Source organism: Peromyscus maniculatus, chromosome 22 (assembly GCF_049852395.1).
Source record: "Peromyscus maniculatus bairdii isolate BWxNUB_F1_BW_parent chromosome 22, HU_Pman_BW_mat_3.1, whole genome shotgun sequence".
Taxonomy (NCBI): domain Eukaryota; kingdom Metazoa; phylum Chordata; class Mammalia; order Rodentia; family Cricetidae; genus Peromyscus; species Peromyscus maniculatus.
Genome location: NC_134873.1, coordinates 49,440,686 through 49,584,864, shown reverse-complemented (window position 1 = coordinate 49,584,864; position 144,179 = coordinate 49,440,686). Strand labels below are relative to the sequence as shown.

The 144,179-nt window shown below is 44.1% G+C and overlaps 2 long non-coding RNA genes across 3 annotated transcripts; one reads left to right on the top strand and one right to left on the bottom strand.

Annotated features, from left to right (window-relative positions):
- Positions 1–54,643: 54,643 nt before the first annotated feature.
- LOC143270059 (uncharacterized) lies at positions 54,644–116,412 on the bottom strand. The gene is made up of 5 exons (XR_013046934.1): positions 116,059–116,412; positions 115,206–115,393; positions 84,963–85,046; positions 55,367–55,587; positions 54,644–54,889 (listed from the first exon to the last, which is right to left on the bottom strand). It is a non-coding gene; the product is annotated as an uncharacterized LOC143270059 (long non-coding RNA).
- LOC121825060 (uncharacterized) lies at positions 114,572–124,117 on the top strand. Of its 2 annotated transcripts, XR_013046933.1 has the most exons (7): positions 114,572–114,865; positions 115,122–115,346; positions 116,409–116,587; positions 118,157–118,546; positions 119,018–119,112; positions 121,337–121,835; positions 122,553–124,117. It is a non-coding gene; the product is annotated as an uncharacterized LOC121825060 (long non-coding RNA). The 2 variants fall into 2 exon arrangements; XR_006067132.2 differs by lacking the exons at positions 121,337–121,835; positions 122,553–124,117 and having other exon boundaries at positions 114,575–114,865; positions 119,018–120,425.
- Positions 124,118–144,179: the final 20,062 nt, after the last annotated feature.

Genomic DNA, 144,179 nt, shown 5'->3' with positions numbered 1-144,179 from the left:
ATTAAAGGCATGAGTGCCACCATTTTCTAGCCTCTGTATCTAGCGGCTGTTCTGTTCTCTGACCCCAGATGAGTTTATTAGGGTGCACAATATTTTGGGGAACGCAATACCTCCACACCTGAGGGCTGTGGTCCAGGTGCCAGTCGGGGCTGCAGTCATCTGAAGCTGTGCCGGGACTGAGGGTCTATTTCTAGGACCATACACTCAAGTGATGCTGACCATTGGCCTCTGGTTCTCGCAGGTGGCCTCTTTGTGCATTGTTTCAGTTCTTCAAAACACAGTCAGTGGCCTTCCTCGGAGCAAATCTAAAAAGGGACCAAGCCAAAGCTGCCGTGTATTATGACCCAGTCTCAGAAGTCACTCACCTTCCTTCCTACAACAGCTCCACGATTGCATCAGCCTTATGTAAAGTGAGAAGGGTACACAAAGGCGTGGATACCAGGACCTGGCACTGTGTGGGTATCTGGGGAGCTTGCTATCTTGTGGACACAGGAACATCTGAGCATGGAGCTTCGGTACAGTGGATCCAAATGAAGGAAAAAGAAAGCGAATGAGGCAAGATAAATGGAGACTGACTTCGGGAGCCAGGGATGTAGGTGGGCAAGCCATTTGGTTTAATTCCCAGTTTGTATGTTGATAAGGCATAAGACAGCAATAATGAGAAAAAAAAAACCTATTGAATTCTAGCTGCATATATTAAAATACTGATAAGAAAGGCAAACTTTGCTAGAGAAAGAGAAAGTGTATGGGGGGGGGCGCGGGTGCGTGCGCACACGCACGCGTGCACAGGAGGCCAGAGGCCAGCCAGAGGTGTCTTTCCTCAGGCACCACTGATGCTTCTTTGAAGACAGTGTCTCTCGTTGACCAGGAGCTGCATCAATTAGACTGCCTGAAAATCGAACCCAAGGGATCCGCCTACCTCTACCTCCCAGAGAGGACAAGCATGTGCCACCATGCCTGGCTTTATTTAAAAAAAAAAAAAAAAAAGGGTTCTGGGGATCGAACTCAGGTCTTCGTGCTTGTAAGTCAAGCACAACCACTTCACCAACTGAACCGTCTCTCAGCCCTCTGCTTTAATATTCCAAACCAGAAGTGGAGAGCTATCCAACATAATGGGTCAAGTATCTCAAAAGGGAAACTCAGCAAAAATACATACCAAGAAATAATTGAACAGATTCTGTCTTTATTTACAGAGATTGGTATTATCAATGAAGACTTACCAAGTACTGTAAAATGTGGAATGGGTTATTTGACAAGCTATTGACTAAAATAAGCAGTGTTCTGGGGTCTCATGTAGTAAACATGTGTGTTACACCTCCTCAGCACCAGTTGAGGAGCCCATACCCTGCATTGAAATGTTTCTCTCGATTCTTCTTGGTGTGTATCCTGGGGTCTGTCATGGCTGCTATGGCCCAAATGCCAGAGCAAGAGTTCTGACTGGTAGGGAGAAGGTACAGAGGTAAAAAGGAGGGTGGAGTTGAGACACGCAGAAGACATGGCATTTATAATCAGCCCCTATACACAGGGAGCCCGCGGGTACCCTCAGGATATAAGCAAGGAGGTGGAGGCAGCAAATTTCTACCTTCTGGCCAGCTATAATATTTTCTGCCTTCCATAGAAAGGTCACTCTGGGGACCAAGGCACTTGATTACCAGGTGTCCAGCACTTAATTTCCCAGGACACAGGATTTCCAGCATGGAAATTCGGACGGCCCCAGGCATCTCTGAGACTGAGTCAGCCAGCCCTATTTCTGTTTTTAAGCATATCCGAGGACCAGGTTGTCTCTGGATTCCCACTTTCTTCCTCCGTGTACTGATGGTCAAGTATTCCTGCTGACATGGGTAGGTCAACCCCTGTAAAATTAGAGAGTTAGAAAACGTCTGGAGAAAAGACCACACCACATCTAAACTCTAGATAAGCCAGAGCAAAAAGCTTTGGAAAGTTATAAATTAATATTTGAGGATGATGGGAAATGAGGAGTAAAATTAATAAGCGGACAAAAAGGACAGGCAAGTTGTGGGATACTTTTTGAAGAATCAAATCTATAACAGCAGCTATAGTGGCCCTGGAGATCAGAACTGCAGAGCAGTTAAAATACAGTTGTCAATCCATGTGGGGGACAAAAGAACAAAAAAAACGAAAAACACATTATAGAGAAAGAGAAATCTGTAAAACAGTTAATAATCGCAACTAGAGCATCATATTGTCAGCGATATCCACAGACATCTCAAGCGTCTAGGAAACTGTTGTCTATAAAGAACTAGGCTGTGCCTAGTGGATTCCCACCGCTAGGTGGGGTGAGCAATAAAAATAAAACCAGGCTTTCTCTCCACATTCCTCTGTGAACTAAAAGGGATTGATGGTGCTGGAGAGCTGGCTCACAGGAGCTCACACTGCTCTTACAGAGGACCAGAATTCAGTTCCTAGCGTCTCTGTCACATGACGCATGACCCCCTGTAATTCCAGCTCCAGGGAATCTTACACCCTCTTCTGACCTCCATGGGCAACTGCGCTCACATTCACATAAGTCCCCAGACACACAAGCATATACATATTTAAAAATAAAACCAGCCGAGCCGTGGTGGCGTACGCCTTTACTTGGGAGGCAGAGTCAGGCAGATCTTTGTGAGTTCGAAGCCACCCTGGTCTACAGAGCGAGATCCAGGATAGGTGCAAAGCTACACAGAGAAACCCTGTCTCGAAAAACTAAATAATAATAATAATAATAATAATAATAATAATAATACCAATTTTTAAAACAATTACCCCCGACGCTCACTTGATAATTCCAAGCGAACGTCAGGGGTAATTGTTTGTAGGCTAAAAGCCTCAGACCTCTGACTCTCATGAAGATTCTCTGAGGGAACCCGAGCCTACTCAAACACGGCTTTAGCCAAAATACACGGCCCTTCAGCTCTGGAGCTTGTCACTGTGGCACATCTGTGCTGCTACGACCCACACCACTCTCCTCCTACCCTTTGTCTCAAGAGTCTGCAAAAGGAAGCGGCTCCTGGAGAGGCTAAGTCGCTGTGTGCTTAGATCTGGTCTGCAGGACTTGGGAAAATCTGAAATGCATTGTGACCTGCTAATCATCTTTCACAGCTAACCAAGTGATCACTGATTAAAAATAGCGTCGAATGTGTATTGGGCATCTATTTCGGGCCTCGTTTTATTTGGAATGCAAATCCTGTTGGAAGCCAGAGCGGCGGGCATTAAGCAGCAGCTGGAAATCGACTCTGAACGTTCCAGCCAATTCACGTCGAGCCCAGTTGGCAGAATTAATGCCATTCTGCCGTCTCAGCGAAGGAGAGGCGGTTAATTATGCCCCACTGCCCAGCGGTTTCTATTATGGACACATCTGGACTGAAAGGCTCATTTGAAATCTCCAATCTCTCTGCTTCCTGGAGCCTGAACCAAGCTGAGGGCTTGATTTGTGATGTGGGGGAGGGGAGGGAGTGTAAGCAAACAGCTTTGCCCATGTGCCGCCTCCCCTCCCCCTGGGGAAGGTCTGATGAAAGTCCGCTGGAGTTTCAAAGGCCCGTGGTTCTGTCCCAATGCTCAGACTTCTATCAGTGTTGCCTCGGAGTTCCTAACACACAGTGTCTGCCCAGGTTGAGCTGTAAATAATAAATAAAACACACGCATTCACTCCCGCACCTTAGGGCAAGGGAGTTTAGTTTCCACGGTGCCCTCTACCACCACCGCAGGCTGGGATGTTTTCATCTTCCCTAAAGGAAGGTAAGGCTGAGACCTTGTCTGCTTTGAACAAAAAGCCTTTCAAGAAATGTCTATGCCCTGGATCAAGACACATAGCCGTCTGTTATAAGAAAAACTTCCCTCCGAGTAATGGCTGCCTCCCGGCTTGGCAGTCGGCACCACTCTGTGAGGATTTCTCTGTTGGAGGTGCCATCTTTGAGAGGAAAATTAAAACAGACCATCACTCAAACCCAAGGGTGGCCATGGAAATCCTCCAGGGCTTCAATTTTTGGAACTGGATCCCTGTCTTCTTTCCATTTGGATTTTCTACTGTACATAATTGAGGAAGTTCGGTTTGAAAATGTAAAAATATATAATGATCAAATCAGGATAATTAGCATCTCCCTCTCCTTTTATACTTACCAGTCCTTTGTATCAGGCAACTTCAAAGTCTTCTAGCTCTCTCTCTCTCTCTTTTTTTTTTTACGTTTTATAAAATCTTTATTGACAAATAATTCACGTAGTATACAATTTGCCTGTTTGCACAATTTGATAGACTTTAGTCCAGCATCCTCATAGGCCCAGGACACCATCACCACTTTCTATTTAAAAACATCACTGTCTTCAATTTCATACACACATGTAATGTATGGTGATTACATTCGCTTCATTTTTTAATGAATATAATATTTACAATTGTAACCATTTTTAACAACAACATATTATTGTGGACTATAGTCACTCCACTGTGTTTGGGTGCCTGTCATCCAATCTCCCCGTGTTTTCTAAGGACCGCAAGTCAACTCTTTGCTTCTGTGAAATCAACTCTCGGGTCTCACTTACTAGTGAGAGCGTGTGATACATTCTGTACCTGGCTCGCTTCGCTGAGTACAAGCAGGTCACTTACTATTCCCCTGGGACCTCAAATAGCTCAGGTCTCCCATCGCCCTTCTCTCCCACGTGTCCCTGAAAGGTAACTGGATTTCTCTCAGTATGGAAGATGCTCAGGTCCAGCAGGACCCTAAAGCAGGGGACCTGGACCAGGCTCAGTTGATATATTAGATGTCTCCACCCTGGCGGTGTCTGAAGCCCTGGGAATCCATCCCCTCACTCTCCATCCTCCCTTAAACAGCCTGATGACTAACATTCATGTTGAGTGACTTCCTTTATGCCAAACCCTGCACGGTTTCATCCTTAATACAGAATAAATTACCTCATGGACATTCACAACTCGGGCCATAGGAGCTGAACTCAATGTGGTGATACAATAACCAAAGCACGGGTACCCTCAACACCAGGTCAGGGGGATTGGCCACAACCCTGTTCACATCTTTATAACATCGGGACACCGAGGAGGAAACTGAAGAGTCACCTGGCCTGGACACAGACAACATTCAGAGGCAAGATCCCTCTCTCCTGGGATCCCAGCCTGCGAAACAGCCTTTTTCTGCGCTACAGAAAGTCCCAAAATGCCAGGTTGTGGCTTCAGGAAGCAGCTCTTGCAATAGGTTCCCCATGAAAGCAATAGGAGTGTGATACTTCCCGCCAGTGCCAGAGGATAACTGGCTAGGGCCAGATTCGGAGATTGAGATCCTAGGATTGTTCAACACCGCGCATAAAGACAGAATCCCAAAGGAAGAAACTGGTGGTGTTCAAAAAAAGGGAGTGCTTCTTCGGGGGCCAAGATTTGCATTCAAACCCCAGGTGGGCTGCGAGAGCTGCCCACATGTGCTCAGGCTTTCTGAGCCTTGGCTGTCCTGTGAATAATTGCACGAGAATTAAACTGGACAAGATGCAGAGAGAAGAGCAAAAGCTGTGTTCAGTGTAACTGTGAATTATCCTGCTCCCTCCATGGAGAATTCTTTGGCTGTCTCTTGCCCAGTTACAGATTAGAATCACCTGGGGCATTTGCTGTGCCATCTCGCCAGAGCTCGATTCCCTTCCCTGAAGGTTGTGATGTACTTAGTCATAGATACTCTAAATATTCTTTTTTAAAAATCTTGCCCAGATTAATAGTCACTGCCCAAATACATCAAAATGAGTATCTTCTTTGGACCTGAAATTTTATATTAGGGTTTAGGCAAACATTTTACTTCTCTGAGTCTTGATTTGTTACTAAAAAGAGGAACGATATTCTGGTTTTATAGGTTATTTAGAATATTTGCTAAGATATGTTTACAAGGCTCCTCAAATGATAACTGAAAGCTAGTAGCTGCTCAACAAATATTCATTTCCTCCATCCACTCATTTCTTTTTTTATCATTAGTCAGGAAACACACGTGCTAAAATATTGACAATGTAAATAAGGATGATAGATAAAAGGTACCATGCCTGTCATCTTTGAAATTAAAATAATTCCTACCTCCTCCAAAACTGTCTCACCTTACTCAACTATAACATGGGCTTACATTCTAGAACAGAGGTGGAAATTTTGTTGTATAGGTACCTAATTCCTCCTTCCCATGCTCAGGGCAGACATCACTAATCAATGATGACACTCTTTCCTACAGATCTCATGTGATGACTCGAAAGTCCTTTACTCCACAGACATGCACTAATAATCACCCCCAGCATATGTTTAAAACAAATTATCCATCCTTATCATAGATCAAGGGCAGTCTTAAGCCTGCAAATGAGGCTAAATTCAGAATAGATGGAGATTAGTCAAAGATGAAGGCAGACCCTGAGGGTGTCATGGCCCTGTGAAACCTGGTCGATCCTCAAAGAATTTGTGCTTTCTCATGAGTGGAAAGAGTGCGAAGGGAGTGAGTAAACGCCAACATTGAAATGGAAGAGCCAGCGCCTACCACCCATGGTTTCCAGAAAGGACCATCAAATTGTTTCCAGAAGACAGATTATTTCTCTAACGTAAGGAACATGGTACTGACGGCCACAGTTTCGCTCACCTAGGGTGATGGACAGGCTCTAATGAGCAAGCCCCATGAAGCTCCAGCCAGTGGCTGAAAACTGACATCGGCACCTGCAGGTTTTGTTGCAGCTGAGATCTCATGAAACTTCAAAGATGGCGGGGGTCCTCACCCACTGTGTTGGCTGCATCAGATACGTCCGCTGGTAGAGATTTCTGCTCTAACTCCTCATTATTAATTACTCCCTTGGCGGGCCACAAGCTTGTTCACTCTCTACGGTGCAGCAGCCTCTGCTGGCCAAGTCCTGGTGGGGTGGAGCTGCTTCCACAGCAGGAGTGAGATATCCTGCTGGTAGCCCTTGTGGGTGGAAAGACTTTTTATCTGGAACCCTAAATAAAATTAGAACAGCATACTCATTTTTCTTTTTTGTTTGCTTGTTTTTGGATTTCTTCTGTTTGTTTGGTTTTGGTTTTTTGTTTGTTTGTTTGTTTGTTTGTTTGTTTGTTTGTTTGTTTGTTTGTTTTAAGACAGAGTTTCTCTGTGTAGCCCTGGCTGTCTTGGGACTTGCTCTGTAGCCCAGGCTGGCCTCGAACTCACAGAGATACACCTGCCTCTGCCTCCAGAGTGCTGGAATTAAAGGCATACACCCTCACTCTCTGGCTTATTCCTTCTCTTTTAAAGGCCTAGCAAATGGGTTTTTATTTTTATTTGTTGTTGTTTTGCTTGCTTGTGGCTATGTTCGAAAATGGGAGCTAGGAAACAGATGGGCTGCAAATTTATTTGGAGGGCCATGCCTCGAGGCAGCTCAGAGACCAGAATGCAGGGACAGAAGCAGGTGAAACACAGCGGGGAAAAGGTGGGATAGGAAAGTGGTGGGAGGGAGAAAGAGAGGGGTGTGGTTGGGAGATAAAGAAAATAAGTAAATAATATTGAAGAAAACAAGGAACCAAAATTCTCATCCCCAGAGAGACACATCGGAGAAAAAATTACATTTAGAAACATTGGAGAAAAATCCAGAAAGAAGAAAGAAAGAAAGAAAGAAAGAAAGAAAGAAAGAAAGAAAGAAAGAAAGAAAGAAAGAAAGAAAGAAAGAAAAAAGAAAAACCCACAATGAAACAGAAACTACTGAGGAATCAAATTGGAATCGAGGTATTTGTATGGACTCCTGCCTTTAGTGTGTGTGTGTGTGTGTGTATTGTGTATTAATAGTTATAGGTGTGTGCATCTGTATACCTTATATAAACGAGATGAAACCGCTTTGACCTAATAACAGCACATTGAGAATCCAGATTTTGATTTCTAAATGCCATCCTTTTTTGAAAGGAAGCAGAAACTCTTGGGGCAAATGACTTACTCAGAAGCTAGAACAGGGAATGTACAAATTGAACCCCGGAACATCTTATGCCTGGGAGGAAGGAAGCACACCCCTGGATGAAGAGGGCACATCAACAAGGCAAAGACTTCAGCTTGAAGGACATCAAAAATAATGGTAGTAATGAGTTGCAATCTTTGAATAAACTCGGACTCCATATGTCTATCTATGTTAATACAAATAAGTGAATGAATCACTGAAGGCGAAGGAAAGCTCTCATTTATGGTACAGTGCCAACCAATAAAAACAGAAGACATGATGGGAACAGACACTCATCATTTAGCAAACAACATAAAGGTGGTTATCTTTGTTAGGGTTTCTACTGCTGTGAAGAGACACCATGACCATGGCAACTCTTATAAAGGACAACATTAATCGGGGTGGCTTGCTTACAGACCAGAGGTTCAGTCCATTACCATCATGGTAGGACATGGCAAGGCAGACATGTGCTGGAGAAGTAGCTGAGATGCCTACATCTTGCAGGCAACAGAAAGTTGACTGAAAGTCACACTGGACGAAGCTTGAGCAAAAGAGACCTCAAAGCCAGCCCCCACAGTGACACACTTCCTCCAACAAGGCCATACCTCTAATAGTGCCACTCCTTTTGGGGGATATTTTCTTTCAAACCACCACAGTGGTTGATTCTGTCCATGGATGCTGAAGCCAGTACTTGGAAATTTGATGAGAAACAGGGGGGTTGCCTCCGACTATGGCCCCACAAACACTAATCAGTTGAAGCAGAGAGGTCCTGAAAGTGTCAGCATGAGCCTCCAGATGTGAGGCTCTATGTAGAGAGCATGTCTATAGAGTTATGGCCAAGAATGCAAACTCTTGGTCTGGTCATAAGAAAATAAGCTGGAGTGGCGGTGGTGCATGCCTTTAATCCCAGCACTTGGGAGGTAGAGGCAAGTAGATCTCTGAGTTCCCGGCCAGACTGGTCTACAGAGCAAGTTCCAGGACAGCCAGGACTACATAGAGAAATTATGTCAAGAAAGAAAGAAAGAAAGAAAGAAAGAAAGAAAGAAAGAAAGAAAGAAAGAAAGAAAGAAAGAAAGAAAGAAAGAAAGAAAAGAAGGGAGGGAGGGAGGGAGGGAGGGAGGAGAGAGAGAGAAGAAAGAAAGAAAGAAAGAAAGAAAGAAAGAAAGAAAGAAAGAAAGAAAGAAAGAAAGAAAGAAAGAAAGAAAGAAAGAAGAAAGGAGGGAGGGAAGGGAGGGATGGAGGGAGGGAAGGGAGGAAGGAAGGAAAGAAGAACAAAAAGGAAAATGAAAGAAAAAAATAAGCCCGGATCAGAGGTCACCAAGTAGAATACGCAACTAACTGCCAAGCACAGAAAGAACAGGGATGGAGAGAGTAGCTGAGGGTGTGTGATGAAATCCAAGGAGTCGTGTCAACCAAAGCACTGTATGTTCTTGGACTGAGGCCTGGAGCCCAGAGGAGAAAGGAATTTGGATGATTCTTGGTGAGAACCAAAGGCAGCCAGTGAACTGGACAGGGCTCCGTACACCACATCTGATAGTCAGGTTTGGAGATCCGCATGTTGGTACTGAAGGAAAGGGCACTTGTCTGGGGAAAATGTATCATAGAATGAGCCACCCCAACCTTGTCCTTTATAAGAGTTGCCATGGTCATGGTGTCTCTTTACAGCAATAGAAACCCTAACTAAGACAACCACGACAACCACCTTTATGTTGTTTGCTAAATGATGAGTGTCTGTTCCCATCATGTCTTCTGTTTTTTTGTTTTTGTTTTTGTTTGTTTTTTTTGTTTTTTGTTTGTTTTTGTTTTGTTTTGTTTTGTTTTGTTTTGTTTTGTTTTTTGGTTTTTCAAGACAGGGTTTCTCTGTGTAGCTTTGTGCCCTGGAGCTCACTTGGTAGCCCAGGCCCCGAACTCACAGAGATCCGCCTGCCTCTGCCTCCTGGGTGCTGGGATTAAAGGCATGCACCACCAACGCCCGTCACATCTTCTGTGAAAAAAAAAATACCACAGAAGGAAAGAGGAAAAAAATGAAAACATTAGACAATAGGTTATTTATGTGCATAATTGACCTATTCAGGGGAAACTATGCCATGTCAGCAACTTGTTATGACATTCGTTTTACCTTGAGGTGGATCAATGAGTCCTAGAGAAATTTTTAACCATAGCACGTAGATGACAGTTTTGAGTGTTTTGCGTAATTTTTTGGGGATCTTTTCTGTATGTTTGATAATCCCTATAATAAAGTGTTGGGAAATGTATGTGTATATGAAAATAAAAATCACTTGCTACAGACCCGCAGTTTGGAGCCACTCAGATACAAAGAGTGAACAGTGTAGTACCCAATGAACTGAGAGACCTGGAAAAATTGCTCCAGGGTGTCTCTCCCTAGTGGGTGTCCTCGGCGAAATGACGAAGGAGATTTATGGGTCAGCTCCACACACTGTCTTTAGTGTGAGAGATCACTCAGACTGACTACTCTCCTTGCCCGTTGATCGATAGAATGCTCCAAAACACCAATCGACCTAAGCATTTTTCCTTGTCTTCTTCTAGAACTGTTAGCAGTTAACCAAGTTGTGTGAGAGCAGCTTTTCTGAATGTCATGCCATTTCAAATCTAGAGCCACTGTTATCTATTAGGAGTGCACCTAGGAGCAAAATTCTTTGCTCCTTCATTAGTGTATTGCATGGCAATGCTTAATATATCACATATAGTACACTGCTACTTGACTTAAGCTTATATCTTTGAATATTTTCCCATGTTAATATACAAACCATACTATCTACAAGAGGGAAATGTGAGTGTAAAGACTGAATTATGCAACCCTTACAAATAATATGGAACAAAGCCTAGCATATAGTAATTACTTAACTTAGATTAGCTATTGTTATTCCTTTGGGGAAATGGTCCATAATCTGTATCATCAATTCATAGACATGTAGGCTACTGCAGTTTCCCTACTATAAATGATGAGTAAATGAAACAAACTTAGATATAATCTTGACTCATGTAATGTTTCTAGGACAAATTCACAGAAGTGCACCCGGGAAGCTGACTCTAAAGAGCTTACCACACAAATGTGAGGACTTGAGTTTGGATCCTGAGAACCTGTATAAAGCTAGCACACATCTGTCATCCCAAATCCTATAGCAAGTGACAGAAGAACCCCAGGGAGCTCATGGGGAGCTAGTCTGCTTCTTATATACAGCAGTGAACATGCGACCCTGCCTCAAACGAGGGAGGAGAGGATTGACATCCAAGATTGTCCTCTGATGTACACCACAGCAAGAGAACACATGCACTGATACACCACATACATGAACATCCCACCACCACACACACACACAACATACACACACACATCATACACACATACCATACACACACATATCATACACACACATATCATACACACACATGTCATATACACACACATCATACACACACACACACATCATATACACACACACATCATACACAAAGAAAGAAGAAAGGATGGAAGGAAGGAAGGGAGGGAGGGAGGGAGGGAGGGAGAAAGTGAAGGAGGGGGAGAGAGAGAGAGAGAGAGAGAGAGAGAGAGGTGAGAGAGAGAGAGAGAGAGAGAGTCAGTCCCAGGAGTGGGGCCGCTGAACCATAGAGAATGCATCTTGTACCAGTCATCTACCTATTGTCTCCCAGCCCAAGCCCATTCTCCCATACCTTGCCCTGTGACCCCGGGTCTGCATTTCCCAAACTGGCCACTCAGTTGGCTTTTCTTTTTGTTTATGGTATGATATTACCAAATGGAGTTTCCAACTGGCCAAATAATGTTTGCACTCCCACCAACAGTAATATGAGAGTTCTTTCCCAATCTGTGTCAAGAAAAGAGAAAAACATAGCTAAAGAGACCCATTAAGATCTTGTGAGAAAAGATCCAAGCCCTCAGGGCCTGGACCCACCACCAGTGGTTTGAAGCACAGCCAAGTAAGAACCATTGTTTTATATCTTTGATTCTCAAAAATGCTAGCTTTACCTGGGAGTTTGTTTAAAAAAAAAAAAAATACAGAATTCCAAAGCCGAGCATGTTGATGCATGCTGGGTAATCCTGGCACATGGGAAATGGAGGCAGAGGGATCCAGATTCCAAGGTCATTCCCTGACACATGAGATGGAGTCTCAAAACAATAAAAGTGGCACAGAGCAGAATTCCAGAGGGTACATTGTAACATCATCCTCAAAGGAAACATTGCAACAGCATCCTCAAAGGATACATTGTAACAGCATCCTGGAAGGATTCAGATCCACGCTCAAGTCTGCGAAGTGCTATTCTGCAACCGATGTTGCAACCGAGGAACCACAGAGCCTTGTGGGATTCAGAGCTTCTGTAGCAGCCGTAGCTGCCCCTTTGACCAAGAGGGGGAAAGACACTGAATCCCAAGCCACATTGAGCACAACTGAAAGTTTTTTACAATAAAGTAATAATACATTGTAATAAAATATACATTTGTGGGAGTGAGGGGGTTTGTGTGTGTGTATGTGTGTGTGTGTGTGTTGCTGGTGTGTGTCTGTCACTATCTCTGTCCCTCAGTCCCTCTGTCCGCCTGCCTGTCTCTCTCTCTCTCTCTCTCTCTCTCTCTCTCTCTCTCTCTCTCTCTCTCTCTCTCTCTCTCTCTCTCTCTCTGGTGTGTGTTGCTGGGAATGGAACCCATGGCTTCATGCTTGCTACGTAAGGACTCTAGCACTAAGTTATACCCCCTGCCTTTGTCCTTATAACTCTGGCTACAACACTTCTTAATTTCTGCTGTGATAAAAAAGAGTTTTTAACATTTTGAGGTTTCTACTAGTCATTTTCCTTTTAGCTTAGGTTTTCAGTTTCCAGCAATATATATTTTTCTTTCATTTGAATTTCAGTATGATCAAAATTAATATGAAATACAAGCATCTCCAAGAACAAGTCAAATACATTTTAAATTTGTGACCATAATATATTGAGCTGCATAATGATACATTTAAATTATTCTTATGCTATGACTTTCCCTTACTGATGAATATAGGCATTCTGTAACCAGACTCTTTGTTCTACAGGACTTTCTAATGAATTGTGTCAATACTGCATGCTATTTCATCTGAAACTACCAGAATTCATCAAGACAAGATGAATCAGGTTTATTGAGATTTAGTTGGAAATGCATAAAACCAGAAAAATTGCGCACAGATTTAGTGTTCGTGCAGCTATTAAAGGTTTTTTAATCTCTGCAAACACAGGAACTCCAGTCGATTCTGTGTTGAGCAATTACCATCCAAACTGTAAAAGTGTGTGCATAATTGTGTGTGCTATATTATGAGTATATTCCTGACAGAACATGGCCATATTGTTGGAGCATCATTGTGAACTGAATTATCCATTTATGATTTTATATATCTGATGATTGGAAGCTTCTCACAGACTAGCTAACATTTCAGATTTTCTCTTCCACTCGCTATAGGTTTCTAGTGCCAAGCATTGTAAGATAACTTCACATCATGACCCCAAGGGTGGCCCTGTGCCTTCAGGCCACAATACTGGATAAGCCAGCACAGGGCTGAAGGACTAATATACATCCCAGGAAGACATAGACATACTAGAATTCACTATATATGAAGTGCCATAAGCTACATAAAGATATACCAATAAACCCCAAATCACCGTATCTCCAACTCAGTATCCCTCATGTACAGATCCCCCAAATGCCTGAAGTCTTTTCTGAGCCACCCCATACCTGGGGGATTGTGATGGTGAAAAAGGGGAGTAGAAATAAATAGTTTTTTTCTGGGCTTTTTTTTTTAATCTTTTGTTTAGTTTTCTTTATGACATGGCCTCACTCTGTAGCCAAAGATGACCTTGAACTTCTGATCTTCCTGCCTCAGCCTACCAAGTGCTGCGATTACAGGTTTGTGCCACCACATCTGGTTCATGCAGTGTTAGGGGGTCTGCCTAAAGGCCTTGTGTATGCTATACAAGCATTCCATCAATTGAACTACCCCCACCCCCACCCCCCGTGAACAACACATTGATGAGACCTTCTCAGGGCTCTCTGTAAGTGAGGAACCTTGAAGCATAAGCTTCCCTAATTATACAGTCCATCTGTCCCCACAAAGGGGTTCATAGAATTGAAATGACAGAACGGAGAAATAACTTCAGAGACCGTGCAGTACCACCTTTCTCCTGCAAAACCGGGGAAGCTGAGGTTGTTGTGTGGCTTCCCCGGAGCTGACAGCTGGTTGATAACAGAGCTGAGACTAGGTTCTCTACTGCCTTTCTAGAATGCTTCTAGCCCTGTGCTTTCTCAAGAGCCTAAGACATTGAGAGCTAAATTTATATCCTATATATATATCAAAGGAAATAAAATGATGGAAGTATCACTCTAGATTTCACTTAGGCAAAGTACCAAATAGTGCCGTTCATCCTGGGAATCAGCCACTCATGGAGTACTTACCAGTTATTCGTTGACTCTTATGCGACAAAGACAAAAACCCCATCCTTAAGTTGTAATGTATACGTAGATGACATATGGTTTGATACCAAAATAGTCATTCTCTACCCCAAAGAAGAAAAGGATTAGTGGATGCTAATACTAATGCTTATGTTAGCCTATTACAAGTGTGTCCCGCTGGGGCTCTATTCTGCGTTGTGCCTTGAGATACAGATTTCATATCACTCACAAATTACAGTGTCTATTCAGTTTTTATAGGCTGCAGGATGCTCCACACTAATATTTCAATTTAATCATTTCTATCCTGGAGATTTATTTTGTCTGACAATCCACACATACCGGGTAAACAAAACAACTTAGACATTAGACATCTGGGCCAGAGTGCGTCGATCCTCCTTCACAATACAACCGCTTATTGGCTGCCAGGCACCATGATACAGGAAGAGTGGGCAAGGGACACTGAAGAGTGGCTTACAAGGGTGAACTGGTCATGTCGTTTGCCGTTAGGGGAGCTCTTAGAGTATAGGAAAAACAGACCCCTGGCTCAGTTGTTACCGTGTTGTGGTCTCTGAGTGTGCTGAGATGGGAAGCCTGCGGAGGATTGGACTCGAACCCGGGTATTAGGGAGCTCCCACTTGAGCCAAGGCTCAAAGGAAACCATGCATCAGCCAGAGAAGAGGAAGGACTTTAAAAGAATAAACCTCGGCATCTGGAAAGGTCTAGAGAGCTGGAGGAAGTGTTTGGAAAATAACTGAGTGTGTCTTTGAGTGAACCTAGACTACTCAGGACCTAGAAGGTTAGATCAGGAGAAACACTGACATTCAAGGAGCATCCCATCATCCTAGGGAGGCTCTGAGTGTCATGCCATGGAATTTAGACTTGGTCCTATGGGAAAGAATGCACTTTTAGGTGGCACAGGGATAAAATCAGGTCGGTTTTAGGAAAGCCAATAATAGGTAGCAGGGGTACTATGTTGTATGAGTCAATAAAATGGCAAGCACTGAAGAGCTGGGTTATAGGAATTGCAATTACCGTCATTGTGGTATCTATGGGTAAAGGATCCTAAGATGTGTCTTTTAATGACCGCGTCCTTGACCATGTCTGCAGATGAACTGCTCGGGCTACAGCAAGACTAGAGCCACCCTTGCCTTATTTCAAGCAGTTGCCCATACATTGGATTCCCACATGATTGATGTAAGCAAATGGCATGTCCCCCGATGACCTATATTTGGTTCTTTCTTCCTACTTTTTTGTTGTTGTTGTTTTTTGTTTTTCCAAGATAGGGTTTCTCCATGTAGTTTTGGTGCCTGTCCTGGATTTCGCTCTGTAGACCAGGCTGTCCTCGAACTCACAGAGATCCTCCTTGGCTTTGCTTTCCGAGTTCTGGGATTAAAGGCATGCACCATCACGGCCTGGCTTCTTTCTAATGACTTTGTATGCTGACCTCTTTCCTCTGCCCTAGGTTGGTCAATAACTAGGATGTTGTTTAGAGACCGCAATAATGTAACACCACACAAGAAGAACAAAGAAATCCGCTATCCCAATGAGAAAAGGAGAGATGGAATACAGCATCCTATGGTTTCCAAATTCTGAGCTCATTGGTAAAGAGCTGGACTAGATGGGGAGAAAAGATTAAACAAACAAGGCCTCTGTTTACATACAACATGTCTTAGAACCTGAGCATGGGGGCATGTCTGAGATGAACACCCCACACAGCCAGCTTAAGAGACTGTTGGCTGGATGTTGGAACTGACAAGTTCTGCGGGGAGCAGAACAGGGAGAAACTCTCCCTCCTTTGAGCAGCTCTGCCTGGTGTGTGGCAGGGGGACGGGTCTCCCATGAGAGAAGAAAGAGAAAAGAGCCCATGGTTTCCCTTTCTAGGCAGTGAAGGCAAAAGAAGCTGAAAGCCTTGGCTCAGACACTGCTGTCCTCGCCGGTCAAATGTGGCCAAGGAAACTCACAGATTCTAAACAGCCATATTCATCAGTTTCTTCCTGTCACATGTCAGGACAAAGGTGGAAAGACAGACGTACCTTCCCCAGACCCTTCCAACACCTGCCCCCACTAAATAGGAGGTCAGAGAAAGCTAAGTAGAAGCTGGCCAACATCAGATAAAACAGGTCTTATCCAGAAAAACTTGGATTTTAGATAGGCAGCAAATACTCTAGCGGTACAAACATTGCACGGGATACTCTTACAATAAAAAGAGCTGTTGACTAGCCGGGCGGCGGCGGCGGCGGTGGCGGCGGCGGCGGCGGCGGCGGCGGCGGCGGCGGCGGCGGCGGGCGGCGGCGGCCGGCGGCGGCGGCGGCGCACGCCTTTAATCCCAGCACTCGGGAGGCAGAGCCAGGCGGATCTCTGTGAGTTCGAGGCCAGCCTGGGCTACAGAGCAAGATCCAGGACAGGCTCCAAAACTACACAGAGAAAGCCTGTCTCGAAAAGCAAACAAACAAACAAACAAAAAAAATTGTTTCTGAACTAAATAAAACTGAACATTGTGTACTTTCTGACAACTCTTACTCCACGGGGCATAAACTCATATCTGACCTAGGACCTCAGAATTCTAGACATGGAGGAGAACTTTAAAATCCTTCAGCCCATCAAATCAAATTAATCTATGATGAGAGTGAGGAGACCCAAAGAATTGCAAGAACGGACCCAAAGTCACGCTGCTAATTAATGGGAGACCCCGGGGGGGGGGGGTGAAATACATCTCCAGGCTCCTCTTGCACTGTGTCCACCCACCCCACCCCCCACTCTGCCACCTTAAGCTCTTTTTGTCCCTTGGCTCACTAGCTCCCAAATTACTCAAGTTTCCCCAAAGGCAAAAGAATTATTTTTTTTAATATCTTTTCCCAATGCTTTATGAGCCCTGGCAGCACGATCGATGTAGAGGGGCTGGCCATGTGGCTAAATTACCTGGACACCAGCCACCGATCTCCGCTCACACCTTCTGTGCTCTGGGCCTGAGAAGCCTGATGTGGCTTTTTGTTGTCTGTGTGGGTTGCTGCTGTTGCTCCCGGGAGGCTGGCACCAGCCTTTAGCCAGCTGTAAAAATGATTGTCAACCCCCGAAAGGCTATAAACTGTGATTTCTGACTAACACAGCTTTGGGGAAGGATCCTGGGGTAATGGGTTCAAGAAAAACACACCTGAGGCCTGAGGCTGTTTGGAAGGCACACAGCTTTTAATCAGCTTCCTCCATAACCAGCCTTTGGCCAGAGTCGCCTTGGAAGATTCCCTTTCTCTCGCCTTTCCCCTGCCTCCCTCTTGTGGACAAGCAGACAAGCAGTTTAACCATGGGCTTGGGGAGGGGAGAAGACTTCCATGGCCACACAGACTGATACCCGAGGTCTTTGTTGCTTACAATGGATGTTACGTCAGTTCTTGACGAATGTGTGAAACCGCGTCTTCACGGCCTTCTAGCCCATCACACATCGCACACCGTTTTGTTCCCCAGGATCTCCTCCCAACTCCCCTAAGCTCTACCTCCACATTCCCTATTTCCTTCTGTTATAACCCGATCAAGATGTCGGGTTCTTGGAGTCCCAGGCCACCCGTAATGCCTTACTCTTCTGGGGGAACAAGTTGTGCTATTCCACTTGGAAGAGACCACGCCATCTGAAGCAGGCTGTGAGGACACCGGCTGCTTAGTGATTCCTCTTCTACTCACATACCACACGGTCCCTCTCTTGCATCTGCAATCTCCAAGCAGCCAGCGAAGGAGATACTGTGATTTCTGTCCATTTCACCAGGGAGGAAGGAAGATCTGAGATCCTTAAATAACTCCTATAAGCTCCTGCAGAAGCAGCGGGACCAGAATTTAAACTCAAGAAGATCTGGCTGTAGAGTCGAGAAGCAGCCTTGTCCAAAAGGACTTTCGACATGGATCCAAGGTCCTGCTTTGTCCAACGTGGCAGCTTTCAGCTACAAGAGGCTACTGGGTATCTGAAAGGTGACTTTTGCGAACAAGCCACCAAAATTTGACTTTTTTTCCCTACTTTTTAAACAGTCACAGATGGCAAGAAGCTACTCTGCTAAACAGAGCTATCTAGAATGCAACCCCTGTATGTCTAGTTCAGCGGTTCTCGATCTTCCTAATGCCATGACCCTTTAATACAGTTCCTCATGTTGTGGTGACCCCTCAACCATAAAATTATTTTGTTGCTACTTCATAATGGTAATTTTGCTACTGTTATGAATCATAATGTAAATATCTGATATGCAACCCCGCCAAGGGGCCGTGGCCCACAGGTTGAGAACCACTGCTCTAGTTAGCTTTGCTCGTATCTACCCAGCTGTACATATGCACTCGTGTGTAACCTCTGAGTATATCAATGATATATTTAGTTCCATCATCCACTTAGACCTCACTGCACATAGAAATAAGGTAGATCCTGACTGGAAAGCTGATAGTTGCTGTGACGGTCCTGTTTGATTCCATCAGACAACGGAAAGGGAACTGATAATGTAGAAGACCCGGGCTCTTTGCTTTGTAAGCGACAAATCACGTCATTTCCTGCAGACTCCTTTTCTTGCCCCGTTCGAGGACAGGTCCATACTCTTTGATCTCAAAGACCGCTTCCAGCTTTACACCCCATAGTTGGAAAATGTCCCGTAGAACTCCTGTCCACCCTCAAAGGGGCACATGGAGAAATCAGGAGCTACAGGTGAGGAGTCTGGAGCCCGCACTGATTACCTGGAGGAACATGCTTGATTGTACACATCCAACACCCCATAATATAGAGGGTGCTTTTTTTAGCGCCCTAATCAGAAATTCATTTGCATAATTAACATCTTTAGGAATAATTGCAAATGACACATCTGTTCACATTGCCCCCCTCCTTGGCAAACTATGTGTTATAAACATAGTTTCTTTGGCTTTGTCAACACCGGATGGCTGCCCTTTGCTTATCGCTGTTACTGCTTGCCATCTTGGGGAAAGTTACGACCCTGAGCGGCCTGTCCTTCTACAGTCTCATCCTCTTGGGGTTTGACTTAGTTGATGTCCTATTGCTGTGAAGAGACACTGTGACCAAGGCAACTTATAAAAGAGAGTATTTAATGGGGCATTTGATTACAGTTTCAGAGGGTGAGCCCCTGACCATAATGGGCAGTCGGCAGACAGGCATGGCCCTGGAGCAGTAGCTGAGAGCTTACATCTCATCTGTGAGATAAGATACATCAGTTGCAACAGATGTCCATACCCCATCTCCAATGGTTCAGAATCATATACCATATGGTTTTACTTACATGAAAGTTTAGGATAGAGTATTCACAGAGATAAAGACTTTCTTAAGGGTGGGGCTATGGGAAATGGAAAGCTAAGAAGTGATATCTAAATGATGGGATGTCTTCTTAAGGGGATACAAATATTCTAAAACTGCTTGATGGTCACTACACATATCTGTGACCATACTAAAAACCATCATAGATGCTTACAGAAAACAAGGCTGGGTTCTCTCTGTTACCAGAAAGCCTTGAATGATACCAAACATAGTTCTGGTGGCATAAGTCTAGTTTACAGCATCAGGAGGGCTCTCTAGACAGCATTTCTCAAACTGTAATGAACCCAAGAGTTCCAAGGCAAGCCTCAGTGGCAAAGGTCCAGTTCAGAGGAGAGGAAGTGTGGGTATTTGTGGTGGTTAATCTACATTTTTAACTTTTATGGTGGAAAGACACCTTTGGGTGGGTCTATGGGTGTGTTTCTAGGAAGGTTAGACTTAAGAAGGAAGGTCCAGCCTGTGTGTAGATGGCAATATCCCACGACCTGGGATCCCAGCATTCATTTCTCTCTGCTTCCCGACTAAGGATGCAATGAACCAACTACTCCTGCACCATAAACAAATGCAACACCTCCTTGCCTAGTTAAAATAAAATTCCATAGCAGTGAATCTGGAATACCTGGATGTGGAGGACCAACAGACGTCCATATGTACACTTCTAACCACTACAGGCAAGGTTACAGGAAACAACCGTTTTCCCAATTCAGCTAGTATTTTGTGACATTGTCCTGCTGTTCGTTCCCTACAGCCGAGCTTTTAGTCTGACCTTAGGCGGATATTGCATCAACTAATTTTAGCTGCACAATTTGACAATTTGGTAATATCTGGTAACATTTTAGAAAATCCATCCTTGTGCCCCAGCAGTTCCATTTCAAGGTACGCACCCTGTAGAAAAGGATTCTCACATGGGTCTCAGCAAAGATCCACATTCCTTCCAGCATTTCCTGTAGTAAGGAAAACATGCTCATAAAACGGTAAAGTAAAGTAAATTAAGGGTTTATTTGTACACTGTGATACAATGGAGAAGCTAAAATGATTGAATTAGATCTGTTAGCATCAACATGGATCAATTACAAAAAAAGTTTGTGTTAATTTTTTTTAAAGTATAGGAGTTGAATATGTAGCTCATTGGTAGAGTGCTTGACTAGTAGTTGAGGTCCTGGGTTCTAGTCCCAGTACCGCACGCATCCTTAACTGCATAACTTCTAAGCTGTGGATTAGAAGCTTTAAAGTGTGCATGTAAAATGGTGATTCTCAGTCTATGGATTCTGACCCCTTTAAGATTATCAGCAATATCAGATATGTACATTATAATTCATTACAGTAGCAAAATTACAGTTATGAAGTAGCAACAAAAGTAATTTTATGGTGGGGGGGTCACCACCTCATAAGGAACTGTATTAGAAGGACACAGCATTAGGAAGGTTGAGAGCCACTGATGAATAATATAGTGCATGGGTTAATAATATGAAAAGTCTAGCCCCCAAAAATAGCACACATTCTTCCGGCATAGTAAAAGTAATTCGAATGAACAGAAACATGGATTATAATGATATGATACCAGTTCCCTCCAAAATGGAAGAAAAAAGAAGAAATCTGGGGCTAGAATGGTGGGCCACATAACTATACTAGCACATGGAAAGGGAAAGGGGAGAGAATAAAGATAGAAATGCTAATCTCGAAAAAGAGTAATTCTTAACAAATCACATAGTTGACACATGGGTGTTGACTGGTCTATTGGGTTTGCTTTTTTTTTTTTCAGTTTTCTCATATGTTTAAATTATGCTAAATTTTTCAAATTTAAAATGATGGATGTGACTGAGAGTGTAGCTCAGTGGTAGTGTACTTGTCTAGTGTGTGTGTGGGGGGCCCTTGGTTTGATTCTCTGTACCACTAAAAGGAAGAAAGGCAGGAAGAGAGTGAGAGGAGGAAGGGAGGGGAGGGGAGGGAATAGAAGAAAAGGAAGAGAAGGGGAGGGGAGGGAAACAGGGAAGGGAAGGGGAGGGGAGGGGAGGGAGGCAGGGGAGGGAAGTAAAGGGAAGGGGAGGGGAGGGGAGGGAGACAGGGGAGGGGAGGGAAGGGAAGGAGAGGGGAGGGGAGGGGAGGGGAAGGAAGGGAGGGGAGGGGAAGGGAAGGGAAGGGAGGGGAGGGGAAGGGAAGGGAAGGGAGGGGAGGGGAAGGGAAGGAAGGGAGGGGAGGGGAAGGGAAGGAAGGGAGGGGAGGGGAGGGAGACAGGGGAGGGGAAGGAAGGGAGGGAGGGGAGGGAGACAGGGGAGGGGAAGGAAGGAGGGGAGGGGAGGGGAAGGAAGGGAGGGGAGGGAAGGGAAGGAAGGGAGGGGAGGGAAGGGAAGGAAGGGAGGGAGGGAAGGGAGAAGGGAGGGGAGGGGAGGGAGACAGGGGAGGGGAAGGAAGGGGAGGGGAGGGGGGAGGGAGACAGGGGAGGGGAAGGAAGGGAGGGGAGGGGAGGGGAAGGAAGGGAGGGGAGGGGAAGGGAAGGAGAGGGGAGGGGAAGGGAAGGAAGGGAGGGGAAGGGAAGGGAAGGAAGGGAGGGGAAGGGAAGGGAAGGAAGGGAGGGGAGGGGAAGGGAAGGAAAGGGAAGGGAAACAGGGAGAGAAGGAGGCAAAGAGGCAGATAAAATGATGGCTGAATCTCCAGTAAAGGGACTTCACTCCCTCTGATGAGATGCCTCTCTTCTCTGGGGGCATCTCCAACTTATTAACGACTCATGTACAACTAAGTTCATCCCAGAATTCAACACGAACCTCTCCTCATCCCCACACAAGCCAGCTCATCTTCAGTGTCATAAGCATGCATTGTCTTTGGTCTCTGCCGGATGACTTCAGCCCCAGGAGGAAGGAGAAGAGGGGGGGGGACATAAAACCAAAGCCTGGTACGATGTGAAGAAACACTCTCGCTGCAGCCCACGTTGGAGCATTCTGTGTCTCTGTCACCTCGGGCGTCCTGATTCACTCTGAGCATCTCCTCCAGACACAAGTGATTTAGCCAGCCGACAAGAGGAACAATTACTGCTGGCTTAAAAGATTGGTTGATGCCTCTGGCGTCTATTTGCCTGCAGTTCTGGTTCTCTGACAAATCAAGTCAGATCAATTTGTACCCTAAAGAATAAATGGGAAGATGTGATTGCTTTCTGGTTCAACGGAAAAGCGTTTCATTTCAAAGGGCTGTTGCACATTTCTTCTGAGAGTCACTGAGAAGCGTCTGGTCTGCAGAGAGCGAACGGTGGACTCCCAAGAGGATGATGAATGGCTGCCATAGCTTCCCACCTATGTGTTGGGGACTGAGATGTGAAACTGAGAAAGCAGAAAGCTGTCACTGACAGGGACCGCGACATAGCTCATGTTTAAGGAATGTTTTCTCTGCCTCCTCAGAAGCAGTGAGCCTTTTAAATCACCTGCTAGAGGTTTCAGAGGAATGAATCCCAATTCTACCGGAAGCGAGTTCTAGAAAATGTAGTCTATTTGATGGGCTAATGCAGGAGGGTCACTGCAGCCCAGAAGTTCAAGAACAGCTAAGAGCAATGTAGTGAGAAAGAAAAAAAATCACAGAAAAAAATTGTGGAGGAGGCCAGAGCAGCCGGGGAGATGTCTCAGATGGTAAGACGGCATGGCAACAAGTGTCTGTAACCTTGGCATTGTGGAGGCCAAGACAGGACAATTCCTGCTGATCGTTGCCCAGCCAACATAGCCAAGTCCACTGAGAGACTTGCCTCAAAATAAATCTCAGGAATCACTGAAGAAGAGGGAGCGGAAAGATTGTAAGAGCCGAAAGTGGTGTATAATGCCTGCAGCAAAACCTCATCTGCTGTACATGACAAGGACCTTGTGCACATGAACTCACAATGGCTGGGACAGCATGTCCAACACCTGTACCAGGGCTAGCCAGTCAAAAAGCCCAGCATCAGCAAGGGAAGAACTCATGAAGTACCACCTGAGAGGCCATTAGCAAGTGATGGCTGCTGGGGGTGGGGGGGAGGAGAGTAAGTTTTCTTCAGGGATGTGGTCCCTAAAAGGCTACTCAAGCTCCAGTAAATGATCCTATACTCATGTACATACAGGTAGCAAGCACTACATGAACTTAATGGGGGGGGGGGGGAGAGAGAGAGAGAGAGAGAGAGAGAGAGAGAGAGAGAGAGAGAGAGAGAGAGAGAGAGAACACATGAAATCAGGAGAGGGGACACTTTAGGGGAGGATAGGAGAAAATTTGGAAGGGAGGGGATATTTGATCAAAACACATTGAATGCATGCATGTGAATTAACACAGTTAAATGGATAGAAGTATAAAAAAATCATGCTGAATGAGGTAACCCAGTCCCTGAAAGACGAATATGATATATATTGGCTTATATGTGGATATTGGCTGTTAAATCAATGATAACCAAGCTACAATCCATAGAACCACGGAGGTTAGGTATAGAGTAAGGGACTAGGTGGGAAAGATAGACCTCTCTAGGAAAGGAAAATAGAATAGATAGTTATGGATGGATGGATGGATGGATGGATGGATGGATGGATGGATGGATGATGGATGGATGGATAGATGGATGATGGATGATGGATGGATGGTTGGATAGATGGATGGATGGATGGATGGATGGATGATGGATGGATAGATGGATGGATGGATAGATGGATGATGGATGGATGGGTGATGGATGGATGGATGGATGGGACAGGAGAATCAAGCAGAGAGGGTGAGGGAAAAGGGGGGATGAGGGTAGGGCTATGGGGAGAGACAGCTAAAATTAAGGGCCAGTTTGAGTGATAATGTGGAAACCTAATACAGTAGAAGTTTCCTAAAATATATAGGTATATGAAGACGATGTAAATGAAATCGCCAAATAATGGGGGAGACAGAGCCCCAGCTGCACATCTCTTGTCACCAGATGAAGCTTCTAATACTGGGAATGGGTTACATCTAATTGAGTTGTTGGCCAAAGGGGTCTCATGGGAACCTCCCATCTAAACCAGGCTGTTGCCAAGACTGCAGGTTGCTCTCCACAAACTGACAATAAGGCCCCATGGCTGAAGATACCACCTACATAACTCATTGAACACGGAGAAGTCAAGCCAGTGCCTACACAGAGCCTTCACCCTCTACGTGCCAGCATCTTTGGTACAGGAAGGCACTGTGCACACTATCAACGGAGAAGCAGAAACACCCACCCAGCTACATACCTTTTGATCTACAATGGGGTCCTGCCTACGAGACAGGCTAGCGCAACGGTGGCACAGAGGGTGTGGGAGTCACCAACCCACATCTGACGTGGCTGAAGGTCTGCTCCACAAGATGGAACTCACACCCGACACTGCTTGGGTGACCGAGAAACTGAGACTAGACAGCCCAGGGACTTCGGATAAAACCAAATACTGCTGTTCTACTAGAAAAAAAAATAGCAATAAAATCACTCCTGATGACATTCTGCTATACTCACAGATCAGTGTCTTGCTTAGCCATGGTCAGAGAGCCTTCCTCCTGAAGCAGACGGGAACAGAGACCGATGGCCAGACAATATGCAAAGTGAGAGACCTCGGAACACTCAACACTAAAAGGGATGTCTCCATCAAATCCCTCTCCTCAGGACTCAGGGAACCCTGCAGAAGAGGAGGTAGAAAGAGCATAAGAAGCAGAGGGAATGGAGGTCAGAGAAACAAGGCCTTTGTAGTCTCCTGGGAATGGGGCAAAGAGGAAGGAGAGGCCCCACCTGGTCTGCTCTGGGGTCGGGGATAAGACCAGGGAATTAGAATTGGAGGACAAGAAAGACAGTCAAGATTGCCTCCCTGATTCACTGGCTGCTGTGGCCATCAGGTCTCCAGGTATAGATTAGCCCTGGGTATTGGTAGCTGAGAAAAAGGGGTGGGATGAGGGAGGAAGGCTGGGTACCATAAGGATTTTAGGAGTCCCCAGGAAATGGAGTAGAGAGAAAGGACTGGCCCCTTGAGGCTTTGGGTTTCTAATTAATCAGTTGGATATTTTGAAATCCTAATTTTAACAGGTCTTTGTCAGTTATCTGAACATTGGATAGACATATTTTAGCGAGCTTCTTGCTAGGCGTGAGGGAAAGGCTCCCTGAGTCATTTCCATCTATCTACTGGATATCAGTCCTATTGGTGCCCATCCTTATATGGATCTACTCTGAAGTCACATTCACCCCTGCTCCTGTTTCTGGAGGGCTTCTCTCCAGGTTCTACCAAGCCCCGCAGTCCCACAATCCACGTATAAAATAATCACTCAGACGCTTATATTACTTATAAACTGTATGGCTGTGGCAGGCTTCTTGCTAACTGTTTTTATATCTTAAATTAACTCATTTCTACAAATCTATACCTTGCCAGGTCGCTTGTGGCTTACCGGTGTCTTTACATGTTGCTTGTCCTAATGGTGGCTGCAGTGTCTCTCCCCCCTTCTTCCTGTTTCCCCAATTCTCCTCTCTCCTTGTCCTGCCTATACTTCCTGTCTGGTCACTAGCCATCCTGTCTGGTCACTGGCCATCAGTGTTTTATTTATATAGAGCGATATCCACAGCATGCTCCTCTCTACCACACTCTACACAAGGTGCAGCCATTCAGAAGCACAATATGGTACGCTGTCATTTGGGTCTTAAGTGTCTCCCAAAGGCTCACATGGTAAAGAGTTGGTCCATAGGACAGCACTATTAAAAGATGGTGTGAGCTTTAGAAGGTGGGGTCTACTTAGAGAAAATGGGTCTCTGGAGGTCCATCCTTGAAGAGTCTATTCTCTTTTTCTCCCCCCCCCCCCTCCCCCACCTGCCTCACCCCACCCCCCAGCCTGCTCTGAGATGAGCAGTCGTCTTCCACGGCCCCCTTCGGTCATATCATTCTACTTGGCCGCTGGCCCAAAGCAACCACTGGGGCCAGGCAACCATAGACTAATTGAGCCCTCTGAAGCTACAAAACACAAAGAATGTGTCCTCTCTTCAAAGGTTTGGTTAGCTCAGATATTTTTGTCCCCTGCGACAGAATCCTGACTAGCATGGTGTAGGAAGAGACGAGACGTCAGAAGGTGAGAATTGGAGTTCTTTTCCATGGCATCAGACAGTTTCGAGTGTGAGCAATCCATTTATTGTTTCTGAGTGCCGACGTCATCCTGTACAAAGTAACGATCACTTTTCACATTCTACTCGTTGTACCAGGTTATGGAAAACTAGCAAATGAATGTGACGTTACGTCAACCTGTTAAACCAGCAGGAAGAAGTGTCGATGCTGGTGTTGACTGGTTGCGTCTCTTCTGACATCCGGAAATTTCTGAATGAACTCAGAGGAGGTGTCAGGTGACCATGCTAATGTAGCAACAGGGCTTTTCACTACACTGACTGTTAACAGGACTCATACTGTGAAAAACACCACTGGCGACATCATAAATATTACTGGTAATGGCAGCTTCGCGAACTGAAGTTTGAAAGTTTCTGATGCGCGCTGTAATTCTGATCTGCAAATTGCTCGTTCCTGTCACACAACGGAAGCCTGGCACATCCACAACTTTCCATCCTGAAATTTAAAACCGGCCAAGTACAAACATCCACGGTGTCTTCAGCCTCACTTCCCGAGGTTTCAGTTACCCAAATTCAACCGCAGAATAAAAATGTGTCTGTACCTGACGGTTTTATATGAATTGTCAACTTGAGAAGAGCAGAATCACCTAGAAATGGAACATCACTCATGTCTCTGCAGGATCTTCTTGATTAAGTTAACTGAGGTTGGAGGACCCACCCTACATGGGGGCAGCACCGTCTCAAGGGTGAGGTCTTCTGGGGAGTAAAAAGGATAATTAGGAATGAGCAGCCTCACTCGTCTCCCTAGGCTCCCCTACTGCACAGCGTGACTGGCTGCGTCAGCTCCCGCCACCATGATTTTGCTTCCACGATGAACTGTCCCCTTGAACTGTGAGCTGAAATAAAGCCTTCTTTTCTTAAGTGGCTTTATCAGCCTACTTTTTCCATAGCAGCAGAGCAGATAACTAAGAGTGTATCATGCCGGGCGGCAGTGGCACACGCCTTTAATCCCAGGACTCAGGAGGCAGAGGCAGACAGATTTCTGTGAGTCTGAGGCCAGCCTGGGCTACAGAGCGAGTTCCAGGACAGGCACCAAAACTACATGGAGAAACCCTGTCTCGAAAAAACAAATTATTGCCGGGCGGTGGTGACGCAGGCCTTTAATCCCAGCACTCAGGAGGCAGAGACAGGAGGATCTCTGTGAATTCAAGGCCAGCCTGGGCTACAGAGTGAGATCCAGGACAGGCACCAAAACTACATAGAGAAACCCTGTCTTGGGGGAAAAAAAGAAAGAAAGAAAGAAAAAACTAATTATTTAAAAAACAAAAAATACTGCATCATGAAATACTTTGACATACTCTAATCACATAACTTTTATTGTAGTATATTAATGCGATTTTTCCAATTTATGTTAATCTCTCACTATGCCTATTTCAAAATGACATCTTATCATAGGAATGTGTGTGAGAGAGAAACGTGGTATATACAGGGTCTGGTACTCTCCACAGTTTCTGGAACTCACTGAAGGGCTACAGAACATTGCTTCGTTGGGTCACTAACAATATTTATATTTGACTATTGTTTTTCTTAAATTAAAGAAATACTATGAGACAAACAAAAAAATTTTGCATTTGTTTCTTTTTATTTAGAAAACACAACAACTACAGAAATTATTTTAAAATTTGGTGGTTTTCTGGCTTTGTGTTAAAAGCCCAAAACTAAAGAAAGCCTAGCCCATTAACACTTGACTGCCTTGATGACTAAACTCATAATCCTCCTGCCTCAACCTCTGAATAGTTGTAATGACAGACCTGGGCCTCCACACCCAGCTGGAAATGGTTCCTGCTTTGAAGTATTTTTCTGTTCGTTCAGTCGAGGCTGGTACCTGCTCTCGCTGTTATCTGCTGTGGGGCCCGAGCAGATACGATGTGCACAGAGTAAACTGTAAATAGTTCATTTGCAACAAGCACTTCCTGCTGTTCCAGCCGTACGAACACCCTGTTTCCCATCCTTGAGCAATTTGGAGATGATTAATCACCACTCCTGCTTAGCGGATGCAAATATAAGCAACTTGGGAAGAATGTACTTATTGATATTAATGGGATTTATTTTGGATTTTTAAACAGTAGGCAATTTCCCCAGCTATGGCAAGGCCAGAACTCTCGGGCCCTTTTGTTCCAGGGAAATGACTAGGCCCTAATCTTACGTTTCCTCAGCCTCGTTCTCTAACACCCGAGCTGTCCAAACTTTTCATAGGCCATCTATTCCGGTTCCTCCCACTCAAATGACTCCCCTCCTTCCCTAAGCTATCATAGCCACTCACACACAAATCTAGACGTGTGGTTGAGGCCCTTCAGATTTTATGTTTTCTGAGAACTGTGACCCCATCATTCATATTTCTATCCGTCTGTATGCCCATATATATCCACCATGCACCCATATGGTACTTTGCACATAGTAAGTGCATAATAAATATTAACCGATATAACAGTCATCACACAGCCGTCCAGTAAGAATCTATTAATTACTTCCTGTGGGACAAGCATGTGCCAGACCCCGAAACTAGAAGGTTTTAACAGGGATAAATAAGACGCAATCTAATGAAGGAGTCAGCCATGTTAATACAATTACAATGTGCTGTGATGAATGGTCTCTGATTAAAAATATGCAAAACAGCAAGGAAACATGAGGAGAAAGAAACTGACTGTTGCCAGAGACCTTGAGACAGCCCCTCAACAGAGAGAGATGGAACCAGATAGTGAGAGATCTTAACTGCTGGGTCCACGAGTTTCACCTTGACCCAGCAGGCAGGAGACCTGTCTCGAGGGTTGCCACAGGAGAAAAAGCGGGTCAGTGCTGAGGTTTAGAACGCCTGAGCTCCTCCTGGCTGGTGGCTCTGTCAGTCACAGCTGCAGGCCCTTGTTTAGATCTTCTGTTCCTGTTCACGACTCTTTGCAGAATGTAGAGTAAATCCCGGTGAGTTCCCAAGAACTGTCCCTTCTCTCCGACACTGCAGACTGGAGTGATCACGTTCTCAGAATATAAATTGACTTTTGTATACTTTCCCATAGGCGGTCACAGTAAAACAAATGCTGTTAATTAGTGTGGGCTTAAAGACCAACAGCAATAAATTTCTCCTTCCTGCCAACACACACGCCGACCATGACATAGCACTATTTTCAGAAGGAGTGCAAAAGAAAATTTAAGAGGAACTCTGTGGAGAGACCACAGCCCATTGGGTTTACGGAGTAAGGCCTCATGTATTTCAGGCTGATCTGGATGGAACTCACTACATAACCCAGGGTGGCCTTGAACTTCTGATCTTCCTACCTTAGCCTTCCATGTGCCGAGACTGTAGGTAATGCACCACCATCCCTGGATACCTATGGTTTTGTATTCAAAATCATCCTTTCTAAAGGAGAGAAAATGTACCCAGTAGGGATCCTTTCATGTCTTCCTTCCACAGGCTTTGAGATAGGTGGATCTAAATAATTATTTTTCAAGAAGTGGCAGGACAAGTAGTTGGTAGTGACCCTCTGCACCTTCTAACAGTGCCGAAGGTGTACCACAAACCCTGAGTGAGCTCTGGCTCTTTAATAAGAAAAGAAAGGGCCTTCACATTTTTGTTGCCAGTATCTCTAGCCATTGAGAACAACAGTTTTAGTTTGAACGTCAGATTTCCTAATTTCTCGTGTGTGTGTGGGGGGGCGGTGTGGTTTATATGTGTGTTCATGATCATGTGTGGGCGCACATTTATGTGGAAGCCAGAAGTCAACACCAGGTACCTCCCTCCATCACATCCCACCTTGTTTTTTTGGATACAGTGTTTCTCACTGAATCTGAAGCTCCTGGATTCAGCTAGATTGGCCAACAAGCCCATGGATCCTGTTGTCTCCGTCCCATGTCTACCCCACAGACCAGCACTGGGATTACAGGTTTGAACCACAAACCAGTTTTGGGGGGTGGGGGGGTGGACGTGTTTGAAATCTGAACTCAGGCCCTCGGGCTTACACAATCAGCACTTTATGGACTAAATCATCTCCCTAGCTCTCCAATCTTTGACCTACAATTTTCTGTGTGAGTTTGTCCAAATCACATAAACTTTAGAGACATAAATAACTAATCTATAAATGAAAGGAAAGAAAGTATGGGCATGAAAAACTGTGAGGATGACGTAAGACAACAGAGGTGTCTGGCACAGATGTTAGAATCATCTGCAACTGTCAACCAGACCTAATTACCTGTTATCTGAAAATACTAATTTTAGTGTGTGTTAGTTTATCACTTTCCTTCATAAACATCACTGTAGAAGTTGGGTCCCAGATGTCGAAGTACAGCAAGCTCAACCTGTATGCTGTTCAGAGGAAGACAATGAAGTTTGGTGACCTACCAGAGGACGCCCTGTTTCTTCAGTAGCCTAACAGACCAGCACCTGAGGTCCAAGTCCAACTTAATGCCCTCTCCATGCCATCATACTTTCACCTACGAGGGGAAAAAAATGTAGAAGCACAAGTCACTGAGTACCCAAGAAGCCAGCAGTCCACTGTTTATAACACTTGGCTTAGAATTGTGTTGACTACCTGTCTAAGTTTGCCCACAGCTGAAGGGTTTCCTGAACTGCAGGACCTTCAACTTTAAAACCAAGACAGTACCAAATACAGAGGATGGTGGGTCAGTGTCTTAGTCCATGTTGTCCTGCTATAGTACAATGATAGAGACTAGGTAAATTACAAAGAGCAGAACTATATAGTCACAGTTCTGGATGGTGGGAAGCCTCAAGCTATCATAAGCACAGCTGTCCAGTCAGGGTTGTTCTGTATTTCCAAGATGGCGCCTTACTATGGCATCCTCCCAAAAGGAGAAATGCTGTGTTCTCACAGGGCAAGAGGAAAGGATCGCGTCCAGTTGCCTCCCACAAGCCCTGTGAAGGAATGAAGCCTCTATGACACCTTCATGTCCTAAAGGTGATTTTGTGGCATTGGGGACCACATTTCAACATGAATTTTGGAGGAATCATCATCATTCAAACCATTGTGGGTGCCTCACTTAAGGTAGACCTCAGCAAGTCCTCACTGGATAAGTGGGTGAATGTCTCTCGAGTAGCAATCGAGTGTTCTACATAGACAGCTGGTTTATGTTGAGAAAAGAAGACACTCAAGAAGGAAGACAGGAAGGGTCTGGCCTGTCATGTCAGGGTAAGTCAGACATGCAGAACCTCTCTCAGAATGGATCCACAGTGCGAAAAGAACAAACTGAAGAGTAAAGACGGACCAAGATGGACTTTATTCTTAAAAGAAAAGTCTAGCCAACAAAACATGGCCATGAGAACCAATGAGATGCTCAGCATAACAACCTAAGTTCAATCCCCAGACCCACGTGGTAGAAGAAGGAAGGAGGAGAGAACCCCACAAGTTATTCTCTGACCTCCACACAAAAGCTGTGACATGGACACATACACACACACACATACACACACACTCACACATGCACATGCACACACACGCATACACACAAAACAAATGAATAAATGTAACTTAAAATATAAAAACAACAAACAGCAATAGCCAGAGAGTAACATTGACCTGGCTTGTCTCCCTGAGTTTCAGGAAGAGGAATGGAGCCTGAACTCTGTGCTGATGTTAGAAGGAGCATTGCTATAGGACGGGGACTAACCCTACCATCATATCTCCGAGTTACAAGGCAAGAGTACAATGAAGGGAGACCCTGAGAGGAAACAAGGTGTTAATCCCAGAGATGGAACAGTATATGAGACAGAAACAGGAAGGACAAAAGAGAGAATGCAGTTAGCTAATAATTTTCAGGATCATCAAAGGGTTTTTCTACCGCCGGTCAGTGAGCCTCAGACAATCTGGAAGGACAGAGCAATATTGCAGGGCCCAAGACCTTGCCATGCTTAAAGAGCAATCACTGCCTCTCAAATACCGATTCCTACCCCTGACCCCAGCCCCCAATCTACTGCTTCCTGTGGCACATTGTGTAAAATCATATGTCAGCAATACGACAGACTCTGAGTGCAGAGAAGCTACTGTTTCCCTTTTTAATGACAAGAGTTTACTGAATTTAATTTGATGATGAGAGACAGTAACTATGCCCATTTTTAACTCCTTTTTGGAAGGTTTTCACTTCAACCAGAATCTCTTCAGGTCACCTTGAACAAATCACAGCTCTTCTCTAGACCCGAGGCTCCTTCCTATTCTTTCTTCTCTGTAACAACATATCAATGGAGGGGTTCTGCCCCCGCGGGCCACAGTATTGGGGTTCTGAGCACTTTTAGACTATTCGTAGGACTTGTTACATGTGACAGACCCAAGGCAAGATGAACCAGACAGGTGCCTCCAGCTCCCAGAAGTTGGCTTCAGATCCCATAAGGCAACTTGCCAAGATGAACCAGCCTAACCCTCAGGGAACTAGACAACGTAGAAAGGCTCAGAGAGGTTCCTGCTCCCCTGGTCCTCAACCAATCACTTTACCACTGTTTCTGTTGCCAATGCATGCACAAGTTATTCTTGCAGCTGGGCCAAGACCACTGAACCTGAAAGAATCAGGCCCACGTGCTCCATGATAAAGTCTGGCAGCCAAGCTGGGAACTCCCTCAACAGGCTGTGGCCATGGATGGTTCTGCGTGGCCTCGGCTTGCGAGGAATACGCTTGTTCATTCGCTTCCTCATCTGGACATGCTTTTTCTCGTCTGCCACTGGCGCTTTTCCCACTGCTTCCCAGAGGATGCTCAGCAGGGCCGTGTGCAAACCAGCAGAGGATGGAATCTGCTTGAGAGACTCCATCTTTCTTTAGGTAGCCTGCCAGGATTTGGGCCACTCATTTTCAACTGTGTTGCCCTGTGGTCGGAGAGTGACAGAGGAGGATGCCTGAAGCCCTCTCCTGGAGGGAGCACACAAGGGCTTGTGTGTGGGGGCAGGGGTGGGGTGGTGTCAGATTCCCTGGAAGTAGAGACATCTCAGCCTCTTTTTGGAATGTCTTGAACGTGAATGAGTTTCTCCCCAGGGTAAAATAATCCAGTTTTATGGAAACTGCTATATAACACTTCTATTATAACTGGAAGAGGTGCAGGGAAGAAGGCCCTGGGTGTGGTGAGGAAGGACTCACACCTTCCATAGCCACCGACTCAAGATACCTTACAGTATGGTTTAAGTGATCTTGGCCTCAACTCATTGAAGTTTAATCTCCACTGGGAAGTATTAACAAGATGAAAACTAAATCTGACTATACTATTTGGAGATGTGATATTTGGGAGGTAATTAAGTGAGGCCAGAAGGATGAAGCCCTAATCCAAGCAAAGCTGTGGCTTTATAAAAAGAGACTTAGGCTCAGTGTTGTGCCTCCTGGTGATCCCCCATGCCTTCCGGGAAATCAGTAGATGATGCTTGCACGAAGAAGAAATTCATGGGATGATAGAGAGCCACTCAGTCGTGAACTTCTTAGCCCTTAGAACTGCCAAGTCAACCTTCATTCTTTATAAATTGCTCAGTCTGTGGTAATGTGTTAGAGCAACAGAAAATGGATTAGGTAAGGAGGATATCTTTTTTTTCTCTTTGCTTGTGCTCACTCTTCTGACTTGGCAGTGTGCCAGGAAACATATGGACAGTGCTAAAGACAGCCAGCACCAATGATTTCCACTGCTACCTTCAAATGCTGCCGTTCACAGTTGCTAAGGGCTGGGACCACCGTCTGCAGATTGCTGAGGGGGTGGCCAACTGTTTGGGGTTTGTTTACCATTGCTTTGGGTGAGTCAGAGAGCCATGCATTATTCATAAGCCTCAGGCTTGAAGTAAGTTCTCTTGAAGTAAATTCCCTTGTGTAAATCTGCTCATTGGACAGTCCAATCCAAAGTGAAGTAAACAGCAGCGCATAATGGCACACGGAGCCTACCTTATGTTTTCAACTGTGGACTAATGCTCAGGGAACGAGAAACAGAAGCTGGGCCAGCAGACATGAAGTCAGATTCCCTCCTGGTGTCTTATAAATTGATATTGAGCATATTGGTAAATACATTAAAAAAAATCTGAAATAATACACAAGGCCCATGAAAGCTCTAATAGTCCTTAACAGGAAACAAGTATAAAAGGAAGAGCAAAAAGGGAATTAGAGACTTTGAAAAAAATGAAAAATTGTAAAAAGCTTTCTTAAAGCCTGCAATGTCCCAGTTTTTCCTTCTTTGTCCCGACCACTCCATGTCTAGATTAAATTATCTTGCTCTCTAAACTCCAGTGACCAATGCGCCTCTTTCCTCTTCAACCCATGTGCACGTATCTAGCAGCAACTTACACAACTGCTTCTTCCCAAGGCATTGTTCTTGAACTAAGTCAATACCTAAGTAAAGGGAAAATAATTCATAGTGGATATCTGTCTTTCTGCAGTTGCTGGAAAATCATTTTATACCCCACACCAAATGCATTGCCGGGTATAAAAGAAAGTAACAAATTGCTATGATTAAGTTTGTGTGTCAACTTGATTGGGCCCCAAGGTACCCGGATACTTGGTTAAGCTTTATTCTGAATCTGAAAGTTGAGAGTATTTCTGGATGAGAGTAGCATTTCAATTGGTAGACTGAGTCATATGTTCTGCTCAGTGTGGATGGGTCCCATCCACATCACTGAAGGAAATAAAAATAATAAAAATAGGCCGGCCTTGAACTCCTGATTCTTTTGCCTCAGCTTCCCAAGTTCTAGGATTACCAACCTGCTCAGTAAAAATTCTTCCTTCTTGCCTGCATTGTCTTCAAGCTGAGCACTGCTATTGGCATATTCTCAGATTCAGGTATGATTGCATACCATTGGCTATTTCCAACTTGCCAATGGCAGATCTTTGGAGATCTTAACCTCCAAAATTTGCATAATCCAATTTCCTATAGAAGGTCAATAGATAGATAGATGATAGATAGATAGATGGATGGACGGACAGACAGACGGATAGATAGATAGATAGATAGATAGATAGATAGATAGATAGATAGATAGATAGATAGATAGATAGATTAAATATGTTAGATTGACAGACAGACAGGTACAGAGACACAGTCATGAACCCTGTAATATTTCAGTCAACAACAGACTTATTTGACAGTCATTTCACAAGGTTACATGGAGTGGAAAATTCTTTTTACCTAACTGAGTTCAGAGCCAAGGTAGCATGCTGGTACAACATACTACTCACGTGATTTGGGGGCTGATGCTATAAATAAACATGAAACGCTGCCAGTCATGAGAATCCAGCACACGCAGTCATGCACATACAATACGGGATCCTTGATAAAGATAACAGATAGCTTTGTTCCTGTCTTGCGTTTTCTATACCACAGTTTTCATAGCTATTTTAAAATATGCTCCCATGTATAGAAATAGTTTGTAGGGCTAGGGGTATTGCTCAGTGGTAGAGCACTTACCTAACATGCACTGGGCATGACTATCAGCAACACAAAACACACACACACACACACACACAGAGAGAGAGAGAGAGAGAGAGAGAGAGAGAGAGAGGCACACACACACTCTCACACACTTTAAACAGTAAGCCCTATTAATGCTAGCAACAGCTTCATATAGCTCACATTTATTGCGTCTTTGAGTGTGTGTATGTGTGTGTGTGTCCGTGTGTGTGTGTGTCCGTGTCCGTGTCCGTGTGTGTGTGTGTGTGTGTGTGTGTGTGTGTGTGTGTCTGATATATTGGGTGCAGGTGCACATGCATGAGTTTGACACCCAGAGATCAATATTAGACATCTTCATCAATAGCTCTCCATCTTACTCTTTTTGAGACCATGTTTCTCACTGAACCTGGAGTTCATGAATTCAGCTAGCCTAGCTGGCTAACGAACTATCTCCACTACCCACTAGCATGGAAGTTACAGACACATGCCACTATGCCTGTCTTTTATACGGATGCTGGGGATTCGAACTCAAGTCCTCGTGCTTGCAACAGCAAACATTGTATCGACTGAGCCATCTCCTCAGTCTCTTAATGCCTCTCATAGTTACATCAAGGGGCCACATCAGTTGATTGGCCCATACCATCTAGGTTTGTGTAAGCGGACTATGATTTGCACAATGACAAAATCGCTTCACCAATACCTATTGGCGATCCTCCCTGAATATACATTTATCATAAGTCATCATAAAATTATGTTTGGGAGCCTATCATTCAACCTAAGAAGCAGTTTCCTATTGTTCTCTTTTCTCCGGGCTCTTTCCTAGCTCTCCAAGAATATATTGAACACCTTTTTTAATATCTTGATGATTTCCCATTCTGTTGAAGCTGCCTTTTGAACAACTTTTTTAAACTACGTTTAGATCGGGGTGCAGTTCAGTGGCAACGTGCCTTTCTAGCATGTGTGAGGCCCTAAATTTGATCCCCAGTACTGTAAGAAAAAAAAAAAAAAGACGAAAAGTAAAGCTGTCTTTCCCCACCTTTTTATACTCAGATGCCCGCATGTGATTGAGATTCCACCAAGAAAATGTATCCACAGCAGGCTGATTCAGAGCTGAGATACACAGGGGAGAGACAGGGCTGGAGTCGTATATATTTCTAGCGTGGACTGGAACCAGGGGTTGTGTTGGATTCCTGATCGTAACAGATGCTGTAGCTCTGACCATTTGCGAGTGAGGAATTACACAGAGTACCTTTGGCTTCCCTAGGGTCTGCTGAGGCAGCCTCAGCGATGCCTCTTCACACTCTCTGCTCCTTAATAAATTCTTTTCTCCTTAAGGAACCGGAAGAAATTCATTGACCGCAACCAAGAAACTCTGACCAATAAAAGAAACCAGAGCGGAAGTAATTGCGAACAAACAAACTTCAAAGACAGGGTATCCTTATGTTGGCTGCATGACCTAGTTGAGTTGGAAGTGACTGCTTGGGTATCATTAAGCACTTGTAATTCGTGGTATATAAAGGGTAAAGCAGCTGCTTGCCTGATTAACTGTGATCGCTTTGAATAAAACATCGGCCAAAGTAAAGATTTGGGCTTCCATTTTAATTGCTACCATAAACCATGGTGTGGACTGAGGAGCATACAGCCGATGGATGGGGACGGCTGACCCCATTAGTGCCAGTGACTTTTTCAAAACATAAAGCAAGGTGGAGGAGGAACTGGGAGGAGCTGGGAGAGGGGACTGGATATGATCAAAAGACACTGTATGATGTTCTCATGAAATTAATAAGAACATTGTTTTTAAAAACAAAATTAAAAGAACAAAGAGATCTGGACAGATTGCTCAACAGGTAAGAACCCATACTACTTTTACAGAAAACCTGAGTTCAATTCCTACCATCCATGTTGGACAGTTCAGGACTACGTGTAACTCCAATTAGAAGGGGGTCTGACACCTCTGCCCTCTTTGGGAGCCAGACACACATGCAGAAACACACACATAATTAAAAAATAAAAGTAAATCCTCGAAAATAGTTAGAAAGGAGAAAAAATAGATGCTGTAAAACTGAAGAGAATATAAAGATGGATTAAAGCGGACTGAGGTGAGTTCGGTCTGTAAGAAGCCTGCCACGCAAGCGTGAGAACCTGGCTTCAGATCCACCGCATTCTCATAGAAAGCCGAACCTTTCAGATGTTTATAACCCCATTGCTGGGGAAACAGAGACAGAAAGGTCCCTGGGGCCTTGCTGGTCGGCCAGTCTAGCCAAATCAGTATGTTCCAGGTTAAGTAAGTGAAAGACTTCTCTCAAAAAGTAAGGTGTGAGTAATTGAAGAAAGCACCTGATCATGACCTCTGACCTCACCACCCACCCACAAAACAGGTTTAAAACATTAAATTCTTACATGAAACAGCTGTTTAAAAAACAGGGTGTTTCTAGGTCTCCACCAAAGTTTAGTTTTTTGTTTTGTGTTGTTGCGTTAAGACTCAAAACCAGGACCTCATGCATCTAACAACTCACTCAAACACAGAAAACATTCTCCAGTCCACTCAAACACAGAAAACATTCTCCAGTCCAGAATTTGTAATCTTTTAGAGTCACAGAACTACCAAGACCAGAAACAAACGCAGAAGGAAATCCAACCAGTTGCTCAATTTCTATACAGGGTTGAATTTACATCCTCACAGATCTCTTATATGAAAGTTGGGGCATGACTTGAGAAAGAAAAAGCTACCAGAATCAGAATGAGAGCATTTGGGAGGATCTGGAGGACATGGTGCCCCCAACATCATTGTATTTCTCGTACCAAAGGAAAGACCTTCTAATGACCTCCCATGAAACACTTGCTTCATATAGGGGTTGCAACTCTCCCTGTGCCCTTCCCCTGTGTCTTTCTCTCCATCCAAGCACAACCACTTCCAGATTCCAGGATCAGGATGCCCAGAGGAGCCAATTTAAAAAAGCAAACTTGGAAAGAAAAAAGATTCGCATCACAAAAGAATTGCAAGATTTTCTAATTAACATTGGCAAAAGATGGGAGAATTTACTGAGTGTTCTACCAGTGTGTGCCAAATTGTTAGCCTGGGTGTACTAACCTGAAATTCAGGATTCATTGGATGTAGCTTGCACCAATTGTTAAGTTGGTTAGTTGGGTAGAGCCTGTATTCTACTGTGGCTTATTGCTAAGGAAATGAAAACACTAAGACTCCAGAGATTTAGAGAAATCAGAATAAATTTCCACATCTCACATACACCCAAAATAAGCTCAGAAGACAGTCTCTTTTCTAAGGCTTTGAGAAAAACATTGATGAAGAATCAGGATCCTTTTTTTTTTTTTTTTTTTTTTTTTTTTGGTTTTTCGAGACAGGGTTTCTCTGTGTAGCTTTGCGCCTTTCCTGGTACTCACTTGGTAGCCCAGGCTGGCCTCGAACTCACAGAGATCCGCCTGGCTCTGCCTCCCGAGTGCTGGGATTAAAGGCGTGCGCCACCACCGCCCGGCAAGAATCAGGATCCTTGAAGAACGCTTTGCTGAATGTACCCTGGAGAAGGAAGTGGGAGGCATTGCTACTGAAATTAGTTCCCTGATTCTGGTAGATTTGGTGAATGGCCAGAGGAGTAGCCACCAAATTGAACTGGCAGAAACAGTGGATGTGGTAACATAATAGCAAGTGTTTTAACTTGCAGGATCTTTTGGTGTGTGCTATTTGGCAATGGTGTTCCTAAAACTGAACCAGATGGACTGCCTACAATTCCTTGCCCTCTCTAGATCTTTGACCTACCTAATTAAGGAAATAAATCCACATATTTGCAGTCAATTAATTTTCAGCAAAGATGCCAAGAACACATAATAGGGAAATGTAATCTTTTTGTAAACAGTGTTAGAAAATTTGGACACCCACATGCAGAGGAATGGAATTAGACTGAACTCAAAATTGATTAAAGATAAAATACTTAAAACTGTAAGACTGGCTGGACATGGTGGCCCACACCTTCAGTCCCAGCACTCGGGAGGCAGAGGCAGATGTATCTCTGAGAGTTTGAGGCCAGCCTGGTCTATATAGTGAGTTCTGTACAGCTAGGGAAATAATCCCCCAAGGAAAGAGACAGTCACCAAGAAAAGGAGAACACATCTGTAAGCCACAGACCTGACAAGGAGTTAATATTCAAGATGCAGACGGAGCTCAATCATAAAAACACAAATCAGTGTAACCTCAAACAGAGGACCTGAATAGTCAGGCGCTTCTCAAAAGAAAACACTCAGATGACCAACACATTTCCAAAAAGACATTCAACAACACTAATCATGGAGGAAATAGAAATCAAACCCCCAAGGAGGTACCACTGCACACCTGTTAGAACAGCTGTTGTCCAAAAGTCAAAAGAAAATGGTAAGGGCCAGAATGCCAGGAAGTCTGCTACGAAACAATCTCTTCTAGAAATGGCTGCATAAACCAGACTGGAACAATAGCTGTATCGATGAACACGTTAATGCAGAATGGGGGAAATTCCCCAGGGCCCCACGCAACCCCTAGACAAAGAGTTACAGGCAGCTAGCTATTGACTGCTGGGAGAAGGAGAATTAGCCTATCCCAAGGATGAACTACCTTATTGGCTACCCAATGCGGAGTTGTCAACCTTAAAACCATATACATACAACAACAAAAAAATGGACTCAGCAGGTTGTGTGTGTGTGTGTGTGTGTGTGTGTGTGTGTGTGTGTGCTTACATGTATATATAACTTGAGAATGGGGGGGACATGGGAGGGGCTTTAGGGAGGATACCTGGGAGGGATGGGAGGGAGGGAGAGAGGGAGGGGAGGGGGAAAAGAGATATAACTCGATTTCAATTTAAAAAGTATATTTTACAAAAGTCAAAAGATAACAAAGGCCATCAGGAACATAGAGAAGAGGGAGTCCTTGCGTGCTATTGGTGGGAAAGGAAGTTTGCGCAGCCGTTATGGAAAATAGCAGAGAGGCCTCTCTATAAATTCAAAATAGAACTGTCATAGGCTCCAGCAACTCTAGTTCTAGGCATAGATCCAAAGGAAATGAGATCGGCAAGCGAAAGGACACCTCGCGATGGCCGCCGTGTGGACTCCACCCAAGTGTTCATCAGTGGCTGAACAGATAAAGAAGTGTGGTCTGTATACACAATGGAATGCTATTAAACCTAGACAGGGAAATGCCATCCTCTACAACACAGAGGAACTTGGAGCGCACTATGTTATGTGAAGTAAACCAGATACCTTGGATGTAGTTTGGATCTTGAATGAGCTCCCAAATACTCACATGCTACAGGTTTAGCCTATGATGCTCCCAGAGAATGTTTAAAAGGTAGAGCTTCCAAACTTTGTTGACTCCCCATGGGAGGCCTTACCCTCTCTGAGAAGTGGATGGGGGTGGGAGAAGGAGAGGGGAACGGGAAGAGGAGGGGGAAGGGAAGGGGAACTGTGGTTGGTATGTAAAATAAAATTTAAAAAAACTTTTAAATTAAATAAATAATAAAAAGGTAGGGCTTCGTGGAAGATTGTAGGTAATTAGGAGAGTAGCTTTGAAGGAGATTGTGGGACCCGGTTGCTTCTACTCTCCGTCTTTAGATGAATGGGCCTTATATGTTCCCACTGTGATTGGCTGAGCTACCACAGAGCCAACCAATCATGGACCTTGAATCGAAATAAACCTTTCTTCTTTCCAAGTTCGCTTGTCTCAGATGCGCTTTGCGGTAGCAGAACTCGGACAAGAGCCGGGGAGACAACTCAGTCACTAAGGTGCTTGTCACCAAGCGTGAAGATCGAACGCCCTAACTCCCGCTGTAAAAGCTGGGCATGGGGTGTGCACCTGTAATCCCAGGCTGGGGGGTGTGGTAGGAGGATCCCCAGCGCTCATTGGCCAGCCAGTCTAGGCAAATCGATGAGCTTCCAGATCAGAGAGACCTTCTGTCTCAAAAATAAGGTGGAGAACTGCTGAGAAAGATACCTGACATTGACCTCTGGCCTCCACTCACCTGTGCGCGCACCTATGCGAGCATGAACATACATCACCCCACACAAAGAAAGCTGACTGGCACATACAAGATGCACACTATGTGATTGTACTCGTGTGAAGCAGGGGGAAAAAAGTCAGTTCATAGACTCAGGGAAGAGAACTGTGTTTCCTGGGAGCTGGAGGCGACAGGATAGGACAGAGGTTGATATGAAATCTCACTTGAACAGAGGGGTAAATTCAAGAGGTCTGCCATATAGCGTGGTGACCAGAATGGATAGCAATGCTTTAATGCTTGAAAATTGCCCAAAGGACAGAATCTGAACGTTCTCATCATAGAAAAGTGAAAACAATGTGAGATAATAAATATGATAATTAGCCTGGTGCAGCCATTCCATACTAGTATACATGTTGTGCATCATAAATATATATCATTTTTAGCCAGGCATAACAACACAGTCCTGTAATCCCAATACCCAGGAGACCAGGGCAGGGAGATTGATAGTTTGAGGCCAGCCTACAAGGCTACTTTATGAGTCTCAAAAAATACAAACACAAATATATATTGCTTTTATTTAACAATGAAAAGTAAAGTTCAGTCTTAACTGAGCAGAAAACTTTGAGATTAGTGATTTTACTCTAGATCCATTTAATGTATGGATTTAAAATTTCATATCAGTAAATGTATCCATTTAATCCATATGCAGAGAGCTGCTGGATTTTGTGGATTATCAAAATCTTGGTCGGGAACATCAGTGGTCGCCACTATTCCTGAGACTGTCTCTAATGGAACTGATGGCCACAAGCCTGACCTACCATGTACAGTGATTGCTTTTTTTAATGCATTTCTCTTTATCCCGCCAAGCCTGAAACACCAGAAGCAATTCACTTTTTCTTGCTTGGGACAGCAGCTCCCTGTTCTGACTCTGAACTACAGCAACAGTCTATACTCCTTTCCATATGGAGAAAAAAAAATGAATTTCTCTCTGGCATAAGAATTCTTCAGGGCCCCTCCCCTAATAACCAAAGAAAATTCCTATCAGAAATATGGAGCATGTCAAAATCCATAACCATCAGAGGATGCAGCAAGAAGGATTTGTGGATGCTGAGAGCTTTCTTAGTGAATATGTGTCCAAGAATAAGAATTTAGATTCAGGTTATTTTTTTTTCTCTCGGGCATTATTAGAAAGATGACCTTCATTAAAGTAATCCACATGCAGTCAATTTAGTAGACTTCTAACGTTCAGAATTTTCTGGGCTAAAAAAATAAATAATTAAACCTAACATCGTAAGGGTTAGGCTAAATGACCTGTTGTTCCTTGGAACTCACAAGTCAATTCTAATTAAATCCTGAGTGGAGTGAGTCTCTGAGACACAACTGCCTTTGACCAACAATCCACCCCTTGCTGAACAATAGGTTTTCTACTCATTGTTGTTTTTAACGTAGGCATAACCACAGACCTGTGCCTTTTCTCTTAGTGCCGGAACCACTATGGAATTTTCTAGTTTGACTGAAGACTTAAGCTCACTAGACCTCGGTTGTGAAAGAATAATAATGCCTTTGCCATAAATCCCATCAGTAGAGAAGTTATGGAGATGAATGAAGCCATGCTGGGCCAATTTCCTATCTTATGTAAATCTGACTCAGTCAGAGTCATACAGGATTAGACACTTTCTCAGAGTCCCGGGAGAAAGTCGCTTTATCAATGTACACTTGGCACAATTTTGAAACACAACAACATCCATCTTGCCAACCCACTGACTTACGATAGCAGGTTGTGGTATTTTCTACTGCATTGTGCCCAGAGCTGTAGAAAAGTAGCATTATAAGTTAAGCAAGCAATACAATAGGTACAACTTCCTTTGTTGTGGGAATATTAAAGCTTTTTCCTTTAGCCAGCTCCCTGAGGACCGCAGAAGGTCACAGGTGTGTCATGGAGATAGTCAGTACCGTTTTCCTAGTGTTCAGTCCACAGATGAATGTCTACATTCTGTGGCAGGGAAGATAAGAAAGAGCACATAGGAGATGCAGATGGACATTGTCATTGGGAGCAGAGATGTGGAGTAATGAATCTAATTAGAGAATCTACTGCTTATGAGTAAGAGGGGAGATTCATGCTCGTCTCGGGGCTAATAACAAGTGTGGATTTTATGGATGCAGAAGCAGCTTTGAATTAGCACTTCCAGGGAGACTTGCTGGCCGTTTTTCAGATTTTCAGAATATCACCTCCATCAAGAACTCTTGTTGAAGATGTCAGCCACCTGCCGAGGGCTGAAAGAGCCACTGGGCCCCAAATGGGGGAGGGAGAACTGTACCACTAAAGGAATAAGGGAAGAGAGTCTACATGCTGCTGGAGTAGAAGGGTAGATCGATCATTTTGATCAAATGGGCCCTATGTAGGAGCCCACAGTGACTCCAGCTTGTGGCTTGATCCATCTCGACTCAAGGTCAGAGAGTTCTAGCTTGTCTTTGCTCTTTAAGGCTGGATGACAGGATGTTTGGCTAAAGTGTGGTTACTCCTCAAGGCTGGATAACAGGATGTATAGCCAAAGGCATGGTTGCCAGATGTCTTGAGAATTTAAGGAGATGTTTATCCTTGTTTGTTCCTTGAACCATGGTGTCCTTGAGAGAGGGGGGTCTTTTGCCCCTCTTGCTTTGGGTATAAAAAAGGCTGTGAGAAATCAACTCGGGGCTGCTGTGGTACTGACTCAGAGCCCTCCCAAACCTATCCTGTGTCTCTTGTCTTTTCTTTAATGTCTCTGTTTTTCCTAGCTGTTTCTTCTCAATCCTCACTCCCTTACTCAGGATTGTTCAAAAGGTTGGGCGTGACCCAACAGCCCTAGGTTGCCTGGACTATGTTACTGAGAAGTCAAATGTAACACACATCTCAACATTCCCCAATTGTGGGAGCCCGTTCTGGGGTTCCTCGTGGCTTTACCCAGCAGGTCCAAATAGAGGATGATCAGGACCACGGGCCTGAGTGCAGGTGTCTGAGATGGCCTGCACTTGGCTGTGCTGGGGGAGGAGGTCTTTTGCTCCACCCCTTGGCGTCTCTATAAAAACCCTGGACCAGAGACAGTCCGGGCCCGTTGGAATAGGTTCCAGGCCCTCTCGAGGCTATCCTTTATTTTCTATCTGTTTATCTCCGCAAGATTCTCTGCTATAAATCCTTCTATCTAATATTTCCTGCTGCTCGCACTCAAGAAAACTCTGGGAAGCTGTGGGGGTGGTGGGTAAACGCCCCACAGAATGGCGCCGTGAACAGGGACTAAAGAAAAAAAGGGACTAAAGAAAGGGGGAAAAAAAGGGACTAAAGAAAGGGGAAAAAAAGGGACTAAAGAAAGGGGAAAAAAGGGACTAAAAAAAGGGGAAAAAGGGGACTAAAGAAAAAAGGAACAAAAAAAGGGACTAAAGACAAATGAACAGGGACTTAAGACAAAGTAATAGGGACTAAAGATAAAGGAAAATAATAGTTTTAATACAGAGTTTTTGGTGAAAGTGCTGAGTCAGCCCTGCCAGTGGAAAGGCATGCCGGTGTTATGGAATATATATATTTTTATATATATATATATATTTTTGGTGAGGCAGGGGTTTTATCCTCGAGAGAAAAGGAAAGCGGACTGGAAGGATGTCCGATGCTGCAGCGAAATTCTCTTCTGTCAAAATTTTCTATCTTCTATCCCTTTCTCAATTTCTATCTGTGATAAGTAAGATATAGGGTAGTAATATAGTTTAGGAAAAACTTAGAAATGTAAGATTGTGTAGGAAAAAATAAGTAAGGCAACTAGACAGAAAAACTCTTCAATTTTCTAACTTTGGGGGCTTTAAAAGCAAACTGGGGAAAAATCTTTCTTTGGGCTTTATGGGTAGTAAAAAAGCTCTTCTTTGAGCTTATGGGGAAAGAAAAAGTTTCCTATGGAAGCTTTTGACCTGGGGACAGCTGAAATACCAAATCCAAGCGGCAGGAGAAAGTAATTTCTCCCTGAGGCAAAAATGGGGGTGTAAGAAGTCAAAGTTTAAAGTTGGGATGTTTTGGGAAAAGTTGGTCTTTCTCCTGGGGAAAAAAAAAATCGTTCTCCTAAACTCTAAAGCTTTTCTTGAAAAATTTTGGGGGGAAAAATCTCTCTAAAAAGCCTTAATCTTTCTCAAAAGCTCTCTTAAACTTAAAAGCTAAATTTGTCCTTCTGGGAGATGACAAAAATTAGAATCACCTGAAGATATTAGTATAGGGACCACCTGTGATTAGCTCTAAGGGAAAACAACAAACCTCTTAAGACAGCAAAACCTCTAAGTTCTTTTTCAAGCTTTAAAAATCATCCCTGCAATGCAATGCAGGAGGCTGGAACAAGTTCCTAAAAAAACCTCTTCTAAGCTCTGTCTCTTCAAGCTAGTAAAAGACAGTGGGTCAGAGTACCCTGAGGGAAACGCTTGGGAGAGTGTGGGTGAAGAGCTACAGAGAGCCCAAAAAGGGCAGGAAACTTTGCCTGAGAAAAGCAAAAAAGCCAAGCTTTTCTGTTACAGCGGAGCTGAGGCAGCAAAGGTTTTGAGTGAGCATTTCAGAATGAAACGGCCCTAATCTTCCTAATACAAAGAGCCCCTGAAGCAATGCAAACTGTTAGCATTGTATCCTCGCTTCTGACCAAAAACCCAGAGGCGACTGGCCAGCGTCTCTGAGTTGGAGTGCATTTCGGGGATTCTAGGGTTCCTGCAGTTGTAAACTTCCTGGAGCACAGAGCTGAGGCAGGAAGGTGCAGGACCTGGGGGAAGATTGCTAATGAACAAACAAAGCTAAAGCCGGTGGGAATGGCACAGTTATCTGCTTTCCTACAAGTCCCAGGGTTGATAGGTCCACAACTGCAAAAAGAAATCTGAGAAAAAGCTTCCTATCAGAGAAAGGACCTTTCTGGGAAAACAGTAAAGCTGAACTGTGTCTGAAGAAGTTGTGCTGCCGAGTCAGAACGCTGTCTGGGGAAAGAGACCAGCCAGGGCAGAAAAGAACTATCCAGGAGTAAAGCTTTCTTTTCTGTCAGAGAAAGCACCTCTTTGAGAAAGCTTTGTTTCAAATGACTCCCAATGAGATGAGGGAGTGTAGCCCTGAGGGGTGATTGCCTCTGGCATAAGCTCTGTCCTTGAGCACCCAGACAAGCAAACACAACCCACTGGGGGACTGGGCCAGGTGAAGGCCTGAAGAGGCAAAACACCTGTCCTAATGGGAGTTTAGAAACGGCAAAAACCTCCCTTGTTAGATTTTCAGTCTGTACGCAAACCACACAGACCCTGAAAACAAACGGACAAAAAGCCCCTACCTTCAGTAGCAGGGAAAGCCGCCGCTCTAGTGTCGGAAACCGTTTCTGGGGTAGAGGGGATAAATTGAGACCAAACTGGGAACTGTCTGGGAGAAAGACTCTGAAGAAACAGAAGGGACATAATCCTCCCCAGAAAATATGTGACCTGAAAAAGCTGCTAGAATTTGAGGCAGATTCGGGGGGGAGAAAAAAAGCCCCTACCTCCAAAGGCAGCTAGCAGAGGAACAGAGCCGCAGACAGATAGCTGAAGCTCGGCATCTGGGGGGGAGGAACAAGCAAAATGAGAATAAGATCAGTGGGAGAAAATCTCTGAAGGAGCTATGGAAAAGCTCTGTTGCAAATGATCTTGTTTTTCACTGACTGGCTAAGGCAAGCACAAGCCCCGAGCAAAGTTGCTATCAGAAATGCCAGCCTCAATGCGCGCTAACGAGGCAGGTGTGGTTCTGATTCGGGGGCCAGTGTCAAATGAAGGAGAAACACCTGTTAAAGCCAGTTGAGAGACCAGAAATCTCCCAATGTGCCATAGCTGGAAATGTAAAATGCTTGTTCAAATCTCCCATTGCAAAAGCAAAAAACTTTGTTCAAACCTCCCGGGCAAGAATTTGTAAGCAAGTCTGGTAAAAAAGAACTTAGAAGTTGGCCCTCAGACCCAAAAAGAACTATGAGAAAAGTCCAAAAGCTAGCTTGCAATATGGGACTGATGTTATTATGGCATGATATAAGGGAAATGCATTCTGGGAAAGGTAGTTTTTCTGCTAAAGATGATGACATTGCCCTGAAACACTTTTGTCAGCTCTAAAATTAAAATACAGCTTTTAAAAGAATAAGGGGAAAAGTCATCTAAGAGTTTAAGTGTCAGTTCCAATGAAAAATTGAAAGGATATGGAACTAGGTGCTTCGCGGTTTGGGGCTCCGTTCGTAAAATGCCTTATTTACCCTAATAGCTGTGCAAAGTTTTTACGGTAATTGGATGACAAAACTACCTATAAGAGCAAATGAGTCACTTTAAAATCCTTAAAATACCACCTAATAGCTGTGCAGTTTTTGGCGAAGAGCTTTACAGCAGCTAAATATGATAATTTCACCCTCAGCGTAAAGTTTTTCAGTAGAACAAACCAAAAAACTGCTGTGATAGAAACGTTTGTTTGAATTGAAATTCTTAGGGGAGCTATTATGAATTTGGGTGAAGGGACAGCCTCTAGTTAAAAACTGTGTACTGCTGACAGTGCATCTCTGCCTGTCCGGAACGGCTGAGAGAACTCGCAACTTTGGGGTGTGGCTTCGTCCCGAGAATGTTACAAACCCCTAGCAACAAGTATCACAACTCTATAATGACAACACTCACTAAATCCCAGTGCTTTATAGCAAAGCTGACTATAAACTGTAAACTTTAGAAATGATGTACGTACTTCCTGTCTAGTTAAGAGAATCTTTCTGATAGATGGTGATAATAATTAAGAGTAAGAAGTAGAAAGACGAATATAAGATATGTGAGTTTGTAAAATTCTGTCTTGTTAGATCTGTGTTAAGAAATCTTTAGGTGTTTTGCTAAGTTAGATATATGCTAATGGTAGCCTATATAAGTTTGTAAAATAGATCAATAGAGTTCCTTTAAGAATATAAGCTTGTAAGAAGTATTTAAGGTAGTCTTAAGACATGTAGTAATAAGCTTGTAAGATGCTAGTAGTAAATGTAAGTTTAAATAAGAAATAAGATAAGTATATAAGAATTAATAGGAAATATATTTGCTAAAGTAGTTCTATAAAGTATAAATAAGTAGATGTTAATATGTTGTATGTGAGTTTGTAAAAAACGTGTAAATGTTGAATATGAGTCTAAATGCTTTGCAAGGCAAAAAAAAGTTATATGTGAGTTTGTGAAAAAGTGTAAATGTTAAGTGTGAGTCTATTAATGTAAATGGTGAAAACACCTGAGACATAGGAGATAGTGTCCTAATAGACTGCAAAGTAGGCAGTCTGAATGGTTTCAAAAGCTCCAGAAGCCGCTAAGAAGCTAAGAAGCTAAGAATGGCGGACGCCAGAACCAGCACAAGGCATCCGCAGCTGAGATCCGTGAAATATCAACGCAGCACAGAAAAACCTGAGCTAACAGCAAAAACGGTGCGGTTTAAAATATTACTATAACTAAAAAGGTCTGTTTGTGAGAACAAAAGTTGCAGAGATGCTTGTTTGAACAAAAATTAACTGCAAAAAGTTTTGGTTGAAAAACGTCTCTTCATATTTGGAAGTGAAAGCCTGATATCAGAATTTTTCTTGTTTGAACTTTTTGAACTTAAAAATGAGATAAAATTACAAAAACATTTTGGTTATGGATTTCTTCAAATTTGGAAGGCTAGTACCAATATTTATCATTTGAATTTTGGTACTTAAATGAAATGAACAATAGAGATTTCATTGCAATGGGACAATTTTGAGCTTACTTATAGTAATGACCTAGAAAGTTTTCTGGAATTGGGTTAAAAATGAAACTGTTTAAATGAAGAAATGTATTTCTACTTAGAATCAAGATGCAATTTTGTGTATGCATATATGCTTTATTAATTGGAGATTTATGAATTGTATTTTGGAACTGTTTATGTAAAAATGGAATTACTTATGGAACTGGTTTTGTGTTACAAATGGAACTGTTTAAACAGATAAGTTTGGGTTCCTCTAACTAGGTTTGAGACTTTGTTTAAAAAATTATAAAGAAAAGGAGGAGTTATGAGATTGAATTATGTTCGCAGAAACCTATTGATATTAATGCACCCTGGTTTTGTGGAGTTAAGGAAATATTTAAGTTTGATGTGGATACATCGAAGTTTTTCCTATGTTCTGTTAACAAGAAAATTCAAATGACTGAGTTAAAGTTGTAAGACGGAGAAAATTGTTAACTATATATAGCACCATATATGCTAATTCTAATGGTTCTGTTAAGAGTTTGCTTTGAGTTGTAAGATTGAGAGAATTGTGACTATGTATAGCAATATTTTTGTTAACCTGTTAATGGTAATGATGAAGCTAAGGGATTCTTTAAGTTTGTAGTCGCCTTAAGAGTTTTGGTTTAGAAAGGGCTTGAGGCAGCTAAGACTGCTGTGGTCACCTTGGACCTAATTCAAAAGAGAAATGCCATCTATATCATCCTCTACTCCCATACTGGGAGGTGTAACAGCTATGGAGATTGCTGTAAGCCATTAATAGTTATTTTTTTATATATTAAGAAGGGGGGACCTGTGGGAGCCCGTTCTGGGGTTCCTCGTGGCTTTACCCAGCAGGTCCAAATAGAGGATGATCAGGACCACGGGCCTGAGTGCAGGTGTCTGAGATGGCCTGCACTTGGCTGTGCTGGGGGAGGAGGTCTTTTGCTCCACCCCTTGGCGTCTCTATAAAAACCCTGGACCAGAGACAGTCCGGGCCCGTTGGAATAGGTTCCAGGCCCTCTCGAGGCTATCCTTTATTTTCTATCTGTTTATCTCCGCAAGATTCTCTGCTATAAATCCTTCTAATATTTCCTGCTGCTCGCACTCAAGAAAACTCTGGGAAGCTGTGGGGGTGGTGGGTAAACGCCCCACACCCAATGAAACAGGAACTAAAATCTAATGACAAGCTCGCATAGTGTATAACAAGGAGTCCTCAAAGAATTCAAAATAGAAAAGAGAAATATGTAAGCTAACCCTTTTTTTCCTTTTAGCATTTATTTATTTATTTATTTATTTATTTATTTATTTATTTATTTATTTATTTATTGTGTGTGCACACATGTACACATGTGTGCCTGGGTGCACATGTGCATGTGTGTTTGTGTGTAGAGGCCAGAGGTCTGGTGTCTTCCTCAATCACTCTCTATTTTTTGAATTTTTTTTTTTTTTGACATACAGTCTCTCACTGTACCTTGAATTCACTGATTGGCTAGACTAGCTGCCAGCAATCCCCCAGAATCCTCCCATCCCCACTTACCAGCATTGGGATTACAGGTCTGTGTCTACCAAGACCTGCAGAGCTTTAGGACTGACCTGATGAGGGTGATGGAAGAATGAAAAAATGGCGGACACGTGCACAGAAAAGCTGGGGTTGGGGTGGGCTGTGTGCGCCCCTGGAGATGCATCAGCTGGCTGGACACTCAGAGGAGTCCACCAGGAGGCTGGTTTAGTACATCCATCTAGAGAAGGTGAGTTGGCTAATCTTGATAGCTCTCTGCAGGGGGGCAGTCCCTGGTTGCAGCCATGCGGGAGGAGGAAGCTGTGATTGGTACTTCTGCATACACTGTTAACATCTGTACTAGCCCAGAAGATTCCCATGGGTTCGGGGCCCCGGGATCCTTGACAGAGTAGTGCCCATATAACGAATATTCATTCATTTAGGACTCCACTTGTCTTCCATGGGTGGCACCACACCCGGCTTTTTTCCAGAAGTTCTGGGCTTCCAAACTCAGGGCCTCATGCTCGTACAGTAAGCACTTTTCCCAGGGAGCCATCTTCCCAGGCCCAGCCCTTAACCTATTAAGGTTCTCAGCTTCTGCCTCTCAGCCGGCCATACAGAAAATGACATTTTTCCCCCCCCCCAGTCACCGGCTTCTTGTCGGCCGTTTGGGGAGAATGTAGCTTTCCTACACCGTTGCGAGACTTTGGATTCAGTCCTGGAGAATGAAAGGAGGAAGACACAGGAGGAAACGTGAAATGAAAGATGAGGTGATCTACCAATAAAAGAATGGGGCGGGGGGGGGGGGGCGGGGAGACAGAGGCGGGAGAAATATGAGAGTCTCTGAGCACCGTGAAACAGATTAAAGAGAAGAATTCTAGAAGAGTCGCAGGAGCAGCTAGTCTCCATTTCTTTTTATGCCGAGCGTCTCTGCAGATCGGGTTTCCTTTTCGTTGCTCCGGGCTACTCTGTTGCTTTTCTTCTTCGGTCTCCTTGTGCACATTAAGACCAGATGGGACCTCAGGACTGGATCGCTGCAGCCTTCTAGGTCTGAGCCCATGGAGCATCTGTCCCCCAGGCTGCTGGAAACAGCAGTGCACAAAGGGGGTTCGCATCCTCGTGGCTGTGCATACAAAACTGGCGAGGCACACACTAAAGACAGCCCCACAGTCAGAGCTACAAAATACTGGCTAAGGTGTAGCGCAGGAGGCATCCTGACGTGCAAAGAACTAGCCCGGGCGGTAGAGAGAGTGGCTTCTCTGCCACGCCAATTAAAGCAGCAGCTAGCATGAGCAATAAAAACCAGGACTGGGGTGACAGCTCACTAAGTAAAGTTCTCGGCGTACAAGCGTGAGGACCCGAGTTCCAGTCGAAGAATCCAAGAGAAATAGGTGGGCGTGGCGGCGTGCGCGTGTGATCCTCGTCCTGGGAGTCTCGGGTAGAGACAGGCAGTCACTCTAATCAGTGAGTGCCAGGCCGAGTGAGAGACCCAGTCTCAAAGGAAGGTGGAAAAGGGCCTGAGGAACGACACTGAGGCTGACCTTTGACCTCCACAGGTATACAGAGAGAGAGAGAGAGAGAGAGAGAGAGAGAGAGAGAGAGAGAGAGAGAGAGAGAGAGGAAATATCTTAGGGTTTTTATTGCTGTGAAGAGAAGGAAAATATTTAATTGAGGGGGCTCAGTCAATTTCAGAGGTTCCATCCATTATCACCATGACAGAGAGCAAGGGCGGTGTGCAGGCAGACGTGGCGCTGGAGCAGCCGAGAGTCCTACATCTTGCAGGCAACAGGAAGGTGACTGATAACACTGGGCAGTATCCTGAGCATAGGAAACCTCAGAGCCTACCCCCACCATGACACACTTCCTCCAACAAGGCCACGCCCACTGCCACAAAGCCACACCTCCTAATAACTCCACTCCCTGTGAGCTTATGGGAGCCAATTACGTTCAAACGACCACAATAAATAAAATAGAAATAAAAAACCAGAAAGTACCAAAGAATGGCGAAGTCTTAGGAAAGTTGAAATCCTTGTGGGAAACAATATGATGACTCTTCAAAAAACTAAACCGTAGTTTTATGGGACAATCTCTCAATTCCACTTTAGGGTCTCAAAGAGATTATTTTTTAAGTTTAAAACAAAATAAAAGAAGAAGAAAATTCTAGCACAGCCTGAAGCAAGGATGAACTTTGAGAACATTATGCTAATTGAGCGAGTCTCTACAAAGCAAATACTATATAATTCCACTTAGAGTGGGGTGCCGGGGGCTGGGGGAGGGGAGGCGGGTAAAGACTTGAGGTTTAGTGCGTATAGAGTTTCAGTTCTAAAATATGAAAAGGATATTCTAGATCGGGTTGCACAATACTGTGAGCATACTTAATACTCCAAAACTAAACACTTAAATATGGTTAAGACAGTCTGTTGTGACACGTGTATTTTACCACAATTTAAATTGTGTTTAAAATGCAGATTAAGATAATTATGTCTGCTCTGGGGCTAGAAATCCTCCGTGTCTAATCATGTGTGTCTTAGCTGCATGAATCATGGGGGCAGGGTGTCGTTCAGATTTCAGAGTCCCAGCTGAAATAACGATTCACTCAACGTCAACCTGTGGGAACCAGGTCCGGGCAGACGTAGGTGTGTGGGGTTTGTTGTTGTTGTTGTTGTTGTGTTGTGTTGTTGTGTTGTTTTACTGCAGGGTGATTACAAAGCATGGGAAGCTTGAGAGTCACGGCTGTCCGTGGAGTCAGCTTTTGTGAGTCAATTCTATCTCCCCTCACTCTATTTAGCAAGGACCTCGCTGGCCCAGAATAGGACTCCTGATCCGGGCGGCACTTCAGATTGCCTGAGGCTCATTCCGTAATACCTGCGATCTGGAGCCATCTTCTCCCATCCCTGAAAAGGTAATCTCACTGATCTGAAAGGCTCAGCCCAGAGCAAGTTTCAAGGATCCTCAAGCAGTGCTAATTGAAAACTACTAGCTGAGGTCTTGTACCGTTCCCCGGGCCGTCTCCTCAGCCTACCCGTTCCCGCTTTGGCGGCGATCCACCCACACAGACTGTCCCCTCCCTGTCCTCTGCGCGTCCCTCATCCCACACTTGGTGGCTTTGATTGTATAAGCACTGAAGGTGGCAGATGATGCAGGGAACACTGTGCCATCTAATCAAATGGACCAGCAGGTATTAACCGCCGTCAGACATCTCGGATTGTATCCATCTTTTGTGTCAATAAGCTTCGGGCACAGAAAATTCTGATCTTTGGCCTGGGCTACACAGTTTTCTTCAGCCTCACATGTCATTCGTTGCAAAAGAAGTCAAGGAGCTTCTCCTACTATGAAAGTGGCCGGGCAGCAGATTTACAGGGTATATATCCAATGGAACATCGCCTATATATGTGTTTATTAAATATATACGCTTGTTGCAAGCCTACTAGGTATTGGGCATAGACTAAGATGTGTGAATAAGATCAACAAGTCCGTCTAGAGACTGGTGGTTAAGAGCACTGGCTCCTCCTCCAGAGGACTCAGGTTCAATTCTCACGATCTCCATGGCCGCACACAACCATCCGCAACTCATCCAGGGGATCTGACGCCCTCTTCTGGCCTTCTTGGGCACTGCACATATGTAGGATACAGAAATACACATAAAATAAAACATAATTTTTTTTTTATTTTTTAGTCAGCAAGTAATTCCCCAGCTGTGGAAGTTGTCCTTTGCCAGAATATTGTCAAAATCCAAAGATCTTCTATAAAAAAGGGTTAAGATACTAAGTTTTATGTCATATAAGATTATTTTATTTTATTTTATTTTATTTTTGATATTGCAAACCAAACCCAGGACCTCATGTATACTAGTTGATAAGTTCTGTATCACCGAGCCACACCTTAGCTGTATGGTACATACTTTAACACACAATTGAAATTACTTAAAAGAAAAGAAAAGACTTAGCCAGGTGTATTAGCACACACCTATAATCCCAGGACCGGGGATGCTGAAGCAGGGGAATTATGGATTCAAGGTCAGCCTGGGCTGTTTTACAAACCACCACCACCCCCAATCAATCAATCAAGTAAATAAAAATAGATTTGTACCTCAAATGCAAAATAAGAATAAAGAATTCATTTGCATTATTATCTGGGTAACCTTTGTGCCGTTCCAAGAAACAGTTTAAAGCATGTTTTCAAAATTCTCTTGATTACATTGAGAAAATTCCGGGAGCCACTGGAAGTTATCCCTCGGGCAGTCTCTCCAACTCTCTGCAATGTTAGACTTGAAAGTTTCTTCGACCTCTGGGGCATGGGGTCAGGTGGGCCTGAGGAGAAAACACACTTTGCAAACACTGATTGCTTCTTGTTCTCGATTGCTAATGTAATCTGTGTTGCAGATTGGCATTAGCATAACATCCCCGGTAAGGCTGGGCAGACATGGGCTGAGCAGCAGCGTTGTGTGTGTGTGTGTGGGGGGGGGGGGGGGTTGGTTTCGTTCTCAGGAAAGTTGCTTTAGGTGAACAGGGGAAAGCCTTGCACTTTCTTGCCAGGGTTCAAAGAGAGAACCACCCCCCTCCCCTTTCCTTCTACAAACAGTAAGAAGTGAGTGTTCATAGGCTGCTCCACGGAGTCCCACCCGAGTGCTGCTCGCCCAAGAACATTTAAAACAATTCTGTTGTCACCAGATTTATTTTTTTTCCCCAGTTCCATTTGACCTTTCAGAGCAAAACTGTGAATAACAGAAGTGGTTGAGCCAATTACATCTAGAGTGTGCTATTTGTAAAGCACCTAAGCTATGGCCTTTCTGGCAATGCCTGCTTGCACACACCTACACATAAGTACAAGTTTTCCGAGCACTAATTTTCCACTGATTGCGTGCTGGCCTCTCTCCTGTTACAATTCACCCAAAATCTGTGGCAGGCAGAGGGCTCCTGTCTTCGCTGTCTGACTTCAAACTTCTTGGAGCTCCTTGGTTATGAATTATTACCCTCCTTTAATATTGCCCGTTAATAAAGACTGACGATGGATAAGAAACTGATTCTCCAGCCAGTTCAGAGCCCAGACAGGTATGCGGCACATTCTGCATCTTGGGAGGAATTCCTGTGGAGCGGGTGGGCTACATGCATGAGTGGTAGCTACAAGCCTTAGCTTAGTATCACGGACTCACCAGTTCTCAGTCATCTACCCACAGGGAGGCTTCCCACACTGATGCCAGTGGGACCACTCACATGGAGCTTCCATCCTAATCTTCTGGAACCACCTTACACCCAGCCACCTTTTTCTTCTACCCAGCAGAGAACACAATGTTTCCTGACCAAGATATTAGCTGTCACATTTATCCAAAAGAGAAACGAGAGCCTGACCTAAATGCTTTATCAAACTTGTAATTTTTATGACGGTTAGAACAGGATGGATCTGTGGCTTTGACTCTTCTTTGTGAAGAAGCAAGAACATGGAGTCTGTGCTGCCAACAGTCTCTCTCTCTCTCTCTCTCTCTCTCTCTCTCTCTCTCTCTCTCTCTCTCTCTCTCTCTCTCTCTCTCCCTCCCTCCCTCCCCCCCCCCTCTCTCTCTCTCCTCAGAAAAACCACTTTTTCCCCATGGAGTGAGCACATTGCTGTTGCCCTCCAATACCTCTGATGAAGCCTGTCTTCACTTTTTCCTGGTTCCAGATATTTTCATCACTGCTATTGTTCCTCACCAGGTTAATTACACTGAATTGTGGTGATTTTCTTAAGTGTTTCACTCAAGGATGGTTCAGATTTTAACTTGCAAGCACTTGAGATCAAGACACATGAATTGCATCCTAATGAAAGGTCATGGGAGCTATCATTGTACAACTGATTTTTTAAAATGTATTTTCCATAATTAGGATGCCTTCATTTTGCCTCTCTGAACATAAAAAAATGGTACTTGTTCATTATTTTAAAATTCAGGCAGAATAGAAATATGGATATGAAAAAGTAAAAATTCCTTATAATCCCATCAACTTCTGAAATTTTTACCAATTGAAGTATAGTTGGTGTGCTGTTAACATTCACTCTAAAAATAAGTAGGTAGTCAGTTTAAGAGTTTGGGGTCTCTGTTGTTTTAGTAGATTCAAAAGGTTGTCCAATTATTACCAATATCTGTTTCTAGAACTTCTCTACGACACACAAAGAAACTCCTGTTCCTGGAGCAGTTCTGTCTCACATACACACACACACACACTGAGAGAGAGAGAGAGAGAGAGAGAGAGAGAGAGAGAGAGAGAGAGAGAGAGAGAGAGAGAGAGAGAGAGAGAGAATAGGAGCATAAACAATTTGAGTGGCATTCCCACCTCAGCTAACCTAATCTAGATAATCCTCCACAGAGACACCCAGAGATTTATTTCTGTGGTGATTATAAGTCCTGTCACATTGACAACCCAAACCACCATGGTGGTCTTTCTTAACGAAAGTCTTTCAACACAGAATCTCAATATTCAACTGTGCAGCATGTCATGGTACTTTCCTCCATTTTATACCTGGGCACTGCACTGTATGGCCATTGTGCATTATCTACCTATTTTTCTATTCTCCGCTGAACATTTGAAGCCCACATTCAAAGTACTGTAAGTAACGGTGATTTGAACATTCATACAGAAGGATTTGCGTGAATACGTTTCAATTCTCCAGACCCGCGTACTTTAGGGAGTAAGCTTCGGACCCTTTTTCTATGTGCCTCTTGATTGAGAGGTAAGTCTATTGTGACGTATTATTTTTACCCACTGCCTGCTCCCCTTTCCTATACAGAATTAGCAGAACCTCCAGTCACCCAATGGCTTGAGTGCCCTCTGTTGGAAGAATACATGCCCACCTCCCCCCCAATGCAGCATGGCCAACATGTCACTGGCCTTGACTAGTGACCCAACAGAACGGATTCAAAGCAGCATTGATATGGCACAGCTGGAGTTTTCCAAGGCCTTCCAAGCCCCTCTCGTTCTTTCCCTCTGCCATGGGTAGAAACTTCTTAAGCCTGTGCCCTAGAATAGGTGGAGACCGGAAGCTGAAATGCAGTTGTCTACAGCTGTTACCATATATGGTAGGAGCAAATTGCCATTGTAAGTACCAAGGTTTGGCTTTTATAATCATTCCTATGCCAAAGCCGACTAATGCACGAATAAGTCATTTATTATCTGCTTTTCCTACCCAAGAGGGCATAATCTTTACACTTATAACACTCATAAGCTTATAGTTGTTCCAGAAACTGAGGTCCAAACAGCTGAAGTGATTTGTTCTAGAGGAGATAGATATATCATAAGAAAGGCAAAGCCAACTTTTTTTATATTTAATTATGTGGGAGGGGGCAAGTGCCACAGCGCACATGCGAGGTAAAAGGACCACTTTCCTGAGTTGGTTCTCTTTCCAACTGTGGGTCCTGGGGATCGAACTCAGATATCAACAGCCTTGGCAGCAAGTGCCTTTACCCTCTGAGCCATCTTGCCAGCCCTCCAAGTTAATTTTTTAAATCTGCTTTTCCATCAAAGCAAAGGAAGAGGGACTCTTGAACATTTCAGTGGGATGCTTATTAAGAGTCCATGCTGCGGGATGGGTCCTGGGCGGAAAATCCCGAACTCATTCTTGCTATATTGATGAGTCTGTGCTAATTGGAAAATTACAATGAGCCAAACTGTGGGCTCTGGTTTTCTCAAACAAACAACAAGCAAAAAAATCTTTTAATGGGGAAAGGGAGATAATCATAAGACTGAATCCCTACTCCTTATCTCTGCAGCCATTGGGACTGGGATCCCTACTAACAAATAGTTGACTGCTTTCACGCCATTCTGCATGCATTATGGAACTGCACTCTCCCTGCATGACTTAGCATAATTGCCTGCCTGTGCCCCAGAGGTTGAGTACCTGGCCTGCAAGGGACTCCAAGGTAGAAGGAATTACAGCTAAGCACCCACAATCCATCTGACTTAAGGTACTTTCCCCGTATCTCTATCTTATCATGAATAAATAACAGTTTTATGTAACTAACCTTCAGAAACAAAGGACTTTGGTGGAGTGACGCTGTTGTTAAACAATAGCCAGCCACTTAACAAGTCCCTGGGGTTAGGCCACTCTAGGCTCTGGGACTCCATGGCACTTGTAGGTGACAAATGGTTACTTGTGCCTTCCAGAAACCTAGACCAGGAGGCAATTCAGGGGGAGTTTTCTTTTCAGATACTATTGTGAGCAGACAAAACCCCACTAGAAACAATTGATTTGCATACTTCTATGCAGGTGAGAATAAGCAGATAGGAAGTTACTTTTGTCCATTGTTTTTGTCCCTCAGACTTGCGTGTACTTATACTCAGACATTTAACATGTGGGGTTTTTTTTAATGAAATGTATTTATATTTTATGTATGTATCTTGCCTGAATGTATGTGTGTGCATGGTGTGTGTGTGTGTGTGTGTGTGTGTGATGCTCATGGAAACCAGAAGAGGGCGCTGGATCTCCTGGAACCGGAGTTGCAGGATCACCGTGGATCACCGTGTCGGTGCTGGGAATAGAACTTAGATCCTCTGCAAGCACAGCAGGCTCTCTTCACCACTGAGCCATCCCTGCAAGGCCCCCAGCATATGTAAAAAAGGCTACGTGTTTGCAAACCTTTTTCATCAAGTCAGTTGTATTTCTTTATGACTTCAACCTTTATGAATCATTCTAGTATTAGATCATCTTTTATTATTATTATTATTATTATTATTATTATTATTATCATTATCATTTCCAAGACAGGATTTCTCTGTGGTGTTTTGGTGCCTGTCCTGGATCTCACTTTGTAGCCCAGGCTAGCCTCGAACTCACAGAGATCCGCCTGGCTCTGCCTCCCAGTGCTGGGATTAAAGGCGTGTGCCACCACCGCCCAGCTAGATCATCTTAAATAGACTCAATGTACAAGTGAAAATAAAAAGCTATTGAAGTAAAAAGGATGTTTCCCAGGTCACAAGACAAGGTGACTTAAGCTTCATGATCCTGGGTCCTCATCTGGGATTCTTTCCATCCCATGTCACTGTATTCAGCAACTGTAGAACCAAGATGAGGAGTGTGAAACGGACTCAAGACAGAAATGAGATGTCACTACTGAATCTTCTAGAAAGTTAACTGTCCAGAAAGAATTCCCCAACAGTGAGCATGAGCCCTGAAAAAGACTAGGTACATGGATGTTTAGCCGAGCAGTGATGGCACTTGCCTTTAATCCCAGCACTCGGGAGGCAGAGGAAGGTAGATCTTTGTGAGTTCGAGGCCAGCCTGGTCTACAGAGCAAGTTCTGGGACAGCTACGACTACACAGAGAAATCCTGTCTCAAAAAAAAAAAGATGAACAGAAACAGTCACAGCCTTAAATTTGGGGGCAGAATTACAGGCGAGTAAGCATCTAAATTCTTTGTATTGTTACTTTTCTGCTTCAAACAACAAGTTGGAGATTCCTGTACCTCAAGGAGAATAGGAAAGGGGCTGGGAGTGTAGCTCAGGTGGCAGAGGGCTTGTCTAGAATGCACAAAACCCTGGACTCCGTCCTCAGCACTGTATAAACCCCTCCATGGTTGCGCATTCCTGTAATCCCAGCATCCAGGAGACTGCAGCAGCCAGATCAGAAGTTCAAGTTCATGATTGGTAACATATCAGGCTGAAGGCCAGTTTTTGAGATCTCATCTGAAATTCAAAAGGAGGGAGGGAGGGAAAGAAGGAAAGAGCGGGGAAGAAGAAGGAGGGAAGAGGCCAAGGAGGGGAAGGAGGAGGAGAAGGACGAGGAGGAGGAGGAGGAGGAGGACGACGAGGAGGACGAGGACGAGGACGAGGAAGAGAAACACAGAAGCTATGGTTGAAAGAAAGGCGCAACTCCTCCCTGATTCCCCTGAGATTAATGGTTCTCCCCAGCCGACCCAGAACCTCGGGTCTCAGTGGCTGGAGGGACACCCACATTCTCTGCCCAGCTGCCAGGCTTCACCAGGGTGCCCACATCAGGCCATGGCCCAGGTGTTCTCTGGAATTGTGAGAAAGGTCGGGGAAGCAAGAGTCTAGCAAAAGACTCCGGAGGGGGAAATGGAACCCAGCAGGGACCCTGAAATCATGTTCCGCTGCTGACTTCTATCCTGGTGGGAATTAGAAATGCCCTTCATGGAAGACCCTCCCAGGAGTTGGTCTATTTGTTCTTAAAACAGTCGGTTATTCTTAGGCACAAAAATGTTTCACAAGGTCCCCCAAGATAAGGCAGATAAAAAGGTGAGACAGCCAGGCATAAGTGTAAGACCTGCTTGGGTGCAGGGGGGCGGGGGGGGGGGGATATACATTGTTCTGAGGCCTCTGAGGTACAACAATCTGTGTCGTTTGCCTAGGGCTTTAGATAATCACTGGGATGGGGGCGGGGTGGGGGTGGGGGGCAGGAAGCCCAGAAAAAGCAGAGAGAAAAACAGATGCGGTAGGAATAAACCCACTAGAAAAATCTTTTCGCATGAGCAGGAAGAGGGAGGGAGGGCTACATAGATTATTCTTGGCACTTTAAATTTCTTTCCTTTTCTCCTTTCTCTCAACTCCCTCCAATGGCCTGTGCTCACTGGAAAAGAAAAAAAAAAAAAAAAACAAATTCAAAATGCCAAATAAATCTCCCCGCTCGCTGCAAAACTCCACGGGGCAGGCATTCTGTCACTGCTTGTTATGGAGTAATTTCTGTTTTCAAAATGTTATTTCCCACCCCACCCCCTTCTGGTCTCTTCAAACCCTAGTTGTTTTTTTCAAGACTTACCTATCAGGTCAAGGAGAGTTCTGTCTGCACTTTCGACTGGAGCCCGGAAAGCGGGGTTTAAATGGCAAGATCAAGGCTAGAGAGCCAGCTAGAGCAACGTAAAAGCCCAGAGGCTAGCCTGCCACCCAGGGCTCTGCTTGCTCGTTATGGCACTGCTCTCAGAAACCCTTGCTGAGACTGGAGTTCTTACAGCTTTTATAGTCACTATTAAAAATATTAATGGCCCAAGGATCCAGAAGGCCAAGGAGAGTTTTCTTAAAATGCCTTCCCCGGATGGAGGCACCACTCTGTATGACGCATCATTAAATCCCACTGCCCACGGACCCAGCAGCAGCAGAGAGTGGTAGGTCCCTACTAGTGAAACAGAGTACAGAGAAGTCACCCTCAAGCCCGAGGCTTTACAACCACACCTCCATTAACGAGGGGACCCATCACGGTAGCATCCTTGTCTGCATCCTTATTCCCAGATACAGAAATCTTATCTGTGATCCTAAGGCCTGTTTAAGGGCTGGCTCCTCCTCCTCCTCCTCCTCCTAGGAGGAGCTTGGAGTTGCTCTCTGCTCTCAAGTCTTTGTTTTGCTGTTGCGTGCCATGGGATGGTCTTTCAGAAACTTCCACTTCAAGTTGCTTCTTCCACATTAACCATGGGATCCCTGTGGCACTTCCCAAGGGCTGGGCTTGGAGATACCATCTGCTTTCAACCACAGAAGCTCTCCCCTAGGGAATCAGAGTAGAGCAGCACTTCCAGAATGCAACTGACCATGATCCCTGACCATGAGATGTTGCATGAACCCAAGGAGTCAGGGCACACAGGGACCCACTCCTGGCTCACTGTTGAGATCCATCAACACAATGACACTAAGTCAGGTTTAGAGCACAAACCATCCAAACCACAGATTGGAGCGATATGGATTCATTGATATATCAGGAAATGCTAATTGTGATCATCCATCCAGAGATGTTTGATATCAAAGCAACATGTCCTCTGAAGTTGATCCTTGGTGACGGATTCCTGAATCTTCTCTGGCAATTCCATGCAAAGAAAGAAACCGTATCCAGTTCCCCTGCCTATATATAAATGACCAGTCATAGACACCTCTTAGATGTTCCAGGTTGTTTATCTTGGGAAAGACAACAGCCATTGACCTTCAAATATTTCGTGGTACATTGACATAGTAAAATGTGGGATGAGTGTTCAAGAAGGAGGCAACTGATAAGTATTTTGAAACGCCAGTAGTAGGTTTCTCCACCGACGTAAAGGACCAGGTTTAATCTGAGCATACCACTCCCAGATGACTTCAAGGGAAGGAAGGAAGAAAAATCACGAGGCAGATCTGTGGACTGGAGCTTAAATACCCTGTAGGCGCTATCTTGAGCAGCTCTGGGGGAGGAGTTACTGCTTGGGAGGCTTTCTGAGGAGCAGGGGTGGGGGTGGGATGGGGTGGGGGTGCACTGAAGTGGAGTTTCCAACAGAACAGCAACAATTTGTTACTCCCCTGCATTAGCTTTGCATCCTATGGAAACCTGAAGATGCCAGGCAGTCAGATCCAACATCAGGAGGCTTTAGCTATGCCCTGTGTCCACTTATATACATTATCAGAAGTTCTAGCATACCTCTCCAAACAATGATATACGTATTAATAGCTACCTCTTGAGGACCTTTCCTATTTTTCTGCAATTTCTTACCTAAAATCTTCAATGCCTTAGGAACCAGCTTCCACTGAATTCATTTGGATGTATTTTGTGCTAAGGATAGCACTTTCTCAAAACTTGTTTTAAGCATCATCTAAAATCAAATGTTGCCTGCCAGGAAACCTGGACTTTTACTTAAACCTGTCTTGTGATATTGTGGGATGTTGACAAACGGCGATTGACGATATGGTAGCTGCTTGGAAAGCAGCCTTCACTCAAAGTAGAGGCCTCTATATTAGTCATCCTGCGTTACTGTAACGAAAGACCTGAGGCAGCTGACTCATAAAGAGAAAAGGTTCACTTTGACTTGTGGCTCTAGAGAACTGTGCTAGCTGGTTTTATATCAACGTTACATAGCTATCGTCATCTAGGAAAAGGGAACCTCTATGGAGAAATTGAGTAAATGCCTCCATAATAATCAAGTTGCTGGGCGGTGTTGGTGCACGCTTTTAATCCCACACTTGGGAGGCAGAGCCAGGCGGATCTCTGTGAGTTCAAGGCCAGCCTGGGCTTCATAATGAGTTCCAGGAAAGGTGAAAAGCTACACAGAGAAACCCTGTCTCAAAATAATAATAATAATAATAATAATAATAATAATAATAATAATAACAACAATAAAGTTGCAGGCAAGGATACAGGGGTTTTTTCTTAATTAGTGATTGACATGAATGGGCTCAGGCATTGTAGGCAGGGCCACCCCTAGGCTGGTTCTGGATTTTATAAGAAAGCAAACTGAGCAAGCCATGGAGAGCAAGCCAGTAAGTAACACCCCTCCATGGTCTCATCAGTACCTGCATCCTGCCCTGACTCCCTTCAGTGATGAACAGTGATGTGGGGGTGTAAGCCAAACAAACCCTTTCCTTCCCAGTTTGCTTTGGTCACGGTGTTTCATCACAATTGTAACCCTAACTACGATAAGGACCTAGTCCAAGATCAGGTGACCCTATGGATTTGTGCCTCTGGCAAAAATGTCAGTTCTTGACAGGAAAGCATTGCAGAGCAAAGGATTTATACCCTGAGCCAGGAAGTAGGAATATAGGGTACCACTGAGGTCCCACATTCCTCTCAAAATCACAACTTCCAGCAACTTAAGCCTCTCTCATAAGGCTGCACTTCCTAACAATCCCCAACACCTTCTGATTTTGACCCCTGGGGATCAAGCCTTTAGTTGTAGCCTTCTGGCATATCTACCCAACATAACTTCATGATACTCATTACTCATCTTAAATAATGACCAAGGCCTGTGATGATATTTTATTTGTGTTGAAATGTGGTGATATTTTATTTGTATGTTAATGAAGTTTGCCTGGAAATCAGAGGTCATAGCCAGTGTAAACAAAAGTCAGGCAGTGGTAGCGCATGCCCTTAATCCGGTCACATGGCAGGCAGAGTCTCTGTGTGTTCAAGGACACAGCCAAGCTGGTGACACATGCCTTTAATCCCAGTACCAATCATAGAGACCTGGAGGTCTGTATAGACAGGCAGTGACGAAGAAGTGATGTGGCTGGGCTTAGAGCCAATGAGAAGGCAGAACAGCAAGGCAATAAAGATGCAGGTTAAATAGGAAGCAGCCAGTTTGGTTCTCTTGGGAAGCGATGGCGATGTGGTGAGCTAAGGTTAGTTTGGTGGCTCTCACCATTGCTCCTATCTCTACGACTTGCACCCCTGTATTTGGCTCAGTGTTTCTTAGTTAATAAGACCATTGAGAAATTTGCCTACAAAGTCCTCTACTTTGTTAACAATAACAGCAAACCCAGAAGGTGCAACAGGCCATCTGCATTAAAAAAAAAAAAAAAAAAAAAAACATGCTTGGCATGGTGGTGACAGAACCATAATCCCAGACTTGGGAAGCTGAGGCAGGAGGATTAAGAGTTTAAAGTCAGTTTAGGTTACATAGTGAAACCCCGTCTGGAAGACTGTTATGGGATATTTGCTCACACTGTGTGAAGATGTGTCTGTTCTACCTCACTTGCCTAAGGCACCTTCTGATTGGTTTAATAAAGAGCTGAATGGCTGATAGCTAGGCAGGAGTAGATAGGCAGGTTTTCTGGGCAGAGATAGAAACTTCAGGAAGAATCTGGAGAGGGGGGATTCAACAGTGAGATGTGGAGAAAGTCAGACGTACTGTTCTGAGGAGGGGTAATGAGCCAGGAGACAGAGCATAGATTAGTATAAACAGGTTAATTTAAGTTCTAAGAACTATTTGGGAACAAGCCTAAGCTAAGGCCAAGCCTTCATAATTAATAAAAAAGTCTCCATGTCATTATTTGGGAGCTGGAAGTCCAAATAAAGTCCTATTATAAGATAGTCAGAGACAGAGAGAGAGAAAAGGGGGAGAGGAGGAGGGATTTAAAAGACATAAAATCATGATGACACATTGATACAATTATATACACATGTGAGATACATTGATACAATGATATACACATTGATATAATGATATACACATTGACACAATGATATACACATTGATACCATGATATACACATTGATACCATAATATACACATTGATATAATGCATGGAAAGGAATCTGCTTGTGATATCCTTCCACCCCCAAGCTTTTAGCCCTAGTCTAATCATGAAGAAACCTCAAAGAACTCCAATTGAGAGACTTCCTCAAAGCCTCCCACTAGTGCTCTTCCCAACTGTCTGTCATGGAAGCCAGACTGAGCAGCTGTTAAAACCAGAAGAGTCCAAGGAATCACCATGACTACGTGCACCAAGGCCTCCTGGGGTGGATCTTAGAACAAAACAGAAACTGTTATGGGGTAAAATCTGAATAAAGCCCAGAGGTAGTTAGTGTGGGCAATGTACCCATATTAACCTCACAGTTTTGCCAAATATAGAGCGGTTGTGTAAGATGCTAATAGAGGGGAGATGGGGTGAAGAGAGCCATGAACTCTCTCTGTGTGCTTACAACTGCTCTGCAAGGCGACAATCATGCCAAAATAAACTTTGTTCTAAAAAGAGACACAGACTTAATAAACATGTCAACCAATCATGTTGTGGGCCATGACTTGACTCATGATCAAACAAACCATTGAGGCCAGACAATGGCGGCACAGGCCTGTAATCCTAGCACTCAGGAGGCAGCGGATGGAGAAATGGAAGGTCAAGGGATCCTTGAGGCCCAAACCAAAACAACATGCAAAAGAAAATATTTAAAATTTTTATTTGTGGAATAACTGAAATTTGAGTGTCGTGTGTTTGAGGGAATTGTTGATCACTTTTAAGTGTGCTGATCGCATCGTAGTACGCATCGTTTATGTTTTTGGTTTTCTTTATTTTTATGTGTGATTCTGGAACTCTAACCCAGGGCTAAGCAAGAACCCTACCACTGAACTACACCTCTAGCCCCCTGAAGTCATATTTTTTAAAAGAAGTCTTCATTTTTTTAGAAATAAAAACTAAAAGATGTATGAATCAAATGGGTGATACAACGTCATGAATTTGTTTCAAAAGCAAGAGCAAGAAGCTGGTGGGAATGAGCCATAGGTTAACAAACCATGAAGAAATACTGAGAGGAAGTGATGGGGGCAGGAAGTTCATTATTCTATTTTGCCCTCTTTTTTTGCATATGTTTTAACTTTTCCAGAATTAAAATAATTTTTGAAATCCAAAGTAGGGGGCTGAAGAGACACCACCGTCAGGAAAGTACTTGCCTCACAATGATGAAGACCTGAGTTCAAGGTCTCCAGAACCTACATAAAAGCCAGGTGTAGTTGTAAGGGTCTGTAACCCCAGCATTAGACAGCAGAGACACACAGGTGTTTGGAGCAAGCTCATTGACCAGCTGGCCTAGCGGAATCATTGAACCCTAGTGTCAATGAGAGAGACTCTGTCTCAAAACATAGGATGGAGTGGGAGGTGGCCACAAGGTGGCTGAGAAGGTAAGGGAGTTTTTGTGTATGCCTGATTGTAACACGAGCTGCTAAATGGTCTTATTAATTTAAAAACAAAAAAAAAAAAACAAAAAAAAAAAACCAAACAAACAAAAAAAAAAAAAAACCAGAGCCAGATATTGGGGTAAAAGATGAAAGATCAGAGATGCAGAGCAGCCAGCCACTAGTTCTTACCCCTATGAAATCCTCTGCCGAACAAGAGCGAGCTCCTCTCTCCGCCCAGCTCTATCACTTCCTGTCTGTCTATACAGACCACTAGATCTCTATGGTTTACTACTGGCTAGCTCCTCCAGCTGATTTTCAGGCAAGCTTTATTTGTTAGAGCACAAATAAAATTTCACCACACCTGATGAACTTTATTCAATCTCCAGATCCCATAAGGTAGCAGGAGAGAACTGACTTCCAAGAGTTGCCCTCTGACCTCTACATTTACACCATGGCATAAGCATGCTCAAACACACACACACACATGCACATGCACACGCACGCATGCACGCACACGCACATGCACTAAGTTAAGTTACACAAATAAATAAATAAAATTCAAAACAGAGAGTATGGTGGAACCAAGGAAGACAGCTGAAGTCAACCTCTGGCCTTATCTACTTCTGGCCTCCACATGCACTCTGATCTATGTGACACTCAAGAACAAGTAAGTATACCACAGACATACACAAATAATCCAAAGATGAAAACTCATGACCACTAGCACTTGATTGTAGCATGAATTGCTAGAAGGTCTTATTAATAAAATCAAACCCAGAGCCAGGTATTGGGTTAAAGATGGAAGATCAGAGAAACAGAACAAGCCACGGCCACCTCACCTTGCCAGTTCTTCAGCTGATTCTGTTTTCTCAGACTGGAAGCCTCTTAGTCCTCATCCAAATGGATCTCATCTGAACTGCTGCTTGAAAGCCTGAAAGCATAACCAGGCTCTAGTTCCTGGTCCTCAGGCCTTATATACCTTTCTGCTTCCTGCCATCACTTCCTGGTATTAAAGGCATGCATGAGTCACCATGTCTGGCTGTTTCCAGTGTGGCTTTGAACTCACAGAAATCCAGACGATCTCTGCCTTTGCAATATTAAGATTAAAGGTGTGTGTGCCACCATTTTCTGGCCTCTATATCTAGTGACTGTTCTGTTCTCTGACTCAGATATGTTTATTAAGATGCACAATATATTGGGAAACACAATATCACCACACTTGATCATACAGCGGTCATCCTGACTTGCATTTTCACTGGCTTAGTGACTCCCTCATGACTTCATTTGGCACCTACATCGTTACACCTTCAGACCAGATTTGGGGGTCAAGGTCCTCTCTAACTCCATCTACTCACCTGAGCCTCTGGAACTTATCAGGAGTCTTGGGACTTCACCATCCAGCTGGAAAACTTGAAGAGGGATCTCCTAATCTGTGAGGAAATGAGGTTCCTTGATATCGCCCCAAAGACAGCATCTTTAGATGCTCAATCAACACCAGAAGCATGCAGGTCCCTGCCTACTATCTCAGCAATGGTTAACTTTAAGTCTTTTTTGGCTCTTCTCAGGCTTAAAGTGAACTGGATCTGAAGGCAGACAAGCAGAGAAGAGGGTGACAACAAGTCAGGGCTTAATTTTAATACCGACTCTTCTTCCCGGGTGCAGTAGTCTTATTAAGGGAACAGCAGGATGCTGACAGGAAACTGTTCGTAAGTAGAAATAACACTTATTATAACAAGTCGGAACAGCAGGCAGATACGTTTGTTTGTTTGTTAATTATATCTGGTTTTATTTTCTAATGAGTGCCGTAAGAAAGGGAGGAATCGTTCTGACAGCTGCTGGAAGCCAACTTTGAAATCCGCTCAGAAGGAGGGTACCTAGCAATAGGCACAGTATGGCCTAGAAAGCAAAAGGGGGTCCCCACCCCACCCCCTTGTAGATCAGATCAGTGAGGCTTAATGATATGTAATCCCATGAATAGGGATCTAAATCCTGTTTAAGATGATGCCTGTGTCGATAGAAAGTATTTCATTCACCACTGGGGAAGTTATTGGTGGAGGTGGACACAGAATGCGTTTGTAGTTGGCCTATATTTATGAAATATAGCAAAGTCTTTGTCATCAAAACAGATCCCCAGAAAGACAAAGTATATTTGTTTTTAGAGGAAAGTACAGGCTGCATGCAGATTAACTAAATGCCTACATAGCCATAAATCAGAAAAGATAGTCAACTTTTTGAGATGGCATCTTATTGTGTTGTCCAACCTGGCTGGCCTTGAACTCAGGGACTCAGGGGATCTTTCAGCATCTACCTCCTGAGTAGTTGATATAATGTCATTAAAAAGGAAAATGTCTATAAAATTCATAAGGACCTGAGAGTGTTCTTTCATTTTCTGGGCGTGGCCCCACACACAGAGGACCCTCAGGAATGTTGCTCAGGGACCTTGATGAGGGTTTATTCTGGTTCACAACTCAGTGATGAGAAGGCATGGTGGGAGGACCATTGGGCAGCCGGACATGATGCATCCATATTCAGAAAGCCAAGAGCAGTGAATGCAACTGCTTAGCTCTTGTTCTCTCTCTCTCTCTCTCTCTCTCTCTCTCTCTCTCTCTCTCTCTCTCTCTCTCTCTCTCTCTCTCTGTGTGTGTGTGTGTGTGTGTGTGTGTGTGTGTGTGTGTGTGTGTGTGTGTGTGTGTGTGTTTCAGTCCAAAACCCCAACCCATGGAAAGTTGACCCCCCATATTTAGGGTGGGTCTTCCCATCACTATTAAACGAACCAAGAATATGTCCAAATGTTTGCCTCCTAGGTAATTCTAGATTAACCATCATTCATAGATAGACAGACAGATAGACAGGTATAGATAAATGATGGATAGATGGTTAGATGTGAAGAGAGAGCAGAGTAAGATAATTTTAAAATTCTCTGAGCCTCTCTCTGTGCTGTGGGAGACTTTCCATTCCCCAACTCCTTCATGTTTTAAAACTGGCTGTGCTTAGTTTCAACAGAATCAAAGGTTTGTTTGAACTCTCATGAGCTCAAAAACCAGCCTGTGAGCTGGATGCGAGACTGGACCACATAAGCATGGAACTCCCGTGACAAAGTGTCCTCAAAGGGGGACGAGTCACTGCCACACACAGAAGTTAGCCCAGCATCTGCAGCTTTGGGGTGTTGGGCAGAGTAAAGGGATCTGAGGTCTTCCAGCCTCTGGGGATAAGGAAGGAAATAGAATTCTTTATTCAATTCTTAAGTCCATGGAATTCTGGCCAACAACAGACACGGTTAATTCAAGAGGGGATGAATTATGGTCGAGCAGAAGATTGGGAACCGATTTCCTAGGGGTTGAAGTAATGGAATTTTTTATTTGAGAAATTCTCAACCCTGGACGTTCTTCGACCTTCCTTATTAGCATCCACTGTATTCCGCAGCCCGTCCTGGGGCTACGCTGTAATTTGCAGGACTGCCTTTAGGAATTAGTGCGTGATGAGATTTGGGAAATGAGGAAACTCTGTGTGAGGGAATCTGTCTTTTCTGTTTCTGAGAGCTAGGTAGAAAAATCCAGACAGCAAGCTGTTGGACCAAACTAGCTTTCTTTGCAGCAGCACCTTATAAAACCCCTCCTGGGGTTCTCAAGAAAATTCACGGAGGGGGTCACGGCGGTAGTCACAAGGGGCTGTATGCAACGGGTGAGCTCAGAAAAATGTCAAGACTGCCGTGGGAACGGAAGGACGTACTGAGGGAGCTGGAGAGATAGCTCGGCTGTTAAGAGCACTTGCTCTTGAAAAGGACTGTGGTTCAGTTCCTAGCGCCCACACACTGGCTCATAGCCATCCATAACTCCAGTGCCTTGGAATCCCATGTCTTCTTCTGACCTTTAGAGACACTGGGTAGGGGGAAAGTCCAAGAGAAAGAAGGTGAGCTGAGAAAGGAGGCCAGGGGTCCAGGGACCTGACGTTTCAAGGGCTTCTCAAGAACCATAGACAGCAGGATAGCGGCAGCTCGCCTGGACACTACTTCCCGGCACCGAGGGCTGACTGCGTGGATGCACCAACTCCTGGGGGAGTGCCTCACTCTGTTAGAGCCCCCAGAGTTAGGAGCATCCTGTTTTCCATCCATCCTGGTTGACTAATGCTTTTATTCTTACATCCTTCAAACCCAGAGAAACGGTCTCACACACCACAAAAGCCCGACTTAGGAAAATTTAGGGGAATGGCCCACAGGAGCCACGGACAACTTGGTGTGCTAACTTAAAAATCAATTTTAAGCCGGGCGTGGTGGCGCACGCCTTTAATCCCAGCACTCGGGAGGCAGAGGCAGGCGGATCTTTGTGAGTTCGAGGCCAGCCTGGGCTACCAAGTGAGCTCCAGGAAAGGCGCAAAGCTACACAGAGAAACCCTGTCTCGAAAAAACCAAAAAAAAAAAAAAAAAAAAAAAAAATCAATTTTAAAAATGAACATCTACTTAAAGAGGAAGTCACAAATAGCACACACATGGTTCAATTAATGTCCTGGTAGCCTCATGTCTGGTAGCCTTATGTCTTGAGGAAGATATTTTCTCTTAGAGATTGTCATTTTAGTATGTCTTTTTTTTTTTTAACGTGACTCTTTGTGGGTAAGGTAGGGTCTAAGCTATTGTTGTTCACAAATTTTCTCAATAGCACACAGTTCTGACAGTTCCTCCTGACCTTGCCATATTAGGTAATTAGGCTGTGCATGCTTTACGGGGGCATGGTGTTAGATTTACCCTTGATATCTTAAATGTGGAGTCTAAGAAATGGACCAGTAACTCCACAACAACACACTGACTTTAAGCCTTTGTTTAAAGTCTGCTGTCGCCATCTTGAAATTCTACTTTTCTTTCTTTTTTTTTTTTCTATTTTTTTTTTGAGGGTTTGATGTGGTGTGAACACACATGCATATGTGTATATGTGTGCCAGGATGGACTCTTCTACTGAGCTATGCCCCAGTCCTCATCTTGATTTCATTTCAGGGGATACTGAGAAATGAATTGGGTTTAAGCACACTAAGCATGCACTCTATGGGTTACACCTCCAGCCCTCAGGATTCGTTGGATTTTATTTTCATCATGTGAACATGTACTGAGATGGGGTATGTGCACGTGAGTGCAGATACCTGAGTCGGCCTGAAGAAGACTTCAGTCGGCTCTCCTGGAGCTGAAGCTTAAAGGAAGTTTCAAGCTGTGTAACAGGGCCCTGCTAGGAACTGAAGTCTGGTGCTCTGAAAGAACAGTCAGTGCTCTTAACTGCTGAGCCATCTCTCCAGCCCTGGCCTTTGAAATTCTTAATAATGGAAGCACCATTTTCATTTTGCGGAGCCCCTCAAATTATGTAGCGACGATGTTAAGTGAAATGGAATATTAAGTGATCTGGATTGTATTCATTGATTTAGTTAATAATAAATCAATAAAATGTTTTTAGAATATCAGAGTTGTTGATGTAACCAACCGTCTTATTAAATAAGAAACACAGAAACAATGTAAAAGAGAAAGCCGAGAAGTCAGAGCTCAGAGCTAAAATCTCACCCTTCCTCCTGCTGTCCCAGCTTCGCGGAAAAAAAAGAGCTACTTCCTGTCGGTTCGTTTTTTTAAAGTATGTTGTTCTGCCTTCTCATTGGTTGTAAACCCAAACACATGACTGCCTCGTCACTCTCTGAATGTACAGCCCCCTAGGTCTTAAAGGCATATGTCTCCAATGCTGGCTGTATCCCTGAACACACAGAGATCTTATGGGATTAAAGGCGTGTGCCACCACCGCCACACTCTTGCTATGGCTCTAATAGCTCTGACCCTGAACACACAGATATCTATGGGATTAAAGGCGTGTGCCACCACCGCCACACTCTTGCTATGGCTCTAATAGCTCTGACTCCCAGACAACTTTATTTATTAACATACAATCAAAATAATAATTCAGTACAATTAGATTATCACCACATTTCCCCTTTTCTATTTTAATAAAAAGAAAAAGAAAGCAAAAGGTTATAACTAACAAAAGAAAAACTATATACAAAAGTACAATAACTATATACAATATATACAAGTAATAAATACCTAAACAGGTATTTGACAAATCAGAGAAAATAATTCCATTATCTATCCTATTTTGGTAATCCCAAGATGTATCTAATGTACTTTCTATCCTAATTAATTTTCAACTATAACTAACTAATCTTCAACCATAACTAACTAATCTTCAACTCCCTCAGAGACCCAAGAAGGGAATAATATTAGCTAACAAAAATAAAAACAGGAAGTGCATGCAAGCAACTTCCAAAAAATTTTGTGAGTTGACAGAAACAGCCAGCTGCCTGGGCAGTCACCTGAGGTTTCTCCGCAGTGTTGGGGCATCATCTTCAGCCTATAGGCTTAGTGTATCTGACAGACTCATTTGTGAAGTAGGATGTACACAAGGTCAACAGTTCAACCTCACATTGGGTGAGAGCAGTCCACGTACCAGAAACACCTGAATTCCACTAGTGTCCTGTCATGATTCAGGATTTTAAATTCTGGAAATTGTTGACAGTTTTTTAATTCAGCTGTCCATTCTTCTTGGCTGTGTATATATGGCTTCATCTCAGCATCCCCTTCTTCTCCACATCCCTCTATTAAATGCCAGTCTACTTTTGAGAGGCATGAGCTTTCAGCTGCTGTTCCATTGTACAACAGAATCCATCGGCCCTCTGCCTGTTAAGCTGCCTTCGAAGAAAAGGGCACCGTACCTTTTCCGGATGCGAAGGCCACTTCAGGGATGGGGCCATATTGTCCTGGCCTCAGAAGATGCCTTTTGATAAAGCCATAACCACACTTGTTTTGGCAAGAATCAGTAGTCCCTTGTTTCGTGATCTGTCTGTCCATTTTGTCCTGTTGATTCGAGGATACTTTGTTGTCCAGTGGCTAACTTTTGCCAGAATGAAAGTTGACTCCATATGCAGTTTCTTCAATGCCCATATTTTCTCTAAAGTAGATTGGTACTGCCAGGAGCTGACATGTCTCAAAAAAGAAAAATGTTCTAAGTTATTAAAACATTTTAAATGCCATTCTGTAGATCTCTGAAGGGTTTGAAGATGACCTGTCTAAAACATCTCTGCTCAATTTTTAAAACATATCTAATATGACTACAAGTTCTATTGTAATGTCTAACTACTAACTTTCATTTCTTTATATCCTAATAGTTGATAATAATAACATTCAAGGATCAGAAATTTGCATTACATTGTTAAATGAATGGTATAAATACAATTAGAAATATACATATAGCATTTTCTAACAATATCAATTTCAAATTTGTATACAATATAAAACAATCCAATCCAATGTAAAGTATTTAAAACTAGTAATTGTCTTTTTCTTTTCTTTCTTTCTTCTTTTTTTTTTTTTTTAAACAAGAACCTTAAATCTAATCTCCTTTGCTTAGCCTTTTTCCTAACCCTTGACAGTAACTTGTAACCAACCCCCCTAAATACTGAAAATTATCCCAGACCCAAAACCCATTAAAAAGACCAAAAAACCACCTGCCCCACACCACCTCTTTGGGAATGTGGGCATCGTATTCTTAAAATTGCTTCCTGCTGGGTATGGGCGAAGTTTTCTTTATCCTGAAAGAAAAATTTTAGGTTAATTGTCAAATTCTAGGAGAGGTAACTATATCCTTCATTATCCAGTCTGTGTATAATGCCAAAGTTTAGGGTTTATCTCAAGTCCTTATTCAAGTAGTCTTTGAGACTGGATCATCTCAGCTAGTCATCTCAAAATTGCTCTGAGCACCTTGTAGTTCAAAGCTGATCTGTGGATGATGTTTGTCAGCTTAATGATATTATTATTGTCCACGTGGAATTGTTGTTGTTGTGGGGCCCCATCTTCTTTCTGGAGACTTCAGTTGATGTTAGGCCTGGCCATGATTTCCTGCAGAAAACTGATAAGAGACTCGAACACAAAAACATATATATGCAGCTAGCCTTTTTTCTAGAATTAGTTAGTACTCTATGTGACCATTCATATCTTAACAAAGTTTAAAATGTATATATATATATATATATATATATATATATATATATATATTAATCTTGTAAATTTTGATATAAAATTTATACTTTGAGAAAAGTTTAAAGAATCAGAATAGAATCAAAGAGTTGAGATTAGTAATAGAATAGTCCCTTAATTAATTTTGCTTTTGTCCTGTACCATAGCAGAAGATGGCTCTTATTCTGGCATGATACAGGGAGTTTGCATTTTCCTTTTAACAACATGCTTGATTTTAAAGAAGGAGAGAGCCATTCTCCAACTCCAAAGTCAGCTTTAAATTTTAATTGAACTGGGACTGTTAGAAGACCAATAGTGTTAAATCTTTAGAGAAAAGCAGAAACAAACATTTAGGAAGACATAAAATTTTTTTTAGATAATATATACCCATACACCGTTTCACTCTGTTTCTTGGGATAGATGATTTGTCCCTTTTCTTCAGTTGTCTCATTTGTCCAGTGTTCTTCAGATTCCTTAACCTTCATTCTCCTAAAAGACAAAAACAAAAACCTTTCCCCAAGACTAATTTTGGGGATGTTCCTTTTTGGCAAGTTATTATCTGATGAAATGAAAAGGCATGTTTTATTGATACAAGTTAGTTTAAATTGGATGTTCATGCTGGTTGATGAACTATCACCTCCTCTAATTAAGAGGTCTCTCTTGTTCAAATCGAACCTTTATCAATTTTGATGGTACCCACAGCTTATCTTCTCCTGTAGAAACAAAAGCAAAACCACGTCCCCAATGTAATACATACCCTGGTTTCCATTCTGAGGTCAGCACATCCTTAAAGTATATAGGCTGATTTAATTCTGTAGTTTTTTCTATTATCCAATGTCTCTCTGCAGCTGTTGTTCCTTTCTCATTGGCATTCAGAAAATTCAAAGTTAGAAGAGCATTATGCAGTCTATTTCTGGGGGTTTTTGTTACCCATTTCTGTTTATTTAGCATATCCTTTAGAGTTCTGTTTGATCTTTCTATAACTGCTTGACCTGTAGGATTATGTGGTATGCCTGTAATATGCTTTATATTGTAATAAGCAAAAAACTGTTTCATTTTAACAGAGACATATGATGGAGCATTGTCAGTTTTGATTTGTGCAGGTATACCCATGATGGCCATAACTTCTAGCAAATGAGTGATTACAGAATCAGCTTTTTCAGAACTCAAAGCAGTTGCCCATTGAAATCCTGAATAAGTATCGATAGTGTGGTGTACATATTTCAATTTTCCAAATTCTGCAAAGTGAAACACGTCCATCTGCCAGATTTCATTTCTCTGAGTACCCTTTGGGTTACATCCTGCTGGTAATGGCGTCTGATTGTAGAAGGAACAAGTAGGACATTTCTTTACTATTTCTTTGGCTTGTTGCCAGGTTATGGAAAAATCCTTTTTTAAACCTTTACTATTGACGTGATGTTTTTTATGAAATTCTGAGGCCTCCAGCACATTTCCTATCAATAATTTATCAATCTCATCATTGCCTTGTGCTAGAGGGCCTGGCAGACCAGTATGGGATCGAATGTGAGTTATATATAAAGGATGATTCCTTTTCCTGATTGTATCTTGTAATTGGATAAATAGTGAAGTTAATTCTGAAGCATCAGGGATAAATTCTGCAGTCTCAATATGTAACACCACTCTTTCAGCATACTGAGAGTCAGTTACTATATTGAGAGGTTCTGAAAAATCCATTAATACCAACAGAATAGCATACAATTCTGATTTTTGAACTGAATTATACGGACTTTGAACCACTTTACTTAAATTTTCTGATTTGTAACCTGCCTTTCCTTCTTTGTTGGCATCTGTATAAAATGCACGAACTCCAGATATGGGTTTTTGCCGTACAATTCGAGGCAAGATCCAATCAGCTCTCTTTATAAGATCAATTCTATTGCTTTTGGGATATTTGCTGTTAATTTCTCCCAAAAAATTACTGCAAGCTCTTTGCCAAGGTTCACTTTCTGTCCATAATTTTTCAATGTCCTCCTTAGTTAATGGTACGACAATTTCTGCTGGGTCTATGCCTGCTAATTGACGAAGTCTCATTTTTCCTTTGTAAATCAAGTCAGAGATTTTTTCCACATAAGTTTTTAATTTTTTATTTGGTTTATTTGGTAAAAATATCCATTCCAATATAATATCTTCCCTCTGCATTAATATTCCAGTAGGAGAACGCCTAGAAGGTAAGATAACCAAAATGCAATCCAGCTTTGGATCAATACGATTCACGTGTCCTTCATGCACTTTCTTTTCTACCAAGGCTAATTCTTTCTCAGCTTCAGGTGATAATTCTCTTGGACTATTTAAGTCCTTGTCACCTTCTAAGGTTTTGAACAAATTAGTCAGTTCATCATTTTTTACCCCAACAATAGTTCGTAGATGAGAAATATCTCCAAATAATCTTTGAAAGTCATTAAGAGTCTGTAGTCTATCTCTCCGAATTTGCACCTTTTGGGGTCTAATTTTTTGTAGCTCTATTTTATATCCTAAATAATTAATAGAATCTCCTCTTTGTATCTTTTCAGGAGCAATTTGTAATCCCCAGCGAGGCAAAATTTTCTTTACTTCTTCAAACATTATTTCTAAAGTATCTGCATTTGAGTCAGCTAGTAAAATATCGTCCATATAATGATAAATTATAGATTTAGGAAATTTTTTACGTATCACTTCCAATGGCTGTTGTACAAAATATTGGCACAGAGTTGGGCTATTCAACATTCCCTGTGGGAGGACCCTCCATTGAAATCTTTTAACCGGTTGAGAATTATTATAAGTAGGCACTGTAAAAGCAAATCTTTCTCTGTCTTTTTCTTGTAAGGGTATTGAAAAGAAACAGTCTTTTAAAATCAATAACTATGAGAGGCCATCCTTTTGGTAACAGAGTAGGCAAAGGCATCCCAGATTGTAGAGAACCCATTGGCTGAATTACTTTGTTAATTGCCCTAAGATCTGTTACCATTCTCCATTTACCAGATTTCTTTTTAATAACAAATACAGGAGAATTCCAAGGGCTGGTTGATTCTTCAATATGCTGAGCATTTAACTGTTCTTCTACCAGCTCTTCTAAAGCCTGGAGTTTCTCTGTTGTTAAAGGCCATTGCTGGACCCATACAGGCTTGTCTGTTAACCATTTTAAAGGTAGAGCTGTTGGTGTATTTGGAAGATCATCAGTTATTGTGCCCTGTTCTTGTATAATATGGATGGCTGGTGACCACTCATTAGAACAATATCTTCTAATATTTCTCTCAGTAACATGTGCTAGTTTATGATTTGTTTCTGAGATTGGAGGGATGTTAATCTGAGTATTCCATTGTTGCAACAAGTCTCGACCCCACAGGTTCATAGTTATGTTAGCCACATATGGTTTTAATTTTCCTCTCTGTCCTTCTGGACCTATACATTCGAGCCATCTTGCACTCTGTTTCACCTGAGATAATGTCCCAATTCCTAACAGTTGAACGTTTACCTCCTGAAGAGGCCAAGTTGGATGCCAAAATTCTAGTGCAATTATGGTAACGTCCGCACCTGTGTCTACCAGACCAGACAACAAAACACCATTTATTTTTATTGTTAATTTTGGTCTTTGTTCATTAATAGAAGTTTGCCAAAAAATTTTCTTTATGTTTTCTCCTGAATTTTCTATTCTCTCTGTTTCATCATCCTGACCAGCATGATTTATTCCAATAGGCATTTGGTTATTTAATCGCTCTCCAGAGCAGGCATTTCCTCTATGGCTGCCGGAAAGGTTTGAACTGGATTTGCACTGGGGGCCTGCCTGAGGCCCCTCTGGGAGTTTCCCGAAGACTGAGGCAAAGGATTACCCTGTCTGTCCTTTGTTGATCTACATTCGTTGGTCCAGTGTTTTCCCTTACCACACCTTCTGCATACTCCAGAAGGAAGGGGCATTCTGTTGCCATTGTTCCTTGAAGAAACATTGTTTCTGGAAATGACCTGTCTACAGTCCCTTTTCAAATGTCCTTGCTTTCCACATCCAAAACATCTAACACCCCTCAAACCTTTTGAAATTACTTCTCCTACCCATGTATCATCATGCTCATCAGCTTCAACATTAATTGTTTCTCTAATCCAATCTTCCATAGGTGCAGATCTTGCCCTTAATGGCCTGATTATTCTTTTGCATGCTGCATTCGCATTCTCAAAGGCCAAAGATTCAATTATTGCCTTACCAGCTTCTGAATCCGAAACCGTTCTCTTTACTGCTGAAGCCAGTCTTTGTAAAAAATCTGTAAAAGACTCTTTTGGGCCTTGCTTCACCTTTGTAAATGACTCAGATTTTTTTCCTGGTTCCTCAACTTTGTCCCATGCATTCAAGGCTGCCGTTCGACATAAAATTAGGGTTTGGACATCATATAAACATTGTGCTTGTGCTGAAGCATATTGGCCTTCGCCCATAAGCTGATCCTGGCAAACTTGTACTCCTTTATCCCTCCATTGTTTTTCTATGTTTTTAGCCTCCTCCTTAAACCAAGTCAGAAATTGAAGTCTCTGGCTGGGTTCCAGAACACCTTGTGCGAGGTCCCGCCAGTCCTGTGGTACTATCCTATTATATGTTGACCAAGTGTTTAACATTTGCTTCACATATGGGGAATGCATACCATAAGATACTATTGCCTCCTTAAACCTTTTTAAATCCAACATTTCAATTAGAGCCCAAGTATTTTGTGTAGCCATTTGATCAGGCATCTGCTGTACTGTTACAGGATAAATTAAGGGTGACTGTGTGAAAACAGGCTTTCTTTCTGCAACCTTATGATCCTGACTTGAAACAACTTCACTGTTAATTTCTTCTGTCTGAATTTTTACAGGTTTAACAAGTTCTTCTAAAGCTGTTATCCTGGCACTTAAATTGACTATCTTTTTAAATATTAAAATGTGGATTATTATAGTGATAAGGTGCATAATTCCACCAATACTAATATTATATAGTTGTTCCATTGCCAGACTGCTTAAAATTTCGAACAAAAACCAATTTTCTTCCAATGTACACATAAAACCCATTTGTTTTTTAATGTGGAAAAAATTCTCTTTTAGATAGTTTCCTTTAAAATATCTGATATATTATGACTTACCAAATCTGCGTAGAACAGTAGAAATCCGAGGGGATTTTCAAAGCAGCCACCTAGTGTCCCAGGTGTAAATCCAGAGAGAGAGAGAGAGAGAGAGAGAGAGAGAGAGAGAGAGAGAGAGGAAAGAGAGAACGCACAAGAAAGCGTAGCCGGCTAAAGCTTAAATGCAGCCACGTGTTCCCTCTTGTGCCGAGTCAAGGCTTGGGTCTGGCTTCCTTAAGCTCCGACCACGTGCGTTGGTTTTACAGGCAGGGCCCTGTTCGGCAGGGCAGGTCTGAGTTGTTTGTAGCACCGGCTTTAGGCAAGCTGCTCACAGACCTAGGCCCGGGCTAGAAGTTGCTACCTGGACTAGGAAGCCGGGAGCTCGGACTAGGACGCCGGCAGCTCGGACTAAGACGTCGGCCGCTTCCTGCCGCTTCCTCCGCCGCCTTCCACCGCCTGCCGCCCTTGCGGGAAAGCGGACCTGCCGTCAAGCCAAGCGATTTTTAATGGATTCTTGTCACGTTGGGCGCCAGATGTTGATGTAACCAACCGTCTTATTAAATGAGAAACACAGAAACAATGTAAAAGAGAAAGCCGAGAAGTCAGAGCTCAGAGCTAAAATCTCACCCTTCCTCCTGCTGTCCCAGCTTCGCGAAAAAAAGAGCTACTTCCTGTCGGTTTTTTTAAAGTATGTTGTTCTGCCTTCTCATTGGTTGTAAACCCAAACACGTGACTGCCTCGTCACTGTCTGAATGTACAGCCCCCTAGGTCTTAAAGGCATATGTCTCCAATGCTGGCTGTATCCCTGAACACACAGAGATCTTATGGGATTAAAGGCGTGTGCCACCACCGCCACACTCGTGCTATGGCTCTAATAGCTCTGACCCTGAACACACAGATATCTATGGGATTAAAGGCGTGTGCCACCACCGCCACACTCTTGCTATGGCTCTAATAGCTCTGACTCCCAGACAACTTTATTTATTAACATACAATCAAAATAATAATTCAGTACAATTAGATTATCACCACACAGAGTGATGAGCTGGGCATGGGTGGTGCATGCTTTTAATCCCAGCACTTGGAGGTGGAGACAAGTTAAGGAGTCCATGGGCATCCTTGGCTGCAGCATTGATTTGAGGCCAGCCTAGGCCATATAAGACCCCATCTCAAAAAAAAATGATGAAAAGACAAAAACTTTTTAGAATGAAAACATTCTTAAACATTTGTTTTAGTGTGTGTGTGTGTGTGTGTGTGTGTGTGTGTGTGTGTGTGTGTGTCCAAGTGCAATGCCCAAAGGGGCCAGAAGATGGCACTAGATTCCTGGAGCTGGAATTGGAAGCAGTTATGCCCCAACATGGGTCCTGGAAACTGAACTCTCGTCCTCTGCAAGAGCCGTACATACTCTTAACTGCTGAGCCATCTCTCCAGAGCTAGGAAACAAAATTTAAAACAAACACTTTAGAGCCAATGGCAAGGTATGAGTGTGGACCAAAATGGTACTCCAATTAGTGGAGAAGGTTAGCCTAGCTCTACTTTATAGATTATCATAATAAGACTCTGAGATACAGGCAGGTGATGGTGGCACACACCTTTATTTCCGGCACTCTCTTAGGAGGTAGAGGCAGGCTAATCTCTTAGTTCGAGGCCAGCCTGGTCTACAGAGTGAGTTCCAGAACAGCCAGAACTGTTACACAGAGAAACCCTGTCTTGAAAAGCCAAAAAAAAGCCGGGCGGTGGTGGCACATGCCTTTAATTCCAGCACTTGGGAGGCAGAGGCAGGCGGATCTCTGTGAGTTCGAGGCCAGCCTGGGCTACAGAGCGAGATCCAGGAAAGGTGCAACGCTACACAGAGAAACCCTGTCTTGAAAAACCAGAGAGAGAGAGAGAGAGAGAGAGAGAGAGAGAGAGAGAGAGAGAGAGAGAGAGAATAGTAAACACTAAAATGTGTACTAAGGAATGTTCTCGTGTGTACAGGTGCATGTGTAGGGGGGAGTGTACATGCATGCATTCATGCGGAAGCCAGTGGGTCCCTCAGCTATTCTCCAGAGCAGGGTCACCTTGGTTTTTCAGATAGCTTCTCACTTGCCTCGAACTTTCCAAGTAGGCTAGGCTGTCTAGCCTGCAAGCCCCAGGGTCCACCTGTCCCCCAGAGCTGAGATTACAAACTGGTCCACCATGGCCTGCTCTTTTCTTTTTTCTTTTTTTCTTTTTCTTTTTCTTTTCTTTCTTTTTTTTTCCATCTGGGTTCTAGGGTTCAAACTAAGGTCCTTGCACTTACAAGTCAAGTATTTTACCAAGAGAACTCCCACCCCAGTTCTACACAAAACTGTTTTAATCATCCGGCTCTTTCAGTGCTGGGGCCAATTTATTCTTAACTGTCATTCTCATTAAATAATTCAACGTAAGTAAAGTGTGTGGCTGTTTATGGTGATCATAATTGTGTTAAGATCATAGTCATAGTCATAATGGAAAACATTCACTGAACAGTGCATAGGTGTCGGGGTGTAGCTCAGTGATGTGTGCAAAGCCTTGAGTTCAATATCCAGTAACACCCTCACAGAAAGAAAAGCAAAGGGGAAGGAAGGGAGGGAGGGAGGGAGGGAGGGAGGGAGGGAGGGAGGGAGGGAGGAAGGAAGGAAGGAAGGAAGGAAGGAAGGAAGGAAGGAAGGAAGGAAGGAAGGAAGATAAGAAGGGAAAAAATTGTTGGTCTGGAGAGATAGCTCATCGATTAAGAGCATTTGCTGTTCTTGCAAAGGACTGAAGTTTGGTTCTAACCACCATCATAGGTGTCTTCTCAACTGCCTATGACTCCAGTTCCCCGAGATCCAGTGCCCTCTTTCTGGCCTCTCCTCCACGGGCAGCTGCACACACAGAGACATACACCCACAAACATCTATAAATAATAAAACAAATCTGTGGGGGAGTAGGCCTGGCTATGTGTAAAGGACCTTCGCCAGACTCTGGGATTTCAGAGACAGCATTAGCCTCAGGGTCAGGATGAGAGTGTGGGTGAAGGCCCGATATCGGTCGTGGAGACGTGTTACACTTGGAAACTTGGGCAGACTGTCCGTGTAAAATAAACAAGGTGGAGAAACCTGTACAAACTGACAGCAAAAGAAACAAAAAAAAATCTCAATTAAGAGATTAAAGGCATCAAAAGAAACTTCAGGAAATCAGATGAGAAGGGACTCTTAGGAACCAGAAAATCCAAATCTACACCTGTTGATGTTATTAGGAGATCTGACCATGGTGACAGAGCCCTCCCCAATGGGATGAGTGCCCTTATAACAGACAGCCCAGGGAAGTGCCTCTCCCACCCTGTGAGGACATAGCAAAAATGCACCATCTTCTAAACCAAAGAGTAAACACCAGATCTGACGGTGCCTTGATCTTGACCTTCCCACACCCCAGAACCAGGAGTAATAAATGTCTGCCGCTCATAAGTCACCACCCAGCCTGTGGTGTTTTATTAGAGCAGCCGGAGTCGATGCCGCCCAACATGGCGCCGTCTCCTTTGTGGAGACAGGAGGAGCCTGCAGTACTAACGTCGAGCATCACCATGGAGCCCAGAGGTGAATCTTGACAGTTAACTTGGTTGGGTTCAGAATAACCATGGAAACAAATCTCTGGATGTGTTGTGAAGGAGTTTCTAGATTGGATTAATTATGGTAGGACGACCCATCCTGAATGTGGGTGGGGCCATTTTCTAGGTAGTGTCTAAGAATGAATACAAATTAGAAAGAACATTGAATCCTCTCTCTCTCTCTCTCTCTCTCTCTCTCTCTCTCTCTCTCTCTCTCTCTCTCTCTCTCTCCTTCCTAACAATGGATGCCCCATGACCCACTGCCTCAAGTTAATGTATACCATCCCACGGGAAGCCACGCCAGCTGACAGAGAGAGATACGGTGCTGCAGATACAGCTCAGGGGTAGGGTATATGATGAGCATGCAGGAGGCCTCTGTTCAAACCGGAGCACCAGGAAGAGTGGGATTGTGGAAGTGGACAAGCTGAGATCCTCACCATCACACAGCTCCTGCCAGAGACGTGGGGCACACACATGTGACCAGAGGCTCAACAATGAGGCGCCAGCCCTCTCTCTGCCACCTGAGAGACGAAGGCACTCTCAGAAAGATGAACAAATAGAATTCTCTTCTGATTATTGGTTGAGGCCATTAAAAAAAAATCAATGAAGACAAAGAGAGTCAGAACTGCACGGTGAGAATTTAGTTTGGGGTGAGGCTTCCTGTTTTTACTCACTGGCTGTCTGGAGTCCCACAGTCTTTCCAATCCTATTTTCTCAGGGTGATATTCACTGAAGATAATGTGAGGTCGCTCCGGTTTCTAAAAGCAAAGAGACACAAAATGATATATTTACCTTACTTTTAAGTGACCCTGATATTGATAATCCAAACAAACAGATAAATCACTGGGAAATTCTCGACTTTATAAAATGTCTCGCCACAAGGTGGCCTTGAAAACCTAACTCCCTGAGTAACATCTTCAGCAGAATGTGACTTTCAGAGAAGAGGATTTATATGCAGGAGCTGCTCTGTAAAGTCGGGTAGCCTTGTAGCTGCTCCAAAATCATAAATAAAATAAGCAGTCATCCTTCACCAGCATTATTCAATTGAGAGATCTGGACGAGCAAGCTAAACCACAAACACGCTCCCTTGTCACTGGCTGCATCATTAGCCTGAAGCTGCCCACCTCTCTGTGTGGTGACAGAAGCTGTCCTGGAGAAAAAAGAATAAGATAGCACGTACCCCTGTGATCATTTCTTTAGCCCACTGAACATCCGTGAAGGCCAGCTGTCTACACATCCTACTTCCACGGCTGTGAGAAGTCACACCCTGGCATGATTTCCAAGAAAGTTCTAGAATAAAGTATTTAGAGGCTCATCTGTGAACACTTACAAACTAAAGGAAATAAATCAGTCAACATGAGGTTGCTAAGAAAAAATACACATGGTATATGACTTTTTTTTTTCAGTTACCATTTTAGTACTGGTGAGAAATTCCATAGATGAAGCCCTAATTTGACTCAAGTCATTAAGTCTTCATAGATGCAGAGAGGGGAACATGGTTTCAGTGAAAAGGTGGTTACATGGATTTGTGGGTTTTTTTTTTTTTGATTGGCTATCGTAAATGGTGGTGAATGGACTCATGTGAACCTTGAAGCCGGGGTCTAGTAGAGTACCTCAGACTCAATGTCTGCGTTAAGGATTTGGGAAAACCTACTGCTAGAAGTATGCTGTGGATTACATAATCTATATTAGATAGCAGAATCTGGATTCAAGCATGTTCAATATGACATAAGAGAAAAGAAAAACACAGGGCATACATATAAAACACGTAGTACCTATAAAATATAAGGCATACATATAAAACTTGTGCATTAAGGCTGGAAAGATAGTTGGGTGGTTAAGAGCACTTGCCAAGCCCATGTTTGGTTCCCAGCACCCTCATCTGGCATGTCACAACTATCTGTAACTCCAGGGCCAGAGGATCCAATGCCCTCTCCTGGCCTCCATGGGCACCTACATGCCTGTGCACATACCCACACACAGGCATACACACATCAATAAAAATAAATCATACATTTAAAAAACTTAGATTTGTAATTACATTTGTATTTATTTATTATTGTGTGTGCAGGCACACGTGAGTGTCACAGAGTATTGTGGAGATCACGGCACAGGGTAAAGGAAGCAGTTCTCTCCCTTCACCACGTGTGTCAAGTCAGGTTACCAACAGCAGGCAGCAAGTGTTTTCACCAACTGAGCCGCCTCACTAGCCTGAAGTCCAAGACTTCACATAAAGACAAAATCTGGCTTGACGGAAAATCCATGTCAGTCATCTAGGTGTTTTGATTGGCCCCAAGTTTGACACATACCCTTGACAAAATATACACCTTAAAAAGGAGCACCTTCAAGTCAAGAGATTCTTGGCAGTTAACATCTGTTTTGCTCTTTGGTTATCAGAGTTTTTTTTTTTAATCCCCTTTATAGCCCTCTGAATTTTTACAGATTCTCTATAATGAGCATATGTTATTTTAATGAACACAAAATACTATTCTTAGTATTTGAAAATATTTGAATGACTGTCTTCTGGAAGTTGGAGCATTTTGTGTAATTTTAAAGGCTGGAACTAGAAAAAAATGCCTTAGTGTTACAAGAAAAAACTTTAGGATAAAGATTGAGCTTAAAGGATGTGAATTCTGTGCCTGGAAGTATTTGCATGGTCATTGGCTATCAACAGAAGTGTTATAGCATGGCAAAGAGGGTGTCTTCATTAGGATTTTCACTACTGTGAAGAGACATCATGGCTAAGACAACTCTTATAAAGAAATCATTTAATTGAGGTGGCTCACTTATAGTTTCAGAGGTTCAGTCCATTATCATCACGACAGGGAACATGGCAGTGTGTAGGCAACATGGTGCTGGAGCAGCTGAGAGTTCTATATCTTGCAGGCAACAGGAAGTTGACTGATACACTGGGTGGTATCCTGAGCATAGGAAACCTCAAAGCCCACCCCCACAGTGACACACTTCCTCCAACAAGGCCATACCCACTCCAACAAAGCCACACCTCCTAATAGTGTCAGTCCTTATGAGATTATGAGGGCCAATTACATTCAAACTACCACATTCCACTCTTTGGCCCCCCATAAGCTTGTAACAATATCATAATTCAAAAAGCCTTTAGTCTAACTTTAAAACTTCCCATACTCTATCACAGCCTCAACAGTGTTTAAAAGTCCAAAGTTCAAAATCTCTTCTGAGATTCATATAATCTCTTAACTGTAATCCACTATAAAATCAAAATCATAAAGCAGATCACATACTTCCAACATATAATCACACAGGATATATATCACCACTCCAAAACACAGGGAAGGGAACATAGTGAGAAAATACTGGACCAAAGCAAGACCAAAAACCAGCTAGACAAACTCCAAACTCTGCATCTCCATTCCTGATGTCAAAGTGCTCTTCAGATCTCCAACTCTGTTCAGCTTTGTTGACTGCAACACATTTCTTTCTCTTGGGCTGGTTCCACTCCCTGTTAGCAGCTCTCCTGGGCAAGTATCCCATGATTCTGGCATCTCTAACATCTTAGGTTCTCCAAGGCAATCCAGGCTTCAACTTCACAGCTTCATGTAATGGCCTCTCTATTAGGCCTCCATTCAAGGACAACCCTGACACATGCCTAGCCACAGTGGCTTTATTCCATAACACCTTTCTTCTATCATTAACTCTATATCCAGAGCCACATGGTCAAAGATGCCAAGTTCTGCTGCTAACTGTGACTGGAACATGGCTCCCTTGTTCAATTACATCTTCACCAGCTTTCTGTTTTCCTTCACTGCCTAAGCTTGGCTGTCCTTGAACTTGCTCTGTAGACCAGGCTGACCTCAAACTCACCAGCCTCTGCCTTCCCAGTGCTGGTATTAAAGGTGTGCCCCACCCCACCCAGCTCTAAGCTTTTCTTTAATTCCTTTTCACAAGTTGGCAATTCAGTTGGGTGGAATCTTGCCCTGAGGTCACCACTCCCTATATACCACTTCTTAATCCACGTATCTCCTTGAACACAGGATTTAGCTCTATCCCATTTCTTGGTGCTCTTTTTCTCCTCAAAATTTACATTTTGTAATTTACCCTGCTCATCTTGCTTCTTTACATTATAAATCTTCATTATAGTTACCACTAATATCCACACAACAGAGAATACTCTAGGCTGTTTGGAGATTTCCTCTACCACCAGAATTAATCCAAAACTCTTCACTTTAGCCTTGGGCAGACTCTTCATACAAGGGCAAAAGGCCACCACTCCCTTCAATAAAATATCACAAAAAACAATCTCTAGGCAACATACTAAAATTCTTCTCCTCTGAAACCTCTTGAGTGAATCCCCCATAGTTAAAATAACTATTAGCACCACTGTTTTCCATGTTCCTACTTGTTGGTTGTTTTTTTCCTCTTTGACTCTTTACTCTTTGGGGGGCTCTCCACCTGTGGAAGGGCCCCAAAACAGCTTGACCACACAGCTGCCATGACAGGCTTAGAGGCCCAGACACAGCTTCTGTGACAGGCTTACTGGCAGATAACACCCAGACCCAGGAAAAGCCATAAGCTGACACCACCCAGGGATCCACCCAGGGAAGTACCTAACATCCCAAACATTCCAACCATTAGATAAGGTGACCAGATGTCTCTGAATCTAGCACACACACATATTTTTTTTTTCAGATACCCCTAGACAAATGTCAGCCAATCAGGGTCCTGAACCCTGGAAATCCCCTCACCCCAACCACTGCTATGATAAAAACTCTACCCTGCTTGGGCTCAGGGCTCTCTGCTCTCATCACTGCATTGGACAGACAGAGAGACCAAGCACCAGAGCTTGAAAATAAAGGCTCTTTGCTTTTACATATAGGTTTTGGTCTCTGTGGTAGTCTTTTGGGGATCCACACAATCTGAGCATAATACCATACAGCTTCCAAATAAATCACACAGAGTCTTATTCTTTCTTATGAATGTCTGGCCTTAGCTTGGCTTGTTTCTTGCCAGCTTTTCTTAACTTAAATGATCCCATCTACTCTTTGCCTCTGGGCTTTTACATTTTTTATTTCTGTATATCTTTCTTTACTTCTTACTCCATGGTTTGCTGTGTAGTTGGGTGGTTGGCCCCTGGAGTCCTCCTCCTCATCCTGCTCTTTGATCTCTCTCCCAGATTTCTCCTTCTATTTATTCTCTCTTCCTGCCAGTCCTGCCTATCCTTTCTCCTGCCTTGCTATTGACCATTTAGCTCTTTATTTAGACAATTCAAGTGTTTCAGACAGGCACAGTAATATAGCTTCACAGAGATAAATAAATGCAACATAAAAAATGCAACACGTCTTTGCATCATTAAACAAATGTTCAACAGCACAAACAAATGTAACATATCTTAAAATAATATTCTACATCACCTACTAGTATAGCCCATTAAGCAGTGCTTATAGCATTCTACAACTTTCCAAACCCAAAATACCAAAGTCCGAATTCCTCCAAACAAACATGTAGTCAGACCTATCACAGCAATACCTCAGTCCCTGGTAACAACTTCTGTCATAGTTAGGGTTTTCATTGCTGTGAAGAGACACCATGGCCACAACAACTCTTATAAGGAAAACATTTAATTGGGGTGGCTCATTTACAGTTTCAGAGGTTCAGTCCATTATCATCATGATGGGGAGCATGGCGGTGTGCAGGCAGACGTGGTGCTGGAGCAGCTGAGAGTGCTACATCTTGCAGGCAACAGGAAGTCGACTAATACACTGGGTGTTATTGTGAGCATAGGAAACCTCAAAGCCCACCCCCACAGTGACACATTTCCTCTAACAAGGCCAATCTCCTAATAGTGTCATTCCCTATGAGATTATGGAGGCTGATTATATCCAAACTACCACAGGGATGAAATCAAATGTTTCTTCCCCCTTCCATAAGTCTCTCCATTATTTCACCACTTAGGAGAATGAGCATGATGGTATTTGTCCATGTGTTTGCTAACATCTAAGTAGGGTCACTCATGTCAAATACTAAGAAAATAATTCACCTATGATCAACAAATTGTTGGAAGGGAAATGCTAGGACTTGAACCCAGGGCCTCATACATTCTAGAGAAGCATTCGGCCACTGAGCTACACCTCTAGAATTAATAAGCACTGTTAGCTAGAAGAGTTTCCCCTTAGGACCAATGAGAAGACTCTTTGTGTAAAGGGGCTTGTCACCAAGCCTATCAGTCTGGATTTGATCCCTGGTACCCGTATGGTAGAAGAAGAGAACCAACTTGCATGGGTTGTTCTCTGACGTGTGTGTGTGTGTGTGTGTGTGTGTGTGTGTGTGTGTGTGTGTGTGTACATACACACACAAAATATGTAAATAAATAAATCCCCACCCCCAGCCCCCAGCATTTGGAAACAGACCCTCAGTGGATGCCTGAAACCACAAACAGAACCAGACCCTGGAACTAACTGTCTATATTGCCCTGCGGCTGTAACATTTGCAGGTTGTGGTACAACTGAGAATTAGCACAATGTCCCCCTTGCCCATGGCTTCATGGAGAGAAGATTTTGGCTTACCACGGTTCTTAGCAACTTCAGTGTACCTCCTCCCATTACTTTCTATAGGGCTCTTTTACCTTTTTGCTTAAAGGAAGCCCGTTCCAGCTTCCCTTCGGCAGATCTGAATTGCCAGCGCTCTTCCCCTTTGGAGCCTTTATTAAGTAAAATAGAGGTTACATGAGTGCTTGTACAAGACAGCTCACTGAGTGACTAACGAAGGGGTAAGATATACAGCGTGGATAGGATGGACGGGAATGATTGACTTCCGAGGGGATTTCCAAAGCCTGTGCTCATCCATCGACTCCTGATAATAACAAAATTATTGCAGGAGCGAGAAATATATTACAAAGAAGGAAAAGCCCAGAGACTACTTAGAATCTCATAGGTTTCATTACTTATGATAAGAATAATAGGAAGCAGTCCCAGCGGTGGAACCGAGTATGTAAATCTAGCTATAACATGAAGTCCTGGCTCCTGGACAAAGGACAGGGTATTAATAGAATAGATGCAAAAAGAGACAGAGCTAGGTAGATGAATTAGTCAGCAAAGTGCCCACCACAGGAGTATGAGGACTTGAATGCAGATCTGACAAAAAACCTCTGGCTTCCAGGTGTACATATACAGACATGCAAGCACACTCACACACATACAAAAAATAAAAAATAAAAAGAGGTAGAGAAATTGCAAAAAACAAAAGTCTGTATTCCTTTTCACTCATTCATCCACACAACAACCTCATTCGCTGATCACTTGCTGTATACCAGGCCAACTCTCTATAAAATATGCCAACTCTAGGCATAGAAACCCAGGTACAGCCTTTACCCCCATGGAGCCTACACTCTGTGGCAAGTAGATTATAACCAACTAATTATACCAATAAGATTACAGCTGTACTCAGCCCGTGAGGGAGACCTGTCCAGAGTCATGAGGTAGAGATTTGCTCTGCTCAAAGATGTTAAGACAAATAGCTCTGAATAAGACACAACAGAACTAAGACTGTAAGAAGGGTGGAGTTTACCACCACGTCTTGTGGTAGCACTCGGTCAAACAGGAACATGAAGAAATGTGGAAAAAGCTCCAGGGTGTGGTAGGTCCTGACTATAGGGGACTTGAGATGCCTGGCAGCCCTCCAGGTAGAGATTTAAGGGACAACATCAGTTATGTGGGGCTAAAGCTCAGCGGAGAGTCTTAAGTTGGGGAAACACACATGAAAGGCTTGACTAGGTGAGAAGAGCATCTTCAACCCTACCTTGATGGTTTTGATTTTATTTAGCCAGGAAGAATCAGTAAAAGCAAGCCGGGGGAGACAGCTCAATCCATAAGACGCTTGCCTCGCAAGCACCAGGACCTGAGTTTTATCCCTAGAGCCCATGTCAAAAAAAAAAAAAAAATTGCTGAGCACAGTGGTATGCAATCAGACATTTCTTTCCCATCCACCTGTTCCCAAATAATTGACTCAGAGACTTGATATTACTTATAAATGCTTGCCTGGTAGCTCAGGCTTGTTACTAGCTGACTCTCACACTTAAATTAACCCATATTTCTATTGATGCTTTGCGATGTGGTGGCACCTTTATTAGCATGGTACATTCATCTCCTGCTCCCTCTGCATCTGGCTGGTGACTCTCTCCTTTCTCCACCCTTCTTCCTCCCATCATTTTCTCTGCGTCAGGCTCTCTCGCCCCAGTCTCTTCTTGCCCTGCTATCGGCCAATCAGGTTTTTTTTTTAATTAACAATAAGCGTAATCCACAGCAGTGGGGTGATTTTATAGGGTTTATGCTAGTTTGAGGGGATGGTTGTGTTGGGATAGAGTGGTCTCTACTCACACCAGGCCATTCCCAGAGGGGATCAGAGTGTGCTTGCACAGGGGAGAGCACTCAGTACAGTGATAAGGGCTAAAAGAACAGAGAGCCAGGGAGGGCACTGCCTTTTAACCAATGACGTGAGGCAGACAGACTTGCCTTGGTCATCACATACACTGAGAGCTCCACGGATGAAATGAATGTGGAGTAGCTGAAATTAAAGTCTCCATGTCAGCCTCCGGGCTTCAAGTTCCAAGCAAGATGTCTATGAAAAGTTGTTAAGACACTGTGGAAGAAATTCCAGGTCAGGTGTCTCTGAACTAGGATCCTGGCCCCCAAACTGAAATCACAGGGGTTCCTGTGGGTACAAGGGTTCATGGTTCTCATCTGAGCTGAAATCCAGACCATTTTTTTGTGTCATGTTTCTTTAAGCCAAATGATTCTCCTGCCCTGTGGTGCTTTGTAAACGAGGAGTCTAAGTGGCTGCCCTGACCATGACTCATCTCAACCAGCATGGGAGAATGTGAAGGCCATTCTCCAAGTTTCCATATCTTGGAATACCTCACAGCAGGAAACCATCCTCTGAGGGACAGTGTCCTCGGACACCCACCTACTCCAAGCTTTTGTGAAGTCACAGCAGGGAAGGAAATCTACTTCTTTCGGAGCATCTGCTGGTGCTGGGCTCTGTGTAGGTGGCTTCTGCAGACATTGTATTCCTCAGTCCTGGTCATGTGCCATAGCTGCAGGACTTGAGCCTCTACCCGGGTAGGAGAAATGTATCCTGCTGTTTTGCTGAGAGCTCCAGACTCTCCGGTATAAAGTCCAGGCAATCAAGCCTGTCTAGCCCACCATGAGGTGACTGTTGGGGTGTACAGCCCACCATGAGGTGACTGTTGGGGTGTACAACAGGATGTGTCTTTGCCCACCTCTTCACTTCTGTTATCAACCCAATAGCAGGTGAGAGTTTGCATTATAATCTGTTCAGTTTTCCTTTTTCCTAAATTGTACTTCAGACAAGGATTGGTGGCCTTTGCCTAATTGCATCATAATATGCAAATGAGCTCTGCTAATTTAAAGGGAATGGCGAGAGGGTTTACTGAGTCTTTTCCAACAATCTCGTGTATTATTCTCCTTCACGCCAACATCACCAACTCTCAATCTTCATCCTTGGATGAGAATGTCCTACATAGGTTCAGATATTTGGCTATTTGGTCCCAAGTTGGTGACATTGTTTGGGGAGGTTTAGGAGGTGCAGCCTTGATGGAGGAAATACGTCACTGGAGAAGGGCTTTCAAAGTAAAAACCTCACCTTCTCAGTTCATTAAGAACAAGAACCGCAACACTTTGAAAACTCATACTATAGTGTGAAGGGCTGAATGAGGGCTGGAGAAACATTTCAGTAGTTAAAAGCCCTTACTGTTCTTCCAGAAGACCAGACTTAGGTTCCTCGAGTCCAGATAGGGTGGCTCATAACTACCTGTAACTCTAGTTCCAAGGGATCGGATACATTCTCTGGCCCCCTTGAGAACCTGCATATACAGGCACATACTCACACATAGACATATACACCCATTGTAACACGAATTGCTAAACGGTCTTATTAATAAAAAACCCAGAGCCAAATATGGGGGGTGAAAGCTGAAAGATCAGAGAAACAGAACAAGCCCGCCACTTTCTTACCTCTATGAAATCCTCAGCCTCAAGAGAGAGACTTCCTGTTTACTCACACCTTATATACCTTTCTGTGCCCTGCCATCTTCCTTCCTTCCTAGTGCTGGGATAAAAGGCATGTGCCACCACACCTGGATCTGTTCCCAGTGTGGACTTGAACTCACAGGGATCTAGACGGAACTCTGCCTCCCAAATGCTAGGATTAAAGGTGTGTGCTACCATTGCCTGGCCTATGTGTTTAATATAGTGGCTGGCTTTGACCTCTGATCCCCAAGCTACATATATACACAATATATCACCACAACCCATGCAATTTTTTTTTTTATTTTTAAGAAATGTTGAATGACAATGAGAACTAATGATAGCCTTTCTGCCTGGGGAGAATGCAGACTTTTCTGAGGTGAGTGAAATCACCTGCAGATTGCATTTAGTCAACGAAGTGAGTCAACATCCACACAATTGTGCTCTTTGTACAAGTGATGCCTCTTAGTCGGCTTTGAAGACATGCCTGACATCGAAGCCTGTTTCTCAAGCAGAGGCCTGGAAAGTATTTTTGCCCTTTAACAGACATATACCATTGCCTGACTCCCTGGAATAATCCTTAGTGCAGAAGTCATGGGGAGAGGGCTGGAGAGATGGCTCAGAGGTTAAGAACATTGACTGCTCTTCCAGAGGTCCTGAGTTCAGTTCCCAGCAACCACATGGTGGCTCACAACCATCTGTAATGAGATCTGGCGCCCTCTTCTGGCCTGCAGACATACATGTAGGCAGAACATTGTATGCAAAAAAAAAAGTCATGGGGAGAAAAGAGTGGATATAAACTTACCCTATGTTTAATCCAGTCCTGTGGTGAGCATGTGCCCATGTGTGCTATGCCTAAGGCGTAGAGTAAACACGGAAAGAGCAGGGTGAACAAGACAGAAGAGCTCACAGCACTCACACAATGACAGCACTAACATGTGAAGGGCACCATGACAGAACATGGCCCAAGCCTTACCGTAGAGCCTCCGAAGGCAGAGACGGGACCTTCCTTTGGAAGTTCACACTTCACACAAGAGTTAAGGAAGTGAACCTGGACCAAAAAAAGACATATCTAAGTTTCACACTCAGGTATCATTTCTGCACAATTCTACCAGTAAGTGACCAACTTCCTAGGGGAAAAAAATGTATTATTAACAGAAATAACATTGGAAGAGCTTAGGAGCTGAAGAATTGGCTGGATCACTATGCATGAGATTTTTAAATTGACTTTGAGATGTTTTAATTGGCTTTTACAGATTTGTATTTTCTTTGCAGAATAATAGTTAAACTTTTCTGGCTTTCAGATGGTTAATCGAGGTATTAAAAAAATGAAGAAATGGTTCAATTTTTATGAAAAATTCTAGCCTGGAGACTACTGCTTCTGTACATCCTTTAGCTGTAGCTTCACTTTTTAAACCATATGTGGTAGAGCTTGGCTAAGATCGTTTAGTTGGTAGTAGTATAGCAATGTTACTTTTCTTAGTTTTGAAAATCATCCTGTAGTTATATACATACCAAGATTAAGAGACTCGAAGCAGGCATATAGGGGGTGTGGTACGCACAGCAAGATATTTCTGTACTCATTTTGCAAGTTTTCAAAGGAAAAATTTAAAATTAGTTCAGAGTAAGAAGTAAATAAATATACGTTCATAGATACAAGTTGGCTTGATATTTAAGTTTTTAGGAGTTCAGCAATACTTGGAGAAGTGTGTTCTGCAAACTCTTCATTCCCAATCAATGACAGCCAAGCTAAATACAGAAACTTCAAAGTACAATTTGACATTGCCACAGTATTTAAGCACATGAGAATTTCATGTATATATATAAATGCATATTTAAATATATATAATATATATTATATATATAATGTGTTTTGATCATCTTCCCCAACTTCTATCCCTGACGCCTCTGTGATCCCGACTTCATGACCTCTTTTCTTCTCTCTTTGTTTTATAACTCACTGAGCCCAGTTCATGCTGCCCAGATGTTCATGGATGTGGAGTCATCCACAGGACTGTGGTTGGCCTACCAAGGACCATATCCTTCAAGAAAATCGATTCTTCCTCCTTCAGAAGCCATCGACTGTCGATAGCACCTCAGCTGGGGGTTGTGGGGAAGTTCATGAACCCTTCCCCACGCCATGCTGGAACACTGACTGTCTGGATCTTGTACAGGCAACCAACGCTGCTGTAGGTTCACGAGCAAGCGTAGCAATCCCGCCATGGGCAGAAGACACTGTGTCTTTTCTGTTCTCCCCAACTTCTGGCTCTTATGTTCTTCCCACTCCTTCTTCTGTGATGGTCTCTGAGCCTTGGAGGACAAAGGGGATGAGATGAACCTATCTGTAGAAATTTGTTTTTACTGCATATTTTTTAAAGCCTGCCATAGAGATCTCTAGGGAATCAAATGAATGGATTTGTTTGCATATAGGTAGATGGATGATGGATGGATGGATGGATGGATGGATGGATGGATGGATGGATGGGGAGAGAGAGAGAGACAAGTGGATAGATAGGTAGATATATATTTATTGTGTGTGTGCATGTTTGTGAGTGTACGTGTGTGTGTGTGTGTGTGTGTGTGTGTGTGTGTGTGTGTGTGTGTGTTTGCATGCATCACAGTGCATGTGTGGGAAGTCAAAAGGAGAACTTAGAGGAATCGATTCTCTTCTTTCACCCTATGAGTTCCAAGGATCCAACTCAGGCTGTCCGGCCTACCAAATGATTTTACCCACTGAGAAAGCTCACCCAGGCCTAACAAATGATTTTACCCACTGAGAAAGCTCACCCAGGCCTAACAAATGATTTTACCCACTGAGAAAGCTCACCCAGGCCTAACAAATGATTTTACCCACTGAAATAGCTCACCAGCCCCACCTCATTATTTAAGACAGAATCTCTCAATAAGTCTAGACGAGTTGCAACTGAACGCACCAGGCTTTGCGGACTCCCCATGGGAGGCCTTACCTTTTCGGAGGAGGGTTGTGGGAGGAGGGATGAGGGAGAGCGGGAGGAGGGATGAGAGGGGCATCTGTGGTTGGTATGTAAAATGAATAAAAAACCTTTCTTAATAAAAATAAATAAATTAAAACAAAAAAATCTAGACGAGTTGTCCAGCAAACTTCAGGGAGTCACCCACCTCTACCTCCTCAGGCTGGGATTATAGGCACATGGGCTGTACCCCACTCTTCACACGGGTCTTGAGGACCTGAACTCAGGTCTCATAGCTGCACAGCGAGCACTGTCAGCTGAGCCATCTCTCCAGCCCTAGACACTTATTTCAAAAGAGTTGGTGCAGGCGATGGAGGAGCCCATGTGATAGAGTAGAGTCAGCAGGATGAGAATTGTGAAAGGACACAGAGTCCAAAGTCAGTCTCCCAGAAGAATTCCTCCTTGCTCAGAGTCAATCTTCAGTCTATTGAGAACTTTAGGTAACTGGACCAGCCCACCATCCATGTTAGGGAAGACAACCTACATTACTCAAAGCCTACTGATGTAAATGTTTTTGTTCTTGTTTTTTTTAGATTTACTTATTATGTATACAGTGTTCTGTCTACATGCATGCCTGCATGCCAGAAGAGGGCATCAGACCTCATTCTAGATGGTTGGGAGCCACCATGTGGTTGCTGGGAATTGAACTCAGGAACTCTGGAAGAGCAACCTGGGCTCTTAACCTCTGAGCCATCTCTCCAGCCCTGATGTAAATGTTCATGTCATTAAAAATAACCCTCGCAGAAACACTCAAAATAATATTTTATCTGATATCTGATTAGCAGCAGCCAGACAGGTTGACACATAGAATTAGCCGTTATATAGTCCGTGACAGCTTAGAATTCAGAAGGCTTCCAGTGGAGATAGCTTAAGAATTATTGCATAAGACAACCTTTAACAGTCTGTCAAACAGTTGCATTAATGAAGAATGTTCAAACCTAGCACAATGACACACACTTGTAAACACAGCACTTTGAAGCTGGAGGCAAGAGGATCATGAGTTTAAGGCCACCCTCTACTATATGGTGAGTGAGAGGTCAGCCTGACCACCTGAGATCCTGTCTCCCAGCTCATCCCACCCCATAAAAAAGTTTGGACCCTGAGGGAAAACTCTTAAGTTTTAAGTTTTGTTTGCACACACAAAGGGGAAAAGTCATAAAGAACACTTATTTTATTAGAGTGCTGGAGCCTTCAGGGGAGGGGCAATATTGCTGCTAATGGGGAGACTAGATCTCTCCACAATTTTATTCTGACCGATGAGCCTAAGGCATGGAATCCATCTTTGCTCACTGCATCCAATTCCTATTGATCTAATCCAGAATTCACAAATTTTTTAATATCCCCATCATTTTAATATCTCTATAATTTTTTTTTCCCCACACAGCCCCTCAACCACAAAAAGCAACTAACTGGAGATTAAATCAGTGTGTAGGTCCCCATGACCGAGCTGCTTGCAAAAATAACATAATGAAAATAAGAAATAAAATATATTCAATTCGCTTTGGAAATGAATTACTTAGGAAAAGATGTCATTGGGCCGAGAGGCAGTGTTTGCAGCTTTCCTAACACTGGGTCCTGTCCTTAACCTGCTCCACCACCCCCACTTTTTCCCAAGAGTATATTGTCTTCTATTTCAAAAACTTACAAAAAAAAATTTTTTTTTGGCTTTTCGAAACAGGGTTTCTCTGTGTAGTTTTGCGCCTTTCCTGGAACTCACTCTGTAGCCCAGGCTGGCCTTGAACTCACAGAGATCCACCTGCCTCTGCCTCCCGAGTGCTGGGACTAAAGGCGTGCGCCACCACCGCCCGGCAAAAACTTACAAAAAATATTTTTAAATTTTGTTGTTGTTGTTGTTGTTGGTGGTGGTGGTGGTGATGGTGTGTGTGTGTGTGTGTGTGTGTGTGTGTGTGTGTGTGTGTGTGTGTGTGTGTATGTGTGTGTGTTTACATGCATACAAAGGTCAGAGAACAGCTCTGGGGAAACAGTTCTCTCCTTCCACCTTTATGCAGTCTCTGGGATCAAACTCCAGTCCTCAGTCTTGGCAGTAAACGCCTTTATCACTGAGCCAGCTTGCTGGCCCCAAATTAAATCTTACAGGCTTTTTGTTGTTGTTGTTGTTTTAAGCATGAAAAAAATAATAAAATAAAATAAAGGGGCATGGTTTCTAAAAGGAATTTTGAAATACTGTGTGTCAATCAGGAGCCAGACATCTTCCCCAACCCTAGAATCGGTCTGGTCTGGTCCTGCATACTTGCACTGTACCAACAGCTGCTGAGCACCTTGGCCTCCCAGGTAAGACACCTGAGCAGGCAAGGTAGCACAACCTGATGTTGACCCTGTGACTCACCTTGAGCAGAAGTTCACTTGGTGTCACACAGATGTCAACAATCACTGTTTCCCCAGATGTTGAAAATATGTTGTGGTACCCCTGTGAGCCGACTGGGTGTCCTGGGGGCATGGCCCAATTTGCAGATGAGGACTCCATTCTTGTACTGCTAAGGCTGTTTTCTTGTTTGTAAACCCCCAGCATCTGATGAAAATGTCTGGCAATGATCCTGTGTAAGCCTACAATTAAGCAAAATATAGCCCTGGCCATTATGGTATAGTTCTAACTCCTCATAAATCATATCTTCCTACAGTGGTTGGAATGAAAATGGCCCTCCTAGGCCCAGAGGGAGTGGCAACTATTGGGAGGTGTGGCCTTGTGGGAGTGGGTGTGGCCTTGTAGGGGAAGTGTGTCACCGGGGGAGGGCTTTGAGGTTTCAGAAGATCACCCAGGCCCGATGTCATTTCTATCTTCCTGCTGCCTGTGGACCCAGATGTAGAACTCTCAGCTTCTCTCCAGCACCATGTCTGCCTGCATGCCGCCATGCTCCTGCCATGATGACAATGGACTGAACCTCTGAACAGTAAGCCAGCCCCAATTAAATGTTTTCCTTTTTAAGAGCTGCTGTGGCCATGGTATCTCTCCACAGCAATAGAAACACTAAGACACTTCCCTTCTCAGTCTGTGAACACAGAAGATTAGAACCTCAATGGCCACCCATCCCAAATAAGGACCAAGAGCACATGACAGATTCTTTGTCTCTGTTATAAATCAAGACAGTCACAACCGTATTAACTATGCCAGGTTTTTTTTTTGTTTGTTTTTTTGTTTTTTTTTGGTTTTTTTTTTTTGGTTTTTCGAGACAGGGTTTCTCTGTATAGCTTTGCGCCTTTCCTGGAACTCGCTTGGTAGCCCAGGCTGGCCTCGAACTCACAGAGATCCGCCTGCCTCTGCCTCCCGAGTGCTGGGATTAAAGGCGTGCGCCACCACCGCCCGGCTAACTATGCCAGTTTTTAAGGGATAACTAAGGCCGGAAGCAATACAAAAATAGGTTAAATTTGGAGTCACTAATGGTTAACCAGTCTCAACCGCACGTTAACATAATCTGGATTTTTCTGTCCAACCGTATTTATTTCTCTTTCCCTGTGTTGAGGATCATGTTAAGTGACTCTGACAGCACAGTTAGTTTGTGGTGTTTTTTGTTTTGTTTCATTGGGGAAGTCGTCTTAAACATAGCCTGCAATCAAAATCCTTGTTTTGTTTTGTTTTGCTTTGTTTTGTTTTGTTTTTTCTTTGGGATCCGTACCTTCTCTTCTCAGTCACCATTGTCAACATCAGAATGCAAACTATTTACCTCGCTTGGCCGAAGCCAACCCTTGGGGAGATGACTTCTGCCCATTATGCCTAGTTTTTGTCCTGGCTCCTTGACTATAGGCAAAGGAAACAAAGTGTTTGCCCCCAGCCACCTTGGGAGCTCTCCAAGCTTTTAGTGCGCTCTTTAGCCACACGCAGTTGACACGACCTGTACTGACATTAAGCTCCTATCTTGTAACAGAGCCCCTATTCCCTTTCCAAGAATAAATCCAAACTTATCAGAACATATTTTTAAAACCTCTCTCATAACACACAACACAATCTGCAATAGTGGCGCAGAGCAGCTTTGCACGCCAGGACAGGTGCCTCCTGCCAGAAGGGTGGTGCCGTCTTGGGTTCCATTCTCAACAGACTTCCGTGGACTGTCTCCCTTCTTCCTCACAGGGGCTTATCTATAAGTCAGATGTCAACAGATGCACTGGACGCTTTATCCTTCCATCTGTCTGGCATTTCAAAAATGCTGAGAGTTAAGCACATTTTTCAGGAAACCTGCTTTCTGATTGCCTGGGGACAGAAGGGTGATGGGGTCCTTAGCGGGATCCCTGTTTGGAGCCGATATCCCACAGGCCACCTCCCGGTGTCTAGACTCTTAGCTGGCTCCTAGCTTTCAGTGGCGAGATTGATGAATAGAGTTCCCTAAAAATTAAAACCCTGGGAAAAGCACAGGCCCGGGAGTCAGAACCGAGCAGCTGAATGATGGTCTCTTCCGGAAGTCAGAGTGGGCGCTTTTTCTCGCCCTGCTCCTGGGGATAAAAGTGAAGTCTAAACTTCCTTACAACGCTGACTAATTCCCCATCAGGAGGGCCTCCAGCCTTTTGCAGAGCTAATTACGGGAGTGGTAAATGAAGGGTCTCTGGAAGTGAGAGCTGTCGGGAGAGGGAAGAGGGGGAAAGGAAAAAGCAAATCCCCAAGCCTTAGTGGCTTGCCAAACAGGAGGGGTTTTTCAGAGGCTGTGAGATAGGCTAGCCCACCCCCAGGCCTCCTTCAGACACGTTTTTTTCTTCCTCCCTGACTCATCGGGTTTCTTCAGGAACGCCTGGTGAGAAAGGATTATGAGGCAGGCGAGGGAGCCAGCCCCTTTTTTGGCAGCACAGACACACTCCGATTTCAGATGCGGCAGATCTCCGAGAACAGACTCCGTGTGCTGGCGTTCTAGGCTGGAGTCCAGCAGCAGTTCAGCGCTTGAAGTACATCAGATGGATCGCCCTGTCAGCCAGAGAGACTCGAGGACTTTCCTGGGGCTACACCTCTCCAGAAGTTTGAAGATGTGGCGACAGGTTTGCCTTCGGAGACGTGCGAATGTCACCAGCTGGGAGTGGCAGATGCCAAGAGCCTGTCGGGAAAACAGATCTCCATCTGGCCCTGGCCTAGGCTTCCTGGGACACAGATTAGAATGGGTTGAAACAAAGCAGCGGAAGCCCGAGTTTAGATTTCGCACACATTGTTCCGGTCTTGGGGTCATTTCCTGCCTTTAGAATTCATTTCCTTTCCAGGTCCACAAAAGCTTGATGAAGGGCAAGAAAGAAGTTGTTGGGGGTTGCCATTGCTTGGGTCCACACAGGAGCAGCCCTGCCTCTACCCCAAGGTCTACACCACTCGCTCTCGGTGCTCCTGTCTGTTCACACTGAGCCAGGATGGAGGAAGCCCCAGGAAAACATAAACTAGAGAAGGGAGCCATCCCCAGACTGAGTCCGATGAACTCGCTTGTTCCTCGAAAACAGACTGGGAGGTGGGCAAAATACTGGGGTTTCATCGAGGGGCTCCCTTCACCCACACTCCCTTGAAGGACGTAGCCCCACACATACACACCCCGAAAACTGGAGGTTTAAAGTAAGGGCCACAGCCTGCTTCCTGACCTTCCTGAGTCCCCACCAGCAGGCCAGCCAGGTACACAGGACAGTGAGGTTTGCGACACAATGACTTGCTTTGTCGTGTCCCGCTCGGTTTTGTTTCACATTTTGTTCCAACAAGGATTTCAGGCAGCAATAATAGCTTTTCTGGCAGCATTTTTTTAGGCTGGTTTTGAGCCCTTTGAAGTTGATGGAATCCTTACTGGAAAATATTTCTGCGGCTCTCACCGTGCCCCGAACACATTGCAATTCTGCTGTGCCCCGCCTACCTTCACCACCACCACCACCACCACCACCACCACCACCACCACCACCACCTACAACACAATCCAGGGTGGACCTTTTGGCTCCAAAGATGACAGGAGCCAGACTAAACTCAATGCAGATCTAATGCCCCTTTCATTTTTCTGAAATCTAACCTGTACAGCACTTGTCAGGATGAACCTGTGTGTTCAAACACTCTGTCTCAATGGGCTGTAAGCTCCCACGTAAACCACGGGCTGTTATGCCACATCCATGCAGCTGAACGAAGCAACTTAGCAGGAAGCCCCTTCCTTGGTGACCAGATTCTATTATAGTGCCACCAATGCCCACAAGCAGAATCTGTTATTTCCCCACAGTTTAAACAGTCTGTGCTCAAGGCCACTCAGGGGTTGGTGGTAAGTGAGGGTTTTCTGCCTGGGTCCATCTGTGTCATTCAGGAATCGACACAGCTGACTTTCTGAATAGCTCCATCTCAGGAGGTATTCAGAGAGATGGCCTCCCATGACCTTTGTGATTGTCCCTGTGAACTTTAGGATGTTCCGGAAGAAGTCAGTAACTAGGGGGAAAAAATAGTTCTGTATCAAGTCGGTCTGGTTTGGAGATCCGCCCTAATAGACCTGGAGGGTATGAAGCCTACCCAGAAAAAAACAGTGCGTGTGGATTCTCAAAGCGAGTCCTCAGAAATCAAGAGCAGAATGCTGGTTTCTAGAGACTGAGGAAAGCAAGGGGGGCGGGGGATTGGTCAGTGGGTAGTGGGTATCCACTAGACAGGAAATAAGCTCTGAGGCTCCATTGCTCAGTCAGGTGCTTATGTGTCTATGAAGATACACTGTGTAATCCCCCAAAAAGCTAAGGAAAATTGATTTTAAATGCTTGAGGAAAAAGAAATGCTAAATTCTTATGGAGAAAGACTTGCCTACCCTGATTTGAACATTACATAATAAGTATTTACAGTGAAACATCACATGGTATCCATAAATATGTACAAGTTTTATTAAATTTTTTTAATTAAAATTTTTTTTAATTTCCTTTTAAAAACAAGTCTACCAGACTCCTAGCTTCCCCCTGGCTTCCCCCTGAGAGAGTTCTTGCAGACATGAACATCAGATTCCTAGGGCTGGGGGCATTTGTAAACTATTGTTTTTGAACTTTAGGGAGTATAAATGGGACCCCAGCAGCAGACACTGATGTAAGTTAGCCTGTGGCTTTGGATAACTGTGCTGTAAGTCATAGGTTCACATGACATCCACACAGATGAAGTAGTAACAGCTGAACATGACACCATGGTTCGGGGCCAGGCTTTGGCACTTGGTGAGACCTTGAAGAGACAAACCATTTCCCAATACTGACAACCTCAGGACTAACCAAAGATTTTCAAAAACCCAGCACAAACCAGGGTTCCAAATCATAGCCCCAAACTACAAAATACTAGAGACAGTCCAAGGCATCAGAAGGACCAAGGCTTCCCTAGTGTGCCCTAAACACGCATTGAAGTTGTCCAGTGCAGAAACCCAAGGCCTAGGACCCCTACGAATCCAAGGTCAGGGGGTCCAAGAACTGCAATAGTGACAGCATCTTTCTTTGCTCATAGCTGTTTCCAAGTAAGAAAAATAGAAAAGAAGGTGAGAAGGGGGGAGTCCTGGGTTCTATAAGGAAGCAGGCTGTGCAAGTCAAAGAGAACAAGCCAGTAAGCAGCACTCCTCCATGGCCTCTGCATCAGCTCCTGCCTCCAGGTTCCTGCCCTGCTTGAGTTCCTGCCCTGACTGCCTTGGAGATGAACAGTGATGTGGGGGTGTAAGCCAAACAAACCCCTTTCTCCTCCCCAAGCTGCTTGGGTCACGGTGTTTCATCACAGCAGTGACAGCCTTAGCTAGGACAACTCCCAAGTCTGAACCATTGTGCTATCACTTTTCCTGGCACCAGGAGGACTTTCTTAACTCAAGGCTACTCCAGCCACTGACTCAGGATCAAGGTATCCCCGGCAGTTTCTATAGACTGAGAATTCTCAAATGTACAAGAGACATTTTTGCTCGCGTTGATTTAAACACACATGGACCGGTAGACCTTAAGACACTCTACTCAGAGGAGACATTCATGAAGCTTGGGTCAACTAGCGCCTTTCCACCAGATTTCCCCCATCTCCCTCCCCCTACCCCTTCCCAAACTCAACTTCCTAATAATAGTGCTTATCCTGGGGTGCTGAGCGCCCCCTAGTGGGAGGAATGAACATAGAGGACGGACCACTTGGATGGCGTTTTCAGTAACCTGTCCACCCCCAACTTCCTGCCCCTCAGCTGATTTCGCCTTCCAGCCTCCTCGTGGTTCTTAGAATGATTCATTCTTCCCACGATGATTGGACCTTTTGCCTCATAAAGCACTCTCTGTCTTTTCAGATATAATGAACTAAAATTAAGCAGAAGGCAGCCCGGAGCTGCAGGAAAAACTCCCTATGGTGAGAGCTTGCAACCCTACCATAGCCCTATAAGGCAAGCTGAGGGAGCCCTGGCTGCCCAGGGCAGAACAATAGAGGATAAGTTAGAAAGATATTTTTGGAAGTTTGGAGAATGAGGAGTGGCCGTTTCCCAGATTAATATTAAATGCCCTGCCATACCAGACCTCTGCTAAGGCCAGATGAATGCCCAACATCTACCCATTTGCTATAAACATGTGAAACCTATCCCAGTGAGAGAGCACCCATTTTCAGGCACACTGTGTACAGATGTAGGGCATTCTGAACATTTGAGTAGTTCTCTCCACTCTTTAAGGCCACCATCATGGGCCTCTATGACAGATGAGCCTTAATATGTGGCAGTCGATAAAGCATTTAAATTACCTGGAGTACATACACTCACTAAGCACCGAGAGCTTATGAGTTTTTATCATATGCACACATCTAACTTAGTCCCTTATTCAAACAAAGGTCTTAAAAAAAAAATGAGAGAGAAGAGGAAGGGGGTGTCCGGAAGCGAAGCTCAATAGTACAATGCTGGCCCAACATATCCAAGGCCTTGTTTTAATCTCATCATTGGAAAGGGGCGTTTGGGGAGTCAGGGAGCGTTACCGTGTTTGCAAGGCATGCATTAAGAATTCCTTTGAGCACGTACAGCCTTTAGTCAGTTATTTTCCTTATTAAATGTGAGTCATGGTTTTTGATTTTTCATTGTGTACATTTTATTCATCACAGTACTGTGTTACATAAAGTCATTTTCAAGCAAGTGTACATTTATTTAACAGCATGCTCCCGCTACAGCCCCTTTCTCAGCCCTTCCCCTTCCTGGTAGTTTTCCCTTTTATGCCTAGATAGTTTTATTTCAACTTTCCATGCTATAGACACATGAGATTTTCTGTATCAAATGTAGGACTGACAAAGGAGAGAAAATACAGTATTTGTCTTTCTGACACTGACTGAATTTGCTGGATATAATGTATCTCCAAATGTATCCATTTCCCGGCAAACAAGGTAACTTTGTTCTTCTTTGTGGGTGAAATACATGTCACTTAGTATATATATGCATTTTCTGTATCCATTCTTCTGTTGTTGGACATCTGGGTTAGTTCTGTAAATTAGCTATTGTGAACAGTGGTACATTAACCCTGATGCACAAGTATCTTTCATAGTCCTTTCTTAAATTCTATCTCTGATAACTTGCTCTGGGCAAAGCTCAGCCAGTCTCATCCCACTGGCCCACGGCCTGTCCCTGGGGTACACGACAGTCACGTAGCACACACCTCCGTGAACAGCTCTGTGGCTGTGCTTTCAATTGCTCCTAAATTTGGGTCATCAGTAGCCATCTGATAAATCCCCTGAAACTTGGCCCACAATGTGGCCAGCTCCACTACACAATGGCTCCCATCTGATCTTTAGCTTGGTGGCTTGGACACTCTAATCCACAAAGGCTTTCAATGTTGAGCCTTTTCTGTTTCTCTTTGAGGACCATTCGACGCTCCTCATATTTCTGACAACCAAGAACTTTGGAAGAATTTCTGCCCTGGGGCGCTCTCATTTTTTGTGTGTGTCCAGATTGGCCTCCTTCCAAACTCGCCAGGGGCATCACAGAATGAAGCTGTCTGTGGAAGGCTGCTGGACAAATTGGACACAAGTTCACTGGACATCTGATAGAAAGAAAGGGCGAAATGGTCCAAGCTCGGTCAGCCTCTCAAGCTTGACAGCAAAAGAACTGGAATTTCTTCTTGCATAATGTGAGCTTGAATTAAAGACTTTTTTCAGTCTGCAGGGCCTTTGACCTTTACTCTGAATGGAACAGTCACTGGGCAGGGCCAGGCTCTGGCTTGGAAGGGAGGACACATTGATTTTAAGGCCTGTTCCTTCTCCAACATAAGAAGACAAAACACTCTGTTGACTTAGATGAGCCGTTCTGTCAGGGTATAGGAAGTTCTAAGTAGCATTAACTGGCCCTGCTTTTGTGAGGAAGGGTGGTGATGTATGTTTATAAGGATATATGAGAAGGAAATGAGAATTAAAAAGAATGAATCTAAGTGGTGGCTGCTTTGTGTGTCTGGATGAGAATGGGCCCTAGCTCAGACAAGAAATTTTCCTTCTTATGTCTTGACTTCAGGAGAATAAAAACTAAACCACAGATCTAAAGATGAGTACATATTCACCATGGGAGAGAGGGGACGAAATGAGTTATACTTTAAAGAGATCCTGGGTCACAAGGAACGAGTGCTTATAACTCTGGAAGCATTTGTTTCCTGTAAGTCGCCATGGATGAGAAGAAATGGTGAGGAGAAGGTTACACACACACACACACACACACACAAAATCGTATAAGCTGAAATGTGTTCATCTGGGTTATGTGGAATGGGTTGGATCATTAGCACTGAAAGCTCTCCAAGAAAAAGTCAAAAGTTAACCACCAGTTTTGGGAAATTCAGATAAGTAACCACAGGCTAGTAGGGCCAGCCCAATGCTAAAGCTAACAGACTCACCAGTATATAGTGTGAGAGATGTCCAAAGAGGATAAACCCCTGAGTCATGCCCCAGAGAACTTCCATGAGTCCCCATGAGCCCCCAAGGCAGGTCCATAGACAAGAGAACAGGCCAAGCCACTTCTTAGTACCTACGATAAGTTAGACACACATTTACTAATAGCCCTAAGGGAATAGAGTCGAGGAAAGAGGTATGCAGCTGTTGGCTATCATCCAAACAAACCAAATAAAGACTTGAACTGAGGCCAGAGAAGCAGGGTGTGGATCACCTTGGGAAACTGGGTGGGGATCATTAGCTCTACACTCAAGCAAGGGACAAAAGGGTGTTGGTATATCTATACCAGTGGGTGTGAGCATTCCACAGCCTGGATGTTTGTGGAAGAAGCGCCAATAAATATGGAATGCAAGTTCCTCCTGCTATCCTAAAACCCTTTTACCAGCTGAGTGTTTGGTTAGTTTAAAGCCGCCATGTAAAGAAGTTCTTAGTAACATGGAAGCTAAGAGTGCAGCTAGACACTGGAGTAAACAGCCAAGGTAGGAACACATACTCAAGGAGACAGAGAAGGTCATCTGAATGTCACTTTGGGCTTGAAGCTGTAGCTACGCCCTTAAAGTCATCACTGACATCATCTGCTTGATTCTAAGGCTGTCAGTGACTCTGCAGCATCCTTTCTAGTCTTTGTTTTCGTCCTGGTCAGTTGGTACCAACTTCCAATTCCATGTTCAATAACCTTAGGTTGGGGCCATCAGACGCCCCAGCAGGTAAGGTCACTAGCCTAATGATCTGAGCCACACGGTGGGAGGAGAGAATCGATCTCTACAAGTTAGACTTTGTCCTCCACATGCACAACAGTGTGGTGTGTGTGTGTGTGTGTGTGTGTGTGTGTGTGTGTGTGTGTGTGTGTGTGTTTAGAAAATAGAAACTCAGGCTGGTAGCTTCCATCAGAGCATGGTGAGAGAAATCACACAATGGAATTTAACAAACACTGCAGACCAAGGCTTTTTTTTTTTTTTCTGGAAAGGCTGTTATTAAACATCTGCCGTTACACCATGCCTTGGAGAGAAGTTTTGCCTGACAGAGAGAGGAGGAGGGGGGAGCTGAGGAGGAGGGTTGGGGAATGAGATGGAGAACTCTAGAGTGAACAGAGAGAGGTGGGTGCCAGTTTTGGCCTTGGCTCCTTCGTACAAGCCTCCCTTCCCAAGTCAAGCTTTGGAGCTAGGATTTAAAGGTCGCTGGGTGAGTGCTTGCACGTGTTTCTGTGATGTAGGGGTAACTCACTCTGCGCTGCTTTGCAGGGCTGTCTTCCTACTTACTGTGTTGGAGGTTTATGATCTAGAGCATCATAGCCCAAATGCATCCTTCGTATACTCTGCATCCTGGACTACTATACCCTGTACCCAACGTGTCTCTTACAGATGTGAAGTGTTTTCTCAATCTCACTCTCTATCACTTCAACCTCACCATATGACAGTGTGTCCCTTTCATCTGAAACGCGTTCCCTGTTGACCTTCAAGTTTAACAGCTTGCATCTCTTGAAAGCGTTCCCGGGGCAGATCTATTACTCCCCCTGGCCAAGAGGTATTTAGCTTCAAGGTTTTTATTCAGTTTTGCCTCCCACAACCATCTCTCCCTCCGACCTTTCGAAGTTGAAGTCCCACCAATATCTCCGGAAGAGGCAGTCTCTTACTGGAGATTGGGTCAGGAGCAGACTCTGAACCAAGCAATCAAATCTGTATGGCAGGTGGGATTTGAAGCCCTCTCAAGAACTGGAAGTCGAAGGAAGGTTGTCCTCACCTGAGTCAAAGCCTAGCCTGAGAGAGAGGTTTGCAGACAGCCATGTATTTGAAGATCCCAGAAAACAGGAATGTAGTATGTGAGTAGAGGAAGAAGAGAAGAGAAGCCAGTACAGGATATGTTATTAAATGGGCACAGTTCTTTGGCCACCTAGCCTCGCTGAATCATTGAGCCCTGGGTTTAATGAGAGATCCTGTATGGTGGAGGGTAACCGAGAAAGACCATGGACATCCATTTCTGGCCTCCACATGCAGGTCCATGTGCACACATATCCACACAAGTACATACACATGCCACACACATACATACTATATATGCAGGTATATACACATATATTTCATGTACTTTAACCCATTTTGGTTGTTATTCTGATTAGTGATCAGATTATTTGATCTTTGGCCAATGGAATGATATTCACATTGGTTCCTGAAGTTTTCTGGTGCAACCTCAATAGTCTTTGCTTCATCTTTCTTTTCTGGTATGATAAGATAGTCTACAAGTTTCTGGAGAGATGGAAATGCCCTCATCTGTGTTGTATAATAGTGTGACCACCAATCACGTGGCTATTCAATTCTGGACATGAGGCTAATGCAGCTGGGCAGCCGAATTTTAACTGGAATTAAATTTGGATTAACTTTACTTTAAATAGACACTTGTGGCTAGTTGCTACCCATATAGAAGTGCCTAGTTCTTCTTGCAAAACCAATGAAAACGTTTAGATAGAGAGAAACCCAATTTGCCTACTGTGGAATTCAATCCTTATTAGAACATTGCAAGGATTGACTTCCTCTCATCTCAGAGACTTCTGTAAAATCCTGATTTACAAGCCCCCCCACACACACACCCCTGTTGTGTCTCTCAAGGTCCTCAGAAGTCTGCTTTTAAGTTGTTTTAGTGTTGTTAAAATACTAATGAGCGGCTACATTTGGGAAACACACCCCTGTCCGAGATTGCTGGAATGCAAAGTTTGTGTTGAAGCTATGGTTCATTGAAAGGCATCCCAGTGAGCCAAGAGTGCATCTTTGGCTCCACATGGCCAGTTTTAGGACTTGGAGGAGGAAAGTCCCCTGTTGGTTATGTGATCAAGAGTGGCAGGTGCTTGTAGAGATTTTCCTCTGTCCAGCTTCCATGTAGGCCTCTGGTTCTCCTTTCTCCATACTTAAGAAGAGCCCAAGGGCACTGGGAGATGGTTCAGTCGATAAAGTGCTGGCCCCACAAGCATGAGAACCAGAGTCCAACCCTCAGAACACATGTGAAAAGTGGGGCATGGTGGCACCTGCTTGTGACCCTGTGTGTGGGTTGGAGTAAGGAGGTGGAGACAGGTGGGTTCCTCCTGCCTCAACCTCCCCTGTGCTGAGTTAAAGGCATGTGCCACCACGCCCAGCTTCAGAGAGAGAATGTTTAATGAGTATGTTTGTTATGAGGAAAATAACATAATAGTTTTGGAATTCTGAGGAGAAAATTTTTGAGCCCTTTAATGTATGTTTCCATCTCAGTCCAAACACAAATAAATCTTCACAAGGTGCTTCTCATTTGTCTCTCTGGGTGGGGACAGGGCTTTGTATCTTGGGATGTTAGGTGTTGCTGTACCAGATACTAAAGTAAGAAGTGCTTTCCAGTCCTGGCTGCTGCACATGGGTGTCTCTCATTTCTTTGTGGATGCTGCTGCCACTGAGAAATATCTGAAGCAAACTGACTTTATTTAAAAAAAAAAAAAAAGAAAAAGAAAAGAAAAAGAAAGAAAGAAAGAAAGAAAGAAAGAGAAAGAAAGAAAGAAAGAAAGAAAGAAAGAAAGAAAGAAAGAAAGAAAGAAAGAAAGAAAAGAAAAGAAAGGGGGAAAAAGGAAAAGGAGGAGGCTGGAGGAAATGTGCTGTGGTAGAGACCTTGCTGCAGTGAAAAACTGTACAGGTCCTGCAAAAATAAATTGATTGATTGATTGATTGATTGATTGATTGATAAGACTTGGGTTGGGGAGATGCCTCAGCAGGTAAGAAAACTTTGTGAACAAGCCTGAGTACTTGAGTTCAATTCCCCAGCATCCCCATTAGAAGTTGGGCATGGTGCATCCCTCGGGAGTGCAGGCCCTGCACCTTACCTGGGCAGCACAATAGAGCCAACCCGGTTGGCAGAGGTGTGGGTGAGCCAGGCCCAAAGTTGTGAGCATGGGAGAGCTGTCCCCATGACTCACCGGTCATGTGGCAGCATGGGTGGGAGAGAGATGTCTGCCCCACCCCCGCCCATCCACACCTGAGGCAGGTGGAAGAGCTGGCCCTGAGGTCATGAGGGCGGAAGAACTAGCCCTGCCCCCCATCTGCTACAGAGTGGTCCCTACACCACATCTTGGGCAACAGAGGAGAGCTGGCCCTGAAGGTGTCGGTGTGGAAGATCCAACCCTTAGCACGTGAAAGCAGGAGACCTGGCCCGGCCCCTTGCTCAACACTGCACAGGGTGAACTCCCCAGGGCAATGCAGGACAGCTCACCCTGGTGGTGAGGACAAGGGAGAGCTGGCAGATGGCCCAACCCCGAAACTACCCAGGCCCAGAGCCAGGGTAATCTGCTTGCCCACCCCAGTACCCACCCCATCTGTGATCTGCTGGAGCCTATGAAGGGACCAGTCCTGCAGATCCTAAGCTGTGGGATCTCCACAACACAGGGCAACAACAGGACACCCAAGAGGAGTCCCAGTGAGGGCCCAGCATCCACAGTGTAGCAGAAACCAGAGGCCTCGAACCAGACCAATGACGCTTCACAAGTAAAGATATATGGAAAAAAGGTTTACTCCGTGACTCACTGTGTCACACTACAGCTTCCGTCACGACAAGGGTTTCCCCCTTTTTTCCTTTCTTCTCTTAAATTTGATTTGGGGGAAGGGGCTGCAAGGGCAGAAGGAGATTGTGTAGGGATGGAAAATGAATGGGAGTCAGATGCATGATGCGAAAAACACAAAGAATAAGAAAAAAAAAAAAGTTGGGCAAGGCCCACGTGCTTGTGACCTCAGTAATGCAGTAGGGGAGGGTGGTAGGGGAGGATGGTTGGGGCTTGCTGGCTACCAACCCAGCTTCAGACTCAATAAGAGACCCTATCCCAAGGGAATAAGACAGAAAGTGACTTTAAAACATGGTGCATAATGTTCCTCTGGTCTCTGTGTGCACACACAAGCACGTCCACGTGGCTTGTGGCTTACCAGTAACTTACATCTTGCTGCTCAACATGGTGGCTGGCAGCGTCTCCTGACTCAGACTTCTTCCACCCAGCATTCTCCTCTCTCCTTGTCCCGCCTACACTATCCTTCCTGCCTGGCTACTGGCCAATCAGCGTGTTATTTATCAGTCAATCATAGCAACATATATTCACAGCATACAGGACATCCCACAGCATTAAGCTCACAGTCCTGAGGTTAGGGGAAAGGGTACCTGGTTAGGGCTCTGTCAAGGGCATAAAGAGGACAACTCGGCAGCACAAGGTGTAGCTGGAGAGTTTCTCTCCGGGTCCCACCAAGCCCCGGCAGTCCAATAGCCCACTTATAAAATAAAATAAACACACAGATGCTTATATTATTTAAACTGTTTGGCTTAATGGCTCAGGCTTCTAGCTATCTAGTTCTTACATCTTAAATTAATCCATTTGTATTCATCTATACCTTGCCACATGGCTCATGGCTTACCAGCATCTTCACATGTTGCTTGTTATGGCAGTATCTCCCTCCACCTTCCTGTTCTCTCAATTCTCCTCTCTGTTAGTCCCGCCTATACTTCCTGCCTGGCCACTGGCCAATCAGTGCTTTATTTATTGACCAATCAGAGCAACACATTTGACATACAGACCATCCCACAGCAACAAGGCTTTTTACCAGAGGAAGAAATAAGACCACTTTTCTAAACTGGAGGTCAGGAAGGATTCTAGGGGTCTGGCTTGTTCCTGTAACAAGTCTCTCAGCAGACAGCTCAAGGGCAATCGTCCCACCCCACCTAAGGACTTCCCAGTCCAGCCTTGTCTTTTGAAGGCCCCACCACCTTCCAATTGGACCAAGCTTCCATCCCACACTCAAACTACGGAACTGAGAAAGTTGCTTTGTTTTATTAATTTTTTTGTGTAATATTTTCAGCCTTACCTGTCCAAGATTTAGATTTAATTAACCTGAATTGGGGTCTTCGCTTAGGGTTTTGTGTGTGCGTGCGCGTGCGCGTGCGCGTGTGTCTGTGTGTGTGTCTGTGTGTGTGTGTGTGTGTGTGTGTGTGTGTTGGGGGGGGTATTTGTTTGTTTGAGACACTGCCTTCCTATCCAGCCCAGGTCGATCTTGACTTCTCATTCCTCCTGCCTCAGTTTCTTGAGTGCTAAGATGACAGACAGGCACTGTCAATCCTGGCTTTGATTAAGGTGTTACATGAAAGTTCCACATAGGATTCCACGCCTGGTACTATAGAACTGATCAAAAGCACATTTGGGCTCAAGGAAGTCGTAGGCACCGGGGGAAGGACCTACTACAGTCCTCCTGCTGAGTGGACATGTTGTCAAACTGCTTTCTAAACATTTATGTTTACGTCCATAGAGTGATGCTCTTCTCAGCCTTGGTCACAAAAGCCTCCTATCGACAGTGGATGCGACTTACCAGAGAGACTCATAACTGGTCAGTGTGTGGCGAATCCGTGACTGCTGAATGCTCGGTACCACATGGGGCACCTTTATCAATCCCTCCTGCCCGAGACTCCGGGGGAACATGGCGGAAGAGCGGGTGGGAAGAAAGACGAGCCAGAGGATGGAGTAGAGTGCTGGGGAGGCTGTCCTCTAGCCATTGCACTCATGACCTCACTGTGACCCACACAGGATTGAGCCATCAAGCCCAGGCAATATGCCAGCAGGCGACACCGACTGGACTCAGTGGGTGGGTTCAGAAAAGAGAGAAAGGGCCTGATGGTGGGTAGGGGATGTCTCAAGGGGCGGAGTGAGGGTCGTCGGAACTCAGAGGAGCGGGAAGTCGGCGGTGGATATGATCAAGATACCTCCGATGCGGGTATGAAATTGTCCATAAAAAAATAAAAGATTTTTTAATCAAGTTCCCCAGTGGATTCTGCGTAGACAAGTTGAGAGCCCTTGATGTAGCCCAGGGGTTCTCAACCTTCCTAACGCTGCGACCCTTTAACACAGTTCTTCATGCTGTGGTGACCCCCGCCCCAACCGTAACATTATTTTCGTTGCTACTTGGTAACTGTAATGCTGCTACTGTTATGGATCGTAATGTAAATATCTGTGTTTTCTGGAGGTCTTAGGTGATCCCTGTGAAGGGGTCGTTCAACACCCCAAGGGGTCGCTACCCACAGGTTGAGAACTGTTGATGTGGCCCAACTTCATACCTGCGCACGTGTACTTCAAGCCCGCTGCTCTTTCCACCGCCAAACGCTTCCCAGAGCACCACCCCACCTCCGGCAGCACTGAAGGCCTTTGGGGTTTCATACGCGGTGCTAGGACTTGAGCCCAGAACCTCGTGCATGCAGGTGAGGGAGTTACCAACTCGGCCATGTCCCCAGTCAACGAAGGTCTTCTAGAAGAAAGAAAACATTCAGAACTCTCCTTGGATGTGGGAATAGCCCTGGGGGGAGGGTTCCCTGTGTTCAGAGGACAAGGACTTCACCCTTAGGAGGGATAGAATAAAACTTCCCGAAAGGTTCAGGATCTACCACTCCATAAATGCAGGGTGTGGCACAAGTCTTTAATTGCCCCTACGCCTTCCTCCTAGTTGGTCTTTATTGTCCAAATGTTCAGGACGGAGTCCTCTCGGCCATCCTGCCCTGAAGCTTAATATTCAACAGTTTGACCAACGTTGTTGAGAACTCTCCTACGAGCGGGTTCCAAAACCGAGGACTTGGCCAACTCCCCCTTTTCTCTTGTGTTATTGAAATTGAAAATGCTTCTGTGTCGTCTCTCCCGTCGGGAGCTTCCTCCGGAGCTGGAGATTAATCAGCATGCAAATATTAAACACTTTGAAAGTTCTAGAGAGGAAGGGAATTTGTTTAAGTAATCCTCTTACTGTAGTTTAAATAAGTGATACCAAGCAGCTGTTGGTGACTTGACCTGCATTCAAGTTCTGCTGTGCGGTTTGTAAGATAGCAAATTCTATTTCATTTCTCCTTGGGATTTCTATGTGGTCTTGCCAGAACCTCTGGTTTCCCATAAATCTCCGGATACAGTGTATCAACCATCACTCACTTTTGTTTGCGCCCCTTCCAAGACCTGCAGGCTGTTCTGGGAAACGGCAGATTCCAGCATTTCCCCCTCTCTCGGAATGTTTGTTTGACTGAGATGTTATTTGGATTTTTTAAATAGACTGGATGCCTGGGGTGATCTGAAAGGAAACGCTGAAGCGTCTGATGTTGCCCAATAAATAGGGCAAGTCATGCTTGCTCAGGCACAACCCTGGGGACAAAGTCCTCCCTCTTGGCTTGAAGGTCAAAATGCCTTGGCTTCGTTTGTCGTATTCTGCCCTTCTGGGTCCTCTCATGCTTTGAAACAACAGACTGCTGGTTAATAATTCCTTATATAAAGTTTTCCTTTTTCAGATCGGCTCGTGGCTTCTCTCTCCTGCTGTGATCCACGCTGCTACAGGACATTTGCTAGGTACTGAATTCCCTAAGAGCAGAAATGCAGGAACAGGACCTGAGCCAAGGCAAGGCAACCAGGCACCTAACTTGGGAAGCTGGGTATCAAGTAGAAGATGATATTATACGCCAGATGATGAGTGAGTCCTCACATGCCATAGTCTAGGCCCTGCTCTTCCTCCATCCTCATCCCTTCTTTTTTTTTCTTTCTTTCCTTTCTTCTTTCTTCAGAGAGCAATCTAGAATATCCATGAAACCCTAGTAGTTGCTCAATTAAGATTTAGTCAAAGTCTGAATTAGCTTTTGTTTCTCAGAATCAGTTCCTTAGCATAGCTTAATAAAATATCTGAGAATGGCTGAGAGCGTAGCTCAGTGGTGGGGTATTTGCCTAACATGTATAAGGCCCTGGGTTCTACCCCCAGATGCCCTCCACATCTCAGAAAATAAAGAAAAGGAGTTGTGGGGAGCATAGTCAGTGGTGTATGCTTAACATGTGCAAGGCCTTGGGTTGGGACCCCCAGCACTGAGGAGGGAGGGAGGGAGGAAGGAGAGGGAAAAGGAAGGAAGGCAGACATGTTTGCATGTAGCCGCACTATAGCACAATGTTCAGATGCCAGGCTTTGATGGTCCATTTCAGAGGCAGTCCTCCTAAGACTCTGTCAAGCTCTTTCCTATGGCTCCAGATTGTTAGCTGTAAAACAGACATAATAACAATAGCTACTTAATGGGGTTGCAGGAAGCATTAAGTAAGATTATGCACATAAAGGCCTTAACTCAAAATCCTCTAATGTTAGCTTAGAGTAGTGATTGGGGGACAAAAGTCACTCTCCTTTGCAGTAGGCCTGAATTCTTCCTAGTCCAAGGCACAGAGGATGAAATGAAAACCCACATCCATCATGTTAATAATTAGCCTAAAGTCACACAAGTTGAACACTGCCTTTCTGTCCCAAGAGCTGACCAGCAGCCAAAGTAAATACTGTGTAGGAAGGAATGTACCAGACACCAATGCTGTCTGTTGGAGAGGAGCTGCAATAAGTATTCAATCTGAGGTTTTTAACATTTCAAAAAGTGAAAAAGATACTTTAATTCCGTGTGAGGGGGACGTTTGGTGACCCTTCCATGTTCCAGAAACTGTGCTAGGTAGTAAAAATGCAGACGGAAGATGGCCTTTCTCCATCCTATCATTGTGGCAAAGTGGAACGGGAAAGCACCTGGATGGTGCCTTGCTGGATGAGTGTTCACCGTGAGCTTGTCTTAGTCATCCATGCTGCTATAGTAACGTGCCATAAACGGGAAGCTTAGAAACAACAGAATTTGGTTCACACAATTACGGCAGCCTTAAATCCACGATCAGCGTGCAAGCATGGTCAGGTTCTGGGCACAGCCCTCCTCCAGTTACACACTGCCACTCCATGCCATCCTCTCTTAGGACGGAAGGGATGAGCTCTCCGGAGTATTTTATAAGGTGATAGATCCCGATGTCCTGGGGGACATTACCTAATCATTACCCCATCTCTTACTATCAGTTGGAGGTTGGGGCAGCAACACCGTATGGGAGATACACAATAATCAGCGATTCTACTGATATTGACGAATGGTCGTTGCCACATTTGGAATGTTCGGTGTATAACTGGGCAGTACATACTCCAGTTTATTTCTGATCCTTCCCCAAATGCTGGGAGATAAGAATCCTTATCATAATTTTTCAGGTAAAGAAACTGGAGCGCTGAGAGATGAAGCGACTTCCAACCATGGTAGTGAATCAACATCGCCTTCCCCGGCTCTACCCTGGCTCTGCTAACTGTTGACTTTGTCCATTTCTTGGAATCCGTTTCCTACTTGTACACACAATAGCACAGGGCCCAAAGAACATTCCTAAGCTGAGCAAACTTGACCTGGATTCCCTCAGAAAACATTAGCTACCCTATATAACATTTCAGCAGAAAGCTAGATATGCTACCAAAACCCAGTCGACATCCTAAAGTATATCTCTAAATGACTCTAACATTGGTATTTCGGCAACAAGGAAAAACACACGAAACTGTCCTTGGACTTCATACCAACGGGTGAAACTACCAAACTTCACACAGAGCAAGCAGGTATCAAATACTGGTTCCTTTCTCCTTTTTTCTGGTACAATGACCTCACATACCAGAGAGGTAATTCCCAGCCAGTAGATGTACTTCCCATCATCCCCTTTGGTCCTGCATCGGTATTAGCGATAAAGTCAGTAAGAGTAACCAAGAGGTGGGGGCTGGAGAGATGGTTCAGGGGTTAAGAGTGTGTGATGCTCTTACAGGGGGTCCAGGACACAGGCTTAAGACAATAAAAAGTCTTTATTAGTTGGCTGGCGACTACCCTGGGTGTTTGGGATCCCAGTGTACCCCCGAGCCTTCCTCTGGGTGAGCTTTTAAGCACAAAAGCCATGTCCTGGGTTGACATACTTCAGTTAACAAGAACAGTTAGCCAGAAGCGGAACTACAGAAGCCAAAAAGCAAGGTTAGGACATTTAGAGACTTGCCCAGAACTGTGGACTTTGATGGATTAGGTCTTTGTTTTCTGTTTGGCAGGTGGTGCCAATCTACGTGCTGAGTTTGACAGCCTGAGTGGGACCTCCTACATGGCATCAGTTGTGCTAAGGTCTTGGGACCTGTGACAAGATAAAGTTAAGGATCTAGAGATGGGGGAGATTGTCTGGGGTTATCTGAGTGGACCCTCAAGGCAAACAAAGCGTCCTTGTAAGAAAGGAGCTGGAGGAAAGGGGCGGAAATGATGGTGGGTAAAGCACCTGTCACACAGGTCTGACAGCTTGAGTTTGATCCCCCCCCCCGCCCCCCAAACCCACAGAAAGGTGGCAGGAGAGAACTGACTTCGCAAGTTTATCCTCTGGCCTGTGCATGCATGCCCCGCCCCCCTCCCCTGAGCACATGTGCACTCGCACACGCGAACACACACACACACACACACACACACACACACACACACACACACACTAATAAAATCAGAAAGGGCCAGTGCCAGATGTGGTGACACAGGCCCTGTACTTCCTGATTTAACCCCAAGAAGAGTCCTAGTGTGAGTCCTGCTGCCTGGGCAACTAAGAAAGATTCTGTAAAGAAGTAAGTGAATGAATGAATGAATGAATGAATGAATGAATGAATGAATGAATGAATGTAAGAGGCTCGCGGTGGAATGCTTGCCTAGCATGTATGAGACCTTACACCCCTCCCTAGAACTGCAGAGAAATGGGGGTAAAGGAAGATTTCGTAGCGTGTCCCCAATGACAGTTGCATTTGTGTCCAGTGACAGATTTCCGGTCTGCAGAGCTAACGATGAGAGAATCCATGTAGATGGTTTTCAGTCACCCAGTTGGTGGGGGTTGGTGGTAACAGCCAGAGACTTACGCTGGGGTTGGACTAATGGCCTTGTAGTCAGAGTGGGTGTGCTGTTCTAGTGAATGATTATTAATTGAATCAGCAGTTTCAGGGGCACAGAAAGTAATGACGAGCCAGTTATATGTGGAGGACCCCAATTTTTAGCAGCTGCCAATTTCTGTACAAAAAAAAAAAAAAATCCATCATGGCCTGATTTAGATTTGCTTTTCAATTTGTGAAAAGTCTCCTTCACACAATATATTGTATCATGTTTTCTCCTCCTCAAATTCCTCTCAGATCCTCCCCACCTCCCTACACACCCAACTTTACACTCTTGTTCTCTCCCTCCCGCCCACCCCTCCTGTTTGTTTTTGTTTGTCTGTCGTCAGTCTGTTTGTAGCCCTGGCTGTACTGGAACTCATTATGTAGACCAGGCTAGCCTCAAATTCACAAAGACCCACCAGCCTCTGCCACCCAAGTCCTAAGACTGAAGGCATGTGCCACCATGCCAGGCTCAGCTTCTCTGTAAGAAGAAAAGAAAAGAAAAACAAGAAACAAAAACTCCAACAAAAATGAAAATCAAAACAAACAGGCAAAAGACCAATTAGACAAATATATATATATATATATATATATATATATATATATATATATATATATATATATATATATCTCAAAACAAAACAAAAAGTTCACAAAATTCCATTGAGATTATTTTGTGTTGGCTAACTACTCCTGGGCACGGGGCCTCTCCTGGAGTGTGGTTGATACCCCCAGTGACACTTCATCGAAGAAAACTGGTTTCCCACAGCCCGATTCTGAAGGCCAGCATCTAGCCCCCCGAAATCCTTTTTACTTAACAGTTGTGAGTAGGAACCAGCCCCTGCCCGTCCCTACAGGGAGGCTTTAAATCATGAGTCACGTGGCTCTCAAACTGTGTTGAACATAATTTAATTTCTCCTTGATAATTCTGAAGGGTACTTCATGGTATTGTAGTTCCTGAGAGTCAACATGGGGGCCGTTAATTACCACGGTACCGCTGTGGCTGTGCAGACGCGCTAATCAACAGCGTGGTAGGAGACAGTCTGCAGCCCTGAAGGATAAGGAGAAGAGGCAGATGCAGAAGGTCCTATCAACTGTCACCACTGTGCTTTTCTTCCTTAGGGAACCCTGGCAGGGATGCAGTAGAAACCATCCTCCCTTAAGTAAACCTATTACGGTATAAATGGTAGCACAGTGCCAGAAATCTCCATCATTTTCCTCCAGTAGAACGAACGAAAGCTTATGATTTCCACCTTAAGGAAAATCGAAGGGAGGCCTTAGCTCAAGCAGAAACAAATGGAGTGTCTAAAGGCCTGTCTCTCATCAGCCCTGTGCTACAGACGTCTGAGTAGCATTCCAGCTGTATTTATCTGGGGCTTGGGAATTTTTCCTGGTTCCTGTGAAGAAAGTTCACTAAACCATATGACATCTCTCTGGCAGGAGACGCCGTTTCACACGAAAACTTTCTTGCAGGAAACTTCACATATTGCTTCCCCTGGTGGAATCAATACTGCCTCCAGGGAAAGCCGGGATCTCCAACAGCAGTTCTGGTGAATGGAAGGGAGGGCCAGGTGCCAAACCCAGCAGCCTTTGCTTCTCTAGGAACTGGCTTTACCATCGCTGTTTATGGGTGATGTCATGACAGATAAAAAAAATAAAAATTTTGAGTTTTTTTTTTATGGTTCTATTTTTGAAAGCATTAGAAACATCTTATAACATTTCTTAAAACGGTAAGTAAATAAAGAGGCAGGGGATGTAACATAGATGGTGAGTGCTTGCCTAACGCTCATAAAGTCACGGGTTCTATCCCCGACACCACAAGCGGTGGACACCTATGACCTCAGCACTCAGGAGGTGGAGGCAGGAGGATCAGAAGTTCAAGATTATCCTCGGCTATGTATCGCCTTCCAGATCAGCCTGGGCTATTTGAAACTGTCTCAAAGAAAGCAAGCAAAATATAACAACAAAGAAGGTACATGTGGGTGTCCCCCTGGAACTCAGTCACAGCACCCCCTAAAGATAAAATATTAGAATCTTTGCTATTTACGTGAAATATGGAGGTGGGATTGGCCATTGGCAGAGACTGATAATTATGTGATTTATTCCAGAGATGGATGGTTATAAAAAAAAAATCAGTGTTTTTAATTTTAAAAAATGCCACATACCATAATATGTATGAAATATATGCGATATATATCACATTTATGATTTTAATGTGTGATTTATGTTACATTTTTATATATAAATTATATTATATATAAATTATATATATATAAATACACACACACATGTATGAGAAAGGCAGTTACCAGCCATCCCTGCTAGCAGAGAAAAGCAAAAATCACTTCAACACTAAAGAATGAGGTTACCAACCATGCTCTAATGCAGAGGTGATAGGTCCCCTTTATGCTACCACACATAAAAGGGTCAGGATTCGAACCACAGGCTGTCTGATGCTGGCCCTCAGAGTGTATGCCACACACACACACACACACACACACACACACACACACACACACACAAGATTTTCAGAGCACGTATGTCGGTAATCACAGTGGTGAGATGGGATGCAAAGGTTTGGCAGGTAGCGACTGCAGGCAGCATGCTCATTTGGCGTGGGAAGGAGAACATCAAAGCCGGGCATCGCAGGGACCACACCGAACTGACGATGCTTCCATTCTTTCTTCAGAAGCACTGACAGGAAACAGGAAACAGTAAGCCGATCCAGGCGTCTGTCGAATAGAAACGGACAACCGCCACAGCATCAAATAGATCGTTCTTAATATTGTTACAGTGCCAACCACGGCTTTTATCTGCAAAAATCTGTGCACCTTGTAGAGAACGTGAGAGAAACAGCTGCGGCGGGTACCTTTTCACAAGCCCAAAGTGACCTCCTCCCCTTTACTGCAAGCCGAGGAGAACTCAAATGTCTGCCAGTCCAGCTTTAACTGGCACATTCTCACCAGCAAGTGTGTTGAGGAGCCCCCCAAAAGACTGTAGCAACCAAATAGGGAAGGTAACAGGAAGAAGAAAGCCTAGCTGGGGACGAGCAGCCTGCGGGCAGTGAGTACCACTTACTGGTGTTTACATCAAACCCTTGATTTCATTTGCTGTCTCAGCAGCTCCACGCCATAGTCTTGCTTGGCTAAAGCATGAAGAAATGAGAGACAGGCAGAAGACAGAAAGCGGTGTCTACAAATCAGGAGAGAGAAGAGTATAGGTTGTCCAGTTACAGATTATGTAATAACGTCAATCGATTCCACTGGTTCCCATGAGCCCAGATTTCATTTCATTTCTTTCTCGTCTTTTTTGAGACAGGGTCTTGCTATGTAGCCCAGGCGGGCCGAGAATGGGAAATCCTCTGCCTGCCTCCATCTCCCTAGTGCCGGAATCCCAGGTGTGCATTCCCAGAACACCCCACACCCCCACCCCGTTCAGCATTTCTTAACTGGAAAAATGACGTACACCTAACTCACATTTTAGAAAAAGATGCGCCGCCACAGATCAGTAGAGCTAGTTATCACCCCACAGCCAAGAGGTACCCTGGCCCGGCTCTCTGGGAGGCTGGATGAGTGAGTGCGCACCAGCTTTGGAAGGTGGTTTCTGCGAGAGGGTATGCACATCTGGGGAGGCAGGAAGGGGTGGGAGGTGTTCGAGGCTCTCCGGCTCTCCCCTCACACGTCTGGTGCCTTCTCTTTCATCAGCTCTGGAGGAGTTTCCTGGCAGCGTGGCCGCCTGTGCCAAGATGATTTGCATCATTCACATTCCGTGGAGCTGGCCCTCAGCCAGCCTGGTGCTAGATTTTCCTCTACTTCACCCCCTCAAGACTGTCTCAACCAATGGGATGAGGGGCCTTGCAGCTACACCATAGGCTCTCCCGCCACGGTTTATCTTGTACCAAGAGGCGGAACAGGCCAGGGTGAAGGACCACAGGTTTGGAAGTCGAAAGACCTGTTTCCCAGGCCAGCTTATGCCTTGCGTCCTCTCCCAAACCTGATCTCCTTAAATTGTAAAAGTTGACCTTGTTCCTACATCTCTCATAGGGTCCTTAGGAGGAAAAATGGCCACACACCTTGAGTACCATTGTAGCTAGAGTTTTCCTGCCTGGCCCACAGTCAGGACAAATCTTTCTCACCCGCTATTCCCACAGCCGCTCAGACCCAACCAAGTAAACACAGAGACTTATATTGCTTACAAACTGTATGGCCGTGGCAGGCTTCTTGCTAACTGTTCTCATAGCTTAAATTAATTTATTCCCACAAATCTATACCCTGCCACGCGGCTTGTGGCTTACCAGCGTCTTCACATGCTGCTTGTCCTGGCGGTGGCTGGCAGTGACTCCTTCTGCCTTCCTGTTCTTTTATTTCTCCTCTCTGTTAGTCCCGCCTATACTTCCTGCCTAGCCACTGGCCAATCAGTGTTTTATTATTGACCAATCAGAGCAACTTGACATACAGACCATCCCCCAGCACAGCCAAGTGCAGACCATCTCAGACACCTGCACTCAGGCCCGTGGTCCTGATCACCCTCTATGCGGACCTGCTGGGCAAAGCCACGAGGAACCCAAGAACGGGCTCCCACAAGACATACAGAATATCCCACAGCATATCATCTCCACGTTGAGTGTAGTGGGTAGCTGTTCCACCTTGCCCTGGAAGTAGTACCCCCACTGAAGCTTCCAGTAACTGTCATGCCTACGAGGCAGGGTGAGAGAGGACCCTTAAGACCCGAGATCCGGATGTGTTGACTCTCTTAGTTCCTAGATCCTGGACGCTGGAGGTAAACCAAGCAGAGTTCTCCAGAGAACACCGCCAGACTGCGCTACACCTTTCCTGGACCCTGTAAACTATCCCTTCACTTGTAAGTTACCCCACAAAATAAACCTCCCTTTTAACTACGTGGAGTTGCCTTAATACTTCCACCAATAGTTGCGGGCTAGTTCAAGAATAATTTGTTTCTGTCTTCGACTCATGAGGTATTATTAACCTCTGATTAAAAATGTAGTGACTGAAATAGCGTTTCCAGGATCCTTCGGGTATGGTACCGCCATGGCACTCAGGAACTTAGAGCAGGTCACAAGATGAAGCCTGTCAACAATCCATCCTGAATGGGGGAGCAGCTGATGAGGTTCCACAGCCCCGAGGGCCTGGTTCTCCTTGTTCCATCCCCAGCATGCTGAGCGGGTAAGTCTGTCAAAGGTGAGCGTAACCTTGTCAACTTTGGGCACTTGTGCGGAGGTCTCCTTCACACTTCTGGTGGTCATGGAACTCACCCAGGATGACGAACAAAAACAAAACAAAGAATGGCTCCAGACAGAGGGGCCCAGCTGTTGCTTAGACCATCATTAAGTAAGTATGAGAGAGAAACACCGGGAAATCAGAATTTACACCCTGTCGGTGCCTCCAGGATCAGCTGTTTGTAAAGGCAGAGGCAGCGGGGTTTGTGAAGGCAGGTACAGAGGCTGCCACAACTTTCCAGGTTTTCACGACAACAACGACAGCTTCCTCACAACGGCTGAGTGTCGATTCATTCTCAGACATGAACTTGAGAGTCTCAGAGCTGTTTTGCATTAGCGATTTCGCCACTAGTACATTGCCCGTGCTCTGGTAAATAACCTCTCGCCCTGTTCATGCAAGCAACCCTAACTAGCCATATGGATCTCTCTGTGTGTCTCTCTGTCTCTGTGTCTGTCTGTCCCACACTGTCTCTCTCATTGACACATACACAAAGACATGAAATTAGGATGGGGATTGGGAAAAGAAGAGTCTCAGTGGGAATGGAAAAGTGACAAGAGAGGATAATGGGGATGTGAGCACAATCAGAATATGTTATATGCCTGTATGAAAACATCAAAGAATAAATTTAAAATATGATAAAAATAAATAAATATAGTTTCCCTTATCTGACCATAGAACAAAACCTGTAGTTATTTTGGCTGGGTGTCCATGTTGTTACCCATTATACAGTTTTTTTTTTTTTGTTTTTTTTTTTTGGTTTTTGGTTTTAAAGACAGGGTTTCTCTGTGTAGCTTTGGAGCCTGTCCTGTAACTCACTCTGTAGCCCAGGCTGGCCTTGAACCCACAGAGATCCACCTGCCTCTGCCTTCCGAGTGCTGGGATTAAAGGCGTGCGCCACCACCGCCTGGCTCCATTATACAGTTCTAAAAGGAGTAAATGAAATGTGCTGATACAGCTCAAGCAGCATCTTGTTATTAGAAACCAGCCCATCCCATGGCAGCTACTGTAAAATATACAGCTCCGATGCTCCTGAGATTTCCCTGTAAATTCCTGCATGTTTTCCCACGTAAACATTGGCTTGATCTGCATTCACAGTCTGTTCCCTCACTGAGTGTGGTCATCATGCAGGTTCTTCAAGGCCCTTCTGGCTGAATTCTCTCAAGCCATTGGAATCTTCAGTGAGTACCTGGACAAAGTAGTTACAAGACATGGGGTGATTTCTTATTTTTAATCCTTTGAGGAACTTGACTATTGATCAACCCAATCATTGGGAAAACGTGTTTATTGATGAATAACTTCAGGAGAATGGATCTTAGGGGAAAGTGATCATCATTTAACAGATTATGTAGTGCATAATTGTCGAGGTAGGTTATAACTTAGGTATATAATTCTGCTAACATGTGAGGAGATGAGGCCAGAAGAAAAGGGGGAGGTTTAGTAAATTTCTGAAAATACAGTGTTTGTGTTGCTTATCTGAGACTGAGCCCCATTATAACCCAGCTGTCCTTGAATTCCCCATAGAGTTCAAGATTTTGAACTCAAGATCCAGTACTCCCCCCAAGTGCTGGAATGACAGGGACGTGCCACCATGCCTGGCTTTGCAGATACCTTAAATGAAACTAGAGAAATTGAGTGGTGGAAAAAAAGAACTATGAAGAGAGGCACCATGGCATTCTAAAAGTGGATATATTTTTATCACCATTCAATCCATGCATTGTAGCTTTTCTGGAAAAAAAAAAAAAAACACCAGCAAGATTCTAAGTAGGCTCCTAAAGTTTTTCCACTCTGTAATTCAGAAAGAACAAGTATCCATGTGGTGGCTCCATCACCAGATTGGCTGAGATGATAATATCAGCCTTGATATTACCAGCTGTGCAGGAGTGGGAACATTGCCTAGCCAATCTGAACAGAAATTCTATCATATCCAAACTTGGAAGAAGAGTTTCATCCAAGAAACGTGTTGTGATGATCGAAGCGTGCTCAATCTTTCCTACGGAGCAAGAAGTAAGTGATGATAAAGGATGTGAGAATAGAGAGCACTGTGCACTGTTGGGGGTGCATGGGTACAGCTATCAACAGAAAGCAACAGCCGTTCCTCAAAAAAAATTAAAAATAGAATTACCTTGTGATCCAGGATTCCCACTTCCGTGTTTATACTCAGGGGAAAGGACATCAGGATGTTGAAGAGATACCCCCCATTGTAGCTAGAGTTTTCCGCCTTGCCCACAGTCAGGACAAATCTTTCTCACCCGCCAGTCCCACAGCCGCTCAGACCCAACCAAATAAACACAAAGACTTATATTGTTTACAAACTGTATGGCCATGGCAGGCTTCTTGCTAACTGTGCTTATAGCTTAAATTAGTCCATTTCCATAAGTCTATACCTTGCCACGTGGCTGATGGCTTACCGGCATCTTCACATGCTGCTGGTCATGGCGGCGGCTGCAGCCAGTCCTTCTGCCTTCCTGTCCTTTTATTTCTCCTCTCTGTTAGTCCCGCCTATCCTTCCTGCCTAGCCACAGCCGATCAGGTTTTATTTATTGATCAATCAGAACAACTTGACATACAGACCATCCCCCAGCACAGCCAAGTGCAGACCATCTCAGACACCTGCACTCAGGCCCATGGTCCTAATCATCCTCTATGCGGACCTGCTGGGTAACGCCACAAAGAACCCAAGAAGGGCTCCCACAGGACATACAGAACATCCCACAGCACCCCATTCTTGGGTTTGTCCTCGCATTGTTCACAATAGCCAAGCAAAGGAAACAACCAAGGATCAGTCAACCACTGGAGAAAGATAATATGGTGCATACACGCTACGGGGTATGGTTCAGTTGTCCACTTGCAGTGATGTGAATGAAACTGGAGGACACTGTGCTAAGGGAAAGAAGCCAGTGACAGAAAAGCAAATGCTGTTTGCTCTCAGTTACATCAGGAGTCATAGCAGTCATTCTCGCAGAAGCAGAGAGTACAAAATGGATTGCCAGAATGAAGGGGAAATGGGGAGAGGCTGGCAACTGGGGACCACAGTTTCAGTTACACAGATGAATAAACTCTCAGATACAGTTCGTACCGTTATACTGTATTCTTGAAACTTGGATAGAGAGTAGACCTTAAATGTTCTTACCATAAGAAGAAAAAAAATGAAAGCAAGGGATGGGGCTGGGGAGGAGAAAGGAGGAAGGAAGGAGAAAGGGAAAGTATGAAGTGATAAGTTTATTTGCCCCATTGTGGTGATTATTTCTCAAAATATATCTGTCCACTGGGTGGTGGTGGTACATACCTTTGATCCCAGCATGCAGGAAGCAGAGGCAAGTGGATCTCTGTGAGTTTGAGGCCAGCCTGGTCTACAGAACTAGTTCCAGGACAGCTAGGGCTGTTACACAGAGAGACCCTATCTCAAGATATAAGAAAAAAATATATATCTATCCAAGTCTCATACATAGAATGTTTCTGTGTATATATAATGTGTTCATCTGTGTGGATCTGCATGTAAAGACCAGAAGACAACATAGGTGTCATTCATCAGGCACCATCCACCCTGAGAGAGAGAGAGAGAGAGAGAGAGAGAGAGAGAGAGAATCTCAAAAGCCTAGAACTTACCAAGAAGGCTAGGCTGGCTGACCAGCAGGTCCCTCTTGACACTCTTGTCTTCATCAACCTTATGCTTAGATTACAAGTGTGTTCCACTAATGTTTGGCATTTTTATATGAGTTCTGGGGATCAAAATCAGATCCTCATGTTTTCAAAGCAATTCCTTTATAGACCGAGCTAGCTCCTAAGCCCACACACCCATTTTTAGTGATTGTCAATTGTATCTCAACACAGAAAAAAGTTTTCCATAAAGAAGTTACTCAGTAAACGGTAGTTTCTAAATGTCTGTGATCTAAATGAAGAAACTCAAGGCAAATATCCAGGTATTTCTTAGAACAATAGTTTTAAGACAAATGATAGATAGATGATAGATAGATGGTAGATAGATAGATAGATAGATAGATAGATAGATAGATAGATAGATAGATAGATTAGATAGATGATAGATATCTCAGTATTGTTCACTTGAGAAGAAATTATAGCGTAAATTTTCTAACAAGTCTTAGTCCATTTTCTGATGGTATGAGAGAGAAAAAAAAACAGCCTGGGTAATTTAAAAACAATAGAAATTCATCTGGGTCATAATTCTGAAAGCCGTGAAGCCCTTGAACATGATACTAACATCCAGCAAAGGCCTCCCCACGGCATCCTTCCATGGTGGAAGACGTCGGCTCCTTGCTTTGTAAGGCATTTGCTTCCTCGAGTAAGAAAGAGGCCTTGGGAGGTCAGGACTCCCGTGACTAATCCCCGCCGAGGTCCCATCCCATTATACCATCCTAATGGCAGTTACATTTCAACTTGTTTTGGAGGAAGGGACATTTAAATGGCAGCACAATGACTAGACAAAACCAGTTGAGTAAATGACCCAATCATTTCTGGGGGGGGGGGGGGATGTGACGAACTGCTCATGGCTTAAAGGTTTTTAATGCCTCTGTCAGTGCGGGCCTTCTTCTGTAATCTTTAATTTGTTCTAATTGTGGAGACCTGAACATTCTATTTCATGTTGCCCAGGAGCTAGAGTACATTTTCAAACAGGGACAACAGGATTCAGAAATTCACTTTTGTACAAACAGACCTCATCTACAGCTAGTTATTCAAATATCCAATGATAGCATTAAAAAAAAAAAAATCTAGTGCCTTCATTTCATTAAACACTCGGGATTACTCTTCCCGGGAAGTGGTTGCCCATATTTGGAAACTGCTCTTTTCCGATTTTAAAAACAGCACCTAACACTCAGTCGACAGCCGAGTATTAGAAGGAACTTCCTGATCTGAAGGTGCATGCCAGGGTGAGTGTGAAGCATATTTGGGATAAATCCAGCTCCACGAGGCTTCTGTGCACAGATCTGGTGTGTGTGTGTGTGGGGGGGGGGTCATAACCACCACAAAGCGGCCTATGAAGACAAACTGCAGCAAATGCAGACGGCAAGCTGCAGCCAGAAGCGTACCTTCTTCCCACAGACCGAGACAAACTTAAGAAACAAACAAAACCAATGAATGGAAGATGAAACCATGGAATCCGGGCCATCCTCCTTGTTCCCCGGTGATTAATGCCTGGCAGACACTGAGTCAGAATGCAACTGTATGCTAGTTTTGGTGGACCTCACTGGGTGTATCCTTTGGTTAACCACAGCTGCCTCAGATTTACAACCGAAAGATGTTTTGGAGAAATGAAACCAGCCACCCTTTGTAACAGGCTTTCTTTGGGCCACCAACCAGTTCCCAAATCATGACACGGAGACTTGGCCTTATCTTAGCTTCGTGTCTTAATCTATTTCTCTTTATCTATGCTTTGCCTCCAGGTTTTTTACCTTTCTTTCACTTTGTTTATCTTATTTTTCTGTTTCCTCCATGTCTGGCTGGCTGGTGGCTGCCTGGTTTGTGGCTCTGGGTATCTCTCTCTCTTTCTCGTTCATTTTCTCTTCTCTCTTCCTCTTTCTCTTCTAGAATCTTGGAGCCTAGATTTCTCCTCCTCTTTATTCTCTCTGCTGACCAGCCCCACCTATCCCTCTCCTGCCTAGCTATTGGCTGTTCAACTTTGTATTAGACCAATCAGGTGCCTTAGGCAGGGAATGTGGAAACAGCAACACATCTTTACAGCATTAAATAAATGCAGCACAAATAAATGTAACATACATTTACATGATTAAAGTGATATTCCACAACATTAACAAATGTAACACATCTTTATATAAAGTAATATTCCACAACAACCCTTCATGCATGTGACTGGTTATTCATAAAAAGCAAAGCCCTTACAGTGGGAAAAGGCATTCTTACAATGGCCTTTGCACACTTAAAAATATGCTTAAAATATTCCTTCCTTTTGTGCATTACTCAAAAAATATTAAAGAATTTTCTATTATGTTTTTAGCTTTAAGGTGTAAATTTTGGGGGTGCCTTTTTATCTGAGCTGGGTTACTAATGCACTATAGTCCCGTAACTCTATGGGAGGGGGTCTCTCACATACTGACTGAAGCATGTTTTTTAAATGGGGGGAGGGGTGTGCTACAGACGCAATTAACTAATAACAGTGAAGCTTGTGTTTGTTCTTTTTGGCAAACATTATTCCAAGTGCTTTATCAGAATTGTTGGATTTAATTGGCAATTTCAACAGAACAGAATCGCACTGCCCCAGATTATAAGATTTGAAAGACTTGGCGGATCTAACAGTTGATCAGTTCAAAACCTATAGGGGAAAAGGAGGTTTTTCACAGGCATTTTCCTGGAAATTTATAAAATTAAGATTTTGGGTTTTTTTCCCCCTCTGGGGCTGGAGAGATGGCTCAGCAGTTAAGAACACTGGCTGCTCTTCCAGAAGACCCAGGTTCAATTCCCAGCACCCACATGGCAGCTCACAACTGTCTGTAACTCCAGTTCTAGGGGTTTTGACGCCTTCATGCAGGCAGAACAGCAATGCACATAAAAAAATGAGTTATTTAAAAAAAAAGATTTTTCTCCTAAACTAACTAAACACTGGAACACACAAAGTGCACATTGCAAGGGTCTATACACTGTAGTCAATTTATCTGTTTTATTGGCCACTCACGGCAGCTTTGACTTACTGTTTGTAATTTTGCATGTGAGTAGGGGCGTGCATGTGTGTTCATGTATGGGGAGGCACAGGTCTGTAAGTTCACATACACACACATGCACTTGTGCAAAGGGTAGAGACCAACCTTGGGCGTCCTTCCTCAGGAGTGGACAAGTTTCTTGAGAAAGGGTCTCTCACTGGGACCAAGGAGGACTCACCGATTAGGCTATGCTGGCTAGCAAGCTCCAGGAACTTGCCTCTCTCTACCTCCCGAGTGTGGGGATTACAAACACCTTCCACCTTACCTGGCTTTCATACAGGTGCTTGGAATGGAGCTCAGGTCGTCATGTTTATGTGGCAGCCACTGCAGTGACTGAGCTACCACTCCGGCTGCCGTGCCAACTCATGTATTTCTTTTTAAAATGAGCTGGAGACAAAAGAGATAGCACTTCCCTTCCCATCCTTTAATCTACTTTTCCGTTACTTACCAGAGAGACTCACGGCCAACTCCATAAGATCTTCTCCCCCTAAGACTACTCATCCATCTCTCAATCTTTTGTTTTGGTTTTCTCTGTGTGGTTTTGGTTCCTTTCCTGGAACTCACTCTGTAGCCCAGGCTGGCCTCGAATTCACAGAGATCCACCTGCCTCTGCCTCCCGAGTGCTGGGATTAAAGGCGGGCGCCGCCGCCGCCGCCGCCGCCGCCGCCGCCGCCGCCGCCGCCGCCACCACCACCCGGCTCATCTCTCAATCTTAACCGCCTACTATACACCACACCCTGGGGACACAAATAAGGCACGCACCCCTCCCTCACCTCACGGAGCCCTCAGCCTCTGAGGAGATACCTAAACAAACCTTGACAAATGCAATTCACCCTCTACCAGACAACAGAGGCAGATAGAATGGAGTTCCAAAGGAGGGGAAGTTTTTCACCGACTGAAAAGGAAAATTCTGGAAGTCTTCCTAGAAGCAGTAACCCAAAAGGCAGCATCATGAAAGCCGGGGTAAATCTGTGGTGCTCAGTGTCTTTTTATGTCTGCTCTACCTGTCCCCAAATGATCTAGCCAAGTGGGACCGTAGAACTGGGGGCGTCACTCAATGGCAGAGAACTTGCATAGCATTTGCGAGGCCCTGGGTTCTTTCTCCAGCACCACAGAGGAAGGTAGGAGAGAGAGATCCGACAACACGGTGCTGTGTGTCTTGACAGCAGGGACACGCTCTGAGAAGTCCGTACTTAGAAACCGTGGCGTTGTGCGAACATCATGAGGCACACTCAAGACAAACTGAGATGCTGCCGGCCAGCGTCTTCACTCTTGACGTGTGTGTGACACAGTAAACCTAAGATGCTTAAGGATGCCACTGGGATAACACAGCACACTGTTTTACAGCAGCTTTTTTTTTTTTAACTACATAGAAGGAGTGTATTAAAGGGATCATAAAATATATAGTATAATAAATGCTTAGTCACAAAGTCATTTATTATTACCAGTATTAGGTCCTGTGCAAAACTGCATATACTAAGTTACTTTTATACCCTTGCAGTTTATATCAGCATTATCACAAACATGTAACATATTTCACATGAGTGATAGATTGTGAGGACTGAACGTTCCATTTAAATATTAGGGGACCACCAATATTAACCAGAAGGGCACTATGGGGCCCCTGACTGCATATTTGCTTCCCCTAGGAGGCCACACAATTCTGCATCCAGTTTCTGACATTCTCTTTATTCCAGAAATTGCTTGACCTGCCTGCGGTTTGTTTATTTGTTCATTTACTAAGATTCATTCGTTTTTATGTGTGGGGGTGTTTTGTTTGCATCTGCGTCCATGCACCATGTGTGTGCAGTCCCAAGAAAGCCTGAAGAGGGCATCAGATCCCCTGAGACTGGAGTTAAAAAACCAGTTGTGAGCTACCACGCGGGTGCTGAGAAGTGAACCTAGTTCCTGTAGATGAGCAGCCAGTGCTCTTAACCACCGAGCCATCTCTCCAGCCCCCTATTTATCTCTTTGAAGTAACTGATCAGACTGTTTTATTATCAACATAAGAAGTCTTCTCAGAAGCCTTAGACAAAGCCCAGTGGCACCACACCTAGGAAAATCTACATAAACTCAGGAGGCAGAGGCAGGCGGATCTCTGTCAGTTTGAGGCCAGCCTGGGCTACAGAGTGAGTTCTGGGGCAGGCTCCAAAGCTACACAGAAAAACCCTGTCTCCAAAAACCAAAAAAAAAAAAAAGTCCTTCTACATGGTTAGTATGATGGAAAATAGCCAAGTGTAGTGGAGCAGGCTTGCAATCCCAGAATTCAAGAGGCTGGGACACTTCTAGTTCAAAACCACATTGTGAGTTGGAGACCAGCCTGACTTACATGGTGCGACTCTGTCCCAAAACAAACAATAATAGCATTAAGAAAAGATCATTTTAATGGCAGTTTTAAAAATTCATCAATAAGAGAGTAAAGAAATTGTGGTATTTTTTTAAAAATGCCATTCATTTAATTGAACTTAACTTTATTGATCTGGGAATTAAACACACAGTCGTGAGCACTACTGAGCTACACTTCCAAACACTGATCTTTTTCTACCATGGAATGTTATTTAGTAGCCATCAGGAACTAGAATTTAATAAAGATGGAAAGTGGAGTCCATTAGCCATGAGAGCTGCTGCAGCCTGATATGAGATGAGCAAAGCCTTATGACACATGTTTAGTGCCTGGGTAGCCAGTGACCCCCTGGATTTACCAGGAGATTAGGGCAGGAGTGAGCTGATTATAAAATCAGGAATTAGAGCTAGGTGTGGTGGCTCTTTAATCCCAGCACTCAGGAGTTAGAGGGAGGCAGATCTCGAATTTGAAACCAGCCTGATCTACATAGCAAGCTTCAGACCAGTGAGGGCTACTTAACGAGACCATCTCAAAATAAAATAAAATAAGACCAGGAGCTGGGGCTAGAGAGGTGGCTCAAAGCACACTGCTGGCTCTTGCAGAGGACCTGGGTTCCATTCCAAGCAGTCACATGGGGGTGGCTCAGAACCACTGTAACTCCAGCTCCCGAGAACCTGACACCTGTGGCCTCCAGGGGTACCTGCACTCATATGCGTGTATCCACACACTGACATACAGATAATTTTTAAATTAAAAGAAAAAAAACTTATAAAAATCAAATCAGGAGTACTGGTGAAGCAAGCGCAGCTTGGGAAAGGGTCGGTCAGAACTTGCAGAATGTTCTCTTCATGCCACATACCTAAGAGGTCACAAAGATGAAAAGCAGGTGACACTCGGTCACGGATGCAAACGTATGAACAAAAACGCTGAGAGTTTCGACTTGGAGCAGACGACGTTAAGAGAAGAAAGGAGGAAAACACTAGAAGAGAAAAGGGAGAAGAAAATGATGCTACATAGAGCAAGGGTTCCCAAACTGTGATGTAACTGAGCGGGGTGCTAGTAGGTTCACGGTGCCTCTGTTACAATATTCCACATGCTCTGCGTCTATTCAGACTCTCATGTGATAAAATAAAGAATGTGCTCATCTTTGTAATATTTGTCCATGGTGTGACTAACTAAATCTAACAGCCAAAATGTTTGAGGTAAATGGCATGCATCATTCCAGAGGTGTGCTAGCAAACTTCCTCACACCTGAGGATAACAATGCTTCCAGAGCAACTTCCCCACGGGCCTCCAGTCCGTCTTTAAAAGCAAATGAAATGTCTCTCTGTGTGTGGAGGTTTGAATAGGAATGGCCCCCCTAGACTCATGTGTTTGAATGCTTGGCTCATAGGGAGTGGCACTATTAGGAGGTGTGGCCTTGTTGGAGGAAGTGTGTCACCGTGGAGGTGGGCTTTGAGGTGTCATATGCTCAAGCCAGGCATAATGTGGCAGTCTCCTGCTGCCTGCCAATCAAGATGTAGAAAGAACTCTCAGCTCCTTCTCCCACACCATGTCTGCCTGTGTACCCTCGTGATATATCACCATGGTGATAGAGGACTAAACCTCTGAAACTGCAAGTCAGTTTCAATGAAATGTTTTCCTTTAAAAGTGTTGCCATGGCCATGGTGTCTCTTCACAGCAACGGAACACTGACTAAGACACTATTGGAAAGGCGAGTCCTGGTGAGAATTAAGTGCTGTTTGCTGAATAAGTTCTCTCCTAAAAGTGAGAAAGAATGGATGGCTTATTCAGTACGTGTATTTGGGGAACTCTGTTCCTTCTCGAGACCTCCCTCAGAATTTTAAAGCAATTTTAAGGTTCAGAAAACATCCAAACAGGAAAGAAGCTGTGGGCTGGTAAGATGAGGTGGTGGGTCCCAGGCCCCACGTGGCGAAAGGAGAAATGAATCCGTTAAGTTGTCCTCTGACCTCCACACACCACGTAGCACACACTCACCCCCACACACATACACAAAATAAATATGTAAATAAATTAAAGTAGATAATGTTACTTCATTTGCTGGGAGCTAATTTATTGTTTCAGAAGCAAAATTAAAGCCTCAGCTTGGCAAATAAAACCAGAGCCAAATCTCTGTTTAATCCATGGCATCAAACCAGGATAAGGGAGCTGCTACAGTGTGTGCGTTTGTTGTCAGGGGTCTACAGCAGGAGAAACATCTGAGTCCAAGAAGATAAGACCACCCTGAGCAACATCACAAGATCAAATATTTTTTTAAAAATGTAAAACAAACAAACAAAAAAATCTGAACAACTGAGGACATGGACGTAAAGAGTGGCCACTGCAGGAAAGAGCCCTGGGCTAGGAGGATGGACACTTCCTAGCAATGACCCCACTACTAACTACTAATGTGAATTCTGGGGCATTCACTTAGCATGTCTCTGAGCCTTCACGCTGTTGTCTGTTTAAAAAAAAATTAATCTGATTCTTCTAAAGTCCTTTGTAGACCTTAAACTCTATAAATTGTTGCCCCAATTCATAGTAACACATTAGTGCTTAGATTAAACTATGGGTGATTAAACATTTCCTAAAGAGCTTGTCTAGGATACACTAGACATCCCCAGCAACACACACACACACACACACACACACACACACACACACACACCCATATACATACACATACATACATACATACACACAAACACACACCTCATTAGAGATCATTAACAGTTCTGATAAAGGAGGTATAAATATATTTATAAACTTACATGTAAGCAAATCATTTCCTATCCCCCGAAAAAATGGAGAAAAGTAAAGAATATATGTGATGTAGAAATTAACAGAGCTCTTTGTGATCGGTGAGAAATCGAGAGAACTCAGGTCAGAAAGTGGAAGGCACAGCCGAGGAGAACTCCATCAACCTGTCTAGAGAGGTTATGGACTAAATACCGTTGAACACTGTTAGCATAGACCTAGCCCTCAGAAAGCTCAAGGTTATAGGGAAAATGTGGGGAGCGACTGTTAAAACAGAAGCATGCCAAGAACAATGGGTGATAGAGTAAAAGAAAAGTGATTGAACCAGGGGGCGATTCCCACAGCAGGTCAAGATTATGTACATTCTGAAGTATACACGGGACGCAAGTGAGGCAGGAAGCGAGCTGGATTCACCACATGAGAAGGCAGAGAAAAGATGAGACCGTGGCCAATTTCAGTAAAGAGCAAACAGCTTAGCTATAAATCAAGGGAGGGGAGGGGAGCAGGGGATGAGCATGGCGGTGTAAACGAAAGTCAGATCGTGAAAGATATCACACCACAAAAGCAGCTCTGTTTTCATTCATGGTGAATGCAGATCCCTTTTAAACAAGGGAGAGGAATAAGGCAAGGGGAGAAAGCCAATGTGAGCTCGAGCTGGACTTCCCTGGCAACTCTGGGGTCGTAGATTAGATGTTAGGATGATCGGCTAAAGATGCAATGAAGCCCAGGTGAGAGCTGACAAGGACCTTCACTGGGACAGGTGTCTGAGTCTCAAAGGGCAGACATTAATATTCCTAGACATCACAGATTCTGTAGAAACTGCAGAAGCCATCTAAAAGGGCTGAACATGTGCCCCAAAGCCCCTTTCTAAGCTTAAGAGCCAAAGTGACAGTCAGGAAGTAAAACATTTAATAGGAGAGCAGGTTTGTTAAAGATGGGACAGCTGGGCAGTGGTGGCGCATGTCTTTAATCCCAGCACTCAGGAGGCAGAGGCAGGCAGATCTCTGTGAGTTCGAGGCCAGCCTGGTCTACAGAGTGAGTTCCAGGAAAGGCTCCAAAACTATATACAGAGAAACCCTGTCTGGGGAAAAAAAAAAAAAGATGTGATTAGGATTTGTCCAAAAGGGCTGGAGGGGGTGCGTCACATCTCTGCTCATCTGTCATGGAAGGACACAGGAAAGGCCACCAAAGCTTTGATCTTAGACACCTCAGCCTCTAAAATGTGAGAGATTTGATTCTGTGATTTCTGTGGTCTAAGCCACCCAGTCTTATTGTGCTACAACACCCAGTGATATTGTGCTACAGCAGCACAGACGGACTGTACGGAAGCACTAAGGAGCGTTAGATAATGCGCTGAGCAGTCCTTGGCAGGAGCCCCTCCCCACCCTTGGAGCGGCTGCAGGGCTCCCAGGTCAGAGAAGGCTCTAATGCATATGTGCTTAAAACAGCTGTTTCACCTTGGGCCTTGCTCTCCATCACAGTAACTTCGACAAAGCTTTCTCTACACGACGTCATCCCGAGCCAGAGATGGACTTCCGTGTAAGGAAGTGAACTAGAGGGGGTGCACCTGTGATTCTAGAGGTCAGCCTGGGGTATCAGTCCTCAGGAGCCATCTCCTTTGTGTTCTGACACAGCGTCTATCCCTGGCCAGCAAGGTCCAGGGATCCACCTGTCTCTGCCTCATGATAACAGGATTGCAAGCACGTACCACGTACCACGTACCACGATGCCTTGCTTTAACACGCACTCTGGAGATTTCACTCTGAGCTCCGAGCACTCTAACACCTGAGCCGTCGCCTCCTCCTCTGTGGTGGGTTTTTCAATCCAAATAAGGCCCAATGAACAACACTGAGGCTTGCCTTAACATTATTTTCCAGCTTCAGAGGCTGGGCAGCCCCCAAGCCTTGGCATCGATATGTCATGATTCAACATAATATTCCGGATGAGGTCTGAGCGACCTGTCAAAGCCTATTTTGTTTCTGATCTGTTACTCTCAGCTCTAATCCTAATAGGAATTTGTACCCGTTTCCAGTGGATGCCTGTGCTTCCCCAGCATCCTGCCAGGCTCTCTCACTCTTCTCTATCCTTTGGCTTTGGGGCATCTGGTGCTTGCCTGGAATATCCTTTCCTCCACCCTTCCCACAGCTAACATCTCTGATTTTAGCTCTCAGCTGAAAGCCTTCTCTGGCTCATCTATCTAAAGAGGGTCTGGGCCGGCAAGATAGCTCAATGGGGAAAGAGGCTTGCCTCACAAACCTGGTGGAGACTCGAGTTCCATCCCTAGGACCCATGCAAAGGTGGAAGAAGAGAATTGACTCCACAAAGTTTTCAGAGGGACCATCACGGCCTCTACATATGGACCCAAATGTGCTTGCACGCGTGCATGTGCGCACACACACACACACACACACACACAAGCACACACAAGCACACACATACATACACACAAGCACACTGTCCATTTCCAGACTCTTGTGAGAATGGAATAAATTTATCCAATAGAGCAGTGCCAGGGACTCAGAAAGCACCATGTCACAATGTCAGATGATTTTATTTAAGATAGATAGGCAGGCAGGCAGATAGATAGACAGACAGACAAAAAGACACATAAGTAGATAGATAGATAGATAGATAGATAGATAGATAGATAGATAGATAGATAGATAGATAATAGACAGATGGACGGATGGGTGGGCGGGCAGGCGGGCAGACGGACGGACAGACAGACAGATAGATGGGATGGATGGATGGACAGAGATAGATAGATAGATAGATAGATAGATAGATAGATAGATAGATAGATAGATAGATAGATAGATAGATGATAGATAGATGGTAGACAAAACAGTTAAGGAGCTGTTACTTTACATTCATTCCTCCCTATGGCCCCTGTTACTTCGCATGTTCAAGGCCCAGCAGCATTGCCCCCCACCCCCGGCCCCAAATAACGTCTCACTCCCTCCTTAGACCTGCTGAGTCTGAATGCATGCAGCTGGAGCCAAGTAGAGAAGAGGAGGACATGGCAAGATGTTGACTCCTCCGTTCTTCTTTGTGTCCTTGGGGACAGGCATCAAAGAGATTCTTTTCTGCTGAAGTCCTGGGTGGTGAGATTCCCACCTGATCCTGAAAGTGTTACAGGTTTCCCATGCCATCCCAAGGAAGAAACAAACTCTCATTTACCTACTGTGTTTTCTTTGAAAGTGTGAAGGAAGTATCGGACCTGATAAAGTACTGAGTGCTCAGGAAAAAAAAAACAAAAAAACTAAATCCATGGAAATTTAGAAGCTGATCGCCATCCTCTCTCTGTGGCCCCTAACAGTACTTTAGTCTGTCTTTTTTATTGTTTTAACTTGTGATCCTCCTGCTGCTGCCTCCTAAATGCTGGAATTATAGGCGTTCAACTCTACACCAGGCATAATCTACATTTCAGAAGATTTACTGTATGGGTGTTTTATCTGCATGATATCTGGGCACCACATGGGTGCCTGGTACCCTCAGAGGCTAGAAGAGGACGTAGGATCCCCAGGAACTGGTGTTACAGAGTTGTGAGCCACCACGTGGAAGCTGAGAACCATATCCAAGTCTTCTGGAAGAACAGCCAGCCCTCTTATCTGCTGAGCCATCTCTCTAGAGTCTAGACCCACAATCTAATATTGATGGGATGATTCAGAACATGGTGGTCCTCGAAAAAAGACTCAACTCCTGGCTTAGGATGGGAGAGGATGACAAGAGAGGCTCCAGATCAATGGAAGTGATTACTGTATGTCTATAGCACTTGAGCATCAAAGGATGGACCCCTTGCTGCTTTTGGAAGCGTCTTAGCTACTCACTGTGAAGAGACACCGTGACCAAGGTAACTCTTACAAAGCATTGCCATGGTTATCATGGCAAGCCTGAGGCAGTGAGCTTACATCCTGATTCTCAGACTGGGAGAGATAGACAAACAGACAGATACACACACACACACACACACACACACACACACAGAAAGAGTCCTGGCATGGGCTTTTGAAATCTCAAAGCCCATCCCCGGGGACACACCTCCTCCAGCAAGGCCTCCCAATGGTTCCCAAACAGTTCCACTAACTGGGCACCAAGCATTCAAACATATGAGCCTGTGGAGCACACTCTCATCCAAACCTCCACAGGAAGGAACTGGAATGTTCATAATTCTTTGGACACACAAGACACTCCATCCTTGGTGCTCACCCGCCTGCCCCAAGCTTCCTCCTGACTAGACCAAGAGCCGAAGCTGTGGGGAGATAACTTACTTACTGGTAGAGGATTGTGTTGCGGCGTCTTTGGGGTTCAAAGAAAAGGGGACAGCCTGAATTTCCTACACTAGAATGACAACGAGAAAATCTGATGTCGACTGTTGTCATCTATGTACCAACTATGAAAACTGTTAAGAGAGACGTGGGGTGAGCAGCAAAGAATTACCAGGAGCAGAAATAACACATGGGGTTCAAGAAGAGTAGAGACGAAGAGAAAGGAAACCTTAAGTCTTCTCAAGAAGGAAGTGAGCAACAGGAAAAGAATCAAATGCCATGAAGGAGATCTTGGAGATCTCTGAGCCCTTCAATCCTCTAGGGAAGGACAGCTGTGAGTCTAGACTCTTCCTGGATTTTCATTTACCAAGAAGAAACTTGGTGGAAGTTCATCCAGAGCTACAAGGCTGTAGTTGTTAATTTATCAATGGAAGCATCAATTTGCCACGCACACACACACACACACACACACACACACACACACACACACACAGAACAAATGTCATGGGAACAAGATAAAGCTTATGTAAACTGAATATACTATTTCTTAATAGGTTGGTTTCTGCAGCGCCAAATGGAGGTTATTATCTACCTCAGGGTGTAATTTAAGTAATGACTGCGGAACCCCAGAGCGAACTCAATTTATCAGGGGTTCTTTAGGTGGCTTATGAAAAATCAAATCTAACGAATTTTCTACCTTTAGCAAATATAATTTGTGCATATCAGATAGATATTATTATATGGGTAACTGATTGTCCTAATTTATTCCTTGATTTGCATTTGTTTATTTGAGACAGGATTTCACGTAACCCAGACTGGTCTCAAACTCATTATGTAGCTGAGGATGACCTTGACTATGCCACTGAGCTATAGACCCAGTTCTTAATATCCCTTGACTATCATTATTAAATAAGTGGATTGGAACTTTTACTAGCTCCAAAAGGGAGGTAGCACATGCCTGCCATCCCAGTACTTATGCAATCTATTTGTCTAACATTGGCACCCTGTCTAGGGTAGTGTTAGTTTAAAACTATTTACTCATCTGTGCTTAGATTTGTTTATTTTTTCTTCACCTAAACTTAATCACTGAAGGCTTCAGAATTTCTCCCTCTTTTTTTTTCAGCCTTAAAATCCTCCCTGGGGGCTGGAGAGAGACGGCTCAGGGTTCAAGAGTACTTACTGCTCTTGCAGAGGACCCAGATTTGCCTCTCAGAACCCGTATGACCACTCACAGTTGCATGCCATTCCAACTCCAGGGGATCCAACATGCTCTTCTGACCTCTGGGGGCTCCTGCACACAGGCATGCATGCAAGCAAACACACATAGAAATAAATAAATACACACATCTTTTAAAAATAACTGAAAAATGTAAACTTCCCTGTACTAATCAAGCCTAACATTTTAGAAAATGTCTTTGGGCTTATATGGTAAAAACAATCTATTTGTACAAAGAGAAAGCAAACTGGCGTAAAACAAAAATGTTTTGGAGGGGAGACTTCATATTTTTTATTTATTTACTTATTTACTTACCTACTTACTTATTTACTTATTTGTTTTTTGAGACAGGGTTTCTCCGTGTAACTGCCCAGGCTGTAGACCAGGCTGGCCTTGAACTTGCAGAGATCCACTTGCCTCTACCTCCTGAGTGCTGGCATTAAAGGCGTGCCCCACCACCGCCCGGCTAAACTCTGTGTTTTTTATGTATGAGCTGGAAGTAAAATTCAGCTACATTTTGCATTTCTTTAAGGAAGGTCCACTCTGTCAGGATATTAACAGCATCAAGATTAAAGGGCTTAGGATCTGTGACCCCAAATTCTCTGAAGAACAGGCTTTTATTGAACTTTTATGTATTTCAAAGCGAGAGTGGTTTTGGATTCCTTACCCAGTCCCTGGAATTTGTCTTGTGACGCTGAGCCTGTGAGTCTTACATGACAGTATCATGAATCACCGCTGCTGCCCCAACAGGAAGTAACAACAGCAATGCAAAGACACTGTGGGTTTTTTTCCCCTGCTGTGAACTGAAGACTGATTTTTTTTTTTTTTACTGTAGCATTTTCCTTCTGTATCAAAGATGAAAACTGTAACATATAAAGGCTTATTATATAAATACAATCTATGACTCATATAATTGTCTACACATAGGCATTTGTCTCTGTGTGCATACGTGAATGCCTACACACTACTATAGAATTTTACCACCGATAGATTGCTCCTGTCTCTTTCAGTGACAGTTTTAAAATTCTGTATCTGAGTTTTAAGTCTTCTCCCCACAAAGAAATGTTAAGAATATCAGGGGATAGATCTAGTAATTGGCTTTGTTAGGCCATTCCACCATGTGTACACGTTAGCCTATCACATTGCACCTCATAAACACATACATTATTTTTAACCAAAAAAAAAAAAAAAGCTGAAAAATCCATATCTTAAAAAAAAAAAATCTCTATTTTTAGGGCTGGAGACATGACTCAGCAGCTAAGAGTGTTTGCAACTCTTAGAGAGGATCCAAGCTGGCTTCCCAGCACCGGTATCAGAATGCCTACATGCCTGTAACTCCAACCCCAGCAACATCTAATGACTCCAGCTTCCTCAGGTACCTGAATTCACGGACACATACCCACACTTAGACACACACATGCACATACACATAATTAAGAAGTAATAAAATTAAATCTGGTAAAAATACACATTTAAAAAGATCAATGTAAAAACAACCATACATTGCAAGATATTTGATATGTGGTTCTTGGAATGTCTATTTTTTTTTTCTGCATCTAGTAGGACTTTTCTTATTAAAATCAAATTTTCTTTTCTTTTTTTCTTCTTCTTCTTTTTTTGGTTGTTTTCAAGACAGGGTTTCTCTGTGTAGCTTTGCACCTTTCCTAGATCTCGGTCTGTAGCCCAGGCTGGCCTCAAACTCACAGAGATCCCCCTGGCTCTGCCTCCCGAGTGCTGGGATTAAAGTTGTGCGCCACCACCGCCCGGCCAGATTTTCTTTTTTAATACATAATAAAAGTGACCATATATAATTCTTTCACATG